General features: G+C 33.5%; 11 protein-coding genes and 4 pseudogenes across 19 annotated transcripts; 3 read left to right on the forward strand and 12 right to left on the reverse strand.

Moving 5' to 3' along the window:
* Nucleotides 1-7,046: 7,046 nt before the first annotated feature.
* Nucleotides 7,047-7,550, forward strand: LOC118052387 (E3 ubiquitin-protein ligase ATL59). The gene is made up of 2 exons (XM_035063358.1): nt 7,047-7,218; nt 7,303-7,550. Exons 1-2 carry the CDS (start codon nt 7,047-7,049, stop codon nt 7,548-7,550), a joined length of 420 nt encoding a protein of 139 aa, XP_034919249.1.
* A 4,108-nt stretch (nt 7,551-11,658) lies between these two features.
* On the forward strand, nt 11,659-13,446 carry LOC118052166 (uncharacterized). Its single transcript, XM_035063010.2, has 2 exons — nt 11,659-12,022; nt 12,179-13,446. Exons 1-2 carry the CDS (start codon nt 11,896-11,898, stop codon nt 13,054-13,056), a joined length of 1,005 nt encoding a protein of 334 aa, XP_034918901.1. The 5' UTR covers nt 11,659-11,895; the 3' UTR covers nt 13,057-13,446.
* A 1,547-nt stretch (nt 13,447-14,993) lies between these two features.
* Nucleotides 14,994-21,369, reverse strand: LOC118052165 (geranylgeranyl transferase type-1 subunit beta). Of its 4 annotated transcripts, none has more exons than XM_035063006.2 (12): nt 20,987-21,369; nt 20,698-20,773; nt 20,515-20,573; nt 20,217-20,356; nt 19,830-19,885; nt 19,674-19,750; nt 19,502-19,547; nt 19,032-19,156; nt 18,711-18,778; nt 18,538-18,625; nt 17,976-18,102; nt 14,994-15,475 (listed from the first exon to the last, which is right to left on the reverse strand). In XM_035063006.2, exons 1-12 carry the CDS (start codon nt 21,218-21,220, stop codon nt 15,222-15,224), a joined length of 1,350 nt encoding a protein of 449 aa, XP_034918897.1. In that variant the 5' UTR covers nt 21,221-21,369; the 3' UTR covers nt 14,994-15,221. The 4 variants fall into 4 exon arrangements, with proteins under 4 accessions (XP_034918897.1, XP_034918896.1, XP_034918899.1 ...); XM_035063005.2 differs by having other exon boundaries at nt 20,500-20,573; XM_035063008.2 differs by lacking the exon at nt 14,994-15,475 and having other exon boundaries at nt 17,832-18,102.
* A 2,606-nt stretch (nt 21,370-23,975) lies between these two features.
* On the reverse strand, nt 23,976-26,499 carry LOC140954201 (heat shock cognate 70 kDa protein 2). The gene is made up of 2 exons (XM_035063001.2): nt 26,200-26,499; nt 23,976-25,859 (listed from the first exon to the last, which is right to left on the reverse strand). The coding sequence occupies exons 1-2, from the start codon at nt 26,411-26,413 to the stop codon at nt 24,127-24,129; spliced, it is 1,947 nt and encodes a 648-aa protein (XP_034918892.1). The 5' UTR covers nt 26,414-26,499; the 3' UTR covers nt 23,976-24,126.
* A 3,908-nt stretch (nt 26,500-30,407) lies between these two features.
* On the reverse strand, nt 30,408-33,303 carry LOC118052161 (heat shock cognate 70 kDa protein 2). Its single transcript, XM_035063000.2, has 2 exons — nt 33,001-33,303; nt 30,408-32,346 (listed from the first exon to the last, which is right to left on the reverse strand). The coding sequence occupies exons 1-2, from the start codon at nt 33,212-33,214 to the stop codon at nt 30,614-30,616; spliced, it is 1,947 nt and encodes a 648-aa protein (XP_034918891.1). The 5' UTR covers nt 33,215-33,303; the 3' UTR covers nt 30,408-30,613.
* A 3,894-nt stretch (nt 33,304-37,197) lies between these two features.
* LOC118052386 (heat shock 70 kDa protein 4-like) lies at nt 37,198-38,555 on the reverse strand (annotated as a pseudogene).
* A 684-nt stretch (nt 38,556-39,239) lies between these two features.
* LOC118052160 (heat shock cognate 70 kDa protein 2-like) lies at nt 39,240-41,642 on the reverse strand (annotated as a pseudogene).
* A 2,192-nt stretch (nt 41,643-43,834) lies between these two features.
* Nucleotides 43,835-45,195, reverse strand: LOC118052158 (heat shock cognate 70 kDa protein 2-like; annotated as a pseudogene).
* On the reverse strand, nt 44,729-48,058 carry LOC118052156 (heat shock cognate 70 kDa protein 2). The gene is made up of 3 exons (XM_035062997.2): nt 47,774-48,058; nt 45,802-47,564; nt 44,729-45,445 (listed from the first exon to the last, which is right to left on the reverse strand). The coding sequence occupies exons 1-3, from the start codon at nt 47,982-47,984 to the stop codon at nt 45,305-45,307; spliced, it is 2,115 nt and encodes a 704-aa protein (XP_034918888.2). The 5' UTR covers nt 47,985-48,058; the 3' UTR covers nt 44,729-45,304.
* Nucleotides 48,059-54,508: 6,450 nt separating this feature from the next.
* LOC118052385 (heat shock 70 kDa protein 4) lies at nt 54,509-55,471 on the reverse strand. Its single transcript, XM_035063356.2, has one exon. It carries the CDS (start codon nt 55,421-55,423, stop codon nt 54,524-54,526), a length of 900 nt encoding a protein of 299 aa, XP_034919247.2. The 5' UTR covers nt 55,424-55,471; the 3' UTR covers nt 54,509-54,523.
* An 11,021-nt stretch (nt 55,472-66,492) lies between these two features.
* On the reverse strand, nt 66,493-68,050 carry LOC118052384 (heat shock cognate 70 kDa protein 2-like; annotated as a pseudogene).
* Nucleotides 66,493-71,085, reverse strand: LOC118052155 (heat shock cognate 70 kDa protein 2). Of its 4 annotated transcripts, none has more exons than XM_073410684.1 (4): nt 70,938-71,085; nt 70,585-70,798; nt 68,649-70,375; nt 66,493-68,300 (listed from the first exon to the last, which is right to left on the reverse strand). In XM_073410684.1, the coding sequence occupies exons 2-4, from the start codon at nt 70,793-70,795 to the stop codon at nt 68,160-68,162; spliced, it is 2,079 nt and encodes a 692-aa protein (XP_073266785.1). In that variant the 5' UTR covers nt 70,796-70,798; nt 70,938-71,085; the 3' UTR covers nt 66,493-68,159. The 4 variants fall into 4 exon arrangements, with proteins under 4 accessions (XP_073266785.1, XP_034918886.1, XP_034918885.1 ...); XM_035062995.2 differs by having other exon boundaries at nt 70,585-70,773; nt 70,938-71,084; XM_035062994.2 differs by lacking the exon at nt 70,938-71,085 and having other exon boundaries at nt 70,585-70,876.
* A 2,134-nt stretch (nt 71,086-73,219) lies between these two features.
* On the reverse strand, nt 73,220-74,654 carry LOC118052159 (heat shock cognate 70 kDa protein-like). The gene is made up of 5 exons (XM_073410883.1): nt 74,459-74,654; nt 74,198-74,351; nt 74,040-74,115; nt 73,616-73,884; nt 73,220-73,292 (listed from the first exon to the last, which is right to left on the reverse strand). Exons 1-5 carry the CDS (start codon nt 74,652-74,654, stop codon nt 73,220-73,222), a joined length of 768 nt encoding a protein of 255 aa, XP_073266984.1.
* A 148-nt stretch (nt 74,655-74,802) lies between these two features.
* On the reverse strand, nt 74,803-77,407 carry LOC118052157 (heat shock cognate 70 kDa protein 2). 2 transcript variants are annotated; one of them, XM_073410808.1, is made up of 3 exons: nt 77,228-77,407; nt 76,876-77,064; nt 74,803-76,666 (listed from the first exon to the last, which is right to left on the reverse strand). In XM_073410808.1, the coding sequence occupies exons 2-3, from the start codon at nt 76,970-76,972 to the stop codon at nt 74,922-74,924; spliced, it is 1,842 nt and encodes a 613-aa protein (XP_073266909.1). In that variant the 5' UTR covers nt 76,973-77,064; nt 77,228-77,407; the 3' UTR covers nt 74,803-74,921. The 2 variants fall into 2 exon arrangements, with proteins under 2 accessions (XP_073266909.1, XP_034918889.1); XM_035062998.2 differs by having other exon boundaries at nt 76,876-77,089.
* Nucleotides 77,408-90,989: 13,582 nt separating this feature from the next.
* LOC118052372 (dof zinc finger protein DOF3.6) lies at nt 90,990-92,828 on the forward strand. Of its 2 annotated transcripts, XM_035063338.2 has the most exons (3): nt 90,990-91,256; nt 91,438-92,362; nt 92,459-92,828. In XM_035063338.2, the coding sequence occupies exons 1-3, from the start codon at nt 91,206-91,208 to the stop codon at nt 92,521-92,523; spliced, it is 1,041 nt and encodes a 346-aa protein (XP_034919229.1). In that variant the 5' UTR covers nt 90,990-91,205; the 3' UTR covers nt 92,524-92,828. The 2 variants fall into 2 exon arrangements, with proteins under 2 accessions (XP_034919229.1, XP_034919230.1); XM_035063339.2 differs by having other exon boundaries at nt 90,992-91,256; nt 91,438-92,828.
* Nucleotides 92,829-109,348: the final 16,520 nt, after the last annotated feature.

A 109,348-nucleotide genomic window follows, 5' to 3' on the forward strand; every position in this document is an offset into this window, starting at 1 on the left:
ATAAATCTAAGTAGTTTAAAAATAGAGATTTTGGGTTCAATAATGATAAAGTCTTAAAAATTCAAATAGCCTATGAATATGATTCTTGAGTTAGATAATCGGTTAATCAATTAGTCTTAATAATTTCATCTATTCTCCCTAATCAATGTAGTTGATAGCTTATATTTGACGCTTGGTAGATTAAGGTGGCTTGTAGTTAGTAACTGCAAAAAGTCCCTTTTAATGAAGATGATGACTTTTTGATATTTAAATAAATATTTTTTTAGAAAAAGAAAATACAATAATATTTCACAGATAGATGCTCTCTCTCTTTATATATATGTATGTGTGTGTGTGTACACACACACACACATATATATATATATATATATATATATATAGAGAGAGAGAGAGAGAGAGTTAAGATTGTGAACCTCTATTTCGAAGGTCTCATTGTATATTTATAGCCCACGAGTTTTATCATTATATGGAGACAAAGGCTGAAGTGTAACCTTATCTTTGTAATATTTTGAGTTGCATTGTGAACTACATTCCACTTATTTTATTCAATTAAAAAATTAAGACATAGCATGTCATGATAAATCTAAGCTCACTCAGGGCTACACTTGGCATATTATCAAGCCTCCGCGTGACTGGACTTAACATATTGCTTTGATAAATTATTTCACATTGAGCATCTTCTTATTAAATCTCTTTGAATATGTCCATCTAGACTCGCCCTCTTATTGCGCAACACTAAAAAGCTTCATGGAGTTTTTCTTGGTGGGTATGCTAGTTCTAAAGTGTGTCACTAGCTTGGCATATAGATCATTGAATCCTTCAATAGAGTTTGGTTCCAAGTTGTTATACAAAGTATACACACATCTTTCCAAGGTTCTAGAGAGTACCTTGCACATTGAGTCATGGTCTTGGATGATCAAATCTAAGTTACTGCACATATTTTATACATACTCCCCTAGGTTGGCCAAACCATCATAGTTGTCCAAACTCGATCTCATGGAAATATAGTCTTTATGGGGTCGAGTGCTTAATATCCATTTGGACAAGGGAGAAACTCTCCACTAATAGGGGCTATAGACATTCCCTTGAGTATGTTTGTGCACAAACTATCTCTTAATTCTCTGTTTTTTGGGCTCCTAGGAAGCTAAAAAGCTTAGCGTAGAACAATGGTTATTGTCACCGGTGTCCATCCCATAATAACTAGAGGGAGTACATTTGGAGTATTTGTTATATACATGGGTGTGGATATGATCCATTGAGGGACTTCCATGAACATCATTCTTATTAGTTTTCTTTGGGCAGTGTAATCATTCATGGGCTCCTTGTGCAACCGGAGGTTGTGACGATAAGGCATTATATGTTGTTGAAGGTGTTAAGACTTGTTGGGGTGCCAATGTCTGATTTTTCCCTCGAGTTACCAACACGGCCTGGGTGAGGAGTTGCACCTGACTAGTGAGTTGTTGAAGCTCTTGTTAGGTAGGAGTATTCGTGTAAACGAGCTGATTTGTCTCACGTTTTAGCCCAGGTGGGCATTGATTGCATGTCATAAAATGTCCTGAAAATACTAAAAGCAAGTTTTAGGAAGAAACCGATGGTTTTTTTTTATCAGTTTTCACACAAACAGCACCACTGACAATGTTCTAAAAATCCAAGTAGTTTCGGAATAAGGCTCCCAGGTTGGATAATGATGAAGTCCAAATAATCTAAGTAACTTAGAAACATGGTTCTCGAGTTTGATAATCAATTAATCAATTGGTTTTAACAATCTCATATATTATTCGTAACCAAGTTGAATAATAATATCTATTTGGTGTTTGGTAGACTAAAGTTGTTTTGCGGCTAGTACTTGCAAAGATTCCTTTTGATAGAGGTGAGAACTCTCTAATACTTAAATATATATTTTTTTAGAGAGAGAAAATACAAAAATATTTCAGAAAGAGATGCTCTGAATATACATACCCACACACACAATAAAGAATGAAGATTGTGAACCTCTATTATTAAGATCTCATTGTATATTTTATCTTTGTGATATTTTGAGTTGTATTATGAGGTACATTTCAATAGTCTAGATCTTAGGTCGATCGAGTCTCGTCTAATGTCCAGCAAACACAAAATAACACAAATTATCTAGTATAATTTAAAATATATCAAATATAAAACAAAATAATTATTTATCCAATACAGTTAAGTCCAGTTTAATCTAATCGATATGGTCTAGCTACCAACACTAAAGTAGCCTGCCCTTTATGTGGGACAAAACCACCACATTTCCCAGCTACGCGAATCAAAGGTAAGTTTATCAGTAGTTCACACGCATTTGTGCTTGAATATTCTACAGAAAAGGGGCTAAGCTATGTTTAGCTACATCGACATATCGGATAAGTCATACACGCCATAATTAATTAATCTAACTAATTAAGTTGCAAGTCGAGAACAAGAAACATGTACAAACACGAGCTGTTGAAATTTTGAAGTTTGGTTGGAAGATTAAAAAAAATTTATCTTTTTAAGTTCGAATCTTAATATCGATATTTATCCTTTGAAGTTGCAAAAGCAATAAAAACATATATTTTTTAGATTATTTTTTAAAAATATTCAATTTATATATAATTTGAACTTAGCACACTCCAAGTGGGGAAAAGTGACTGAAAAAAGGTTAATTGGGTGAAAAAAAGGAGCTCATAATTGTTGAAGGTTATATTTAGTATCGTGGTTTAATTGTATTTTTTTTATAATATAATTATTTTTAGTTTTAAATTATTATATTTTATATTTTTAAATTGTTTTGATACGTTAATATCAAAAATAAAATTTTAAAAATAAAAAAATGTTATTATAAGTTATTTCTAAATAAAAATTACTTTAAAAATCAATATTTACCCAACTTTAAAACATACAAAATTAGTCTTTAGAGTTATTGCGTGAGATCACCTCACAGGATGCCATCCTTGAAAATGTCACAGAGTCTGCTTGCATGAATGTAAGATGCTGATACATGTACCAAGGTGTTCCCTGCCCAGTTTCGTTCTCCGAATTATAGCTGTATTTTATTATTAGCTAAGCACAGGTCTTTTCTCCGTGGGGTCCTCTAATTCCACGGAAGTGATAAGCTACTGGTGATCACATACTAATCAAACCAGTGCTGGAAAAATAAATAAATAAATAAAATAAAAGGTGGCATTATTAAAGATTCCTTCTTTCGCTTTATAATAGCGATAAGGCCTGAAAAGCAACAGCAAAAGGCCTACACCCTTAATTTCCACGCGCGTACGAGAAAAAGGACCGGTGAATTTCGCGTTCTATCTTGCCAGGGTTGAAGAAGTCTTGACAAGACAAAAGATATGGAGCTTGGTCTTTAACTAATGTACAGGACACAGCTGGCTTTATCCATTGAATATCAATCGTTGGATTTGATTTATATCAATGGTTATATTCTATTCACATGAAGAGTTGATAATTGTAGATTCATATACAGAAGCCAGTGGATGGTTAATGTACAGTTCTAGCACGATAGTATTCAGAGTTGATTTAAATCTAAATTATTTGAATTTAATAAGCATGAATTACACATGTTTTCACAGCATAGCGGAATCTAATAAATGTGTTTATTTTTGTGTTATAAACTGTTTTTCTAATTATTTTTGTTTTTTTAAAAATATTAAATTAATGCCTTTTCACCTCATGTAAAAAATAAAAAATATTTAAATATATTCTCAATTGAAAAATTCCAAATAAGCCGTGTGTATTATACCAAGCATGCCACATCACAGTGCTGCCGATCCACGGATTCAATTATTACAAGAAACACATCTTCATTTTACACGTACACGTTTTGTTTTTCTAATTGGCGGTGAGTAGACGACTATATTTGATTAGAGAGTAATACATCCAAGTATAGCATGTTAGGGTATAAACCATGTCTGAAATACAAGCCGTGTCTGAGATTATAAGCTCTATCTAGAAGGACCCGTGGCTAGGCCGGCTGGGGGGGGGGGGGGGCGGCGGCGGCTAGTTCTTCAAGAAGGGATGCGTGGCTAGTTCAGGAGGATGCGTGGCCAGTCCGTAAAGAGAATATAAGGTCAATATAGGAAGACGCATGACCACGCCGACAAAAAAGGACGTGTGGTGATGTATTCCCAGGAAAAAAAAATTCCAATAGTTTAGAAATAAAGTTTTTAAGTTGGATAATTGGTTATTGGATGGGATTTAATAATTTTATCTATTTTTTTAATTAATATGCTTGATAACTTATATTTAGTGTTTGTTAGGTTAATGTAACTTATAAGTAGTATCTTTAACAGATTTCTTTGTTGAAAATGAAGACTTTTCAATATTTTAATAAATAAATATTTTTTTTAAAATATAATAATATTATAGAAAGATGTTTTTGAAATATATACGTAGTAGATGATGAATATTATGAATTTTATTCTACTTATTTTATCTGATTAAAAATTTAAGATCGGATCATTTTATCCCGCTAATAATTTTGACCATCTATTTTTTTTAACTGGTTCTAGTGATTCAAAATTTTAAAACTTGGTTTTAATACAAAAATATATTGAATTGACATTTCAAGAGCTAAAAACATTAATAAAATTGGATGGAGAGGGTGCATAATTAATCAAGGATTTAAGATATTGGATTGCCCTGGCCTAACATGTCCAAATTAATCAGTGGGTAAGTGCATGCAATTCAAGCTCTCAACGTGACACTGGCACATGCCTCAAATATATTATCAGTCCGTTACTTAACAGCCGAAATGAGAAAAAAAAAACAAAAAACAATGACAGCAAGACAGATTAGTGGAAGATATACGCAGAGCCGTGGTGGCGAGGATTTTGAGGGCTGTTCTTGTTTTTTAGCATATTTTAAAAAGATAGTGGTGTAATAACATGGTTAAAAAAAGAGAGTAAAATAACATAATTTATATACATTGCAATGGGAAACGTGTGAATATTATTACTTATTGTTATTTATGAAAAATATTTTTTAAAAATTTTATTAAATAAATAAAAAAAATGAAAAAAAAAAAAAAACCTCAAAACAGGTGAAGAGTGACCTATTTGTATTTGATAATAAGTATAACCTATTTAAATTAATACTAAATTTTTTTTAGTGTTGATAGATTTCTATTGTCAAGTTATTAATAACAATAATAATAATATTATAATTGAAGCTTCAACATGTATTCACATGTTTTTCAATCATGGTATATATATAAAATATATTATTTTACTAATTTATTTAACCGTGTTACTCATGAATATTTTTAATTAATTATGCTATTTTTTAAAAAAATTGATTTTGATCTCATTTATGATTTACCTATCCGCAACCGGAATTGTCGTGGCGTGCATGGACTTGAAAGATATTAATACACTCGAGAAAACAAAAAAGGTGCAATTACGCGAGTCTGAGTATTATTTGGTCACACGCTTCGTCCAGAGCCTTAAGGGCAACATCCAAGTTACCCAACATAAATTGATTTTTCTTCTTTAGATTAGAAGGCAATTCAACCATCAAACAACAATATTTTCCACAATCTCAAGTTTATTCGGAGGATTTAGTTTTATAGCTTCTACCTCAACTTCAAATCCTTGTTTATTTTTTTTTAATTCTAATTTCTTTGAAACAAAAAAAAAAAAAAACAGTGGCCATAGGTTGTCTGACAAACATTTTATAACTATTTTTTTAACCTGGCATAAAATCTTGGCAGCGAATTCAAGTTACCATAATTCCAGTGACTTAAAGTCCTGTAAGGATCCCCCAGATGTTTAAAATAAGTAAATCATGCTGTCTGGGGCTAAAAACAAATATAAAGCTCGGTTTCCTTATCAGAACTGTCCTAGATAATACCTGGTTGCTATTGGCACAAGACTTTCCATTCTATTCGAGGCCTTATCACAGCCAATTGCCGCCCATCAAAGTGATAAGCCATAGCAGATTAGGAAATTGATGGGCAATAATGTAAAGTTGCATTATTGAAGACTCCACCATTCGCTTCAAAACCCACCCACCGCATCGAACAGGACGATCTACATTAGCTGCCAGTGAATTATAAAATGATTACTTCCAGGCATGAACTAGCACAGCTAGTATCTGTTGTCGGCTCCCATGCCCTGTCAGAATTGATTTGTGTTTGATTTTTAATATTGTCGAAGGGTGATCCACCGCCATTATACTACTGCTAGATAATGCCTCGTATCTACATCATGTATTAGGCATCCTTTTATGTGTGCATCGATGCCTTGAAAAATCTATAGGTGCATTTACAGCATGTACTTCAAGTAATTAAAAAAAAAAAAAAAACCACTGCCAATAATACGATATATTTAGTTTTATATTAAAGTTATATAATAATGGCATTCTTAGATGTGGAAACGTTTTAAAAAAAACGCCGAGTCAATAAAGAAATTAATAGAGGTGTTTTCTCGAGCACATGTTTGTTTGTTGGGTTCCCTCCATAAATTTCCCCTAGATACTACCTGCGTGACCTTATGATGAGGTTTTAGCTCAGTGGAAGCTCCACAATCACCATTCACCAGCCTAGCTCCAAAGTTCATTCCATTTTTTTACTTAATCTCGCGTTGTGGTACTTTTCCATGTTAATAAAAAATTTAGAATTGATTGTACTTTCGCATTTGCCAATTGCCCAAATGAGCCTCTCCTGATTATAGCAGGCTGTCTAGGTAGATGAACTGTGATTACCCGTGCCAAGGGGGGGAAAACAAAGAAAGAAGAAAAACATTTTCCATGTCAGTTATCAATGTCTTCTAAGACATGTTTTTGCATGTGCAAAACTGAAGAAGAATCTGGTTCATTAATTTTCAGCTGTAATCGTGATCAAATCATACAGTTGCAAGACTTGATCACACAACTGCAAACAGGACAGCCATGATTTTCTTGTATTCTCCGCATAATATTCTTGTAAATATTACAATTAGCCGCGCACATAGACAAGGTGTTTATCTTGAATTCATCGCCTCTCTCTCTAATTTGCCTCCTCTGAACAGTCGCACTTAGCTTGCCATTATTCAACAATGTCAGACGACGATAATGATGCCCTTAGTTCCAAAGTTGCCGTTCTTCTATATGGGGTCGGAGCAGCAGCTATTGCGGCAACAATTTACCACTGCCCCGTCATGACTTGGTGCTGCCGATACCGGGCCAGGCCTAACCCACAAGAGCCACAACTCTATGTGAACGAGAATTGTTTGATTGGGTGATAATGGAACTTGACAGGCCTAACCCATTCTCGAGATACAGGCTTGACGGGTGATAATGGAACTTGTGCAGTTTGCTTGGGTGATTTTGAAGAAGGAGAGCAACTACGTGAATTGCCGGAACGCTTGCACTCTTACCACGTGGCATGCATCGATTTGTGGCTCTACTCACACTCCAGTTGTCCCATGTGTCGCACCGATGCCACGCATTCTCAGCAAGTTTTCTTGAATGCAAGGGATTTAGATTCTGAGAGATCATCAGAGCCAAACCGAAGTCAAGGTGTATTACGAGGCATAGTTGTGCATCCTCGTGCCATGTAAACTGTGTGACTACGCAAGCTAGTCTTCTTTTCTCGAGGAATTGATTGACCCACGAATCAATAAATTAACCTACATTCTTACAAGATCAGACTATTAGAAAGATCATATAGGAAAGCAAAAGATATTCTACCCATGGTTCTTGCTAAGATTGGTTATTCAATAGAGCGTGCTAATCTACGAGTACTAGGCACACACCCTTCCTTGTTTCCCGCCGGAGAGATTTCATCTCAATCTCCAGGAGCTAGTACCGAGGTTTTAAGAAATGGTATATAGTCTAATTCAATTTCTTACTCTATGCTTAAAAAACATAGAACTTGAAACGTCTCGTTTCAAGAATTTGTTTTTCTTAAAAAAAAAAAACCAAAAACAACATAGAAAACAAGGACGCTGGAGGGAGAGCCAGAACCCTCGATCCTGTGATTACGTTCCAACCTACTGAGCTCCTCCAGTTGTTGATTAGAATTGTCCAAAATATTAGTATTTTATTCTATTTTCTCATGTAAAAATTTTTCTAAAAAAAACTCCGACAGAAGGTCAAGGATTTTCCTGACGTAAGTGTGATGTATTAATTACATCATCTAGCAGGGTTCCCCTAATTATTCCTTTGGTCCTAAGCAACAGATAGCTAACGAATGGCAGGCAACCTTAAAACGATGGCAAATTGGTTTAATTTCTCTGTGCATCCAGACAAAATATCTTGACGAAAATACATACATACATATATAATTTCTAGTTAAACTAGCTAACTCTCAGTCTCCCACGTTAATATTGGTTTAAACTTTAGAATATTATGAATATATACTTGAAGATGCTATTTTCAAGTGAATAAATTCAACCAATAACCGTGCTTTCCTCACCTTTCCCAGCACTAGAAAAAAAAAATGTTAGGATTGCGATATGTAGAAGTAAGATACAACATTAATAAGACAATATGATTCACATGGTCTAAATATTTAGACTAAATTCTCGGACAAACATATAATAAAAATTCCACTAAATTAACAATACGGGAATTACAAATACATATAAGATCAATTAACAATCTTTCTCACAATATACCTTATAAGTGTATCATTTAATTTAATTTTATTGAATTACATTTTCTTTTTCTCACATGACGCGTAAAAGAGTTGAGATGTAACTTAGTTATAGGTAGAGCATCCCCACCTCTTCATTTATGTTCCGATGTTGGGCATCAAATTGGTGGCTGACATTTTTAACTTTAAGCATTTCCGTGCTTGCCCATTTTTTATTTCTTATTTTTACCAAAAAAAAGAGGGGCACCAAGTTAATGTTTTTGATGATTTGGATGAAATTATCGATCAAAAATGCAATTAGCAGATGGAAATAACACAAGACAGTATGCATCTGGCCGCAATGCAATATCACTTTTATATATCTTCGGTATATATTTAAACATCGGGTTACTATACACAAGTTTGTCCTATAACTACAAGACAGTATGCATCTGGCCGCGCATACTTGAAAAATTGTCCCACGACTCGCCCTCGGAGACGAACTTCACATAGATGAGAAGCCAAATTGTATGTTTTATTGATCCTAAAATAATTCAGAAACATCTTAATTACCATGGAAGACAATTTCCCTCTCCTTTTCGGTCTCTCTCTATTGACAATTGCCATTATTAGTACTTTAACAGCTTCTGCCGAGCTATTAATCTACCATTTCATCGTGGTCCTATGGTGCCACCGATCGAGGGAATTAGATCAAATATTTACTCGAGACTCCATGACCAGTTTTCAAGACATACCAACCAGCTTCGAAAATTCGATTGCATCCCTTATCCCCACGTGTAAACACACGAATGACACTGGTCGAATGTCATAATCTGAAGATGTAACATTATGTTTAAGTGAGTTCAAGGATGGTGAAGAAGTTTAGGTTTCGCCTGAATGTTTTCACACATTCCATGCTTGTTGTATCGATATGTGGCTATTCTCTCACTCGAGTTGCCCTCTTTTGTCGGGCCGACATGGGTGTCTCCGAGCCAGCCCGCCATCAGTCAGAATCCGACACCTCTCGGCTACAGGGTTCTGGTGAACCACAGAGAAATTAATTTGACATGGTAAGCAAGCTGCTAACGTTATCATTGATGACCAATTTAGGGCAAATCATTTTTTTTCTGGCAAGTCATTAATTTTATGGCCTGGATTAGTTATACGGTCGTATGTACCATTTTTTCTAGAGTTTTCTACTGCTACTCATTTGTTAATTTGAGGTGCATGTATGCTGTGCTTGTCAGCGCAAAATACTTCCAATGGATAGATTAGAATTCAGATTTCAGATTGATTCAAGGCACGAAACATCTTACTGGATCATTTGACACCTGGGCCCAGGCCTGCAGATAAATGAACTTCCAAGCCCACAAGTCCTTTGCGTTGCAGCAAAAAGCATAGGCTAAGACGAGGAAGCCCATTATCAGAGTCATCAAACAATCAATCATGGTAGTCATTTGAAAATAAACCAGACATTAAATGAAAGCATGGGAATCGGTTTCCAGTTATTTCAAAGAAAATAATCATTTTGAGGGATTAAAGTTCCATATAATAGCGTGTGAGACAAGATTCATTGTTAATCCATCCATTATTCATGTCATATCTGTCAACAAACAAAATGATTAAGAATTTGAAACACTTCTCGACTAGTTTGGGCTTTAGTTACAAAAGATCCATCAGGCATCCCACCCTTTCCCAGATAGATTTTTCACAAATCCCATGTGATTAAAGTATTAATCTCTCACAAAACTTTCGAAGGAAATGATGTCCTGACGCCCACAGGAAAGTATAATGGTTCAAGGATACTCCATTTCCATAACGTAATGATGGTGATCATCACAGCTTCAATAGTGATATGAACCATCAATCAAGCTTCATGCGATGGGAGGTCGTTTTAAGAGTTGCTGGGCCAGTAAAATCAGAGGACCTCTCAACTCCCATCATTTTGAAGCAACTCATGCGTAACAAAGGGGACACCACTTTCTTTTCTAGGTAAAGTATTAAAATAGTTTTATGCAATGCCCAAATCACATTTCGATTTTCCCTCTTATGCTCGTGGAAGCTCCAAGAATTGAGTGCCATCCCCATTATTTCCCTATTTTCCTCCTCCAAGACGATGTTTGGTGTGAGAGTATATAAGGGGTATTATCATTGTAATTTTTTACCTATTTTACTCATGGTTTTGGAGTGTTGTTGCAATTATTTTTTAAAAAAATTGTTTTTGATATTAATACATTAAAATATTTGAAAATACATAAAAAATTAATTTAAAATAAATAAATAAATAATTATTATTTTTTAAATAATTTTAAAACATAAAAACAAATCAATTTTAAACCATTTAGTTTTTTTTATATAATCTTATTTATTTGAAATTAAATTTATTTATATTGGGATCTACCATCATCTGTAATTCTTTTCAACTTTTATAAAGCTCCTTTGAGGTTTCTCTCTGGAATATCTTCTCACATGCTTAGCACTCCACACTCTCAGATCTTATTCTTTTAATATTTCACTTTCAAAATCTTCTCCTTGTGTTGGATATTAAGAAAAAATATGAGAGGAGAAGAAGGGTATTTCTGTAAGAGAGAGAACAAAATGCCCGTCAATGACACATCAGTTTCCTTTTATTTGCGATCCCATGTGAGCATCCCTCGAAGAGTGTGTCCTGTCAAGCCATCACTTAGCGAGTAATATAGCCGACTTCCTTTCCGCCTCGTCCATCAATGATATGTTTTTATTAGCTAGAATTTACGGGTAATATTTGTTTTTTAAAGTTTTTTTTTAATTTAAAATATATTAAAATAATATTTTAAAAAATAATTCGAATATATAAAAATAATTAATTTTAAATAAAAAAATAATTTAAAAAATGATGAAACACGGTTGTACTGCAACTCTAAATAATAAGTTTTGTTTTTCATGTTTTTTTATATGCTCCATTTAAACCTCAATCTCCAACATATTTTCAAGCACAGTTTAAAAGTGTATTTTATATTCTGATAAGTATGCTTTTCAAAAGTAATTTTAAAACAATTTCAAACCGCCTCATTTGTTTTCTAATGTACAAGTACTTCAGTGACCTGGAGGCTCTTAGCTAAATATGTAATTATCCACAACTGTGTGGTTTAGTTCATTGGTTTGTCGAATAAAAAAAAAAAACCTTTTATAGTCATGCTTCATGATTTGTGAATGTGATTTTCAGAGAAAGAGAGCCTTTTGGTCTGGTGTTAGCAGGTGGGGTGTTTTTTCTTTTCGGGTTTTTGTTAATGGCAGATAGAGTTGGTATACTGGTTAAAAGCATTTGCTGAAGAGAAGCAGGGAGTTTGATGTGCTGTTGGCCTTGGCTTTTGTTCAGTGCAGATTGGGACTGCTCAGTAGCTCTTGATAAGCTTTTGCTTGTCTTGGGTTTCTTTTGTTGGCTTAGTACCACAAGTGATTCTCGAGTTATTTATGGTAACTTCTCTGTTGGTTCTTGGCTCTTTAGTAGTTATTGATTGGATGTTTTAAGCAGTTTTCATGTGTTTTCGAGACAGAAGATGAAATCTTTGAGTAGCGTAGGACTTGGTTTGAGTATAGTTTTTGGTTGCCTTTTATTGGCCCTTGTTGCAGAGCTTTACTACTTGTTATGGTGGAAGAAAAGGTTTGCTAACAAAGAGATTGGAGATGATTACAGCAGCCCAGCGAGAGAGCTCTTCCTTATGTTCTGTTTAAGAAAGCCATCTTCTTTAAGGAACAATCAAGAACTATGTTCATCAGTGAGAATAGCAGATGCACTTGTCCATCACGAGCAAGAATCCCAGCTCGATATTAATACAGGCAAAGATATATTGCTCCGGTCCTGGAGCGATGATAATGTGGAGACAGAGCTCATGAGGCTGCATAGTCTCTCAGGTCCGCCAAGATTTCTCTTTACAATTGTTGAAGAAACAAAGGAGGACTTAGAGTCTGAAGATGGCAGGTCTAGAGGTGATCCTAAGAGTGCGAAAGGATCAAGAAGTAGAAGCTTAAGTGATTTGCTTCGTACTGTGGAGACTCCATATCTAACCCCTCTTTCTTCTCCACCATTTTTCACACCTCCTCTTACTCCTAACTATGATCAGATTGGATTCAATCATCTCTTTGAATCGTCAAAAGATGCAGAGTTCAATAAGATAAGATTATCACCACCGCCAAAATTCAAGTTCTTACAGGATGCGGATGAGAAACTACATAGAAGGAAATTGATGCAAGAAGCTGGGGAGAAGGTCCAAAGGCATGATGTTTTTGCTCAGGATCATACCAAAATACCTGCTAGTTCAAATTCTCACAAAGACGAGGATGATGGGCCTTTTATCACCATCATTATTGACAGGAACAAAGAAAGAGAGCTCAATGAACAAAATCATCAACTACCAGACTATCAGTCAAGCACTTCACAGGTACTTCCTCTTGCTACTGCACCTTCAACATCAAAATCAGCAGCCAAGAAAAGTTCCTTCTTTCATTAGATCTCCGTGATCGAGTAAAACCAGATAGTTTTTTTTTTTATTATTCCTATGTATTTCTATTAACCAACTTTAGTCTTCTTTTTAGGAGTTCTTTTTCTTTAATCTTTTTATGGGATGGTGTTAGAAGGTTAACCTTGCCAAAACCCTTTTGCAATGTCTGGAAAATCTTCGGGTGGGTGGGGAGATGGACACACTCTCTGCAGTATAATGTTAAAAGTTGGACAAGAGCAGGTTGGGGTCTTGAGGGAGTAATCTGTTGTATTCACTCTTCATTTATCTCTGAGCTGTCTGATATCTGTAATCATTCTGGTGAGTGGTGGTACTTCTGATGTTTTTGTCCAAAAGGCACTGTAAGAATTCTTTCAGACCATGCACTTCTTTATTTATTTATTTCCATGTTTTGTTTCCTTTCTCTCCGTGCTCATGGCAAATACATAAACTGACATTAGTGCCATGTCCTGATCTTGGATTCCTTTGTTGCGAGGTAATTGTATGTATCCCACCGGCCTTTCTTACGAATTAATCTAGACCGTCGGATTAACATCTGAGAATCAAAATAAATGAGAGTTTTGGTTGGTCAGGGAGTCTAATATAGATGCCTAGATAAGGGCGACCAGCCAAAAAAATGACAAAATTAGAGAAAAGAGGTACTTGTGATTGGTGAGACGCTTCCTGGGCTTTTTCGAAAAAAACATAGAGGCCATTTACCCGTGAATATGTCGCCACCTTGGCTTGGAGAATCAATTCAGGCATTGCCTTTATCCATTAAATGCTACAAGAGACACGTGGCTCAATCATGAGGTTTCGGAGGCATCTACTTTCCATACATACAGATTTATTTGGGCCACGCTGCTATTGCAGTCCGAGAGGAACTAGGAGTCGTGACTCCTCGGTAAGGTGAGGAGATGGCTCAAATACAAGCTCGTTGGCAAACGTACTAATAGACTGCACCTAGGCGAATGAATCGAGCATTGTTTAGCATGAACAGTGCGAGCTTAACCCGTGTAATCAGTGAGTAGTGAGGTAGCTACTACCCCAACCTGGCCCCACACCCCACGGGATAAGAGCCCTTTTGGGAAACTAAATAAGATCACCATCACAGCACTGACTAGTTTTCATTCTGATCTAATCCAAACAAATATATGATTATGATCAGAACAACATGTGAAATCTAACCAGAATTCCACATCCTCGAAAGCTAAAAATCAGTTAAACCGCTGCATCAACGACTCGACTGTTATTGGCATCGACAGACAGTGTGCTGCCAGTTGAATCCCACTAATTTCAGTTTTTTTTTTTTTTTTTTATGGAAATTTTCTTTTGAAGTTCGGTGAAACTCTGATATCGTCATTCCATGAAGCTATCCCGGGAGAAACCAACGTCGTCAAAGATTTCGGAAAAGCAGGACCTTGCAGAGACAATGTGCACTCGGAGTGTCAATCATTCAGCATAATTCATCTCAACATGTAATTCTTTATTGATGAATGATTTGTTTCATTCACGAAACTCGACTTCACAAGCATCTGTTTGGCGCCAAGACCAACCAGAGGAAAGTAGTAATAAAAAAACAGTCCTTGCCATTTTAAGTTACGAGCAGTGTCACATGCAACCGGCCTCTAAAAAAAGACAAACATGGTGACGGGACAAATTTCTGACACGCCAAGAGACTGCTCTTAGTATAGTAAGCCACAACAATTCTAGTAATTGATTATTTTCAGTTTCATACAGTTTTGGATAAAAATAAATAATTATACCGGACCGGTTTTAGATAAAAAAGTTTAAGATCATAGTTTTAAAATCCGATCCAATGATCAACCTAATTTAATGATCGGGTCACGGGTCAGATGTGTTAACCCAAATCTACCATATGTTTAGGGCTAATTATTTTTAGTTTGGTCCGGTTTTGAATCAAAATAAACAACCAAACTGATTTTAAAAAAAAAGTTTTTAAACTGAACCAAACCAAAAACCAGTGCAAACCGATTAATTTTAGTTCAGTTCGATTTTTTTCTCTTCCAAACCGATTTAAACCAAAATTATTGACCATATTTTTCAGCACTTTTATTTTTCAAACTGAACTATAGTATCTTCAGCACAAACACAATGCAAGGGATTGAATCCCCATCTAACCCCACAGAAGGGTAGATCCTGATAAATCATAGCCTCTACTCTTTCTTGGTGTAGGTTCGGACAGCAAGAGCCAAGCCCAAGATCAAGAGTGGCACAAGTAGTTGCAAGATCTTAATCAAAAACCCAGGCTTCTCGTCTTTAGGGTTTGTTCCTCCCAAACCCGGTGCTACATAGATGGGTTTTGTTGGGACTGTTGTTACATCTACCTCATCAATTACATTCTTTTCCATCATCTCTCTAGCATCATCGATGTGACCCACATTTTCAAAATCATTTGTAGCATCTTTCCCTGTAAAATAAATGAGAAAGAATCAACAAAATTCAAGAAACCCAGTAGAATCCATTACTCGTCCTTTAGAGAAGAGGGAGAGACCCAAATTGATACAGGACTGAGAATGCATGAAGGAGAAGAAGACAAATTTAACAAATGAGAGATATGTTAAGGTTTCTTAACAAGTGAAGAAGAAATGAAGAAGAAAGGAGGTGAAGAACAGAGAACTGTTCTGAGAGGATTCGAGAGAAAAGAGTTGAAACTGAATTTACTATATTCTTGATATTTTGTCCCTTACTGATAACCTTCCTCATGGTTTTATAGCAACTGAATTTAACTACTAACTGACTACTCTAACTAACTATGACAGCTGTAACAATATGTAACTAACTTTGACTAACATTAACAGAATTAGCCTTCCCCTTGCTAACGTGTTGTAGAAGCTACTAATCCTGCACCCCCTTAGCAGCTTGCCATATACTGCCTTCCTTCTAGGTACGTAACAGTACCCCCTCCATGCAAGATTCTTGTCCTCAAGAATCATGGCAATGGAAGCTGTCATTAGCTCTACTTTTAGGCTCATGACTCGTGTGTCCTCTCTAAGGTGCTCTTTATCAGGATCATGTATAGCATGCCATTCAGTTTTGGCATTTAGGCAGAGGGAACGAACAGCTACTCTTTTCAAGGATCGAGGACTCTGATCTATCCTTCAAATCAAGATGCCTTTGAATATACCTTGCAAGAGCTATTGAGCTTCCTCTTTTAGAGTCCCTTTTTTTGAGCCTCTACCAAGATCATAAGCATGCTGGAGAAACTCCCAGGGATAGTAATCTCTCCCATGGCAATAACGGCATTTGTAAAATGAACTTGAAACTATAACTCTAATTCTTTCCTTCTTCAAATCTTTATAATGCCTTTCTTCATACCTGTAAAACTCGGACTCTCTTATGTTCCTTTCTTGTGATCTAAGAGACATCACTAACCCTCCAAGGCTTGTTGAGAAAGAAGCTGTGATATTGGATTCTTGATCAAAAAATGGAATTGAGTGGTTGTTGTAAATTACAGCCTCTTTACCATTCTGATCTTTCCCATCAGAAATTGTGCTAGCTCTTTCAACTTCTTGGCTTTCTGAGTATGTTTTTAGCAGGGCCATTAAAACCTTCAATTTTGATCCGATTTCATCAAGCTTTTTTTTTTGTTCCTGTCATTGTCTCTTGCTTTCAGCTCTAAACTTTTGAATTTCTTGATTATTAATTTGACCTTCCTGTACGTACCTGGATCCTTGTAATACTCTTTCTTGATTGCTGTAAGTACCATTTTTTTTCTTCCATTGTTGGAGTATTCAAGATTCCTTTAGATTTGGCTCCAACTTCTCTTCCTGCCCTCTGAGTAGTAAGAAACGATTGGAAATGACTTGATAGTGTTTCAATTTGAACACTAATCTGCTCATTCTTCTTACTTTGTTCCTCCCGCTGCTCCTGGAATTCTTGTTGAATGATCTGCATTCGTTCCTCTAGTTTCTTGCAGTATTCTTCCATATTTTTAACCATGGTGTTAGATCTTAAGGCTCTGATACCAATTGGTAAGGTTTCTTAACAAGTGAAGAAGAAATGAAGAAGAAAGGAGGTGAAGAACAGAGAACTGTTCTGAGAGGATTCGAGAGAAAAGAGTTGAAACTGAATTTACTGTATTCTTGATATTTCGTCCCTTACTGATAACCTTCCTCATGGTTTTATAGCAACTGAATTTAACTACTAACTGACTACTCTAACTAACTATGACAGCTGTAACAATATGTAACTAACTTTGACTAACACTAACAGAATTAGCCTTCCCCTTGCTAACGTGTTGTAGAAGCTACTAATCCTGCACCCCCTTAGCAGCTTGCCATATACTGCCTTCCTTCTAGGTACGTAACAAGATAGAGAGCATTGAAGATTAAAATAGAAGAAGACATATTTAAAATATGAGAGACTGAGAGCAGGAAAGATTTAAGAAATGAGAGAAAAGAATATGAAAGATTTGAGAGACAAGGAGGGGGCGGTGCATTTAGGTTTGGAAAAACATACTATTTATACTTTTTTTTTTTTTTTAAGTGTTGGCCTAGTTGAACCAGTTTGGTTTAATCAATTTTAGACTTTAAAAACCAAACCAAAACTTTTTTGTGATTTTCTAATCGATTAATTTGGTTTTTTTTTCGGTTCAGTGTTTTCAATTATTTTTTTTCCAGTTTTCTCGGTTTAATCGGTTATTCGGTTTTTTCGCTCAACCCTTTAAACTTACATATTCAGAAAAAAAAAAAAAAAAAAAAGAAGTAAAAAATACATGAATCCGATGAGATGCCTCGAATGGATAGACAAATGGCAATATGCACTGAACAAAGAAAAAAATACATCTCTTTTTACTTGAATAAATGAGAACATCTATCGTCAATCTGATATGGATGAACAAATTCAGAAAACATTGCGAACAATAAGAAAAACATGATGATGATGTCAAATTCCTAGCGCAGCAAAACCTGTTATTCCAAGCTCAGCAGAAAGTGCATTAAGGCCACGCTCTTCCAAAAGACTGAGTGCAGTGTATCCATAGTAGGAATGGTATAGATCTGGCAGCTGATTTGGGAATTTACTGAAACCACCATACTGGTCCAGGAACAATTTAAGCAAAAGAACATTAGAATCCAAAAATAATATCATCACCTAGTAGATATGTATCAAGGGAGAACTAAGAAATTATTCCCATGGCACTTGACAATTCACATATATGACCATGATTGGTCGCTGGTTTGACATCTTATGCATCACTGTACTTTTTACCTCTGCATTTTCTTTGATTTTTTGACAGAACTACAAATTTAGGTTTCCCCTGGGAGTTTTCAGTAAGTAACAAATAATCCTCCATTCTGGTCAGCTTTCATCACCAGCCAAGCAGTTTCCATTTTTCAGTGTATCAGGGAAGACCCACAATTAAACACATGCGGAGGATACATAATAACAGCCCACAGGAGAAAACTAAATTAACAATATCATACATGAAATACATGCAATTTGAACAATTGGAAGGACAAGCACCAGTACCTCAGATTGACAAGTGAGCAAAAATCTCCGCAAAGCTGTTCCATCAATCAACTTGGATCCACCTAAGATCCTCAGAACTGCCCCAACCCTGTACAAAGCATGTTTCCCATGTCAAAACACGGAAGAAAAGCCTGTTGTGACGTGGAACTTCAGGAAGTTGTTCTTACACTCACCAAAATGCATAACATGTGTCGCTAGGCTTGTTAGCTCTGCCTTGGAATCCACCGTCAGCTGCTTGTCTCTGAAGCAGAGGAAAGAGCGTCAAAAGTACTGGAAGACCTTAAAGTATCGAAAGTTAAAATGAAAATTGAAATATCTGAGGGAGCAAATGGAAGTTATGATTTCACAAACATTTAGTCATTTACAAGTTCTCTAGTCCTTAATAACCACAGTGTCAGTCTATTGTTTACATGTTTAAATTCTAAAAGCTACAAGTTCAAGGTCTAGTTTTGATGCTTTGAAATGATTCCAGAGATCAGATGAAGAAAGTAAACCTGTAAGCACCATTCCAACAACAATGGAATGTCAATGATGGAAGAAGCTGCACTTTTTGACAGGACATCATCTTCAATAAATCCCATCAAAGAAAGAGAAGCAACTGCACAGTAAGTTCCTCCACCTGCCCACTAAGATGAAAATCATTGGTAGATAGCATTGAAAGAAGCAAGCTCACAAGGTCGTATAAACAGAAGCTCGTTTATAAAGATTTCTCAGTAAAAATTTATAGATGATTACAATAACACAATAAGATCACCGCCAAATGCAATAAAATTTAAAAGCAGATGTTGGACCAAAAAATATAGAGGTGAAAAGCAAAGAGAAGAAAAACACTATCAGTTAAAACTAGAATTTGTGTACATGTTGCAGAAACTAACAGTATCAATGAAATGCAAATCAATTATCCATTTAGATTTACATTTTTTTTGAGGATCTACCAACCATGTAAGAATGTTCTGCAACTCACCATGAGATTCTGAACCAGGAATCATCCCAAAGCCACCGTCATATGACTGAAAAGAGCAGCAATACTTGTAAGTAAAAATGAAATACATGTACCACAGGGATTATCAAAAGAGTGCAAAAGGCATTGCAGAGAGATGGATAACGGAAAAGAAGTTCACTAAGAAAAAATATACCTGGCATTTAAAGATGTACTCCTTGGTTTTTTCCCTATCCATGCCACTCCAATCCTCCAACATAAAACAGATGGCCGCTGATACATCAATTAGCAATAGGAATATTATAGCACCTTAAGCAGCCTCATGAGCAGCCCAAAGTTTTTTTTCCCTTACCAGCACAATATATGAATCGAAGATCTGTCTCTGCTCCAATATGGATAGGCAGAAAGCTGCAAAATAACAAAAGGTTGAAAAAAAATAGAAGGGCTATAAGACATCATTTCCAATGCCAAAACACAATACTTTTTTTTTTCCTGGGTGATCTCCAGAAAGTAAAGTTACATATGTAAAGAAGGGGTGGAAAAATAAACAGAAGAGTGGAACTAAGCCAAAAGGTTAATCAAGTTCTTGACTGAGGTGGATCAAAAACATAATTCTCGAACAGAGATTCACATAATATAGGCACTATCCACCAGGATCAGAGAGAACAGACTTAAAAGGCAATAGTATTGCAGAATATAGCAAGTGCTGAATATTCAAGTAAAAAACCCTATCACATACCTCCCATCAGGTTGCTGGAGGTTTCTTATTGACATGGATATTAATTTGGAGTCGATACTTGACAAATTGTGGCCAACAGTCTTCAGTATGGATAGGGCACAATACGTGCTTGCCAAATGGCTGTGATTGTGAATTAAAATCTACAGGCAAATCAAACATCATAAGTAACATCCAGGACAAAAGTATATGGACACTGATGCCATAAGTTTTCTTGCAGAAACATAATAAACAGTTCAGTGCAAGGATTAGTGAAAAAAAAAGGAAGCCTATAGGACAGTTTAACTCTGTATATCCACACCCCATCGTTGTCCGAAGAAAATTGAGAAGATCTAGAGCCACAAAACCCATAGAACTGTCCTGCAACAATCCAACAGCTCATTATAATCGTTAACTAGCCATTTAAAAAAAAAATTAAGCATTATGGTTATTCGTGATCATAGTAATCGAATTCAACAAGATTTATTAGCAATCAAGTTCGTACCACTGTTCAATTCAGCTTTATCTCCGGGATTAGATTGAAAAGATAAAACCCAAGCAGCAACCGCATCTTTGTCAACCTATAACATAAAAAAACACATCCGATTTCTTAAATCACTGTAAAACATCAAACAATCCATTGATTTTATCGAAATTATAAATCAAAATGACACAGAGAGTAAAAAAAATCAAACTTTCAACAAGATCCAACCCTAAAGCAACCCAAATTATCTTCCAAATTGTAAATGTATTATATGTTTTAAGAGCAATTAGGCTAAATAATAAGAGCTTACGCGATCAAGGGAACCGAGGATGTCGAGACCGGAGATAACGAAGTAGGCGAGAGTGATATGGTTGATCTCCTGTGATTGGTAATGGTAAGGTATCATATGGTACATCATCTCCAAGAAGGCCACGTGGCGTTCCTTGTCGAATGTTAGCGAGGAAGATGGCGGCGATTCTTCATCTGAGGACGATGATGGGTCCCAATTTGGTGTTGGTGGTGGTGGTGCTGTGTATGTAGTCATGGAGTTGATGGTCTTTCACGGAGATTGAGGAAGTTTGTGAATCTGGTTCTGGTTTTTCAGTTTCTTAATCCTGAGAAACACCTTCTATTAGCACCAAAGTACCGGCTATCTTTTAGATTCGGAGGGTGTTTGGCTAGTTGTAGTTACTGTTTTTTACTTAAAAAAAAAAAGTTTATTTTTAACATTATATTAAAATAATTTTAAAAAACAAAAAATTAATATAAAATATATATTTCTTTTGTTTTTTTTTTACTTCCAACGATTTGCTTGGGCTTATATGGGCTTTATATTAAGTCCAACGGAGCCGAGACTAAGATACAGGGTGCATTGGAAGTTCTTTTCAGTAGGAAAAGTCTTTTCCGTAGTTTTTAAAGTTTCTTTTTAACCAAAAAAAAAAGAAAACATATCACAATTTCAAATAAACCTTTAATTTATAATAATGAATCTTTTTTATTTGTAGTAATAATTATTTTTCAAAGTATTTTTTATTTGAAAAAACATTGAAATAATATTATTTTTTTAATTCAATTTTAAAAGTTTGCTATTTAATTAATAAAATTATATCTGCAATTAATATTACCTTTTGAGAACTTGCAAATCTATATTCAAAATACTCCTGTAACTGGACCTAGCATGCAATAGGAGAAACGGGTCTGCTCTCTAAGATCTTAAGAGGGCTGCAAGATCTTAGTGTCCCAGTCTGATTGGCGAGCGGGACACTCATAACAAATCAGAGTCTATTTTGTGCACTGTTTTGATTTTGCAGAATATCATGTTGGGTGTGGAAAGAGAAAGATGAAAAACAAAAGGCATATACTGTGATGACCATTTACCTTTTCTCTTGTTACAGGCATTAAAGAAGTCATGCTATCTGGACGAAGGACGAAGACAGATTAATGAATTTTCTCTTTCTTTTTGTGTTTAAAAAATGTATTTAATTTTTTTTACAAATTTAAATTTTTTTCATTTTAAATTAATATTTTTTAATATTTTCAAATCATTTTAACGTTCCTGATATCAAAAATAATTTTTAAAAATTTAAAAATATTATTTTGATATATTTTCTAGTAAAAAATAATTTAAAAAACAATTGTAATTACACTCTCAAACACTCTCGAAGGTCTAATACAGGTTATTGTGTATTAAGTTCCTCTAATATTATTACCACATAATGTTCTGCATTATGCAACCTTTTGTAGTTAAAAATCAGCAGAGCTCAACCTTTCCTGATAGAGAAAAAATCATCACAGCTGGAAAATAAGACCATTGTATGGTGTCACAATGGGGAATTAATCTGCTGTTGCCACTTGTTACATACCGAAGTATTATTAACCTGTCATCTTTCTGAAATGAAAAATAATTATAAAAATAATGTGTAGCATGATATCTTATGCAACCATGATTAGGATTAATGTCTCGTGCATGTGAAAAGCTTACTAAACAAGCAACGTGAATTGTGAGCTTCTTTTCCAGTTCTTGCATGTTAATTTCTTGATGGCCATGGACGCACGCATGAAGTGGACGTGCAAGTTCTTCGAGGGTCCAAAGCAGATCCATGAGGAAACACCCTTGCTACAAGAAAAGATGATTACTTGATTTGAGCATTAAGTGCATATACTGCTACTAAAGAAATATATGTCTCTTAACTTATCAAATAACATTTTAAAGTTGTTTCCCATGTAGCATTCCTTTCTGCAAAGCATACTGATGTAAAATACCCGAGGCGCTCTCCTGAACCAAGAAGATATGCTATCAATTTTTTTTTTTTAAGTAATATTATATATTATATAAATATAAATATATATATCTTTTGATGATTAAAAAATTAAAAATATATAAAATACTATAATATAGTTATATTTTTCACCCTAAAATAAGATAATTTAAAAAATAAGTGATCAAATAAATTAAAAAATAAAATTAAATATCAGTTAAAAAAATTTAAATGGATCTTTAACATGGGCAGCGTGAATAAAGGAAAGCTTTACTGAGGAAAGGCTTAGAAAATTCATTTCTTTGAGCGTATTTAAAAATATACTTGTGATTGTTTTTTTTTTTTTAAAGTGTTTTTTCATTTAAAAATATATTAAAATAATATTTATTTATTTATTAAAAATTATTTATAATATCAACTTATTAAAATAATCTAAAACCTTCAAAAAAAAATATTAATTTAAAATAAAAATAAATTTTATTTTTTTTAAAAAAAAAAAACAGTAATGTTGGTGGCTGCTAACTCGTAGAAAATGCCGTTTTGTTCTTCATAAACGTGCGTACGCTCATAGAATAAAAAATTATGTCAATTTGCATTTAGATCTCTGAACCTGTGTGTAAAACTATAGCCTATTTGATCAGGATGCATTTATGCGCTCTGTCTATCGCAAGGGATTTGATGTGCTGGCAAAAATTCCTAGTCCACCATTGAAGGATAGCATCAGAGAATACCTACCTATGGAGAAAAATTCAGATTCCCATTCAAGGAGGAAGCACACGATGGTGATACCCTTTGCCATCAACTTGTGAAAATGGAAAAGGAGGCTGTGAAGGTGGTGTCGGGCTTCAGTTGTTTAACATGCATAACTTCGATGCTGTCGGAAGCTAGGGACTCATCCTAGAAGCATACGATGTTGAAACTTGAAAGTTACTTGTTGAGATGGTTTTTCAAAACAACTTAACCATCGTATTTCCTGTTTACAGACAAGACATGCCTGGTTTGAAATTCTTGATCCAGCTAAATATATCAAGGGCTAGAGAGTGTTGGAAATGTGTGAGAAAATCCTCCACAGCTTAACTGAAGAAAAATAAAATACCAATATCCATAACGACAACGAAAACAATTATCCTAAACATAGAACTTTAATCGTCGTTCTAAGAAAAGAGAATAAAATTACTTTAGTAACGCGCACTTAATCAACTTCTTCAATCTTGGGACCTGCAGCACTGCCACTAGCTGGAGGAGCATCATCATCCATGCCACCACCCATGTCACCACCAGCACCTTGATACATCTTCGCGATAATGGGATTGCAGATGCTCTCGAGCTCTTTCATCTTGTCCTCAAACTCATCAGCCTCAGCGAGTTGGTTGCTGTCCAGCCATTGAATGGCCTGATCGATGGCATCCTCGATCTTTTTCTTGTCATCTGCAGCCAGCTTAGAGCTAATCTTGTCATCCTTGATTGTGTTCCTCATGTTGTAGGAATAGTTCTCCAAAGCATTCTTTGCCTCAACCTTCTTTTTGTGCTCCTCATCTTCTGACTTGTACTTCTCAGCCTCTTGAACCATCTTCTCGATGTCGTCCTTGGACAGCCTACCCTTGTCATTGGTAATTGTGATCTTGTTCTTCTGACCAGTGGTCTTGTCCTCAGCCGACACGTTCAAGATACCGTTTGCATCAATATCAAAGCAGACAGTGATCTGAGGAACACCCCTGGGTGCAGGAGGAATGCCAGAGAGCTCGAATTTACCGAGCAAGTTGTTGTCCCTCGTTCTTGTCCTCTCACCCTCGTAAACTTGGATGAGCACACCAGGTTGATTGTCAGAGTAAGTAGAGAAAACTTGCTCCTTCTTGGTGGGAATGGTGGTGTTCCTTGGGATCAAGACAGTCATGACACCTCCAGCAGTTTCCAGTCCAAGCGACAAAGGAGTAACATCAAGAAGCAGCAGATCCTGCACCTTCTCATTCCCCTCGCCACTCAAGATAGCAGCCTGAACAGCAGCACCGTAAGCAACAGCCTCGTCAGGGTTGATGCTCTTGCAGAGCTCTTTCCCATTGAAGAAGTCTTGCAAAAGCTGCTGCACCTTTGGAATCCTAGTGGAACCACCAACAAGGACAGCATCATGGACAGTGCTCTTGTCCATCTTGGCATCCCTCAAACACTTCTCAACAGGCTCCATACATTTCCTGAAGAGATCCATGTTCATCTCCTCAAATCTTGCACGAGTGATGGTTGAGTAAAAGTCAATTCCCTCGTAGAGAGAATCAATCTCGATGGTGGTCTGAGCAGTAGATGAGAGAGTCCTCTTTGCCCTCTCACAAGCAGTTCTCAGCCTCCTAAGAGCTCTGGGATTTCCGCTGATATCCTTCTTATTCTTCCTCTTGAACTCTTGGACAAAGTGGTTCACCATTCTGTTATCAAAATCCTCACCTCCAAGATGGGTATCTCCAGCCGTGGATTTAACCTCAAAGATACCCTCCTCTATGGTAAGAAGAGAGACATCAAAAGTACCACCACCCAGATCAAAAATCAACACATTCTTCTCACCCACACTGGTCGCCTTCTTATCAAGACCGTAAGCAATGGCAGCAGCGGTGGGCTCATTGATAATACGCATCACATTCAGACCAGCAATAACACCAGCATCCTTAGTAGCCTGCCTTTGAGAGTCATTGAAGTAAGCAGGGACTGTGACCACAGCATTCTTGATAGTGGTGCCAAGGTAAGCTTCAGCGATCTCACGCATCTTAATGAGAACCATTGAAGAAATCTCCTCGGCAGCAAACTGCTTCTCCTCGCCCTTATAGGTAACCACAATCATTGGCTTTTCAGCAGGACCAGGAATGACCTTGAATGGCCACAGCTTAATATCACTCTGTACCGAAGCGTCGGAATATCTCCTACCAATCAATCTCTTTGCGTCTACAGTACATGAACAAATAACGATTAGCAGCCAGAATCATTCAATTATCACTAATAATTAAAACTACAAATTTGATACCGAAACAAAAAGTTAATCTATGAACAAGTACAATTCAGTAGCTTATAATTAAATTATATATAAAAAAAAACTGCATCTAAAATCATTGTTCCATTCATCTACCAAAACCAGATGTCTATGCAGAATTAAGATTCGAGTTTACTAAGCTGTAATCACAGTGAGTGTCCGCATATATCAGAAAACCATAACTAGATCTTGAAATTACAGCTTTCTTAGTTATGATCGAAACACTGTCAGAAATCTCTTGAAAAGAATACTAACCAAAAACGGTGTTGATTGGGTTCATGGCGACCTGGTTCTTAGCAGCATCGCCGATCAAACGCTCGGTGTCAGTGAAAGCAACATAAGACGGTGTCGTTCTGTTGCCTTGATCGTTGGCTATGATTTCCACTCTATCATGTTGCCACACACCGACGCATGAGTAGGTGGTGCCTAGATCGATACCGATTGCCGGTCCTTCTCCTTTTCCGGCCATTATAAGACGATTTAAGAATAATGCGGCTGGAAATAAAAGAGAGACTTAGTTAGGGTTATGATATCTCGTCACGGGAGAACTTGTGGTTCTAGGGAGAGCGGTGCATGTATATAGGTTTTTGAATTTAGGTTCTAGAATGTTCTTTCAAGAAAGGGTGGATCTGGACCGTTGATTTTGAGTTAGTTGGCGGTATAGATGGGTTGAAACTGGAAAGTTAAATTTCTTGGCGAGGTTTCTTCAAATTATTGGAGACGCTGTGGTTTCCTTAATGGGCTGGGTTTTTTGCCAGGTCGAGCCGACGTGTGAAATGGATTATAGTAAAACGACATGTCACGGCACGAATCTTCTTATTGACTATTGTAATTGTGTTTTAGAATCCTCTAAGCTTTGCTTTGAAGGTATGTATTTTCATGCGACCTCAAAAACTTTAATCGTACTAGATTATATTTTACTTGACTTTATTTGATAAAAAAAAAAGAATTTTGATCATGAACTTGTGTTTTGGAAGACTTTCAAATTTATTTTCAATCTTCTACTCTTTTCTCTATGATTTTGACGACTTCTCTTATAATTTATACCTATGTAAAGTACAGTTCACTTTAAATATATTTCATTCGAAGAGTATTAAAGAAAAACAAAATATTATAAAAAATATTTGAAATACCCTTTGTTAGAAAGCAGAAGTTTTTTGTTTTTAGATAGGTTTTGTTATTATAATTTTTTAAAAATAAATTTAAAAAAGTGTGTTATCTGGATTTAAATATATTTTTTATAAAAATTATAATCAAGGTTTATGTGTAGCAAAAAATATGTATAAAATATTTGGTTGTATTTGCTTTACAAAAGTGCTTTTTATTTATAAATGCATTAAAATAGATTTTTTATTTTTTAAAATTTTTTTTTGATATCAACGAATCAAAATAATATTAAAATACAAAATAAATAAATAAATTGAAGTAAAGAAAAAAATAAAAAAATTTAAAATTTTGAAAAAATACTTTTGAAATGCAAAAATAAAAAGAGTTTTATGAAACTCAATTAAAAAAAAATGTAAATTTTTTTTTTATAAAAAACTGCATTTCAAATCCAATTTTTTTATAGACTTCACGGACATAAAATTATCAAATACTTAACTGTATTTTTTACATCACAAATACAAAAACTAATACTAAAAATATGCACCATAAAACTACAAAGCTAGTTGAGTTCAGACTTCTAATTCATCACGGGCTTAACTCTAATATACTAGACCAAAAAAATATACTATATCTATATCCATAAAAAGGAACGATATCTTATGTATTTTTTTTATTCCATGTTTATCATATAAACAAACATGTTTTCATAATAAAAAAAAATGATACATAAAAAGTAATTAGTGTTGTTTTAATAATCACTATAAAATTACTCTGTTTTTTTTTTATAACAATTGTGGAATCTAAACTAAATAAAACAGACTATAAACTATTAACATGCTTGATCATTTCAAAATATAATTGGAGGAGGAGATAACTGTTCAAATCATCTATTTAAAATAAAAATCATCAGAACTAGTTTAGATATTCAGATTTATTTAAATAACACTCGGTTTTCAATAAGAAAGATATATTTCCTTAAATATCACGCAATCCCTATTCGGATCCTAAAATAAAAACATTCAAATTAGACCCTTCATCCATCAAACACTGCTCAATTAACTCTGACCATAAAAAAAAAAAAAATCACAAAATGATGTCCCTAGCAAAACAAAAAAAATCTTTGTTTAACTATTTAATGGATGGTCTAATAATAAAAGTTTAAAATTAAAGGGTTTGTTTCTCTGTAATTTTAGATTTGAACTTTGTGGTTGCTATTATGATAATTACTAGAGGTTTACAACGGTCGTTAATTTCATAACTTGTAGAATTAATAAAATACACATCAACTAACCGAAAATTCCATACTAATAATAATAATAATAAAATCCTCGTTTTTATAAAGGCAAAACCTCTTCGTGGATTTTAAACGTGCAAACTCTGTATCCAGTACAGGGACCCCAATTGATCATTAATTTTTTGCTGTGCTGTAGATCTGACTGTGAAATGAATAATTGCAAGCGACAATATTAATTTTGATTTTTGGCTCGAGTCACAGAATGCAATGACAAATGGACCCATTACCGATGTTCTTCAGAGGAAGCACATTGCACATGACACGTCGTTAAAGTTTCTTCTTTTCAATGATTTCTATTTATTGCCGTCAACCAAAACAACCGAAAGGGTAATGTTGAGAAACGATTGATAGTTAAAGGATGAAATTGCTTAGTTTGCAAGACTTTAAACTTTTCTTGTTCTAATTAATCGGAATCCCTTTCTAATGCGAACCTAATGTTGGTTCCAATGCTTGAACAAGCTATTCTCAAGAAAAATAAAAATAAAAAATAAAAAAGCCTGCTCAAGATCAAGCTGAAGCTGATGCTTATCCTGGACCCTTGTGAAGTCATGGTTTAAGATACATGTATATTTTTGTATTTTAAAAATATATTTTTTAATATTTTTTATTTATTTCAAATTAATATTTTTTAGTATTTTCAAATTATTTTGATGTACTAATATCAAAAATAATTTTTTTAAAAATAAAAAATATTATTGTAATATATTTTTAAATAAAATATACTTTTAAAAATAACCTCTCCTAAACATTTTAAATATGAAAAAGAAGAGGACCTTCTAGAAAGAAAAAGAAATAATAAACTCCTTGGGCTTTATGGCACAGTGTGGACTGGAATCCACCAACCACATTATGTAAGTGGGGCTTTTTAATACTTTTTTTTTAAAGATCCAATTTAGAAACCCAAATCAGGGTTTTAAGTATTGTCAGTATGATTGCAAATTATTTTGTTATTCGGAGTCAAAGGGTCTTAGTATGGTTGTCTGTTGCCTTGCAAAGAGGCCAGATGATGACCCCAATACTTTTCTGACTGACAGTTGTAGTTAGCATCCTGGGTCGGTCATGCAAACGAAGATAAGTGATTGAAAATGGGCTTGCTTACGGTGACGAGTTTGGGGACCTAGGCCCAACCATTCAAACCTTCCACCTATATAGAAAGCTGGGCCGATTCAAACTTTGATAAGCATAGTCCAGTCCAGATCGACGGAGAAAACTACTGGGCCATGCAAACAGAATTGCTAGCTTTTGAAATCCTCGCAGGTATGTGCTCATGCATTGATATTTTCTCACACTGCATGGTTAGTGTTTTGTCTTGTGATAATTTTTATAATTATAATTTAAAACAATTATTTTAAAAAATAATTGTTCTAGTTAAAATTGATATAATATTTATTTATATTAAGTTAAAGCTAAATTAATTAAAATTAAAATTAAAAAAAATATAATTTAATGTGTTAGGTTAAAAATGTTTTTTAAAATTATAAAATAATTTTAAAAAATATATATTTATATTAATAATTTTTAATTTAAATATAGTAATTTTAACCAGTGTTATTATATTATAAAATAAATAATATTCTATATAAAATATTTTTTATTATTTTATTAAATTATAAAAACTATATTTTTATATTTTTCTTGATTTTTTAAACATATAACATTTAAATAATATCAAAAATAAAAATAAAATTACAAATAAAATTATATAAATATACTAATTTTTTTTAAGTAAAATCCAATTAAAAATAAAAAATAAACTTTTTATTTTACCAAATAAAATCTAGTTTTAAACTGTACAGGCCGGAACAATAAAGTCGCTCTCTACCGGGACTGTCCCCTCCACGAGTTAAAAGCAGCTTTTGACCTGCTTTTAACAATCCTGCATTTTAAACGTTATTAATGGTGGGTCCTTACACAGTAATGAACGGTATGCTAGTTACCCACTTCAAGTTTCCGTTGTGTCCGTGGTTTGTTGCAACAGCAAACGCAACAAACGTACTATGAGCTTCTTCGAATACATAACCCACAATGAAGTAATTTTCTTTAAAAAGCAAGACAAGCTAAATCGCCACAAGGTAAAATCCCCAGAATTTCAATTGCTATTGCAGTTTCAATAGAACAACAAAAAATCAAAAGATGTAAGTTACTACCGGAAATGCCCTTCTCAAGAAGGGGACAGAATCATAAACCTAAAAGATAATAATAGCTATGGAAAGTAAAAAGATAAATATCCCAGAAAACAAACAGGGATCGCATAAGTCATCAGCCAACTTAATCGACCTCCTCAATCTTAGGACCAGCACCGCCGCTGCCAGCTGGAGGAGCATCTTCTTCCATGCCACCACCCATATCAGCTCCAGCACCTTGATACATCTTAGCAATGATAGGATTGCAGATGCTCTCAAGTTCCTTCATCTTGTCCTCAAACTCATCCGCTTCTGCAAGCTGGTTGCTGTCTAGCCACTGGATAGCCTGGTCAATCGCATCCTCAATTTTCTTCTTGTCATCTGCAGCCAGCTTGGAGCTGATCTTCTCATCCTTGACAGTGTTCCTCATGTTGTAGGCATAGTTCTCCAAAGAGTTCTTGGACTCAACCTTCTTCTTGTGCTCCTCATCTTCTGACTTGTACTTCTCGGCCTCCTGGACCATCTTCTCAATGTCCTCCTTGGACAGCCTACCCTTGTCATTGGTAATTGTGATCTTGTTCTTCTGACCAGTGGTCTTGTCCTCAGCCGACACGTTCAAGATACCGTTTGCATCAATATCAAAGCAGACAGTGATCTGAGGAACACCCCTGGGTGCAGGAGGAATGCCAGAGAGCTCGAATTTACCGAGCAAGTTGTTGTCCCTCGTTCTTGTCCTCTCACCCTCGTAAACTTGGATGAGCACACCAGGTTGATTGTCAGAGTAAGTAGAGAAAACTTGCTCCTTCTTGGTGGGAATGGTGGTGTTCCTTGGGATCAAGACAGTCATGACACCTCCAGCAGTTTCCAGTCCAAGCGACAAAGGAGTAACATCAAGAAGCAGCAGATCCTGCACCTTCTCATTCCCCTCGCCACTCAAGATAGCAGCCTGAACAGCAGCACCGTAAGCAACAGCCTCGTCAGGGTTGATGCTCTTGCAGAGCTCTTTCCCATTGAAGAAGTCTTGCAAAAGCTGCTGCACCTTTGGAATCCTAGTGGAACCACCAACAAGGACAGCATCATGGACAGTGCTCTTGTCCATCTTGGCATCCCTCAAACACTTCTCAACAGGCTCCATACATTTCCTGAAGAGATCCATGTTCATCTCCTCAAATCTTGCACGAGTGATGGTTGAGTAAAAGTCAATTCCCTCGTAGAGAGAATCAATCTCGATGGTGGTCTGTGCAGTAGATGAAAGAGTCCTCTTTGCCCTCTCACAAGCAGTTCTCAGCCTCCTAAGAGCTCTGGGATTTCCGCTGATATCCTTCTTATTCTTCCTCTTGAACTCTTGGACAAAGTGGTTCACCATTCTGTTATCAAAATCCTCACCTCCAAGATGGGTATCTCCAGCCGTGGATTTAACCTCAAAGATACCCTCCTCTATGGTAAGAAGAGAGACATCAAAAGTACCACCACCCAGATCAAAAATCAACACATTCTTCTCACCCACACTGGTCGCCTTCTTATCAAGACCGTAAGCAATGGCAGCAGCGGTGGGCTCATTGATAATACGCATCACATTCAGACCAGCAATAACACCAGCATCCTTAGTAGCCTGCCTTTGTGAGTCATTAAAGTAAGCAGGGACAGTGACCACAGCATTCTTGATAGTGGTGCCAAGGTAAGCTTCAGCGATCTCCCGCATCTTAATAAGAACCATGGAAGAAATTTCTTCAGCGGAAAATTGTTTCTCTTCACCTTTATAGTTCACTGAAATCATGGGCTTGTCGCCAGCACCAGGAGTAACCTTGAAGGGCCAGTGCTTAATATCACCCTGGACTGAAGCATCACTAAATCTCCTACCAATCAAACGTTTAGCATCTGCAAAATTTAAAACACCAATTAACAATCACACCTATTTTATAAAACAAAAGAAACAAAATTTTAAAAATAAAAAAAATAAATTTAACAAAAAAAAATGATACCATGAAATCATATAACGTGACAGATCTGCCACAGATTTAAGTCAAGCAGCTACCATCTTTAATCTTTTGATAAGCTATGAAAATTATATAATAAAATAACTTCATGCTTGAGATTCAAAAACAGGACAATAAAATTGTGTTCAGATCTAATCAAACCAGACACTGCTTCTCTTTTATTCCCGGACGAGTAGAAAGCTCATTTAATTAAAAAACTGAAACGAACCTGATTTACACATAAGATAAAATACTTGCATAATTTCTCTGTATAAAGAGTATCTAGATTTGTTCCAATAAAATAAAGACACCTCGTATCTAGAAAAGCATTACCAAGCGGATTTCTAAATCTAAAATCCAAAATTACATCCTAAAACAAAATCATTAATCAGAATTTAAACCCACAAGCAAAAACAAATCTTCGAATCCATATCTCAGGTAGCAAAAAATTAATACACTTTGAATCCAGCTCTTAAGAAAAAAGAAAAAAACAATACGTTGAATCCAGATCTTAAGAAAAATAAAATAAAAAAGTCGGTAGAGAGAGAATACTAACCAAAAACGGTGTTGATTGGGTTCATGGCAACCTGGTTCTTAGCAGCATCGCCGATCAAACGCTCGGTGTCAGTGAAGGCAACATAAGACGGCGTCGTTCTGTTGCCTTGATCGTTGGCTATGATTTCCACTCTATCATGTTGCCACACACCGACGCATGAGTAGGTGGTGCCTAGATCAATACCGATAGCCGGTCCTTCTCCTTTTCCGGCCATTATGATTAGATCTAAATGTTTAGCGACTAAGAAATTAGAAAAAAAATATTAGGGCTTGTGTAACTAGAGGTATTTAAAGTGTTTTGCTACGAGGGTTAATGGGAGTATTTATAGTGGTTTGTTTTTCTTGAGTTTGGTTCTAGAATGTTCGATTGAAGAGGTGTGTATATCTGAGCCGTTGGTTCTACAGTTCATGGACGGTGTGGATATGTTGATATTTCTCGCGTGGGAACGTGTGTGGTCTTTGTTTGACTAGCCGACGATTCTGCTTAATAGCAAACGGCTTGTCGTGTAGGAAATGCTATAAGGAAAACAACCGTCCATCCATTCATTGTTAACCTGGATTTGATTTACACATTAAACAACATGTCATCCATTCTATTGAACCTCAGTAGTAGCAGTGAGAAATCATGAACTTTTTCCTTGACTCAAATTATCCCTTGAGCTAAACATTCCAACCTCAAACACTAACCCACTCGAATTCAATCAATTCTGGCCACTAAATGATCTCATAAAACATTAAAAAAAATTATAAATAAAAATAATTCGAGGTTTGTTTTGAGATGATTTCTGTTTTTAAATTCTTTTTAAGAATATGTTTGTTTTCAAAAAATATATATTAAGTTGAAGTAGTGTTTTAATGTTTCTTTTGATAATTTTAATATATTAATAATATTAAAAAATTAAAATATTTTCATGCAAAAAAAAATTAAAAAAACATATTATATCACAATATCAACACACACAAAAATACATGATACATAGCACATTTAAACAAGATAAAGTTGATAAAACCCTAACATGCCTAAAAGTAAAGCATTGTAAAATTAAATTATTTTAAGGATGAAAATTTGGTATTTTTTAAATTGAAAAGGTAATTTGGTTTATGAATAAATTCGAGTATTATTGGAATATTTTTTTATTAATATAAATATTTTAAATTAATTTATATATATTTGAATTAATTTTATAAATCCTGAAATTATTCTCAGAATGGTTGGAATAGCTTTAATCCAAGGTAGCAATCCAGGCCATTTATTTTTCCGTTTCATTATGGATATCAACGTTATGTGATTTCTTTTGGCAGCATATTTTTCTGCAAAGTTAATAGCTGGCAATAATCAAAGGAAAGCTTGGCATAGAGTCCTGATATTTCCTTGTTTCGTATGGTCTAGAATCCGAGTCAAGGTTAATGCCTACATCATGCTTTTATTTCCTTGAAAAACCTCTGCCATCAACCACACTCAAAGTATCTTGAAGATAACGGATTACGTGATATAGATGTAGATTCCATACTCTTGGAACCACTTATAAAAGCTAAAATAATTGAAGATATTTTTAAAATATATTTTATTTAAAAATATATTAAAATAATATTTTATTTTTTATTTTTTAATATGAAAATGATTTAACAAAAACTTAATTAAAAAATTCATGAAAAGCCGATGCAAACATCCCCAAACATAAACAGATACTAAAACAGAATGACAGCATAATAAAAATAAGAAAACATAATACTAATTGGATTGTCCTTTATCTTCAGCAAAACATGCACTATTGCTGTTCCATCTCTCGCAGGTTTTATTTCTATGTTCTAAAAATATTTTAAAAAAAATTTAATTTTTTTATTAATTTAAAATTAATATGTTTTTAGTATTTTTAAATCATTTTAATATGTTAATATTAAAAAAAAAAAAAAAATATTATTAACATATATTTTAATATAAAATATTATTTAAAAAATAATTATAATCACATTATCAAACAAATAGAATTCGTGATTGATGCCTTTTCTTTTGACGTCCGGACATCCTTATTCCACCCTCTCTCCTCTTATTTATGTGCAACACCGTTAGTTTCTTCAATAAGTTTCCTTCATCCTTACCTTTCAACAAAAAAAGCTGCTTTGAAATTTCATATTAATAATTTTTTAAAATAAATTAAAATAATATATTTTTTTATTTTTAAAAAAATTATTTTTAATACCAACATATTAAAATAATCTCAAAATAAAAAATAATAATTTTTAAATATATTTTTTTTAAAAAAATTATCTAACCCACCTAAAACGCAGTGCCAAATATATGCAAGTAGGCCTGTTCATGGTTCGGTTCGGTTCGGTTTGAACCACAAAAACCAACCGAACTGAGGGATTCAAATTTTTGAAAAATCAAACCAAACCGAACCGAATTCCGGTTCAAACTGAACCAGTTCTGTTCGGTTAACTTTGGTTTTTTGGCTTTAAAATCAGGAAACCTAATCACCTGAATTCCTAAAATCCAAATGCCAAACATGAAAACTATACAATAGATTTCCTTCACAAAAGGATATTTTGCATAAGATGATCCCTAATAGCTCCATTTAATTCTCAATATATAATAATAAACAAAAAACCAAATCTAAGGAAATCCCGACATTCTCAGCAACATGAACATAATTAATAAAAAAGTCAATCCTCTAATGAAACTCTAGTTGCAGAAGAAAGTTCAACGGAATCAATAAATCAAAATCAAGCAAATCTAACAACTCGATCAAAATGGAAAGGAGAAAGACGATGAATGGACTTTGTACTGAGAATTGAGCTCTTCTTTGAGCTCAAGGATTTCACCTTTCTTGGTCGTTGAGAAAAACTTTGAATCGTGACAGCTCATGCCTGCCTACTTGTTTGGCTCTGCAAATTTGCAAATGGTGAAAGACAGATGTGCGAGTGAGAAATAAAACAAAGACCGAAACGTGAAGTGAAGAGAGAAGCCAAGGAAATGAATATGTGGGTTTTTGTTAAAAGAGACAGATATAGAGGGTAGAGACGCAGAATGGATGAAAATTAAAAGGGAAATGAAGAAAGGAAAACTAGTCTCTGGTCTGGGCGGCAGCGAATGTAATATTATTAGGGTTAGGTTAACTGTGGACTAGTATTTATAGGTCTTTTATTTTATGGTTGGTGACTTGGTTTGGTTTGGTTCGGTTCACCGGTTTTTATTGTAAAACCAAAACTGAACCGAACCGGTAAGATTTTATGGTTTTAAAAATCAGTTTAATCGGTTTTTCATCTTGGTTCGGTTTTCTTGGTTAATTTTTCATTGGTTTTTTTGGTTTTCTCGGTTAATCGGTTTTTTTTATTTTCTCGATTAATCGGTTTTTTTGAACACCCCTATATGCAAGATCAACGAGCATAACTTTTAGAAGAAAAGAAAAGGGAAACACCGAATATTCAGTAGTCAATACATTGAGAACTCAATCAACCTTGGCACACAGAAACGCTTAGTAAGCGTGTTTGGTAGTGTGATGACGGTTATTTTTTAAATAACTTTTCATGCCGAAATATATGTTAATGATTTTTTTTTAATTTTTTAAAAATTATTTTTAACATCAGCACATCAAAACGATCTAAAAAGTACAAACCGTATTAAATTTTAGCAAAAAAACAAAAAAAAACTTTTGAATATTTTAAAAACGCCGTTTCAACCGCGTTTCTAAACACTACCTAATTTGACAAGTCTAAGCTCTAAGCATCAAGAAGAAAGAAATTTTGATTCACTGTTAGAGCCCTCGCAACAAGCCTCAATTCTTTTTTAAGCAGTGCATGAACACAAGAAAAACCTTGATTAATAGCAAACCATGCATGCAGGCGGATTCCACGATTATTTATTTATCAAGTGTGCAACCTCTCTCCATATATTCCGTACACAATGAAACTATTTCATATTCGAATTCAATCCAGGCAGGATGCCAAAACTTAAATTGTTAAGATTGATGTGGTAAATTCATCTTGCAGTTGAAGGTGCCTGCTCGAGTATTTCCAGAATTTTTGTGCTGATTGGTTCACTATCTAGTCGCGAATGGTGATTAGCTAGTTGCACGTTCTGTTGAGTCCACCTTTTAATAATAGTCTACTTAAACAATTTGAGCGCCAACCAGAGAGAAAAAGTGAAGACATCGTGGCAAGACCAAGGAAACATGTATGTTTCGTAGGAAAGGGGAGATGTCAAATAATCCCTGAAAAATATAGTACCATACTTGGTCATAATATTCAAAAAGATCGACAAACCTAGTTAATTTCTCCAATGGCTGGAGCTGTCTCGCTGCCAACAAACAGAGGAACTTCATCGTGGCAATGATAGTATTGCTGACACTCGAAGCTCCTTCAACTGATCCAACTCATCTGTCTTGACACAATTCAGCCCATCGCTCGCCTGATCAATAGCATCTTCAATGTTCTTGTCATCTTCAACCAGTTTCAAACTTATATTATTATATCCAACGCGGTTTCTGATGTTGTGGGCATTATCCAACACATTTTTCGCCCCTACCATGTTCTTGTGCTTTTCATCTTCAGCCTTGTATGTCTCAACCTTCTGAGCCATCTTTTCAATCTCTTTTTTGGACAACTGGTCACATCCTCACCTGACACAATCAAGATGCCATTTGCATCAATATCAAAAGTTACCTTGATCTAAGGAACACCCCTGGGTACTGGAGGAAATCCCGAGAGCTAAAACTGCCAGGCAAGTTGATGCCCCAAGTTCTTGTTCTCTCTCATTTATAAACCTTGATCAAGAAACAAGGATGACCATCCGAGTAGGTGCAGAAAACTTCTTCCTTCTTTGTGGGAAAGGTGGTGTTTCTGGGGATCAAAACAATCACAATACCACCAGCAGTTTCCAACCCAGGGACAAGAATTACATCCAGAAGCAACAGATCTTGCATTTTCTCATTATCTTCACCACTCAAGACAGCAGCACCGTAGGCAACTGCCTCATCTGGATTGATGTTCTTGTAGAGCTCCTTCCCAATGAAAAAATATTGCAATAAATGTTGCACCATGGGAATTCGAAACCATGTTGCTAATATGAAACAATATCATTGATGCTGCTTTTGTCCATCTTACAAAACACTTCTCCACCAGCTTCAAATGCATCTCAATGTGAAAAAGAAAATATTGAGCGAGTAGAGGATGAGAAAGCTCCTCTTCATCCTCTCACAAGCAGTACTCAACCTCTTGAGGGCCATGGCATTTCTGCTATCCTTCTCCTTATTTTTTTCAAAATTCCGGAACAAAAGTTGGTGCTTCATCATATCAAAGTGATCCTCACCTCCATACGGGAGTCTCCAGCAGTGGCCTTGACCTAAGAGATATTCCCTTTAATAGTAAACATCAACAGTACCACCAACCAAGTCAAGCTTTCCTCTCAACAACAATAATTGCCCTCTTTTCATAACAAGCCATTGCAGTTTTTAGCAGTGGGCTCGATATGCATATTACAGAGTGCCTGTGTGGCCTGTCGTTGAGGACATTGAAGGGAGGCAGGGGCGATGAGTATTGCAACTCCGTGACATTCATCGTCATTTACCAAACGCACCTTAAGGAAGCCTAGCAATTTGATGCATCGCTTTAAAGAGAAAGACCATTGAAGATATTTCTTTCAGCTAACTATTTTCTTCATCGTTGAACACAATTTAATTTCAGTGAGCTGGAACTTAAAAATCAAGGTTTTTATGGCCTCTCCCAAGTAAATCAAAGAGTAAACAAAATTCACAGTTTTAGAGGCAAGGAAACCATCTCCTGGAGGTGACAGCAATCCATAACACATTGTTGTTGTCGCATCCTTTAACATATAGATGTCTAAAACCCCATCAAAAAATTGAAACAAACTCGAAAGCAAGAACAATTATAATTTGACTAATTAAAGTTATTTTTATTTTAATTAATAATAATTAAATATAAAATAATATAATATTTACAAAGTTCAAACTCAAGAAATTTCACTAAGAAAAATTTGTTAAAAAATAATCATTTGGTACGTTCTCCACTATTGCCAAACACCAACGCATGAGTACATTGTCCACATATCAATTCCGATCGCCGTCCATCTAATCCCATTCTTTTGATTTGATTAGTATAAATTTTGATATTGTGAACATAGTTTTTTGTACTTAAAATATATTAATATAATATTTTTATATTTTTAACATAGCATATGTAAAAAAAAAAAAACATAAAAACAAATCAAAAATAATAAAAAAAAACATTAAAAAAGATATTAATTTGAAGAATTTTCAAATTCAAAATAAAAGCAAGATAGAGAGACACATGTAGCAAAAGCAGAAACGTGCATCATCAACATATTCAAAGATCAAAACAGACCTCCGATGGTTCTTCATCTCCGTATGTGCCCCTCCCATCAGATGGAGAAACTTCATCTTCCATTAACGTACCCATACAAGCACCATCGCTCCTATAAATCTTCGCAATGATTGGATTGCAGATGCTCTCAAGCTCCCCCAACTTGCCATCGAAATCATCTTTCCTTGCAAGTTGGTTGCCATCCAGCCACTTCATGGCCTGGTCAATGGCACCTTCAATCTTGTTCTTGTCACCTGTGGCCAGCTTTGAACTTCTCTTCTCATCCCCAATTGTTATTCTCATGTTGCGGACAAAAATCTCCAATTCATTCTTTGCCTCGGCCCACTTCTTGTGCTTTTCATCTTCAGACTTGTACCTTTCGGCCTCGTGGACCATCTTCTGAATTTCTTTTTCGGACCACCTGCCCTGTCATTGGTGATTGTGATCTTTTCTTCTGACCACTGGTCTTCATCCTCAGCTGTTACAATCAAGATACAATCTGCATCAAGGAGAAAGCCTATTTTGATCTGAGGAACACCTTTGGGTGCTGGAGCAATACCAGAGAGCTCAAATGTGCCCAGTAAGTTGTTGTCCCTAGTCCTTGTTCTCTCTCCCTCATAAATCTTGATCAAGACAGCAGTTTGATTGTCTGCGTAGGTGGAGAAAATACGCTCCTTTATTGTGGGAATCGAAGTGTTCCTTTCTAACAAAACATCCATAACACCGCCAGCAATTTCCAACCCAAGGGACAGGGGTAAAACATCCAGAAGCAGCATGCTTTGCACCTCCTCATTGCCTTCGCCACTCAAGATAGTAGCCTGAACAGCAGCACCATAGGCAACTGCCTCATCAGGATTGATGCTCTTGCACAGCTCTTTGCCATTGAAAAAGTATTGCAGTAGTAGCTGCACCTTGGGAATCCGGCTAGAACCACCAACAAGAACAACATCATCGATGTTGTTTTTATCCATATCACAATCCCTCAAACACTTTTTCACCAGCTGCAAACACCTTCTAAAGAGATCCGTGTTCAGCTCCTCGAATCTTGCACGAGTAATGGTGGAATAAAAGTCAATACCTTCATACAATGAATCGATCTCAATGTTAGTTTGAACATCACGTGAGAGACTCCTCTTGGCCCTCTCACAAGCAGTTCGCAACCGCCTAAGAGCTGAAGGATCTCTACTAATGTCCTTCTTTTTCCTCCTTTTGAATTCCTGAACAAAGTAATTCACCAATCTGCTGTCAAAGTCCTCGCCTCCAAGGTGAGAGTCTCCAGCTGTGGCCAGCACTTCAACTATACGGTCTTCAATGACAAGCAACGAGACATCACAAGTACCGCCCCCTAAATCAAAGACCAGCACATTCTTCGCACCATAGTTTATATCCATGTGAAGACCATAAGCCATGGCAGCGGCGGTGGGCTCGTTAACAATTCGCATGACATTAAAACCAGCAATCAAACCAGCATCTTTTGTGGCCTGCCGTTGAGAGTCAATGAAGTAGGCAGGAACAGTAATCACTGCATTCTTCACACTTTTGCCGATGAAAGCTTCAGCAATCTCACCCATCTTTCGGAGTACCATCGCCGAAATCTCTTCAGCAGCAAACTGCCTCTCTTCACTCTTGTAATTAACCACAATCATGGGCTTGTCAAGAGGACCCGCAACAACCTTGAACGGCCAGTGCTGGATATCACTCTGAACAGCAACATCGCTAAATCTCATACCAATTAACCTTTTTGCACCTGTATTACATTTAACAACACTATCTTTCAGTATAAAATTTAATTTCCTCTAGCATAAACATAAACTGACTGTGAAGAAACAGAGCTTTCTATGAAATCCTTCATCCTTGTACAACACTAGCACGCAGAAACATAAGCCATACAAAACATAAAATGAACTAAATCAAAAAACGAATACTGCAAAGTAAATTTTTCTTTTTTTTTTTATCAAAATTTTTTTCTTAATAATACTAACCGAAGATGGTGTTGACAGGGTTGGAAACAACCTGGTTCTTTGCAGCTTCACCAATCAAACGCTCCGTGTCAGTGAAGGCAACGCAAGAAGGCGTCATTCCGTTGCCTTGATCATTTGGTATAATCTCAACTCTTCCATTTTGCCAAACCCCAACGCAAGAATACGTTGTCCCCAAATCAATCCCAATCGCTGTAGAATCGTCTGTTTCCATTAGCTAGAAAAGCAATAGATCATCAAAACGAGGAAAAAAAAAAGATCCAGGAAGTTTTGTGCCAAAAAAAAGAGTCAACGCGCAGTTGAATGAATTTAAAATGCAGATAAAATTCACTGCTGCATTGTATTTATTATATACCTGCTGTGCCTGGATTATATTAGAAAAATGGCAGCCGAAGCAACTTAGCAGTGCAGGTTGCTTCTCCGAAATCACCGGCTTTTAATTAATTTATTTATTCACTCTCAATTCCAGGCAAGGCACCATTTCCTCGCAGACATTGAATTGACCCTACAGTTATTGCAATCGCAGTGGGTAATCAAGGGGTGTTTGAGAGCATATTTTAAAATAGATAATTACTTAAGCCATATAATATGTATTTTTTATTTCATTTTTTACGAACTTTTTACTTGAAAATAATCTATAATAAAAATATATTTTTCAGCTAATTTTAAGATTTTCTACTTCTACAATTAAATTTATTGAACAGTATAAAAAGAAATTATTCAATGTTTCAAAATCCTTTGGGTCTTTTTTTTATAATGATTTTTTGGCTGATTTTTTTGTTGTATAATTTTATGTTTATTGACATAAATTTCAATTCTAAATATTAGATTGAATTGAAATCTTACCAAACTTTTTCAGATGTCCTGTTGTATAATATCATGTTAAAATCTCAAATCAATCCAACACCACAAAAGCCTTGCATAAGGTTTAGAAACTACCATGCATGATTTATATTAGTTTTTTTAGTTGATTATATATATATATATATATATATATATATTTTATTTTATTGGTAATTCTTTTATTAATTTTTTCAAAAACATTTAGGATGTTTTCAACTATTGTATAAAGGGTTATTTAGATTGAAAAATGGTATCCAAATTATTTTTTTTTTCAAATTTGATTTTTATTTTTGATATTGACATATTAAAATTGTTAAAAAAACACTAAAAAAATATTATTTTAATAAATTTTCAAACAAAAAACATTTTTGAAATGCAACTAACATCCCTTAAATCTCATTATTCTCCCATTTCCGCTTGCTTTACTTTTTTTTTTTTTTTATGGTCCACCTATATTTAAAAAAAAAAATAGAATATGGTTCTCTTCAAATTATTTTGTGTGTTTTTTTATTGTTTTGTTGTGATAATATAAATAATAAATAAAAAATAAAAAAAAATATTATCTAAAATATTTTTAAATAAAAAACATTTAAAAATACAAATGTAACACAATTCCGAACTAGCTTTGAAATTCCAAAATATTTTCCCCGATCAATCATGGATTTTAAATGTTTTCTCTGTTTTAGGCCCGTACTTTGGATTGGGTCATTCCAGGTCGGTCTTGCTAATGTAAATTTCTATAACTTCTCTTTTGATTTTAGATAATGAGATGGTTTTTGTTTTCTCACGAGATTGCGGGCTGTTTCGTATATTTTTCAAACATTTAAAATTAAAATATAATTTTTTTTTATTTTGACTAGTGTCAATTTATTATATAAAAAATAATGATGAAAACACTAATTAGTTAAAAAAAATACATAAGATATCCAAATGGAATAAATAAGAATAGATACATATACTTAATTTAAAAAAAATAAAGATATTGATAATCAAATAAAAAAAACATAAAACATCTAATTAGAAAACCTTTATAAATACACGAAATGAATCTTTTTATTACTTTGTCAAATCAAATTATTTTTCATTTTCTTAGGAAATTGAAATAGAAATGAAAATTCAAAACTCAAAACAAAAAACAAAAAATTAAATATATAACCTCCTCAACTAGTTGCTTCTTTTTTTCAACAATTTCAACAAATGAGAACTTCTCAAGGGCAAGATTTATAGCTATTAAAATTAAATATAATAAATAATATATAACCTCCTCAACTACTTGCTTCTTTCTTTCAACAATTTAACCCAAGAAGTTGGGAGGCTGAAATTACATATCAACGGCATCGCATATACTCTCTCTTACACGCGCAAAAAGTTACAGAAATTTTCAAATCCAGCCTAAATAATAAAAGAAGAGAAGGGAACCCAATTCAAGTGCAGTGATCATAAAAATTACAGAAATCGAAGAAAATGTCAAAATAGTACGGTAATACAGTTGAGTGTAAGCTTTTCGACAGAAATGACTTCTCCACTACTTTGTCAAGTTAATTGCTAGATCAATTCAACTAGGGACGGCAGGCATGCTTGCCCGTTACGAAGAACTTGGCATGAAAGCAGAGATGCACTGCTATGCGAGAGCATTACTCCAATAATTTAATTCAGGTCTAAGTCAAGGAGAAGTGTAAACAGCGGTTTGAAAAAGAAACAGTAACAAATCTTGCTACAAAAAATAATCAGGTTAGGTCTTCCAGACCGCCGAACTCGATCCCACCCGCTAGCTCGGTGTAAGAGAAATCTGCTATAAAGAATGTTCTTCATTCAAGCCACAGTTCATCTTCATAGACCTTTGATTATCAAAAAGCAGAACATCACAGCCTGCTAGAAAACTGAAACGAATTTAACTGTAAACACCGTGAAGTCCACGTCCTGAAGTTTCCTCCAAATGTTATTACAATTTATGACTGCTAATGCATGGATCCCAAGTTCTTGTTCTCTCTCCTTCATAAACCTTGATTAAGACACCAGGCTGACCATCGGAGTAGGTGGAGAAAACTTCTTCCTTCTTTGCGGGAAAGGTGGTGTTTCTGGGGATCAAAACAGTCACAATACCACCAGCAGTTTCCAACCCCAGGGATAGGAATTACATCCAGAAGCAGCAGATCTTGCATTTTCTCATTATCTTCACCACTCAAGACAGCAACACCGTAGGCAACAACGTCCTCTGGATTGATGTTCTTGTACAGCTCCTTCCCAATGAAAAAATATTGCAATAAATGTTGCACCATGGGAATCCTATTGGAACCACCAATAAGAACAATATCATTGATGCTGCTTTTGTCCATCTTGGCATCCCTCAAACACTTCTCCACCAGCTTCAAATCCATCTCAATGTTAGCTTGAGTAGAGGATGAGAGGCTCCTCTTCATCCTCTCAGTACTCAACCTCTTGAGGGCCATGGCATTTCCCCTGCTATCCTTCTCCTTATTCCTCTTCCAAAATTCCTGAACAAAGTGCTTCATCATTCTGTTATCAAAGTCCTCACCTCCACGGCGGGAGTCTCCAGCAGTGGCCTTCACCTAAGAGTCATTCCCTTTAATAGTAAGCAGGGTGACATCAAAAGTACCACCACCCAAGTCAAACATTCCTCTCAACAACAATAATTGCCCTCTTTTCAAGATCATAAGCCATTGCAGAAGCAGTGGGCTCATTAATGATATGCATGACATGAGACCAGCAATCTTGCCTGCATCAACTGTGGCCTGTCGTTGAGGGACATTGAAGTAGGCAGGGGCAATGAGTATTGCAAGCTTCATCGCAGTGCCAAGGTAAGCCTATGCAATTTGATGCATCTTTAAGAGGACCATTGAAGATATTTCTTCAGCTGCAAACTATTTCTCTTCACCGTTGTAGTTGACCACAATCAAGGGCTTGTCACGAGGAACTTCAAGGACTTTTAATGGCCACTGTTGGATATTGCTTTGCACAAAAGTATCACTAAATCTCCTGCCAATCCACATTGTCGCATCCTTTAACATATACATATAGATGTCTAAAACCCCATCAAAAAATGAAAAAAACTCGAAAGCAAGAACAGTTAAATTTGACTAAAAAGTTATTTAGTTAGAATCAACAGGGTCCAAAATTTGAACACTAATTGAAAATGGTGTCGATGGGATTCATAACAGTCTGGTTCGTAGCAGCATCACCAATCAGACGCTCTATACCAGTGAAGGCAACACAAGAAGGCGTCATTCTGTTATCTTGATCATTTGGTACGTTCTCTACTATGTCCTGTTGCCAAACACCAACGCATGAGTACATTGTCCACATATCAATTCCGATCGCCGGTCCATCTAGACCATATCCCATTCTTCTTGATTTGATTAGTATTTTGATCGCGTTTGATATTGTGATACATAGTTTTTTTCACTTAAAATATATTAATATAATATTTTTTTTATATTTTTAACATAGCAAATCTGTAAAAAAAAAAAAAAAAAAACATAACAAATCAAAATAACAAAAAAACATTAAAAAAGATATTAATTTGAAGATTTTTCAAATTCAAAATAAAAGCAAGAAAGAGAGACACATTGTAGCAAAAGCAGAAACGTGCATCATCAACATATTCAAAGATCAAAACAGACCTCCGATGGTTCTTCATCTCCGTATGTGCCATAACCATCAGATGGTTCTTCATCTCCGTATGTGCCCCTCCCATCAGATGGAGAAACTTCATCTTCCATTAACGTACCCATACAAGCACCATCGCTTCTATAAATCTTCGCAATGATTGGATTGCAGATGCTCTCAAGCTCCCCCAACTTGCCATCGAAATCATCTTTCCTTGCAAGCTGGTTGCCATCCAGCCACTTCATGGCCTGGTCAATGGCACCTTCAATCTTGTTCTTGTCACCTGTGGCCAGCTTTGAACTTCTCTTCTCATCCCCAATTGTTATTCTCATGTTGCGGACGAAAATCTCCAATTCATTCTTTGCCTCGGCCCACTTCTTGTGCTTTTCATCTTCAGACTTGTACCTTTCGGCCTCGTGGACCATCTTCTGAATTTCTTTTTCGGACCACCTGCCCCTGTCATTGGTGATTGTGATCTTTTTCTTCTGACCACTGGTCTTATCCTCAGCTTTTACAATCAAGATACAATCTGCATCAAGGTGAAAGCCTATTTTGATCTGAGGAACACCTTTGGGTGCTGGAGCAATACCAGAGAGCTCAAATGTGCCCAGTAAGTTGTTGTCCCTAGTCCTTGTTCTCTCCCCCTCGTAAATCTTGATCAAGACAGCAGTTTGATTGTCTGCGTAGGTGGAGAAAATACGCTCCTTTAATGTGGGAATCGAAGTGTTCCTTTCTATCAAAACATCCATAACACCGCCAGCAATTTCCAACCCAAGGGACAGGGGTAAAACATCCATAAGCAGCATGCTTTGCACCTCCTCATTGCCTTCGCCAGTCATGATAGTAGCCTGAACAGCAGCACCATAGGCAACTGCCTCATCAGGATTGATGCTCTTGCACAGCTCTTTGCCATTGAAAAAGTATTGCAGTAGCAGCTGCACCTTGGGAATCCGGCTAGAACCACCAACAAGAACAACATCATCGATGTTGTTTTTATCCATATCACAATCCCTCAAACACTTTTTCATCAGCTGCAAACACCTTCTAAAGAGATCCGTGTTCAGCTCCTCGAATCTTGCACGAGTAATGGTGGAATAAAAGTCAATACCTTCATACAATGAATCGATCTCAATGTTAGTTTGAACATCACGTGAGAGACTCCTCTTGGCCCTCTCACAAGCAGTTCGCAACCGCCGAAGAGCTGAAGGATCTCCACTAATGTCCTTCCTTTTCCTCCTTTTGAATTCCTGAACAAAGTAATTCACCAATCTGTTGTCAAAGTCCTCGCCTCCAAGGTGAGAGTCTCCAGCTGTGGCCCGCACTTCAACAAAACGATCAAGAATGGCAAGCAACGAGATATCACAAGTACCGCCCCCTAAATCAAAGACCAGCACATTCTTCACACCATCGTTTATATCCCTGTGAAGACCATAAGCCAAGGCAGCGGCGGTGGGCTCGTTAATAATACGCATGACATTAAAACCAGCAATCAAACCAGCATCTTTTGTGGCCTGCCGTTGAGAGTCAATAAAGTAGGCAGGAACAGTAATCACTGCATTCTTCACACTTTTGCCGATGAAAGCTTCAGCAATCTCACCCATCTTTCGGAGTACCATTGCCGAAATCTCTTCAGCAGCAAACTGCCTCTCTTCACGCTTGTAATTAACCACAATCATGGGCTTGTCACGAGGACCCGCAACAACCTTGAACGGCCAGTGCTGGATGTCACTCTGAACAGCAACATCGCTAAATCTCAGACCAATTAACCTTTTTGCACCTGTATTACATTTACCAACACTATCTTTCAGTATAAAATTTAATTTCCTCTAGCATAAACATAAACTGACAGTGAAGAAACAGAGCTTTCTATGAAATCCTTCATTCTTGTACAACACTAGCACGCAGAAACATGAGCCATACGAAACATAAAATGAACTAAATCAAAAAAAGAAGACTGCGAAGTAAATTTTTCTTAAGAATACTAACCGAAGATGGTGTTGACAGGGTTGGAAACAACCTGGTTCTTTGCAGCTTCACCAATCAAACGCTGTGTGTCAGTGAAGGCAACACAAGAAGGCGTCATTCTGTTGCCTTGATCATTTGGTATAATCTCAACTCTTCCATTTTGCCAAACCCCAACGCAAGAATACGTTGTCCCCAAATCAATCCCAATCGCTGTAGAATCGTCTGTTTCCATTAGCGAGAGAAAACCATTAGATCATCAAAAACAAGAAAAAAAAAAAAAAGATCAAGGAAGTTTAGGGCAAAAAAAAAAAGAGTCAACGCGCAGTTGAATGAATTTAAAATGCATATAAAATTTACTACTGCATTGTATCTATATTCCTGCGGTGCCTGAATTAGGGGTGAGGAAAAAACAAAATATATAAAAAAACCTCATAAAATTTATTAGAATTTATAAAAAAATAACTGGCTTGGTTTTAGGAGTTTAAAAAATAATAATAAATTAAATTCACACTAAAAACCGAGCAAATCATAAAAATCCAAGCTAAAATAAAAAAAATCGAGAGTCAAAATCAAGAAAACTGAATGAAATTGATTGAAACTAGTTTTTATTCTAAAAACTGAACCGATCTAATTGATTTTTAATTTAGTTTAATTTTTTAAAATAAAAATTTAATTTAGTTATTTTTTATTATTAAAAACTGAATTCAATAAAAAATAATCATCCTTGGCCTGAATTATATTAGAAAAATGGCAGCCGAAGCAACTCGAGAGTACAGGTTGCTTCTCCAAAATCACCAGCTTTTAATTTATTTATTTTTTCACTCTCAATTCCAGGCAACGCACCATTACCAAACAGACATTGAACTGAACTATAGTTATTGCAATCGCAGTGAGTAATCAAGAGGTGTTTGAGGGCATTTTTTTAAAATAGTTATTACAGACAGACAGAATTCATTTTATGTTCTAAATTTTTTTTCACGGGCTGATTTTTTTTTATTGTAAGTTTTATATTAATAAATATAATTTTTTATGCAAGATGAGCTGAAGTGTTACCGAATGTTTTTAAAGGTACTGTTTTATATGGTGTTAAAATCTTAGATTAATTTAATATTAAAAAAACCTTGTGGTCATGTCCGGAAGCTAATATACATGATTATATTAATTTGATAATTGATTTAAATTTTTTTATTTTATTTTATTTATAATTTTTTTATTTGTTTTTCATAGTTTTTAAAAAGTTTTTCACATACTATAAAAGGGGTTATTTAGATTGGAAAATATATTTAAATAATTTTTTCTTTTTATATTTATTTTTTATTTTTAACATTGACACATCAAAATTATTAGAAAAACATTAGAAAAATATTAATTTAATATATTTCAAATAAAAAAATAAAAAAAGACTCTTGAAAAAAACCTACCATTCCCTAAACCTCATTATTCTCCCATTTTTATTTGTTTCGCTTTTTTTTTTATAGTTCAATTATGTTTTCGAAAAACTTTGAATATCTTTCTCTTCAATTTTTTTTTTTGTTTTTCAATCTATTCAACTTGTGTTGATGTAAAATATTAATTTTTAAAAATAAAAAACATATTATTTTAATAAATTTATATAAAAAATAATTTAAAAAGGAAATTTCACTGCAATATAAACACTCTTTGAAATTCCAAAATATTTTCTTTGATAAATCATGGATTTTAGATGTTTTCTCTGTTTTAAGCTCGTACTTTAGATTGGACCATTCTGGATCGATCTTAATAATGTAAATTCAAGCCTGTTTGTTATTGAGTCCGAAGCTTCATTTTTTATTTCAATAATGAAATGGTTTTTGATTTGATTTTCTTGAGACTGCGGGCTGTTTCGTATATTTTCAAACATTTAAAAAAAAAATATTTTTTTTTTAATTTGAAGAGTGTCAATTTATTATATAAAAAATAATGATGAAAACACTTTGTTAAAACACAAATATAGAGATATCTAAATAGAATAAATAAGAATAGATACAGATAATTAATTGGAAAAAAAAATAAAAATACTGATAATAAAAAATCTAATTCAAAAATCTTTACAAGTACAACAAACGAGTTTTTTATTGCCTTGTCAAATCAAATTATTTGTCATTTTTTTCATGAAATGGAAATAGAATTCAAAACTCAAAACAATAAATAAATAAATATCAAATGTCCTTTAAAAAATTGAATTGTAGCAAAACTAATCCTAACTAATTAAGATAAGTTTCCATTTACTTTCACCTAATCAGTTATGATTGTACTGTGTGGTTTAAGGGTGACAATTTCAACAAATGAGAACTTCTCAAGGGCAAGATTTATAGCCATTAAAATTAAATATAATAAATAATACATAACCTCCTCAGCTATTTGCTTCTTTCTTTTAACAATTTAACCCCACATCAAATCCAGCCTAAATAATAAAAGACGAGAAGGGAACCCAATTCAAGTGCAGTGATCATAAAAATTACAGAAATCGAAGAAAAATGTCAAAACAGTAGCGGTAATACAGCTGAGTGTAAAACTTTTCGACAGAGATGACTTCTCCACTACTTTGTCAAGTTAATTGCTAGATCAATTCAACTACGGACGACAGGCATGCATGCCCGTTACAAAGAACCTGGCATTAAAGCAGAGATGCACTGCTATGCGAGAATATTACTCCAATAATTTAATTCAGGTCCAAGTCAAGGAGAAGTGAAAACAGCGGTTTGAAAAAGAAACAGTAACGAATCTTGCTACAAAAAATAATCAGGTTAGGTCTTCCAGACCGCCGAACTCGATCCCACCCACTAGCTCGGTGTAAGAGAAATCTGCTATAAAGAATGTTCTTCATTCAAGCCACAGTTCGTCTTTATAAGAAAAAGCTATTCAAGCGGAATGCTTTGTTGTATTAATTATATTCAATAATGACAACTAATTGGATGCAAATACTACTAGAAAATCAACAAATACAAATACAAATATTAAAAAAATTACAGTAAAAAAAAATTAAAACAAAGTAAAAAAATAAATTATGATGTGTCATTTTTACCAACGGTAAAAAGTGAACATTGTTCATCATATTAATTATAAAAAGAATCACCGATGAGATTTATTTCATCGGTAAAAGGTGAACATTGTTCATCATATCAATTACAAAGAGAATCACCGACGGGATTTTCCGTCAATATTTTTCAAAGAACTCCAGAACTGTTCACTTTCCAATTGCACTGTTAATTGTTGTTGTTTACAGACAAAATCATTGACGGATTGAAAAGCCGTCAATGTTATTTGGCGGTTTTCTGAAGAAATTCAAGTAATTTAAAATTTTCATTTAAATATTACAGATGGATTGAAAAATCATCTGTATTTGTTGGCGGTTTCTGAAAACTTTTTACGAAATTGAAAATTTAAATTAAATATTACTGATGGAATAATTAAAAAATATTAATATTCAATTAACCATCGGTAAATCCATCTCTAACGTGCCCCAATAAAAAGCCTGAATCCCCTTATTTCACAAAAGATAGGCTCATTTCTTATCATTCTTCTTCTACTTCTTCTTCTTCATTATATGTAAAAAACATCAATATCTATTTCTTTCTTTTCTTTTCTCTTCTCATCTCCTTCTCTTTTTCTCCATGCTCGGGTATGTCTTCTTCTTTTTTTTTTTTTATCCTCTTAGTTTTTTTTTAATTAATATGTTTTATGAAATTTTTTCTCTCTCCTTAGCTTCACTTGCAACTACATTAAGGTAAGATTTTTCTTTTTTCTTCTTTTTTCATGATTTGTTTTCACTATAATTGTTTTTTATTTTATTTTTAATTTTTTTTGTTCTTAATAATTGTATAAATGTTGTTGTGAGATTTTTTTTTTCATATGAGATCAATTTTTAGTTGATATATTTATAGGATTTTTAAATTTTTAGCAAATTGCAACTTCATTTTTTTTCATATGAATTTTTTTAGTTGAATTTTTTTTTATTTGTTGCAAATTTATTTGAGTTGATTTTCTTATTTTTTTTTCTAAACATTTTGAGTATATATTATAGAGTGTTGATTTATGTTAATTTAATTATTTTATGATTTCATAAAATGATTTTTTAAAAAATATTTTTAAAATAATTACCGACGGAAAATTCGTCGGTAAATCCGTTGGTAATGAAAAAATATTATTACCGACGCGTTTGTTCTGTCAGTAAATCCGTCGGTAATAATATTTTTTTTATTACCAACGAATTTACAGACGAATAAAAAATTACTGATGAAAGATTCACCGATGGAGCATTTCCGTCGGTGATTTCATCGGTAAATTAATTATCGACGAAATATGTGTCTTACACTGACGGAAAAATTCCGTCGGTAAAATTGTTAAATCTTGTAGTGAGATTGATACAAAATATTCTAACGTATCTTATCTAATTATATCAAGATATAGCTTTTCGTTTTATATCAAAACACTGTCAATATAATTTCCAACACTCCCCCTTAAGTTGGAGAGTGAACATCAATAACTCCCAACTTGAACATGAACCGCCTGAACTTCTCTTTTCCCAAAGCTTTTGTAAACACATATGCTAATTGTTGTGAAGAAATCACATATCAGGTAACAACTTCACCTCGTAAAAATTTTTCCCGAATAAAGTGGCAATCCATTTAATGTCGAGTTCTCTCATGAAACACATGATTTTTTGCAATGTGTGAGGCAGCTTGATCACAATGAAGAGTAACATGATCTGAAACCGACATATGCAAATATGTTAATAAATTCTTAACCAAGTAAGCTCACAACATGTACTTGTCATTACTCTATATTCAGCTTCCACACTTGATAAAGAAACTGTCTTTTGCCTTTTGGTTCTCCATGAAATTAAGGAATTTTTAAGGAATGCACAATACCCAGTGGTGGAACAGTGAGTGATAGAACAGTCCGTCCAATCAGAGTCATAAAATTCCCTTAAGTGTAATGGGTTATTGGAATGAAAAAACAAACCTTGACCAGGAGCTGATTTTAAATAGCGAACAACTCGAAGAGCAACAACCATGTGAGGTGGACGTGGTTCATGCATGAATCAATTGAGAATGTGAACTGAATATGTGATATCAGGTCTAGTGATGGTTAAGTAAATCAATCAACCAACTAGACACTGATATGCACAAGGATCTTTGAGCAATTCTCCTTTATTTGAAAGTCTGCATTTTTTCATAGAAAATTCAACCAGCTTAACACCTAGATATCCACTGTCTTTGATAATTTCCAAAGCATATTTGTGCTAGAAAATGTAAATGCCTTTCTTGGAACAGGCTATTTCAATGTCTAAAAAGAATTTTAGATCACTAAGGTTTTTGATGCGGAAACGAGGATGAAGAAACTGCTTTAAAGCTTTGATGGATTCAATGTTGTTTCTGGTTATCAAAATGTCATCCATATAGATCAATAGGATAATGAGAAATGTACCGTTTTTTTTATGAACAAGGAATAGTTGGCTTTTAAATGTAAAAACCCAGCAGCAAGAACAACTTCTATGAACTTAGAAAACCATTGTCAAGAGGCTTGTTTAAAGCCATACAATGACTTATGAAAGCGATAGACAATGTTTTCCCCTTGTCGCCGAAGAAGATCAAGAGGAAGAGACATATGGATTTCTTCCAACAAATCACCATTTAAGAAAGTAATATTGACGTTTAATTGATGCAAAGGCCAATTCAGATTGGCAGCAACAGCAGGGAGGCAGCGGACAGTGACCATTTCCAACAGTCTTCATAGACGTTTGATTATCATAGAGCAGAACATCACAGCCTGCTGAAAATTGAAACGAATTTAACTGTAAACACCGTCAAGTCCACGTCCTGAAGTTTCATCCAAATGTTATTACAATTTATGGCTGCTAATGGATCCAAAGATATATGAGTATATACGTGACTGCAAAGAGATTAAATATTGGTTCCTCGTAAAAAAATTTATATCGGTTGTCAAATTTATTGCTCTCAAGAAGAACAATACTGGCTTCTTAGCCTTCTTATGCATGTTCCCTTCACTTGGATGTGTGATATTTTGTTGAAGCTCCTGCGGGCTGCTTGAGAATCCTGCTAGAGGACATTAGTACGGCGCAGAGTTGCAACTCCAAGGCTGTGGAGGATGTAATTGTTTCTTCCCAGAGCTTTCGCTCTTGCATGAATGAATTATTTGAAAAAAGAATTACCCTTGGCAGAAATCGAAATGCCGTTCAATTATTCAAGTGTGTGTTGCTCTTTCAGGATTCAAAATGTTGCAAATGTACCGATGCATCTATACAAGTAGACAAGCTCCTCGAGATGCATCTTCGAGTGAAAAAGAAAATATGGAGCCAATGTTGGATATTGCTCTGCACAAAAGTATCGCTAAATCTCCTGCCGCTCCTCTTTCCGCATCTTTTAACATGTAGATGTCTAAAACCACATCAAAAAAAAAAAAAAAAAACTCGAAAGCAAAAACAATTAAATTTGACTAAAAAGTTATTTCGTTAGAATCAACAAGGTCCAAAATTTGAACACTAACTGAAAACGGTGTTGATGGGATTCATAACAACCTGATTTATAGTAGCATCACCAATCAGACGCTCTATACTAGTGAAGGCATCAGAAGATGGCGTCATTCTGTTAACTTGATCATTCTCCACTATGTCCTGTTGCCAAACACCAACGCATGAGTACGGTGTCCAATATCAATTTTCAAAGAACAATTCAGACCTCCAATGGTTCTTCATCTCTGTATGTGCCCCTCCCATCAGATGGAGAAACTTCATCTTTCAATTAACGTACCCATAAAAACAACATCGCTCCTATAAATCTTCGCAATGATTGGATTGCAGATGCTCTCAAGCTCCCTCAACATTCCATCGAAATCATCTTTCCTTGCAAGCTGGTTGCCATCCAGCCACTTCATGGCCTGGTCAATGGCACCTTCAATCTTGTTCTTGTCACCTGTGGCCAGCTTTGAACTTCTCTTCTCATCCCCAATTGTTATTCTCATGTTGCGGACGAAAATCTCCAATTCATTCTTTGCCTCGGCCCACTTCTTGTGCTTTTCATCTTCAGACTTGTACCTTTCGGCCTCGTGGACCATCTTCTGAATTTCTTTTTCGGACCACCTGCCCCTGTCATCGGTGATTGTGATCTTTTTCTTCTGACCACCGGTCTCATCCTCAGCTGATACAATCAAGATACCATTTGCATCAATGTCAAAGATTATTTTGATCCGAGGAACACCTTTGGGTGCTGGAGCAATACCAGAGAGCTCAAATGTGCCCAGTAAGTTGTTGTCCCTAGTCCTTGTTCTCTCCCCCTCGTAAATCTTGATCAAGACAGCCGTTTGATTGTCTGCGTAGGTAGAGAAAAGACCCTCCTTTTGTAAGGGAACCATAGTGTTCCTTTCTATCAAAACATCCATAACACCGCCAGCAATTTCCAACCCGAGGGACAGGGGGGAAACATCCAGAAGCAGCATGTCTTGCACCTCCTCATTGCCTCCGCCAGTCAAGATAGTAGCCTGAACAGCAGCACCATAGGCAACTGCCTCATCAGGGTTGATGCTCTTGCACAGCTCTTTGCCATTGAAAAAGTATTGCAATAGCAGCTGCACCTTGGGAATCCGGCTAGAACCACCAACAAGAACAACATCATCGATGCTGTTTTTATCCATCTTACCATCCCTCAAACACTTGTGCAACACTAGCACGCAGAAACATAAGCCATACAAAACATAAAATGAACTAAATCAAAAAACGAATAATGCAAAGTAAATTTTTCTTAATAATACTAACCGAAGATGGTGTTGACAGGGTTGGAAACAACCTGGTTCTTTGCAGCTTCACCAATCAAACGCTCCGTGTCAGTGAAGGCAACGCAAGAAGGCGTCATTCTGTTGCCTTGATCATTTGGTATAATCTCAACTCTTCCATTTTGCCAAACCCCAACGCAAGAATACGTTGTCCCCAAATCAATCCCAATCGCTGTAGAATCGTCTGTTTCCATTAGCTAGAAAACCAATAGATCATCAAAACGAGGAAAAAAAAAAGATCCAGGAAGTTTTGTGCCAAAAATAAAAGTCAACTCGCAGTTGAATGAATTTAAAATGCAGATAAAATTTACTGCTGCATTGTATTTATTATATACCTGCTGTGCCTGGATTATATTTAAAAAAATGGCAGCCGAAGCAACTCAGCAGTGCAGGTTGCTTCTCCGAAATCACCGGCTTTTAATTTATTTATTTATTCACTCTCAATTCCAGGCAAGGCACCATTTCCTCGCAGACATTGAATTGACCCTACAGTTATTGCAATCGCAGTGGGTAATCAAGGGGTGTTTGAGAGCATTTTTTTTAAATAGATAATTACTTAAGCAATATAATATGTATTTTTTATTTAATTTTTTTTACTTACGAACTTTTTACTTGAAAATAATCTAATAATAAAAATATATTTTGCAGCTAATTTTAAGATTTTCTACTTCTACAATGAAATTTATTGAACAGTATAAAAGGAATTTATTCAATGTTTCAAAATACTTTGGGTCTTTTTTTTTATAAGGATTTTTAGGCTGATTTTTTTATTGTATAATTTTATGTTAATTAACATAAATTTTAATTCTAATTATTAGATTAAGCTGAAATCTTACCAAATTTTTTTAGAGGTCCTATTTTATATCATGTTAAAATCTCAAATCAATCCAACACCACGAAGGCTTTATATTAAGGTTTAGAAACTATCGTGCATGATTTATATTAGTTTTTTAATTGATATATATATATATATATATCACTTTATTTATAATTCTTTTATTAATTTTTTGAAAAAAAAAGGATGTTTTCAACCTATTGTAAAAGGGGTTATTTAGATTGAAAAATGGTATCCAAATGATTTTTTTTTTTCAAATTTGATTTTTATTTTTGACATTGACATATCAAAATTGTTAAAAAAACACTAAAAAACATATTATTTTAATAAATTTTTAAACAAAAAACACTTTTGAAAAGTATCTAACAACCCTTAAATCTCATTATTCTCCCATTTCCGCTTGCTTTACTTCTTTTTTTTATGGTCCAGCCATATTTTTGAAAAAATTTTGAATATGTTTCTCTTCAAATTATTTTTTGTGTTTTTAGATCGTTTTGATGTGCTAATATAAATAATAAATTTTAGAAAATAAAAAATATTATTTTAAAATATTTTTAAGTAAAAAAACATTTAAAAATAAAATTTCTAACACAATCTCAAACTAGCTTTGAAATTCCAAAATATTTTCCTCGATGAATTATGGATTTCCTGTTTTGTTTCTGTGTTTTAAAAGCGTTTTTTAAAAAAATTTATTTATTTATTTATTTTTTTTATCATCTTCAAATTAATATGTTTTTAGTGTTTTCAAATCATTTTGATATGTTGATGTCAAAAATAAATATATTTTTTAAAAAAACATCATTGACATGCTTTTTAACACGAAAAGTTATTTGAAAAGTAACTACAACTACACTGTTAAACAAGCTCACAGGTCGGTCTTGCTAATGTAAATTTAAGCCTGTTTTTTTTATTTCAGATAATAAGATGGTTTTTTGTTTTCTCACGAGACTACGGGTTTGTTTCGTATCATTTTCAAACATTTAAAACTAAATATAAAATTTATTTATTTTGACTAATGTCAATTTATTATATAAAAAATAATGATGAAAACACTTAGTTAAAAAAAATATATAGAGATATCTAAATAGTATAAATAAGAATAGATACAGATACTTAATTGAAAAAAATAAAGATGCTAATAATCAAATAAAAAAACATAGAAACATTTAATTAGAAAACCTTTATAAGTACACGAAATGAATTTTTATTACTTTGTCAAATCAAATTATTTTTCATTTTCTTAGGAAATTGAAATAGAAATGAAAATTCAAAACTCAAAAACAAAAACAAAAAAAATAAATCAAAATGTCCTTTAAAAAATTGATTTGTAGCAAACTAATCCTAACTAATTAAGATAAGTTTTCCATTTACTTTCACCTAATCAGTTATGATTGTACTGTGTGGTTTAAGGGTGCCAATTTCAACAAATGAGAAATTCACAAGGGCAAGATTTATAGCCTTTAAAATTAAATATAATAAATAACACATAACCTCCTCAGCTATTTGCTTCTTTCTTTTAACAATTTAACCCAACATAAAATCCAGCCTAAATAATGAAAGAAGAGAAGGGAACCCAATTCAAGTGCAGTGATCATAAAAATTACAGAAATCGAAGAAAATGTCAAAACAGTACGGTAATACAGCTGAGCGTAAACTTTTCGACAGAGATGACCTCTCCACTACTTTGTCAAGTTAATTGCTAGATCAATTCAACTACAGACGGCAGGCATGCATGCCCGTTACAGTGTGTGTTGCTTTTTCAGGATTCAAAATGTTGCAAATGTACCGATGCATCTATACAAGTGGACAAGCTCCTCGAGATGCATCTTTGAAAAAGAAAAATATTGAGCGAAGAGATGAGAAAGCTACCTCTTCTTCACTTTCTCCATCCTTCTTGTTTTGTATATGCCTCAGGGAAACATCTAAAGAAGTTGGCGAGGCTGAAATTATATATTAACGGCATCGAATGTACTCTCTCTTACACGTACAAAATAAAGTTTTAGTCTTTGCTGATATATGCAATCTCCGTGGCCTTCACAAACTTTTTGTTCAAGAGCTTGTCTGTTAAAATTTCTTTTGGGCGACTAATTAAGCTTCAGGTCTCTGTACAATTTCTGTCTTTGATGTATGTTTTTAATCTTTATCATGTTTCTTAATTTTTAAAAGTTTTAGTCTTTGTTCTTGAACAGAAACAAATCAGCTTTACAACTTGTTTTGTTGATTTCCAAATATGCTTAATAATAGATGTTCACTCAAATTAATTTTGTCTGTTAGATGAAAATTAGTTTTTTATTACAAAACTAAATTCTTAGAATGTGAATTATTTAATGTTTTTTAGTTTAATGAAATATAAATTTGAGAACATTTTCCAGTATTTAGCTATACATATAAAATGAACTGAAAAAATATATTTTGTTTTCTTAAAAAAATAATCAAAAAAAAATTAAAGACCAAATCTATAGTTAGAAAAATGAAAAGGTAAAAAATTGAAAAAACAAGTAAAATTTTTTAAAAATATTTTTATAAATTATTTTTTAAAGAAAATAACAATTAAAATAATAATATCTAAATTTTTATAACTGGTTTCCGGATCTCGTTTGGTTTTTTTTTAGACAAACCCGTTTGCTGAAGTAGGGTAAAAAGACCACCTTGTTTTGTAATTGGGTCTGCTTTAAGATTTTTGATTGAAGCGGTAATTACTAGTTGATGGGCCGCGTCCTCGAGCCCATCTTCATCTAAGTACAGGAGTCTTTGCGTGACATCTTGCTGGTTCAGTGCACTTTTCATGTTTATTGAGAACATGATAGGAAAAACCTTTCAAGTTTCCCTTTAATAATTGTTTTTTATGTAATTATAACGTAGTGTCTAAGAGTTAATAAATAGTATAAAAATAATATTAAACTATAAATCCGTCTTTATTTGTAAAATATAAATAATAAAAAAAGATAAATTCAAAAAACAAATTTAGTTTAAAAAATAAAATATTCAAGAATTATATTTGAACAAGATTTACACATAAATATGAACTTGTTTTCATCTATATTCCCGTGTAAGGATAAAAATATCTTGCAAACCCACTTCAAATAAGTTGATTTCATAGAGGTTCCATGTCATATTTCTCTCAAACTAAGTCTTCTAGAATCATATGAGCAACGAGGATCTAATTAAGTGATGTTTCAAATAAAAGCTAGTTCTTTATTCCTTCTGCCATGTTCCAGGTATTTTTTTGATTTAATTTTTAAATAAAAAACAAAAACAAATAACTGAGAGAAAAATAATCTATGTAACATCCAGTCCAGTCCACGGATCTTTTTTCACTTGGCTAATGTTTGATTCGAGGTTAAAATCAGAGTTTAAATATTAAATAGTTAAGTGTTGGGTGTATAAAAAATTGGTTTGCGGGGTGAAAAGTCAAGGATATACGATGTACATCTAAAAATTATGTGTGATGACGAGGTCTAGTACAATTTAAAAGAGAATTTAAATTAAATACAATTAAGAGATACTAAATAATGTGGTGGATTAAAAAACACAAGGGAATTTAATGCGAAATCTGAAAAACAAAAAAAATTCACAAATCTCAAAACTTGTACTTCCTTGACAATTTCTTACCCCAAACAAAAAAAACCATTAGGGGTGTTTGTTTTCATTGTGATTTAAAAAAAAAATTGTTTAATATTTTTAAATCATTTAGTTACCATAATATTAAACATTATTTTAACCTCATGAGTTAATTGCGATCATTCTTTAACCCGTCTCTGAAAAGATCACCAAATAAAATTAGAGGAAATTAATATGAAATTACCACTTAATCTTTTGATTAACAATTAAATATAACTTTCGGTATTTATTTTTGGTTTGCGCATAGATAATTATGACATGGTTTCATAAGCACCATTTTGACATGGATAACAGGATCCAGGGACCTTATTAGTAGACATGTCAAGTTGTTTTTTTTTTCCTGAGCCCGTCAACGCATGAAACGGACCAGTAGGTGGGCCTTGTAACGGCCCAATAGGTCTGAATAAAATGAACGAGGAGCCAGTTGATTCTCTTGCTGGAAAAAAACTTCTCCTGAATTATCTTGCTGCCTTTCTGGGATCAAATCCGCAGCAAAATCCAATGAAATTAAACTTTATGTTGGCGGGATCCATCCACCATCACAATTTATCTGTATAACACGCATCACATGCAATCTAGCCATCAAGAAGTAATTAATTGAATTAACCTACAAAAGTTCTCAAAGTAATGGTTTTAATTGCGATTAGTTACGATGTTATATCATTGCATACATGTAGATATTTAAATATATATTTTATAGGAAATTAACTTGATCAGAAGAATTCAACCTCTAATTACCTGACGTGAGGGACCATGATATTGAGGATCGTGGGTCTCATATGGATCTTGCATCGTTGCTTTGGTGTGAAAGCAGAACGAAATTCCGGTTCGGAAGACATCAGGATAATGCAGCAGGGGCCACTGCGCGCTATTATTTTTTTCAAAAAAATGCTTAAGACTTCACTTAATAAAACTAATTAGCAACCGTTTAATTTAACCAGCACGTTGAACGATCTTAAGAAAACAATTTGGAATATATTCTTCACGAGATAAGCACGTGAAACCCATCCCGATAGAGATTTGTCTGCTTCTTAATATTGATTTCACAGCTTAATTACATGCCCTCCATGTTAACAGAACGTAGCCGTGTTAATTAGTGGTTAATTATACGATCTTTAATTAGAGATTTTATATAATTATGTATGATTTAGAAGGAAGTAGGGGTGGGGGAAGAGAGGTGACAGGAACGGAGCAAAATAATGGGTGCCAAAAGCTGCAAAACAAGCTTCCTTTCCAACTATATATGTATCTATACAAGAAGAGTTGCTTTCTGCATGAAAACGAGTTAAAGATGATATTCTACCGAACGTTGATTAGATAGGGGAATTAGATTCCTACGCCACCAAGCCATAAACAATTATAGTTTTCATAAATTAATCTCCCGTTGCAGATGAGAGATGATCATCATCGAGATCCCTCTCGAAACATTATTTTTCCTTTTTTTCCTTTTATTTTTCAGGCGCCAGGCAGTGTTTTGAAAATCCATCTGGGTCTCCACCAGTTTAAGATATCATAAAAAAACTCTCAATATTTTTTGCATCCTGGTTTACCAGCTAGCTAGAAGCACTAAAAGATGAACTCTACTCACGCTAGAACCCTAATTAACTCTGTTAGCATTGCATTATTAATTTCCTCGTATAGAGTTTTTATTATACTTTGGTAATTTCATATACTGACTTCTATATTAGTAGCTTGTCGATTGATATTTATATATAATTAGTTGTTTAGTAATTTGAATATACTGTTATAATTTTATCTGTCTATTATCATAATCGGTATAATTATAATTATTTTAATACAAATTAATATTTATCTCATACCCTTAAAAATATTTAACTTAAATTTTATATAATTTTCACAGCATTTTTATTTTTTCAACTTGGTATCGAATTTAATTTCTTTTATTGATCAAAATTGAATATATAAAATTTCCATCATCAAACTAAAATCAAATGGTAATAATTTTCTTTGAAAAACTATATAATATGAAATTTATATTTAATTTTTTTCTTGATTCTTTTTAAGAATATTAATATGGTATCATTTTATTTCAAAATTTTATTGAAAAAAGTTTTGAAACAATTTGAAGGTTCTTGATATGAGTTGATCTAGCATATAAGATGAGTTTTTTATTTTTTGCTTTTACATTTTATCAAAAAATATTCAACATGCATATTTAATTAAATTAAAGCTTATGATATATATGAGTTTTCTATTAGTTTAAGAAATGTTTTTTTTTCATAATAAACCCATGTCAAGAAATTGGGATTTAAGGCATTTAATTGAAAGGCTTTTCTTATATTTTTCTCTTTTCAACTTGGTATCAATATTTTGATTCTTTTAAAATGTATTCATTTTGAATATTTTATTTGTGGCAATGAAGAAAGAAGGGTATATATAAAATTCTATACTTGATATTAAATAAAAATGGATAAGATGTTAACTTTTGATGCATTCAAAGCGAATGCTATCAGTTTATTATTTAAAATATATTAACTAAAATCCCAACAGTATTTTACAACAATAAAACTTCATACAATTAATTAATATTGATTTTTTTTCCCGGATCCATGCTGATTTAATTAGAAAATGGGCAAAAGTCGAAACGCGGAATGTTTAATCAATTTGCAACGAGAGAATGAAAGGGCATGCAGGGCAAAAGTGGGCAAAGTTAGAATGTTCGATTGAAGAGGTGTGTATATCTGGGCCGTTGGTTCTACAGTTCATGGACGGTGTGGATATGTTGATATTTCTCGCGTGGGAACGTGTGTGGTCTTTGTTTGACTGGCCGACGATTCTGCTTAATAGCAAACGGCTTGTCGTGTAGGAAATGCTATAAGGAAAACAACCGTCCATCCATTCATTGTTAACCTGGATTTGATTTACACATTAAACAACATGTCATCCATTCTATTGAACCTCAGTAGTAGCAGTGAGAAATCATGAACTTTTTCCTTGACTCAAATTATCCCTTGAGCTAAACATTCCAACCTCAAACACTAACCCACTCGAATTCAATCAATTCTGACCACTAAATGATCTCATAAAACATTAAAAAAAATTATAATAAAAATAATTCGAGGTTTGTTTTGAGATGATTTCTGTTTTTAAATTCTTTTTAAGAATATGTTTGTTTTAAAAAAATATATATTAAGTTGAAGTAGTGTTTTAATGTTTCTTTTGATAATTTTAATATGTTAATAATATTAAAAAAATTAAAATATTTTCATGCAATTTTTTTTTTTAAAAAAACATATTATATCACAATATCAACACACACAAAAAATACATGATACACAGCACAGTTAAACAAGATAAAGTTGATAAAACCCTAACATGCCTAAAAGTAAAGCATTGTAAAATTAAATTATTTTAAGGATGAAAATTTGGTATTTTTTTAAATTGAAAAGGTAATTTGGTTTATGAATAAATTTGAGTATTGTTGGAATATTTTTTATTAATATAAATATTTGAATTAATTTATATATATTTGAATTAATTTTATAAATCTTGAAATTATTCTCGGAATGGTTGGAATAGCTTTAATCCAAGGTAGCAATCCAGGCCATTTATTTTTCCGTTTCATTATGGATATGAACGTTATGTGATTTCTTTTGGCAGCATATTTTTCTGCAAAGTTAATAGCTGGCAATAATCAAAGGAAAGCTTGGCATAGAGTCCTGATATTTCCTTGTTTCGTATGGTCTAGAATCCGAGTCAAGGTTAATGCCTACATCATGCTTTTATTTCCTTGAAAACCTCTGCCATCAACCACACTCAAAGTATCTTGAAGATAACGGATTACGTGTGCAAATTTTGTAGATATAGATGTAGATTCCATAGTCTTGGAACCACTTATAAAAGCTAAAATAATTGAAGATATTTTTAAAATATATTTTATTTAAAAATATATTAAAATAATTTTTTATTTTTTATTTTTTTAATATCAAAATGATTTAACAAAAACTTAATTAAAAAATTCATGAAAAGCCGATGCAAACATCCCCAAACATAAACAGATACTAAAACAGAATGACAGCATAATAAAAAAATAAAAAAACATAATACTAATTGGATTGTCCTTTATCTTCAGCAAAACATGCACTATTGTTGTTCCATCTCTAAAGCGCAGGTTTTATTTCTATGTTTTAAAAATATTTTAAAAAAAATTTAATTTTTTTATTAATTTAAAATTAATATGTTTTTAGTGTTTTTAAATCATTTTAATATGTTAATATTAAAAATAATTTAAAAAATAAAAAAATATTATTAACATATATTTTAATATAAAATATTATTTAAAAAATAATTATAATCACATTATCAAACAAATAGAATTCGTGATTGATGCCTTTTCTTTTGACGTCCGGACATCCTTATTCCACCCTCTCTCGTCTTATTTATGTGCAACACCGTTAGTTTCTTCAATAAGCTTCCTTCTTCCTTACCTTTCAACAAAAACAGCTGCTTTGAAATTTCATAATAATAATTTTTTAAAATAAATTAAAATAACATATTTTTTTATTTTTAAAAAATTATTTTTAATGCCAACATATTAACATAATCTCAAAATAAAAAATAATAATTTTAAATATATATTTTTAAAAAAAATTATCTAACCCACCTAAAACACAATGCCAAATATATGCAAATAGGCCTGTTCATAGTTCAGTTCGGTTCGGTTTGAACCACAAAAACCAACCGAACTGAGGGATTCAAATTTTTGAAAAATCAAACCGAACCGAACCGAATTCCGGTTCAAACCGAACCAGTTCGGTTCGGTTAACTTTGGTTTTTTGGCTTTAAAATCGGGAAACCTAATCACCTGAATTCCTAAAATCCAAATGCCAAACATGAAAACTATACAATAGATTTCTTTCACAAAAGGATATTTTGCATAAGATAATCCCTAATAGCTCCATTTAATTCTCAATGTATAATAATAAACAAAAAACCAAATCTAAAGAAATCCCAACATTCTCAGCAACATGAACATAATTAATAAAAAAGTCAATCCTCTAAAAAAACTCTAGTTGCAGAAGAAAGTTCAATGGAATAAATAAATCAAAATCAAGCAGATCTAACAACTCGATCAAAATAGAAAGGAGAAAGACGATGAATGGACTTTGTACTGAGAATTGAGCTCTTCTTTGAGCTCAAGGATTTCACCTTTCTTAGTCGTTGAGAAAAACTTTGAATCGTGACAGCTCATGTCTGCCTACTTGTTTGGCTCTGCAAATTTGCAAATGGTGAAAGACAGATATGCGAGCGAGAAATAGAACAAAGACCGAAATGTGAAGTGAAGAGAGAAGCCAAGGAAATGGATATGTGGGTTTTTGTTAGAAGAGACAGATATAGGGGTAGAGACGCAGAATGGATAAAAATTAAAAGGGAAATGAAGTAGGGAAAACTAGTCTCTGGTCTGGGCGGCAACGAATGTAATATTATTAGGGTTAGGTTAACTGAAGACTAGTATTTATAGGTCTTTTATTTTATGGTTGGTGACTTGGTTCGGTTCGGTTCACCGGTTTCTATTGTAAAACCGAAACTGAACCGAACCGGTAAGATTTTATGGTTTTAAAAATCGGTTTAATCGGTTTTCCATCTCGGTTCGGTTTTCTCGGTTAATCGGTTTTTTTGAACACCCCTATATGCAAGATCAACGAGCATAACTTTTAGAAGAAAAGAAAAGGGAAACACCGAATATTCAGTAGTCAATACATTGAGAACTCAATCAACCTTAGCACACAGAAACGCTTAGTAAGCGTGTTTGATAGTGTGATAGCGGTTATTTTTTAAATAACTTTTCATGCCGAAATATATGTTAATGATTTTTTTTTATTTTTTAAAAATTATTTTTAACATCAACATATCAAAACGATCTAAAAAGTACAAACCGTATTAAATTTTAGCAAAAAAACTTTTGAATATTTTGAAAACGTAGTTTCAACCGCGTTCCTAAACACTACCTAATTTGACAAGTCTAAGCTCTAAGCATCAAGAAGAAAGAAATTTTGATTCACTGTTGGAGCCCTCGCAACCAGCCTCAATTCTTTTTTAAACAGTGCATGAACACAAGGAAAACCTTGATTAATAGCAAACCATGCATGTAGGCGGATTCCACGATTATATATTTATCAAGTGTGCAACCTCTCTCCATATATTCCGTACACAATGAAACTATTTAATATTCGAATTCAATCCAGGCAGGATGCCAAAACTTAAATTGTTAAGATTGATGTGGTAAATTCATCTTGCAGTTGAAGGTGCCTGCTCGAGTATTTCCAGAATTTTTGTGCTGATTGGTTCACTATCTAGTCGCGAATGGTGATTAGCTAGTTGCACGTTCTGTTGAGTCCACCTTTTAATAATAGTCTACTTAAACAAGCTGAGCGCCAACCAGAGAGAAAAAGTGAAGACATCGTGGCAAGACCAAGGAAACATGTATGTTTCGTAGGAAAGGGGAGATGTCAAATAATCCCTGAAAAATATATTACCATACTTGGTCATAATATTCAAAAAGATCGACAGACCTAGTTAATTTCTCCAATGGCTGGAGTTGTCTCGCTGCCAACAAACAGAGGAACTTCATCGTGCAACCTGCCAGCACCCTGATCAATCTTGGCAATGATTGTATTGCTCGCCTAATCAATAGCATCTTCAATGTTCTTGTCATCTTCAACCAGTTTCAAACTGATATTATTATATCCAACGCAGTTTCTGATGTTGTGGGCATTATCCAACACATTTTTCGCCTCTACCATGTTCTTGTGCTTTTCATCTTCAGCCTTGTACGTCTCAGCCTTCTGAGCCATCTTCTCAATCTTTTTTTTGGACCACTGGTCACATCCTCACCTGACACAATCAAGATGCCATTTGCATCAATATCAAAAGTTACCTTGATCTAAGGAACACCCCTGGGTGCTGGAGGAAATCCCGAGAGCTAAAACTGCCAGGCAAGTTGATGCCCCAAGTTCTTGTTCTCTCTCCTTTATAAACCTTGATCAAGAAACCAGGATGACCATCCGAGTAGGTGCATAAAACTTCTTCCTTCTTTGTGGGAAATGTGGTGTTTCTGGGATCAAAACAATCACAATACCACCAGCAGTTTCCAACCCAGGGACAGGAATTACATCCAGAAGCAACAGATCTTGCATTTTCTCATTATCTTCACCACTCAAGACAGCAGCACCGTAGGCAACTGCCTCATCTGGATTGATGTTCTTGTAGAGATCCTTCCCAATGAAAAAATATTGCAATAAATGTTGCACCATGGGAATCCTATCGGAACCACCAATAAGAACAATATCATTGATGCTGCTTTTGTCCATCTTGGCATCCCTCAAACACTTCTCCACTAGCTTCAAATCCATCTCAATGTTAGCTTGAGTAGAGGATGAGAGGCTCCTCTTCATCCTCTCAGTACTCAACCTCTTGAGGGCCATGGCATTTCCCCTGCTATCCTTCTCTTTATTCCTCTTTCAAAATTCCTGAACAAAGTGCTTCATCATTCTGTTATCAAAGTGATCCTCACCTTCATGGCGGGAGTCTCCAGCAGTGGCCTTGACCTAAGAGATATTCCCTTTAATAGTAAGCAAGGTGACATCAACAGTACCACCAACCAAGTCAAGCTTTCCTCTCAACAACAATAATTGCCCTCTTTTCAAGATCACAAGCCATTGCAGTAGCAGTGGGCTCATTAATGATATGCATGATATGAGACCAGCAATCTTGCCTGCATCAGTTGTGGCCTGTCGTTGAGGGACATTGAAGGAGGCAGGGGCGATGAGTATTGCAAGCTTCATCGCAGTGCCAAGGGAAGCCCATGCAATTTGATGCATCTTTAAGAGGACCATTGAAGATATTTCTTCAGCTGCGAACTATTTCTCTTCACCGTTGTAGTTGAACACAATCAAGGGCTTGTCAGGAGGAACTTCAAGGACTTTTAATGGCCACTGTTGGATATTGCTCTGCACAAAAGTATCACTAAATCTCCTGCCAATCCACATTGTCGCATCCTTTAACATATACATATAGATGTCTAAAACCCCATCAAAAAATGAAAAAAACTCGAAAGCAAGAACAGTTAAATTTGACTAAAAAGTTATTTAGTTAGAATCAACAGGGTCCAAAATTTGAACACTAATTGAAAATGGTGTCGATGGGATTCATAACAGTCTGGTTCGTAGCAGCATCACCAATCAGACGCTCTATACCAGTGAAGGCAACACAAGAAGACGTCATTCTGTTATCTTGATCATTTGGTACGTTCTCCACTATGTCCTGTTGACAAACACCAACGCATGAGTACATTGTCCACATATCAATTCCGATCGCCGGTCCATCTAGACCATATCCCATTCTTCTTGATTTGATTAGTATTTTGATCGGGTTTGATATTGTGATACTTAGTTTTTTTTACTTAAAATATATTAATATAATATTTTTTATATTTTAAACATAGCAAATCTGTAAAAAAAATATATATATATAACAAATCAAAATAACAAAAAAACATTAAAAAAGATATTAATTTGAAGATTTTTCAAATTCAAAATAAAAGCAAGAGAGAGAGACACGTAGCAAAAGCAGAAACGTGCATCATCAACATATTCAAAGATCAAAACAGACCTCCGATGGTTCTTCATCTCCGTATGTGCCCCTCCCATCAGATGGAGAAACTTCATCTTCCATTAACGTACCCATACAAGCACCATCGCTCCTATAAATCTTCGCAATGATTGGATTGCAGATGCTCTCAAGCTCCCCCAACTTGCCATCGAAATCATCTTTCCTTGCAAGCTGGTTGCCATCCAGCCACTTCATGGCCTGGTCAATGGCACCTTCAATCTTGTTCTTGTCACCTGTGGCCAGCTTTGAACTTCTCTTCTCATCCCCAATTGTTATTCTCATGTTGCGGACATAAATCTCCAATTCATTCTTTGCCTCGGCCCACTTCTTGTGCTTTTCATCTTCAGACTTGTACCTTTCGGCCTCGTGGACCATCTTCTGAATTTCTTTTTCGGACCACCTGCCCCTGTCATTGGTGATTTTGATCCTTTTCTTCTGACCACTGGTCTCATCCTCAGCTGATACATTCAAGATACCATTTGTATCAATGTCAAAGGTTATTCTGATCTGAGGAACACCTTTGGGTGCTGGAGCAATACCAGAGAGCTCAAATGTGCCCAGTAAGTTGTTGTCCCTAGTCCTTGTTCTCTCTCCCTCATAGATCTTGATCAAGACAGCAGTTTGATTGTCTGCGTAGGTGGAGAAAAAACCCTCCTTTTTTGTGGGAAGCGTAGTGTTCCTTCCTATCAAAACATCCATAACACCGCCAGCAATTTCCAACCCGAGGGACAGGGGTACAACATCCAGAAGCAGCATGTCTTGCACCACCTCATTGCCTCCGCCAGTCAAGATAGTAGCCTGAACAGCAGCACCATAGGCAACTGCCTCATCAGGATTGATGCTCTTGCACAGCTCTTTGCCATTGAAAAAGTATTGCAGTAGTAGCTGCACCTTGGGAATCCGGCTAGAACCACCAACAAGAACAACATCATCGATGTTGTTTTTATCCATATCACAATCCCTCAAACACTTTTTCACCAGCTGCAAACACCTTCTAAAGAGATCCGTGTTCAGCTCCTCGAATCTTGCACGAGTAATGGTGGAATAAAAGTCAATACCTTCACACAATGAATCGATCTCAATGTTAGTTTGAACATCACGTGAGAGACTCCTCTTGGCCCTCTCACAAGCAGTTCGCAACCGCCTAAGAGCTGAAGGATCTCCACTAATGTCCTTCTTTTTCCTCCTTTTGAATTCCTGAACAAAGTAATTCACCAATCTGTTGTCAAAGTCCTCGCCTCCAAGGTGAGAGTCTCCAGCTGTGGCCAGCACTTCAACTATACGGTCTTCAATGACAAGCAACGAGACATCACAAGTACCGCCCCCTAAATCAAAGACCAGCACATTCTTCGCACCATAGTTTATATCCATGTGAAGACCATAAGCCATGGCAGCGGCGGTGGGCTCGTTAACAATACGCATGACATTAAAACCAGCAATCAAACCAGCATCTTTTGTGGCCTGCCGTTGAGAGTCAATGAAGTAGGCAGGAACAGTAATCACTGCATTCTTCACACTTTTGCCGATGAAAGCTTCAGCAATCTCACCCATCTTTCGGAGTACCATCGCCGAAATCTCTTCAGCAGCAAACTGCCTCTCTTCACTCTTGTAATTAACCACAATCATGGGCTTGTCACGAGGACCCGCAACAACCTTGAACGGCCAGTGCTGGATATCACTCTGAACAGCAACGTCACTAAATCTCATACCAATTAACCTTTTTGCATCTGTATTACATTTAACAACACTATTTTTCAGTATAAAATTTAATTTCCTCTAGCATAAACATAAACTAACAGTGAGGAAACAGAGCTTTCTATGAAATCCTTCGTTCTTGTACAACACTAGCACGCAGAAACATGAGCCATACGAAGCATAAAATGAACTAAATCTAAAAAAGAATACTGCAAAGTAACTTTTTCTTAAGAATACCAACCGAATATGGTGTTGACAGGGTTGGAAACAACCTGGTTCTTTGCAGCTTCACCAATCAAACGCTCCGTGTCAGTGAAGGCAACACAAGAAGGCGTCATTCTGTTGCCTTGATCATTTGGTATAATCTCAACTCTTCCATTTTGCCAAACCCCAACGCAAGAATACGTTGTCCCCAAATCAATCCCAATCGCTGTAGAATCGTCAGTTTCCATTAGCTAGAAAACCAATTGATCATCAAAACTTGAAAAAAAAAAAAGATCAAGGAAGTTTAGGGCAAAAAAAATGAGTCAACGCGCAGTTGAATGAATTTAAAATGCATATAAAATTTACTGCTGCATTGTATTTATTATATACCTGCTGTGCCTGGATTATATTAGAAAAATGGCAGCCGAAGCAACTCGGCAGTGCAGGTTGCTTCTCCGAAATCACCGGCTTTTAATTAATTTATTTATTCACTCTCAATTCCAGGCAAGACACCATTTCCTCGCAGACATTGAATTGACCCTACAGTTATTGCAATCGCAGTGGGTAATCAAGGGGTGTTTGAGAGCATTTTTTAAAATAGATAATTACTTAAGCAATATAATATGTATTTTTTATTTCATTTTTTTTACTTACGAACTTTTTACTTGAAAATAATCTAATAATAAAAATATATTTTTCAGCTAATTTTAAGATTTTCTACTTCTAAAGTTAAATTTATTGAACAGTATAAAAAGAATTCATTCAATGTTTCAAAATACTTTGGGTCTTTTTTTATAAGGTTTTTTAGGTTGTTTTTTTTATTGTAAAATTTTATGTTTACTAAAATAATTTTTAATTCTAACTATTAGATTGACTGAAATCTTACAATATCATGTAAAATCTCAAATCAATTCAACACCAAAAAGGCCTTACAATAAGGTTTAAAAACGACCGCGCATGATTTATATTAGTTTTGTAGTTGGTTTATAATTTTTTTATTTTATATGTAACTTTTTTATTAATTTTTTTAAAAAAATTTAGGATGTTTTCACCTATTGTAAAAGGGGTTATTTAGATTGAAAAAATGGTATCTAGATGATTTTTTTTTCAAATTTGATTTTTATTTTTAACATTGACAAATTAAAAATTATTAAAAAACACTAAAACAAATATTATTTTAATAAATTTTCAAACAACAAACACTTTCGAAAAGCACCTAACATCCCTTGAATCTCATTATTCTCCAATTTCGGCTTGCTTTACTCTTTTTTTTTTTTATTTATGGTTCAACTATATTTTTGATAAACTTTGAATATGTTTCTTTTCAAAATATTTTTTATGTTTTTAGATCGTTTTGATATGCTAATATAAATAATAAATTTTAACAAATAAAAAAATATTATTTAAAAATACAAATTCTAACACAATCCCAAACTAGCTTTGAAATTTCAAAATATTTTCGCCGATCAATCATGGATTTTAAAATGTTTTCTGTGCTTTAGGCCTGTACTTTGAATTGAGCATTCCAGATCGGTCTTGCTAATGTAAATTCAAGCCTGTTTGTTGTTGAGCCCATAACTTCACTTTTGATTTCAGACAATGAAATGGTTTTTGTTTTTTTACATAACCATTAAATAAAATAAACAATACATAACCTCCTCAGCTATTTGCTTCTTTCTTTCAGCAATTTAACCCAACATCAAATCCAGCCTAAATAATAAAGAAATCGAAGAAAATGTCAAAACAGTACGGTAATACAGCTGAGTGTAAACTTTTCGACAAAGATGACTTCTGCACTACTTTGTCAAGTTAATTGCTAGATCAATTCAACTACGGAGGCAGGCATGCATGCCCGTTACAAAGAACTTGGAATGAAAGCAGAGATGCACTGCTATGCGAGAACATTACTCCAATAATTTAATTCAGGTCTAAGTCAAGGAGAAGTGAAAACAACGGTTTGAAAAAGAAACAGTAACAAATCTTGCTACAAAAAATAATCAGGTTAGGTCTTCCAGACCGCCGAACTCGATCCCACCCGCTAGCTCGGTGTAAGAGAAATCTGCTATAAAGAATGTTCATCTTCATAGAAGTTTGATTATCAAAGAGCAGAACATCGATATCACAGCCTGCTGAAAATTGAAACGAATTTGACTGTAAACACCGTCAAGTCCACGTCCTGAAGTTTCATCCAAATGTTATTACAATTTATGGCTGCTAATGGATCCAAATATATATGAGTATATACGTGACTGCAAAGAGATTAAATATTGGTCTCTCGTAAGAAAATTTATATCGGTTGTCAAATTTATTACTCTCATGAAAAACAATACTGGCTTCTTAGCCTTCTTATGCGTGTTCCCTTCACTTGGATGTGTGATATTTTGTTGAAGCTCCGGTGGGCTGCCTGAGAATCCTGCTAGAGGACATTAGTGCGGCGCAGAGTTGCAACTCCAAGGCTGTGGAGGAGGTAACTGTTTCTTCCCAGAGCTTTCGCTCTTGCATGAATGATTTATTTGAAAAAATAATTACCCTTGGCAGAAATCGAAATGTCGTTCAATTATTCAAGGGCATTGAACCATTTCATTGAAAAGTTATTTCGGTAGAATCAATAGAGTCCAAAATTTGACTAAAAAGTTATTTCGTTAGAATCAATAGGGTCCAAAATTTGAACACTAATTGAAAACGGTGTAGATGGGATTCATAACAACCTGATTCATAGTAGCATCACCAATCAGACTCTCTATACTAGTGAAGGCATCACAAGATAGCATCATTCTGTTATCTTGATCGTTCTCCACTATGTCATGTTGCCAAACACCAACGCATGAGTATGGTGTCCCAATATCAATTTTCAAAGAACAATACAGACCTCCGATGGTTTTTAATCTCTGTATGTGCCCCTCCCACATTACCTTGTGTTTAATTTTATAAATAAATAAAGATGATGAGATTTGAACTCGTGACCACTAGGTCATTAAAGCTCTGATACCATGTCAAAGAACCATCTCAACCCAATAGCTTAAGCTGTTAGGTGAGGTCCCAAGATATGATTTATATTATTCTCTAACACAATATCATTAATGCTGCTTTTGTCTATCTTGGCATCCCTCGAACACTTCTCCACCAGCTTCAAATCCATCTCAATGTTAGCTTGAGTAGAGGAAGAGAGGCTCCTCTTCATCCTCTCACAAGCAGTACTCAACCTCTTGAGGGCCATGGCATTTCCCCTGCTATCCTTCTCCTTATTCCTCTTCCAAAATTCCTGAACAAAGTGCTTCATCATTCTGTTATCAAAGTCCTCACCTCCAAGGCGGGAGTCTCCAGCAGTGGCCTTCACCTAAGAGACATTCTCTTTAATAGTAAGCAGGGTGACATCAAAAGTACCACCACCCAAGTCAAACATTCCTCTCAACAACAATAATTGCCCTCATTTCAAGATCATAAGCCATTGCAGCAGCAGTGGGCTCATTAATGATATGCATGACATGAGACCAGCAATCTTGCCTGCATCAGCTGTGGCCTGTCATTGAGGGACATTGAAGTAGGCAGGGGCAATGAGTATTGCAAGCTTCATCGCAGTGCCAGGGGAAGCCTATGCAATTTGATGCATCTTTAAGAGGATCCTTGAAGATATTTCTTCAGCTGCAAACTATTTCTCTTCACCGTTGTAGTTGACCACAATCAAGGGCTTGTCACGAGGAACTTCAAGGACTTTTAATGGCCACTGTTGGATATTGCTCTGCACAAAAGTATCCCTAAATCTTCTGCCAATCCACCTTTTCGCATCTTTTAACATATAGATGTCTAAAACCCTCATCAAAAAAAGATTAAAACTCGAAAGCAAGAACAGTTAAATTTGACTATAAAGTTATTTAGTTAGAATTAACAGGATCTAAAATTTGAACAGTAACCGAAAATGATGTTGATGGGATTCATAACAGCCTGGTTGATAGCAACATCACCAATCAGACGTTCTATACCAGTGAAGGTAGCACAAGATGTCATTCTGTTACCTTGATCATTTGATACGTTCTCCACTATGTTCTGCTGCCAAACACCAACGCATGAGTACGATGTCCACATATCAATTTTTGATTGCCGGTCCATCCAGATCATATCCCATTCTTCTTGATTTGATCAGTATTTTGATCGCGTTTGATATTGTGATACATGGTTTTTTTCACTTAAAATATATTAATATAATATATTTTATATTTTTAACATAGCAAATCTGTAAAAAAAAAAACATAGCAAATCAAAATAACAAAAAAACATTAAAAAAATATATTAATTTCAAGATTTTTCAAATACAAAATAAAAGCAAGATAGAGAGAACCATTATAGCAAAAGCAGAAACGTGCATCATCAACATATTCAAAGATCAGAACAGACCCCCGATGGTTTTTCATCTCCGTATGTGCCATAACCATCAGATGGAGAAACTTCATCTTCCATTAACGTACCCATACAAGCACCATCGCTCCTATAACTCTTCGCAATGATTGGATTGCAGATGCTCTCAAGCTCCCCCAACTTGCCATCGAAATCATCTTTCCTTGCAAGCTGGTTGCCATCCAGCCACTTCATGGCCTGGTCAATGGCGCCTTCAATCTTGTTCTTGTCACCTGTGGCCAGCTTTGAACTTCTCTTCTCATCCCCAATTGTTATTCTCATGTTGCGGACAAAAATCTCCAATTTATTCTTTGCCTCGGCCCACTTCTTGTGCTTTTCATCTTCAGACTTGTACCTTTCGGCCTCGTGGACCATCTTCTGAATTTCTTTTTCGGACCACCTGCCCCTGTCATTGGTGATTGTGATCCTTTTCTTCTGACCACTGGTCTCATCCTCAGCTGATACATTCAAGATACCATCTGCATCAATGTCAAAGATTATTCTGATCTGAGGAACACCTTTGGGTGCTGGAGCAATACCAGAGAGCTCAAATGTGCCCAGTAAGTTGTTGTCCCTAGTCCTTGTTCTCTCTCCCTCATAAATCTTGACCAAGACAGCAGTTTGATTGTCTGCGTAGGTGGAGAAACGACCCTCCTTTATTGTGGGAATCGTAGTGTTCCTTCCTATCAAAACATTCATAACACCGCCAGCAATTTCCAACCCAAGGGACAGGGGGGAAACATCCAGAAGCAGCATGCTTTGCAACTCCTCATTGACTCCGCCACTCAAGATAGTAGCCTGAACAGCAGCACCATACGCAACTGCCTCATCAGGATTGATGCTCTTGCACAGTTCTTTGCCATTGAAAAAGTATTGCAATAGCAGCTGCACCTTGGGAATCCGGCTAGAACCACCAACAAGAACAACATCATCGATGCTGTTTTTATCCATCTTACCATCCCTCAAACACTTGTTTACCAGCTGCAAACACTTTCTAAAGAGATCCGTGTTCAGCTCCTCGAATCTTGCACGAGTAATGGTGGAATAAAAGTCAATACCTTCACACAATGAATCGAGCTCAATGTTAGTTTGAACATCATGCGAGAGACTCCTCTTGGCCCTCTCACAAGCAGTTCGCAACCGCCTAAGAGCTGAAGGATCTCCACTAATGTCCTTCTTTTTCCTCCTTTTGAATTCCTGAACAAAGTAATTCACCAATCTGTTGTCAAAGTCCTCGCCTCCAAGGTGAGAGTCTCCAGCTGTGGCCAGCACTTCAACTATACGCTCTTCAATGACAAGCAACGAGACATCACAAGTACCGCCCCCTAAATCAAAGACCAGCACATTCTTCTCACCATAGTTTATGTCCATGTGAAGACCATAAGCCATGGCAGCAGCAGTGGGCTCGTTAATAATACGCATGACATTAAAACCAGCAATCAAACCAGCATCTTTTGTGGCCTGCCGCTGAGAGTCAATGAAGTAGGCAGGAACAGTAATCACTGCATTCTTCACACTTTTGCCGATGAAAGCTTCAGCAATCTCACGCATCTTTCGGAGTACCATCGCCGAAATCTCTTCAGCAGCAAACTGCCTCTCTTCACGCTTGTAATTAACCACAATCATGGGCTTGTCACGAGGACCCGCAACAACCTTGAATGGCCAGTGCTGGATATCACTCTGAACAGCAACGTCACTAAATCTCATACCAATTAACCTTTTTGCACCTGTATTACATTTAACAACACTATCTTTCAGTATAAAATTTAATTTCCTCTAGCATAAACATAAACTGACTGTGAAGAAACAGAGCTTTCTATGAAATCCTTCATCCTTGTACAACACTAGCACGCAGAAACATAAGCCATACAAAACATAAAATGAACTAAATCAAAAAACGAATACTGCAAAGTAAATTTTTCTTAAGAATACCAACCGAAGATGGTGTTGACAGGGTTGGAAACAACCTGGTTCTTTGCAGCTTCACCAATCAAACGCTCCGTGTCAGTGAAGGCAACGCAAGAAGGCGTCATTCCGTTGCCTTGATCATTTGGTATAATCTCAACTCTTCCATTTTGCCAAACCCCAACGCAAGAATACGTTGTCCCCAAATCAATCCCAATCGCTGTAGAATCGTCTGTTTCCATTAGCTAGAAAACCAATAGATCATCAAAACGAGGGAAAAAAAAAGATCCAGGAAGTTTTGTGCCAAAAATAAAAGTCAACGCGCAGTTGAATGAATTTAAAATGCAGATAAAATTTACTGCTGCATTGTATTTATTATATACCTGCTGTGCCTGGATTATATTAGAAAAATGGCAGCCGAAGCAACTCGGCAGTGCAGGTTGCTTCTCCGAAATCACCGGCTTTTACTTAATTTATTTATTCACTCTCAATTCCAGGCAAGGCACCATTTCCTCGCAGACATTGAATTGACCCTACAGTTATTGCAATCGCAGTGGGTAATCAAGGGGTGTTTGAGAGCATTTTTTAAAATAGATAATTACTTAAGCCATATAATATGTATTTTTTATTTCATTTTTTTACTTACGAACTTTTTACTTGAAAATAATCTAATAATAAAAATATATTTTTCAGCTAATTTTAAGATTTTCTACTTCTACAATTAAATTTATTGAACAGTATAAAAAGAATTTATTCAATGTTTCAAAATCCTTTGGGTCTTTTTTTTGTAATGATTTTTTAGCTGATTTTTTTATTGTATAATTTTATGTTAATTGACATAAATTTCAATTCTAACTATTAGATTGAATTGAAATCTTACCAAATTTTTTCAAATATCCTATTTTATATCATGTTAAAATCTCAAATCAATCCAACACCACAAAAGCCTTGCATAAGGTTTAGAAATTACCATGCATGATTTATATTAGTTTTTTAGTTGATTTATATATATTTTTTTATTTTATTGGCAATCCTTTTAATAATTTTTTCAAAAACATTTAGAATGTTTTTACCTATTGTAAAAGGGGTTATTTAGATTGAAAAATGGTATCCAAATGATTTTTTTTTCAAATTTGATTTTTATTTTTTATATTGAAATATCAAAATTGTTAAAAAATCACTAAAAAAAATATTATTTTAATAAATTTTCAAACAAAAAACATTTTTGAAAAGCACCTAACATCCCTTAAATCTCATTATTCTCCCATTTCCGCTTGCTTTACTTCTTTTTTTTATGGTCCAACTATATTTAAAAAACAAATTGAATATGGTTCTCTTTAAATTATTATTTTTTTTTTTTATCATTTTGATGTGCTAATATAAATAATAAATTTTTAAAAAATAAAAAAATATATTATCTAAAATATTTTTAAATAAAAAAAATTAAAAAATACAAATTCTAACACAATTCCGAATTAGCTTTAAATTCCAAAATATTTTTCTCAATCAATCATGAATTTTAAATTTTTTTCTCTGCTTTAGGCCTGTACTTTGGATTGGACCATTCCAGGTTGGTCTTGCTAATGTAAATTAAAGCTTGTTTGTTGTTGAGCCTATAACTTCTCTTTTGATTTTAGATAATGAGATAGTTTTTGTTTTCTCACGAGACTGCGGGGTGTTTCGTATATTTTCAAAACATTTAAAACTAAATATAAAATTTGTTTATTTTGACTGGTGTCAATTTATTATATAAAAAATAATGATGAAAACACTAATTAGTTAAAATATATATATATATATAGAGATATCCAAATGGAATAAATAAGAATAGATACAGATACTTAATTGAAAAAAATAAAGATACTGATAATCAAATAAAAAAACATAGAAACATCTAATTAGAAAACCTTTATAAATACAAGAAATGAATCTTTTTATTACTTTGTTAAATCAAATTATTTTTCATTTTTCTTAGGAAATTGAAATAGAAATGAAATTCAAAACTCAAAACAAAAACAAAAAATTAAATATATAACCTCCTCAACTACTTGCTTCTTTCTTTCAACAATTTCAACAAATGAGAACTTCTCAAGGGCAAGATTTATAGCTATTAAAATTAAATATAATAAATAATATATATTATTTATATTAATTCTGGTATATGCAATCTCCGTGGCCTTCACAATCTTTTTGTTCAAGGGATTGTCTGTTAAAAACTAGCAGATTGCTTTTGGGCGACTAATTAAGCTTTAGGTCTCTATACAATTTTTGTCTTAGATTTATGTTTTAATCTTTACCATGTTTCTTAATTCTCAAAATTAAATGAATGCACAGTCTTGAACAGAACAAAATCAGCTTTACAGCTTGTTTTTGTTGATTTCGTAATATGCTAAATAACAGATATTCACTCAGGTTCTATTTGTTTGCTCAAAATTAGTTTTCTATTAAAAAAAAAATAGATTTACAGAAAGTGGATTGTTTGATGTTTTTTAGTATCATAAAAAATAAATATGAGAAAGCTTTTTAGTATTTCACTATTTATCTGAAAAATAACTTATTAATATTTTGATTATTTTTTAAAAAATTTATTAAAAAAATAAAGATCAAATCTAATAATTAAAAAAATTAAAAGAGTATGAAATTGAAAAAAAATTCAATTTTATAAATCATCTCAAGTAAAGTAAATAATAATAAAAATTAAATTTTTTAGATAAAAAATTTAAAAGGAAATGAAATTCAAGAAAAAACCTATTTTTATAAATTATTTTAAAAAAACATAACAACCAAAATAATAATAACTAAATTTTTATAACTGGTTTCTGGATCTCGTTTAGTTTTTGAGACCAACCCGTTTGCTGAAGTAGGGTAGAAAGACCACCTAGTTGATGGGCCGAGTCCTCGAGCCCATCTTCATTTAAGTATAGGAGTCTTTGGGTGACATCTTGCTGGTTCAGTGCACTTTTCATGTTTATCACTTTATTGAGAACATGATAGGAAAAACCTTTTTCCCCGCCGGGTTCAAGTTTCCCTTTAATAGTTGTTTTTATGTAATTATAATGTAGTATCTAAGAGTTAATAAATAGTATAAAAATAATATTAAACTATAAATCCGTCTTATTTGTAAAATATAAATAATAAAAAGATAAATTCAAAAACAAATTTAGTTTAAAAAATAAAATATTCAAGAATTATATTTGACAAGATTTACACATAAATATAAACTTGTTTTCATCTATATTTCCATGTAAGGATAGAAATATCTTGCAAACCCACTCCAAATAAGTTGATTTCATAGAGGTTCCATATCATATTTCTCTCAAACTAAGTCTTCTAGAATCATATGAGCAACGAGGATCTAATTGGGTGATGTTTCAAATAAAAGCTAGTTCTTTATTCCTTCTGCCATGTCCCAAGTATTTTTTTTATTTAATTTTTAAATAAAAAACAAAAACAAATAACTTTGAGAAAAATAATTTATGTAACATCCAGTCCAGTCCACAAATCTTTTTTCACTTGGCTTATGTTTGATTCGAGGTTAAAATCAGAGTTTAAATATTAAATAGTTAAGTGCTGGGTGTATAAAAAATTGGTTTGCGGGGTGAAAAGTCAAGGATATACGATATACATCTAAAAATTATGTGTGATGACGAGGTCTAGTACAATTTAAAAGAGAATTTAAATTAAATACAATTAAGAGATACTAAATAATGTGGTGGATCAGAGGGGTAATAAAAAACACAAGGGAATTTAATGAGAATCTGAAAAACAAAAAAAAATTCACAAATCTCAAAACTTGTCCTTCATTGACAATTTCTTACCCCAAACACCCCCGCCTCCATGTTAACATCAGGGGTGTTTGTTTTCATTGTGATTTTTTTAAAAAAAATTTGTTTAATATTTTTAAATCATTTAGTTACCATAATATTAAATATTATTTTAACCTCATGAGAGTTAATTACGATAATTCTTTAACCCGCCTTCTTAAAAGATCACCACATAAAATTAGAGGAAATTTAATGTTATGAAATTACTAAATTTTTTGATTAACAATCAGATATAACTTTCGGTATTTATTTTTGGTTTGCGTATAGATAATTATGATATAGTTTCATAAGCACCATCTTGACAAACTATTTAACATCATGAAAAATTAAAAGAAATATTCATTAATGATAGAATTACAAAAAAAAAATCAAGAATATATTTATATATACTCCCTGTTCATTCTAGAATGATATTCTACCAAAACAAAGAGGATGGATAACAGGATCCAGGGACCTTTTAGTAGACATGTCAAGTTGTTGTTGTTGTTGGTTTTTTTTTTTTTTCCGAGCCCGTCAACTCATGAAACGGACCAGTAGATGGGCCTTGGAACGGCCCAATAGATCTGAATAAAATGAACGAGGAGCCAGTTGATTTATCTTGCTACCTTTCTGGGAACAAATCTGCAGCAAAATCCAATCAAATTAAACTTTATGTTGGCGGGATCCATCCACCATCACAATTTATCTAGATAATAAGCATCACACGCAATCTAGCCATCAAGAATTAATTATATATTCATCTGAATTACGGTTAATCAATATAAACTGTATGATTAAAATGTAATGCATCGTTCATCCACACAAAAATCAGTTCAAGTTGACCTACAAAAGTCCTCAAAGTAATGGTTTTAATTGCGATTAGTTACGATGTTATATCATTGCATATATGTTGATATTTAAATATATATTTAATAGGAAATTAACTTGATCAGAAGGATTCAACCTCTAATTACCTGACGTGAGGGAGCATGATTGAGGGGTCGTGAGTCTCATATGGATCTTGCATCGTTGATTTGGTGTGAAAGCAGAACGAAATTCCGGTTCGGAAGACATCAGGATAATGCAGCAGGGGCCACTGCGCCCTATTATTTTTTCAAAAAAAATGCTTAAGACTTCACTTAATAAAATTAATCAGCAACCGTTTAATTTAACCAGCACGCACGTTGAACAATCTTAAGAATACAATTTGGAATATATTCTTCACGAGAGAAGCACGTGAAACCCATCCCGATAGAGATTTGTCTGCTTCTTCATATTGATTTCACAGCTTAATTACATGCCCTCCATGTTAACAGAACGTAGCCATGTTAATTAGTGGTTAATCATACGATCTTTAATTAGAGATTTTATATAATTATGTATGATTTAGAAGGAAGTAGGGGTGGGGGAAGAGAGGTGACAGGAACGGAGCAAAATAATGGGTGGCAAAAGCTGCAAAACAAGCTTCCTTTCCAACTAAATATGTATCTATACAAGAAGAGTTGCTTTCTGCATGAAAACGAGTTAAAGATGATATTCTACCGAACGTTGATTAGATAGGGGAATTAGATTCCTACGCCACCAAGCCATAAACAATTATAGTTTTCATAAATTAATCTCCCGTTGCAGATGAGAGATGATCATCATCGAGATTCGAGATCCCTCTCGAAACATTATTTTTCCTTTTTTTCCTTTTATTTTTCAGGCGCCAGGCAGTGTTTTGAAAATCCATCTGGGTCTCCACCAGTTTAAGATATCATAAAAAAACTCTCAATATTTTTTGCATCCTGGTTTACCAGCTAGCTAGAAGCACTAAAAGATGAACTCTACTCACGCTAGAACCCTAATTAACTCTGTTAGCATTGCATTATTAATTTCCCTTTGGTAATTCATATACGTATGACTTTTAGGTATTTTTTCTATATTGGGATCTTAGACTCTAATGTAGCTGAGCTGAGAGCTTAGTCAAAGTCTAAACATTTATTATCGAATCTGATTCTGCCAATGTCATTATGGATGAATAATTCTTATAATATAGGCTAGCTTCATGTTTTGATTCAATACCTACTCTCATTCTTTCACATGGCAGATCATCTCGCTAAACAAGGAGTGCACAGAATATCTGATTTTGTGGCTTGGCTATGACCCTCATAGATAATTTATCGGTACTTTGTTTAATCCAATGCAGATTATGTTGATTGCATTCTTTTGGCTCCTATGCAGGAACCAGATGTGGAAGGTTTTTATGAGTTCTGTTAAATAGCTAGCTATTTCAGCAAACTTTTTCTCTGTGTAATGATTGCATTGCACAATTTTGCATACTTAATAATAACAGCTTCTTTCAAAAAAAAAAAATATAATTAGTTGTTTAGTAATTTGAATATACTGTTATAATTTTATCTGTCTATTATCATAATCGGTATAATTATAATTATATGAATACAAATTAATATTTATCCCATACCCTTAAAAATATTTAACTTAAATTTTATATAATTTTCACAGCATTTTATTTTTTTCAACTTGGTATCGAATTTAATTTCTTTTATTGATCAAAATTGAATATATAAAATTTCCATCATCAAACTAAAATCAAATGGTAATAATTTTCTTTAAAAAACTATATAAAATAAAATTTATATTTAATTTTTTTCTTGATTCTTTTTAAGAATATTAATATGGTATCATTTTATTTCAAAATTTTATTGAAAAAAGTTTTGAAAAATTTGAAGGTTCTTGATATGAGTTGATCTAGCATATAAGATGAGTTTTTTATTTTTTATTTTTTGCTTTTACATTTTATCAAAAAATATTCAACATGCATATTTAATTAAATTAAAGCTTATGATATAAATGAGTTTAATTTCTATTAGTTTAATAAAAAAAAAATTTCATAATAAACCCATGTCAAGAAATTGGGATTTAAGGCATTTAATTGAAAGGCTTTTCTTATATTTTTCTCTTTTCAACTTGGTATCAATATTTCGATTTTTTTAAAATGTATTCATTTTGAATATTTTATTTGTGGCAATGAAGAAAGAAGGGTATATATAAAATTCTATACTTGATATTAAATAAAAATGGATAAGATGTTAACTTTTGATGCATTCAAAGCGAATGCTATCAGTTTATTATTTAAAATATATTAACTAAAATCCCAACAGTATTTTACAACAATATTAAAACTTCATACAATTAATTAATATTGATTTTTTTTTTCCGGATCCATGCTGATTTAATTAGAAAATGGGCAAAAGTCGAAACGCGGAATGTTTAATCAATTTGCAACGAGAGAATGAAAGGGCATGCAGGGCAAAAGTGGGCAAAGTTAGAAAGACGACAGAAGACGCACACCAGGGACAGAATCTTTCTAATATAGGTGGAGAAACATGTCTCCGGCCAGATCTTCGTAATTGAAGAAAATAAAGAAATAAGAATTTTCTTTCCTTTTCTGTTTTGCTTAAAGGTCTCTTAATTGAACACAAATATAGTTTTTTGCTTTATATAAGATTATTATTATTAATTTATGATAAAAGTGGCGTGAAAAACATGGTATTGTAATATTCAAGCCCTCACCCCCCTTACTTTATAGGACTATATCAGCATAATGGTGATGGAGAAAAAAGGTTCAACAATCCCATGCGAGGACGAAGTATTGATTAACAACTTTTTTGGGTTATGAAAATTAATTAACCATCTATTCTCAATTCGACTCTTTATATTGCTAATGCAATTTAAAAAGCCCATTTTTAACGGTGTTTTGAGGATATACTTTAGTACTTAGACCCCCATGTATTTAGTAATATTCAATTCAAGCCCCTATTTGTTTAATTTTTTTTATTTTTTTTTGTTAAAGTTAGCTTCATCGTTTCAAAAAGTATTGTATGCAGTCCCTTGCCAGGATGAGCCCACTTTTTTTTTTAATTTCATCTTGTTTCTTCTTCTAGTTTCAAAGATTTTTAAGGATTCTTAATGTTTGGGGCCATGCGAGTGAAGACTTTTTGGAAACTAGAGATTGATAGAGTCGCCTCGAAGTGCAAATTTATGAATCTAATGGGCCAAAATGCAGTTTCTCCGATGATTTATAATTGGCATTTCTGCTTTGATAGATACAACAAAATTCTTAGAAAGTAACCAATAAATGTTACGAGCAAAAATAGATATCTTGCTACATTGAACATATATAATCCTTAAGCTTGGAGCTTGTCATAAGAAGGCGGAACCCAAAAACGACCAGCAATCTCTGGCTATCATAGTCATCTTTTTAAAGGAACAGGAAGTTATCTGAACTTTCGCCAACCTGACTGCGCAAGCCCTAGAGTGTCGTTGCTTTATATGAGATGAAACTAACGTGACCTGACCAACCCTCTGAGGTTTTGTCTCCAGAATCTGTGTAAATTAATTTCAAAGAAATTTACCTTTCATGAGGACTTAATTGTGCATCGAATTGACCTTACTTGTTAATTACCTGAGAAACTTGAGACTTTCGCGTGATATTATCTTTGCAAGCAAAATGTTAGATGCGGAAAGATGCATTAGCCCCTCCTCTGTCAGAATATATAGCGTTTCGATACAGTTGAGAACACAGTTATGAATTATCGTCTAAGAAATTAAAGATCATAGAAGAAAGCAAGACTCTACCTTTTGAACAGAATAAAGCTAGCAAGCTTGTACCACAAAGCCATAACTTTTCAGAGCACATGGCTAGTGGTCAGTTTGGCTGCATGTAACGTCTGCTCCCTTTCCCAATATTGGCGACCCAATATTGTTGACGGTAGGAGGCCAAAAATCAATCAACATATATGATGGAATAAGGTGGGGTGTTATATTCATATGTAGATTTGGTGATGATGATTTAACATTTTGCCAAAAAGAAAAGAAAAAAAAAAAGAAAAAGTTGCAACGTGCATTTTTACAATTGAAATACGGGAACACGCATGTAATTGCTGCAGAAAGGATGGCCACCATTATTTGAACTACCTGATAGAAAGTGCAGTTGTTTTTGTGAGTATGTAAACGAATAAATCTGCCCAGCAGATTCTTAATTAATCTCTTCCAACAAGTATATATGCAGTCATCGATGGCTATAAACATTGAATTCCATCTCAATCGATTAGAATCTTTCATCACACACACACACAGACATACATGCATCGTGTGCGTGTCTTTTCTTTTCGGAAGAAGACGGATCCCAAAAGCTACTGTGTTGGTTGCAGATGGAGTGCTGTATATGTGGACCACTGCTCTTGCAGATGGGAAATAGTTTCTTCTTTTCCAGTCTTACTTGTGACAATGTTGAACAGGCCCTGTGCCATTACTTTAGAAGCTTTAACTATCTCTCCTGTCTCAATTATTTTCGCCAGCCAGAAGTGAATACGAGATACTGTTGCTTGTCTGACATGGAGTCCATAGAATTCCATCTCAGGATAGAGAGATTCATTTAATTCTTAATCTTTCATAGTTATTTGTTTTTCCTCGTTGATGAGCTATGATTACACACTTAATCTTTCATATTCTCCCTTCCGTGCACTCCATTAATGCCAGGTGCTTTTTTAATCAGTTTACGCTACCAGCTAGATATATAGCTTATTCTCAGAAAATAGAAACACTTAGCATACATGAGCTGATTTAATTATTTTTTTATAGACACGAGCTGACTTAAAGTCTTAATATACACAGGGATGTGAGAATTCGAATCTCAACATTTTTATTTTTTAATCTCAACATTTTTTTATATATAAATTTTAAATTTAAAAAACTTTTATTTAAGAGTATTTGTTGAATAGACATAAAGTCACTTATTGAATTTGAAGTAAATATTTCAGTTTACGGATTGAAATGATTTTGTTTACACTCCACGCTCTAATGGTGATCACTATGAAGTTATTAGAATCTCTTTTTTAGATCAAAATCCACTCTAAATATCCACTTTTAAGTCTTTTTGCATATTCAATCCACATATCAAGTTTTAGGTTCTTCCTCTTTCAAAATTATAGTTTTCTTACATATTTCTAGATTTCTTATTATTTTTTCCTTTCTAACCAGAGGTCAACTAATGTAGATTATAATTTATACGGTTTCGCTTGTAAATATTTGACCTTTAATTATCAATTATTTAGAATCTCATACTCTTACTAGCTAGTTTTTCTACGACAATTTTGTGTTTATTTTAGATTTGGGAGTTTTTGAGTAAACAAAACTCTTATATTTTTACTATGCACTACTTTATATATCCAACCTAGGAAAAATGAAAAAAAAAAAAAAAACGCACCAGGCAATTCCTGTTATATATGCTCTATGGTCTACGCGCATGCGTCAAACTAAGCTCTTCCATATACTTTCCTGACTTGACAAGGAAAACATCTTTAGTTTCTCGAATATATATATATATATATATATATATATATATATATATATATATATATATATATATATGAAAGTGATGTGCGCATGTTAATATGTATGGATAAAGAAGATGATATGTGTAGCAATTAGCAGGGAACACAGTGTGTGTTTCGATATGGTGCCACCTCTCAAGGGGGCATGGCTAGCCCTTAATTTGCACGCTTCAGAAATGCAGGGTGTGCGTACGATTCAAGGGGGAAAGCGATTATAAGGACACTGTCCATGAATAATAATGCAATCAAATAACCAAGCCTTTTCTGGCTTCTCCTAACTTGGACCACAGTAGAAATCAAAATGCTAGCTCATGATATGAGTCTTGACAAATTTAACATCACACACCCAATCACTCGAAAAATCCAAACATTCATGCATGCATTGCCAGATTCATCAAAGTTGCCATGTATAAAGGTGCAACGTGTTTCGTTAATAAATTAACCATGTTCGCTCTTTTCTTCTTTTAATTTGTCTCCTTTTATATTGTTTTAGAGAAAATATATAAGCTACCATTAATTCGTTAATAAATTAATCCAAAAATATCTTTAATCGTGAAGAAAAGCTATCCATTAAATAAAATATATAATGTCTGTTATTACCTAGTTTACAGCCTCACATAAAAAAAAGATATAAAAAAAATTGTAAAACAAATATTGAAAGAAAATAAAAAAAAAATATATCAATGGTAAGAATATACCAGAATGCCCAGTAAATTATCAAATACTAGTTGAGAAAGATCAAAATATACAAAATTCAAAAATTTTACAGTGTATTCTCGACTGATAATGTCTTATTGGCAAATAAAAATTCAATTCAAGGAGGACATTAAAAAAACTTAAGAATTTATTGAATTTATTGAGGGTTTAATTGTAAGAAAAAATAATTTTTGAAGTCATTGTACGTTTTGATTGAAAAAAATTGAAGTTTAGGGGTTGAATTGTAATTTTAAAGAGTTAATTTGATCAAATAAAGAGTTTAATTGCATAGATATTGAAGTTTAAGGGCAATTAAGAACTTGATTAAAAAAAATTCAAAACTAAGGACAAAATCAGAGGCTAAATTCAAGAATTTTTATATGTTTTTATGGGAGTTTAATATGTTTTTTTGCTTTAGTTTTGTTTTTGGCTTGTTTTCAAGTCAAACTAAAATATTTTTTTGGATCATTGTCAGACAAAAAATTTCGGGTCAGCTCGGTCGGGTCGAGTAAAAAATAGGTTTAAGAGTTTAATACCTTGTTTGGTTTTTTTGTTACTAAAGGTTTTTTTTTTTTTTTCCTGTTAGGGTGTGTTTGATAAAAACCTTTTAAGTCTATTTTTAGTAATTTTATTTAAAATGAGTTTTAATCAAACAAAGCCCTTACAACATAAAAAAAATATTTTTTTTTAGCATATGACTAAAAATCCTAAAGTTATTTAAGGTTTTTTTATATAAAAAAAATCAAAAATACTTTGACATGTTTTTTTTTTTTTAAATTGCATGTATTTAAGGATTTTGTCCTACATTTTAAAAATATATAAAAAAATTATTTTTTTTCTTTTAATATATAAAATTATGAACTTGTACATACAACAAATTTCTGATATTAAATAAAAAAATAATTTATTTTATTTTTGACATTGGCATTAAAATGGTTAAGTTTTAACTTGAAAAATAAAAATTTCTTTACCAAAAATGACTTTTCTTAAACTTTAGATGGACTAACTGTTAGAAAACATAATATTAACTTAGTTTTCATCATACAAATAAACAATATAATTTATTTTAGGTAAAGTATATTAAAGATACTATTAAAAATTTTAATGATCAAAATATTAGTCGATAACTCTTCTATTTTCCTAATACTAAAATACAAGAATTTCTTTATTTTTTTATCTGTATAATTTCACTAACCAGAACATATCTTCTCATTAAAAAGGGAAATATTCCAATCCATACTCAGCTGTTTATAATTAAAAGGCCGTGATTAGCGCCCAAGTGAGTGATCTGTTTGATTGGCAGAAATTATGATTAACGTGGTCTTTGTCTACATTGAGATGCATACACTCCTAGCTACTCAGTTTCCAATTTATTTATGCTATGTTTACAATTTAATTCGGTGAAGCCTGCTCAATGTGAGCATCACTAGCTCCTCAATAAATTGTTTTCGAATTAATTAATGATCTCTATGCCAAATTTTGTTATTATCGCAATCTTTAAACACCAAACAGGACATTGTATATATTTAAATGTTTGCTAGATGTTTTTCTTCAGTCTTGAAAAAAAAATAAGACAGAACTTCAAAAAAATTTAAATCCCAAATCTTGTTCCTGTAACATTTTTATTTTTTTTAAAAAAAAAAAAAAACAAATACTACCCCTCCATAGTACGTGATTTTATCCAGCAACAAACTAACCTTTACGCGATGGCTGCGTAGTCTTTTTTTGTTTTCAATAGGGAACATATGCCACGAATTTGTAGTTGTACATGGGAGATTATGTTTGTTAATGAGTATTAGAAACCTAATTAACGAAGTGATGACATTAAGAATTATCGTGCATAAATAAAAAAAAATCAAGAATTTTAAGTATTAAAAAGAGCGTTTGTCTGGCTAAAAGTTCAGAGAATGTTATAGATCAATTCATCCAATTGATAAATAAGTGATGTCTAAATGTGGACATCTTAAAACGAATTTATGTGATGAAATTATATTGCTCCATGTCGCGAATCCTCAGGAACAATAAATACCCATAAAGTTTTATATATTTCAGTAATGCCCCTTCTAGAGATCGTGAGATATCATTCTTGACTAATTCGATCTCGTCATGCAAGGCACAATTTGACTTTTATTCTTTGATTCAGCCAAAAAACAAAGAAAACAGGTTAGTAGTGTGATATTGCGATGCTATGCATGAACTTTTCAATTACAGTCAGAATTCCATTTTATAGAATGTGACAAGAATCTGGTAATTAAGATTTTGTTGTCGAACGAATTGATTGGAATATTAAAAAAAATGATTTACCAATTTAAAATAAATATCACAAGAATCGATTGAGTGAATTATATGGAACAGAAATAGGTTAATTTTCTAATATTCTTAAAAACATGACAGAACATTTTTTTTTTTTTTAGTGAATGATGTATTTGGAATTTTATTGAACTCTGACTAATCCCATCAAGTGGGATAGCTCACTAAAAAGTAAAACTTTGCTAGTAATGATGTGATTCATAAAAAAACTTGAACTCAAAATTTTATTTAAAAAATTAAATACCAAACTACTTTTAAGCTACGTCTGTGTTTGAAATACCTGTGACTGTGATGGTCATATTCTTTAGTATATGATCAATTGATTAATGTTTTTAATATTCCGCTTTATAACAGCGATGGTGGAAATGTAGGAGACGAGCTAGAGTAGAAATTATATGATTTACGTGATTCCTCAAACAACCTCCTCGGTGCACGCATGTGGCAAGACACTGTGGGGGAGCTGTGTGGGCTTGAGGACCAACCATTTCCTCCCTCGTGGTTGTTGGATGTGAATGGCAATACAAGAAACGTGTAAAGGGCACGGTGACAAGAATCTACGTTAATAGGCGACCCAAGGAAAAAAAGAAACCACTAAAAGTTTCCATGCAAAAATAACAGTAAAAAAGAAAAACCGCTGCAGACAAACCCAAGAAAATAAAGGCAAATTCGACAGTGACACTTCCAGCAAGGATGCCCTTACCAAGACCTGCTTTTCCTAGCTTTTTAGTTCTCTGATATTTTTATTATTATATTTAAGTAAAAAGGATATAATGCAATATGAAACTTCGCTTAGGGTTCCTCTCTCTGCATGGCCACTAATCACTTTACATATGTGGGCTGATCAGCAGAGGGACACTGTAAATTAAAAGCGCATAGTGTCAAAAGAAGCTTACACGTTAAGATAAGAAAATTAATCTCATTGCATTGCATTGAAACCCTAACCTTGATTTATTTAAGAAATTTAATAAAAGAAAAGGAGAGAATTTCGTGGAGGGAGATGGTTAAAATAAATAAACACACAGAACCCTCCTTTATCTTTCCATCTCCTTCTCTTTTTCTCTGCAACTCCCTTCTCTTGATGTGATTCTCCACCATATCTCCCAAAAAAGAACCCTATCGACCTTTACAAAAGAGAGAATTAAAGCTCAAGCACCATGGCCTTCTCATCCATTCCAGCCTATCTAGGTTCACGCAATTGGCAACAGGTAGGAGGTTTTTTCCCTCTTAATTCTCTCTCTACTTGCAACTGACTATACAGCTTCCTCTCCAAAAAAGCAATTACAAAGATAAATAATATTCCTGTCCTACACCTTTTATTTTATCTCCTCCTGAATATACTAAATATTTGATTTCTTTCTTCCTCTATTTATTTTTGATCTTTTGCAGCAACCTAATAATCAGCCTCCAGGAGCCGGAAATGAAAACCCTCAACTTCCACCTCAGCCGGCACCACCTCCAGGTGGTGGCTATGGTGATGGAAGCACAGGTTCATTCAGGCCTGGCTCGATGACTGATCGAGCCAGGCTAGCCAAGATTCAACTACCTGAAACAGCCCTTAAATGTCCAAGATGTGAATCAACAAATACCAAATTCTGTTACTTCAATAATTACAGCCTCTCCCAGCCTCGCCACTTTTGCAAGGCTTGCAGGCGATATTGGACTAGTGGAGGTGCACTAAGGAACGTGCCTGTTGGCGGTGGCTGTAGAAGGAATAAAAGGAGCAAAGGAAGCGGTAGATCAAAATTTCCAATTAAAGCAGTCTCTAGCTCAAGTGGCGGACTTGCTTCTAATTGTTGCACTGCTGATATTCTAGGGCACATGCCCCCTCCACCACCACAGCTGCAGATTTTGCCACCGTTGCATCATCTTGGCGACTACAATTCCGCAGATATTGGGTTAGATTTTGGTGGAATTCAGCATTCAATAGGGGTAACAGCTGGCGGAGGTGATGGTGTAGAATTTCAGATTGGCAGTAGTACTAGTTCAAATGGTGTTGCCGGGTCTATTTTATCTAGTGGGCTAGTTGAGCAGTGGAGATTGCAACAAGTTCAACAACAATTGCAGCAATTTCCTTTCTTGTCTAATATGGAACCACCGAGTGGTTTGTTTTCATTTGAGGGTGGAGGGATTGAATCATCAAATTATGCCGGTCAGATTCGGTCCAAGCCGTTGGACAGTACTACTGGGGCTACTCACCTAGCTACAGTAAAAAAGGAAGAGAATCGAAGGCTGAATTTATCGAAAAACGTTTTGGGTATCTCAGGAATTGATCAGCTCTGGGGTGGAAACAATGCATGGACTGATCTTCCTGGTTTCACTTCTTCTACAAGCCATCTATTATGATTTTGATGTGTTTTTCTGTCCAAAACTCCACCCAATCTTGGTGTTTTCTATTGTATTACCACAGGTTCAGTGAAGAGTAATCAGCTTGAAGATAAAAGAGAACTTTCAAGTTTCAATCAATTATCCTAACTTCGCAAGTTCAATCACTAAAATCTTTAAGTTGAGCCACGAGAAGGATGGATCAAAGAACTTGTCTACTCACGATCTACTGAATTCAAGAACTTAGAAATGGTAGGCCTCTAGTCTTGAAGTTTATTTTTCTGCTGGCATTTTTTTCCTTGTATTCTATGGGATTGTGTTACAAATTTAGGGTATATGTTTCCATGGAGTTGGATATCTGACATGAATGGCTTAAACTATTATAATTGGCCTATCTATATATGCAGTGTACTAAGGTATTTTCCTTGAGATGATATGTGAATTTATTTTCTATATTTTGCGCTATTCCTTCTTCTTTCAATATCTGAAAATTGTTCTTTCTTCTCTCTAGATCTTCAGTATTATCGCCGAATTTTGTAAGCTGATGTGTTCATGGTATTCTTTTTTTAATGCTAACCAGTATCATTTGCGTCCTGTCCATGCACCCAGCTTGTCCTCGTGATAAAGTTTCTATAATCGAATCCATCTTTAATGCTAAAAGGAAATCATCATGATGATATCCCAAATTAAACTCAGATAGTTTGTGGGTAATAGCAATTACCCGGATTTTGAGAAAAGTGAGTAAGTGGGTGTTAAGAGGGAGGGAGGTATGATATCCTTTTGGAAGGTTGTGGACGTACTTGACTGAAAATGATTATATAATTATGGGTGATTCGCCATATGAGAAGTACTTACTTGTTGTATCCGTGCCTGTTAGAAACTCTGAGTGGTAGAGCTGGATATATATACATGGACAAGAAGAAACTAAAGAAACGCCAAAATTCCACTCAAATCCATGCATAGACACCCTATCTAGAATAGGATTCCCGGATCTTGTTTGCAAAAAACTAACGTAAGACTGCTGCAGTTTCTAGGCTCTAGACACAGTCAAAAGTTGTGCAAGAACGCACAAAAACTGCTAGACCTTCTTCAAGTTTTGTTTGATTTTTGTTCCCTACTTTTATTAACCCTGTGGTAAGCATAACCTTAGTGACTGCATTGTTTAATCAAATATATATATATATATATATATATATATATATATATATATATAATCTCATGCTGATAATCTCAGCCGTGTTTTATGGGGATTATGATTGCCATTATTAAAAATCTTTGTTGGGTTTTCATCTTAGTGTAAGAGATATATATATAGAATATTGGAATCTGGGATTTGGATCTGCTTTTGCAATAACCAATGATATTTACCAACAAGGAATAAAGGCATCCCTAATATGTTAAAAAAAGCAAATGATCACTCTCTATCTCTTTCTCTCTCATGAGAGTGAAACAGTGATCGAGGATGTGGGGTATTTTTGGTCGGTTGAATGTGAGGTATATTGATGAGATTGTGATGATCCCAACATTCTCGATAGTAATGTCGCTAAGTGAGGATGTATAGCTTAACGAGAAGGAAAAAAAAAAAACAAAAACATATATAAGAAGAAGAAGAAGATCTGAGGAAGGAGGTAGGAAATCCAAGCGATGACATATAGGATTAACTTTTTTTGTTGATGCCACGTGTAATGTTAAAATTTATCTCATGTTCGAGCTCTAGGTTACTCATATGATGGCCACTGGAGACTTACATGGTCGTTAACTTAAGGATCTGTGGAATTAGTTGAGGTGCGCGCAAGCTGGCCCGGACACCACGTTAAACTAAAAAAAAAAAATTTACCAATTCATCAATATTTTTATTTGTATTTATTAATTTTTTTGGTAATGATAGTTGTGAATATGAAGTTTTTTTTTTTTTTTTTTAAATAACACTAATAAAAGAAGCGATAAACAAACTAGAAAAGCGGAGACAATTGAATGTCCAAACTTTTGTCTGTTGAAAACAGCGCAACCTTCATAAATTTTGAATGTTCGAATTTTGGACCTTCATTTAGACAATTTAGTTCCCAAATTTTGAACATTCAAATTTGTGAAGGTTGCGCTCTTCTCCAAGAGCGCAACATTCATGATTTTTTTTATGTTTTAAAAATTAAATAATATTGAAAATGGACTCAGTGATTAGAGACCCGATTTGAAATTAAGTTATCCAAATATAGGTTTAGAAAAATTAAAGGTAAGGAAAAAAATCGTACATACCTCACAATGCATGTTCGTAAAAATAATAAACACTAAAAGACAAAGGTAAGTTACATCAACAGTTTGTTGTCTACATCTCAAAACTTAACTTCATGGTATTGTTTATACAGTAAGTAGAACAAAAGAGTTGTGAGGAAAATAAATTAGACCGGTGTGCTCACTTAGAGATTTTGATATAGAGGGGAAGATAAAGATGGCAAGTTGAACCCACACACGATTGAAAGATTGGGACATGACATTTCGGTAATAAAAAAAAAAAAGTTGATTACACAATTCTAGAGTAAAGTGATATATCAAAAGATAGTGGACTAAAACATCATTATTTTTATTTTTATTTTTATTTTTATTTTTATTTTTATTTTTATTAAAAATTTGTATATCTCAAGATTGACTTGTCAATTTTGGATTAATTAAAGCTAGGACATCCAGGTTAACCAAGCTTATATTAAGTTTAATCGGGTGAGCTTCTTGGTTGGTTTAATTTTGCAACCTTCATTATTATTATTTTAGTTTTTAAGGTTGCAATATTGAAAATAACACAACCTCAAAATATTATATAGTTTGCAATATTTCTAAACAACACAGCTAGCTAGCATATGGGAAAAAAAAAATAAAGATTGTGTTACAATCTATGAATATGTGATATTTCCCTGAAAATTTTCTAGATTACATTGTTTTATATATAAAAAAAAATCATGTATTGAGATGTCATTGTTGCTATTACTTTCACTATCTTTCTCTCTCACCCTGATGAGTCTATGAGATTTTGATCTATGCTAGCTCTTTTATTGCAAGCCCTTTCATTCCTTATATTCTTCCATGAGTGTTGAATCATGTAATGTGTTAGATTCTTAATTGCTTGGTCATTTCTAGATGTCCATTTCATAAATCATTAAAAAAAAGATGGCAAAAAGAAGTGAGGAAGATAAATTTTCTTTTACTTGTAGTCTTTTGTTTTTCTTTCTTTCTTTCTTTGTTTCAAAATACAAATAAAGAAAGAATAACTTTTGAGGATTTGTGTAGAAAAACTTCATAAAGAAAAGATCTCTCTCTCTCTCTCGGTCAAATATTCGAATAAATTCGATCGATGACATTCACCTTTAATAAAAAAAAGGAAACAGAGATATTTTCTATTAAAATTCTATTCGTGCAACTAGAAAAATAACGATAATGATAAACAAGGCATTCTAATTTATGAACTTGTTTAATTTATTTTCTTCTAAATTGTTGTTGTCTATCATTTACACTCTATTTATAGCTATATTTCAAAATTTCTCCTTTCTAGACAATACACCTCTCTCTCTCATGCGAATACACACGCACGCACGTACATATATGGTTAATGATTGCATAAGGCATGTGTAGGCTCAATTGTATCTTATTGATCTTATTTTTAATCTTGGTCTAATTAATTGATATATTTTTTATCGCTCGTGTGCAGCCCGGATTGGGATTTTTAGTGGTGATGTGTGTGGAAATGATAGGAAATTCTTGTCCTTTATCAGTAAAAAATGAAAATGGAAGTCGTCACCTAGTATTTTGATCATTAGAAACTTTAACTGGTCTCAGAGTTAGGGTAAGAGAATTGATTGCGTAAAAAAATATATTAGCACTTTTAGTACGCCCTACATGAGTAATCTGAATTGTTTATTTGTCTGATATAAACTAATGTTTTGTTTTGTTTTGTTTTCTAATCCTTGATTTATTTAGGGTTTAAGAAAAGTTCCTTTATGGTAAGAAGTCTTTATCTTATCAGGTTAAAACCTAATTATTCTAATGTAAAAAAAAAAATAAATTAAAATGAGTTGTTTTTTTATTTAATATTGAGATACGTCTCATGTATAAGTTTATAATCTCGTATGTTAAAAAAAATAATAATAATTTTTTTATATTTTAAAAATATAGGCTAAGTTCTAATGAATAATCGTAAACTAGTTATGATATCCTTTGACAAATTCTTGTATTTTTTTTTAAGTATGATAAAAAAAAAACATTTTTTTATATAAAAAATAAAATATGCATAGAATTTTTAGAATTTTTCCACATGTAAGAAAAAAGAAAATACTTTTGTTATAAAAAAGATTACAAGCCAAATAAAGTCTTAATCTTTTGACCCAATTTTAACTTAACTAGGTTAACTTGAAATTTTTTATTCGACTATAAATCATACCAAAAATTTTGGTATGACTCGAAAACCATCCTAAAACAAAATCAAAGTAAAAAAAACAGAATAAAAAAATATAAAAACTCAAAAATTCTTGAACAAAATGGATTAAACACACAAAAAAAAAATACATAGAACACCAAACTAAAACTAAAAAATATAGGTTCCAAATCAGACCTGATATAGACAAATCAGAGGCATAAATATATTGAAAATCATGCAAGGGATCAATAATGTAACATCTATTTATTTTTATTATCACTTAAATATCACAATTTTATTAAAATAAATTTTAGTTCAAATTTAAAATTTTATGATTAAATCCCATAAAAAAAACATGTTATTGATACAAATAAACTTTAAATTATTTATTAATCAAGCACAATGAAGAGTTATGTGCAGGGTAATGGACCAAAATTGGTCAAAACCTAGTGTTAGGGCAATATTCTTCCTAATAATAAAAATATTACCCATAAACCCAACTATAAACCTCGCATAGGAAGGCATTATCAAGCTTAGAAAATAGCACTTTTGGATTCTAAAGCATGCTTTCTTTAACACAATAAGTTATACTACCATAAACAAACATGTTTGAATTACAAAAACTAACAAATAATATTAAAATATCATAATCAAGCATGAGATACTAAATAAAAAAACCATTAACTTAAAACACTCTAAATGTTCATGCAATATGGATCAAAAATTAATTTTTTAAATTCATTTTGTATATGAACAAACCTAGCAAACTCATAATAAATGATTTTACTTTAACATGCATTGCTTAAGTTAAACTAAAACAACATTATATAAAAACAACAAAATACTTTAAAAAGAACACAATAAATAAAGATCACAACAACAAAGAGGTAAATAAAACATCACTTGTTTCAAATCTCTTTTCTATATTTATAAACATAAATATAAAATAAAAATAAATAAAAAAACATCTCAAGCAGGCCTTACTCTCATTTTGTTTTCATTTGAAAAGTTTTGTGTGTCACAAATTTATTATCCTTTTAAAACTTAGAAAATCTTTGTATTAGACCCTTGAACTTTTACACTTAGGTTTGTTATTGATATTTTCTAACTTTTTTCCTCCCCTTTTAGCCTTTATATTCATGCGTCTTTTTAAGTTTGGTCATTGGTTTTGGATTTTTTTCAATCAAGTCTTTAATTGCCCATCAAACTTCAATATTTATGCAATTAAATATTTGATTTGCCCAAATTAATTCTTAAAAATTATAATTCAACCATCAGATTTTAATTTCTTCCAATTAAAACATAGATTGATTTTGAAAATTAATTTTTCTAACAATTAAAGCCCTCAATAAATTTAATTAAACCTTGAAATTTTTTAATTGAGTCTTTAAATATCCAATTTATCCAATTTAAAATTTTTTCTCTTTAAATTGATTTTTCTTCAGCACCAATAGGATCTTCCTTCACCAGTAAAAAATACACTACTATTTTTTTTAATTTTATATATTTTGATCTTCTTCAATCAGTTTTTGGTGATTTTTTTGGTGTTCTTGTATTTTTTTTCACTGGTATATTTTTTATTTTCTTCCAATAGTTTTTTAATTTTCTTTTTTTTGTCTGATTTTTCTTTGCACGTGAGACCAAAAAAAGGAGAACAACAGTACTTTTGTTCGTGTCCGGGGCTAAAGATTTATTAGGTGATTGATTGATTATACTTTTTGATCGTCTGTTGCATGATCATCAACCACATAAAAAGTTATTGGAATTTTGCGTAGAGAAGCACTAATTTTCATTCAAGCACAGTTTTGTAATGATTCTATATGGAGTCCTGCAATAATTAAGTAAAGAATCATGTCTTGACACGAAGAGAAAAGGCAGAGAGATATGGAACGACATGGTTGACCAATCTCTTGAACGAGGACTCGTCTTTTCTGAATATGAGAAACATTTTCGTTTCTTCTTACACTTGTTGTTGATTAAACCCTCCTGATTTATAATTATCTTCAGTGCTGATACAAAAGAAGATTCCTCACAAGTGAAGATCCTGAACGTCATATTAGACGGTCATGTCACACACGTATATCTTTTTATTATTTAATTATTCTTAAAACATGATACCACCTCAAATATCGAAGAGAGAATTGCATCTCTTATTTTTTTAAAAATATTTTTTATGTTAAAATATATTTAAATAATATTTTATTTTTAGTTTTTAAAAATTATTTTTAAAATCATCACATTAAAAAAATTTAAAATATATAAAAAAAATTATTTTTTTAATTTATTAAAAGCACAAGTTGGCCGTATTTTCTAACCCAGCATAATTATCCCACCTTGTAAACACAGATTCTTTGAAAAGATCACCATAAATACTTAATATTCATAGTTAAGGTTGCATTGATTCCCGGGGTTAGAGATTTTATAGGCCCTTGAATGCAATTTGGAATTGGTGCCATGGTTCTTTTTCCCGTGTGGAACTTAATTTACTTTCAGGATTACTTCCTGTAATATTTTATCAATTAAGTAAGGTTGGTGTCGTTCTCATTATATAATTTGCTGATTTCGTTACATAACCCACGTTTATTACTTAAATATATAAAAATATAGTTATTAATTTATTGGTAATTAATCCAGTTTTTTTTTTTAATAAAATCTCGACTATTATAATATATATATATATATATATATATATATATATATATATATATGACTACTTAAATTTTCATAAGAGATCATATTTAGTGGTATCGTATTTATATCTAAAAATATAGTTAGAAGTACAAAATTGTCCTTTTTTATCATCGCATATCATTAAATATAGTTTCTTCAAAAAAAAAAAAAAAAGCTCATGCCAAATATTGTTCTCTAATAAAATATTTATTTAAAAAGATATAATAAAATAGTTAAAATTTTGAAAATTTTAAATTCATACATTTCTTGTTTTTTATTTGAATATCCATCTTAATGCTTAAGCAATATATATCTTGCCTTTACTGAAAGCTATTGCGTAGAATTCCTAGTCGTGCTACAGTAGCTAGTTGAAGTGATTGTGGGCCTTACTGCTAGATTAGATGAAAATTTGATGCTGCTAAAAGTAAACATTAAACACAATTTGATAACGCGGTTTACAACCGTGTTTTATGAAAATTAAAAAATATTTTTTAAAATTTAATTTTTTAAATATTTTTAAATTATTTTGATCTACTGATATTAAAAATAATTTTAATATATTTTTAAATAAAAAATAATTTAAAACATAACTACTATCACGGTTATAAAGTACCCCTCTTGGACTGTAATTATTCGCGGTAAGGATAGGTTGCCCACACGCTTTGATGGAGAATTACAGCAATGAAAAGCCAATTATATGGTTGTAGTTGTTGTCAATATCTCTGTCGAAAGATCATATATATATCAAAAGTTGTCGTCTCTGATAATTTATGAACTGACAAAATATTGTGGATGTATCATGTACAATTGTCTGTTCCTAAAAAGCATCGGTTCAAAAATCAAAAGAATTTGCTATGAAGGTGGATTGCCATACAAGAGGCCCGTTTAGACTCCCTAACTCTGATGTAACTTCAACCACTAATTCTTACGTGGCTACTAAATTAGGGTCCAACTTCATTATTTGCCTCTTTTTAAAATTATCTCATGTTCTGCTCACTTTAGTCGTTAAAGTATGACCACCATTTATTGTTTTTCTTAAGATTTGCCTTTGAAAAGAAAAGGAAAAGGAAAAGGAAAAGGAAAAAGAATAAAAATCATTGCCTCATTAGTCAAGCCCAACTCCGAGCTACCTACTGCCAGAATGGTTCGAGGAAAACGCAAAAAAATCAAAATGGGACAATGCCATTTTCTCTCTGCTGGCTAGTTAGTCGAGATCCGAGAGTTATTACGACTTCTGAGAGAACATGCACACATACACACATTTATGAGCTTTATGTTTTTCTTTCTTCTGAGAGAACATGCGCGCGCGCACATTTATGAGCTTTATTTGCTATATTGCTCATCAGCTTTGTACGTACACTTGACTGAAGAGAATTACATGATTAGCTGGGAATTAAGTTGGTAAAGACATACGACAATGGACAAACATAACTATTCTCCACAGTGTATCCCCTGTTTTAAACAAACAGACAAGTCCTGTCAATTGTCCAAAGTTGCATTTCAACTACACCCTTGGAGTTAAAAGTCTTCGCAAGATTAATGTAAAGGACAATTCCAACGAAAGTTACGCGAAGTTTAAATTACAATTGTTTTTTAAGATATATTTTTATATTAACATTTTAAAATGATTTAAAAACAAAAAAACAATAAATTTTATACAATGGCAATACCAAAAAGGCTTAATTTTACTTACTAACTGCAGTTACAGTAACAGCAAAGGATATTTTTTGGTTTATGTGATGAAAATACTTATTTAGTTCAGAGTTTAAAATTTGAATGTTACGATAAAATGCATTTACTTTTAGTTAGCTCTATTCTTAAAAATACTTTAAACTTTGATATAATTATTTCGATATATTTGAACATAGAAGACAAAATATTTCATTCTTCATTCTTCCAATATCATCACACATTTAGCAGTGCAAGGATTAGCACACCGTCCTTTTTTCCCTTTTTATCCATGACAGGCATTCTTAATGTTTCAATAAAAAAAAAAAAAATTAAGAACGAAACTGGGCCTCTTACAAGTAATCAAATTTAACGGCAAACTAAATTGGGCTTGTTATTAGTGATCAAATTTGACGGTATCCCTCATTCTATTTCTATTTCTCCCCTAGTTCTTCTCTCCAACTTTGTTTTAGATTCGCCTAGTTTTAGTTTCCTAAAATAATTTTGGAGGGTGTCTTCTACCTATATAGCTGTAGATCTACACGCTCTTTCTAGAGAGCGGCTTGTTGTTTGGTCGAGCGCTACAAATTTAGAGTTTTGACCCCATCTACTCGGTGAACAAGTCAGTCTCCTCGTGACCATCACAATTTAGAGCTGTTCATTTACCTGAACCCATTTTGTTTCGAGTCTTGATGCTTTGTTTTTACCAAATTTTTATTCTTCATAGTACTTTGTACTCGATATCTCTGTATTATTGGCCTTAGTTTAATGGAAATTTCATCGTTACGAAAAAAAAAACATGGGGTGAATAATCGATACATCTGTACAAACACGGAAAAGAGTAAGCAATATTGCAATTTAAAAGGGAAAAAAAACGAGTCGAGGGATATTGGATCGCACGCGGTTAGGTTCCGACACAGACAAGTGACGCAGCATCATGGATGGATGGGTCCCCGTCTAACAAAATATATATACGGCAAGATCAAACGGAAGTCCTGGCTAGCTGTAAGGTTAAATTGACCGAAGTGAAGTTAGGGGGTTACGGAAAAGTGGTCCTAAAATCACCTTTGACAGGCAAAAGACACTGGTTCCATGCCAAAGAGAGCCTGTTTAAGCAATTTGAGGCCTGCGCTGTCGATTTTACTGAACCCCATCTCATTATTTAAGATAAAAAGTTGCAAATGGCAGCACCTTGGAAACTTGGAGAAGCTAACTTCCTCCCATGTTTCCAGTTCTATCATCTGCTTTAGACCAGTCCTATTAATTGGATCGCTGGCTGTGAAGAATCTTAAGCTTCCCTGGAACTGAACGGAGGGTGATGGAACGCGGTGGTGAAGCTAAAGCAATTGCTTGTATGATTGCATAGGAGGGGCACAGGAGGTCACTGATTGAAGAAAAATAACCATGTGACTGGGGGCTGAAAACAAGAGGTCACTGATTGTAGAAAAATAACCATGTGACTGGGGCCCATTTCAGCCCCCCAAACAGTTTTTATTTTATTTTTGAACATACAAAATAAAGGGTCTGGATTTGATTGATGCATATGAAACACCATTAATCTGGCCCACTTTCTCTCTCTGTTTTTTTTGTTTTTTTTTTTTTTTGAAAAATGGTGATGGAAAATGTTGCGCCTGGTTGAAGTTTGTGGGAATCAGCAATCCATGATCTATGACAGGTGGAATCACAGATTATTTTCATGTGATGTGGATGTGATCCATAAGATTTTTGTATGAGATATGCATCAATATGCGTAGTCAAAAAATATATTGCTATATAAATGAAGAACGAATGCGCATGAGATTGTTTCAATGCAATATATATATATTTGCAAGCAGAGAGGTTTTTTATATGTTTCTAAAATAATAAATTTGTGATCGATATCTAGTTAATATATAACTATTATGTATCAAATAAATATATCATAAGAGGTTAACACTACTGATTTAGATAATATTTGAAAACAATTGTGTTTTGTCTGTGCAAACTTCGAGAAAATGGTTTGGAGATTTATTTTTTTATTTAAAAATAGTTAAAATATTTATTTCAATCCAAGAAATTTATAACTTTCAAGGATAAATCCTAAAATTTAAATCGGGACCATGTAACCACTCAAGTAGAGATTGGAAAAGGCAAGCGGTTGCTTAAGAAGTAATACCAAATGGCCCCTCTGCTACCAGAAAGGTCCGGACCGAGCTCTGGTGAAGTTATGACTTGGATGGAGTATCTACCGGATTTTATATGGTTAATGGTCTTCATTGAACAAAGATTGTTTAGTATAGGTGTGAACAAGATTTCGTGTTAAAGACTTCGAGTCAAAGGTTAGCTACGACCGAGGAGATGGGACTAGTCCTTCTAATTTAAGTGATATATTTTTAAATTTAGTTTGAACCCAAAAATCGTTCATGATTTCTTATTAATATAGAATCTCTGGCTGTAAAAAACAAATCAAAATAATAATTATTAAGATAATAATTAAATTTTAGATTTGCTTCTTAATAATTATGAATTTAATTTTTTTTAGAGTCACTAAAAATTTATATAATTATTAATTTTAGAGTTCGTAAAAATAATTGAGATGTGTGAAAGTAAATCCGGATACCAACACAAATTAAAAAATAAAACAAAATAAAAAATAAAACAAAATGAGAAACAAAGTTGCGGTTGAAGGAAAATATAACACTTACTTTTTGATTAACATGTATGTTAATGATTTTTTTTTAATTTTTAAAAATTATTTTTAACATAATTAGTATATCAAAATAATTTAAAAATACTAAAAATATATTAATTTGAAATTAATAAAAAAATAAAAAAATTTATTTTTTTTAAAATACTTTTAACCGTGCCACAGCAGGGATGGTAACGGAGGGTAGATGCTATTACGGCAGCAACCTGCGCCTCGAGGTTGTAACTTGTAAGCTTCATCTTTTATATCATTGTATGGTGAGAATTCCGTTCTGCAAGGTGATCAAGTCAGAGAGATTTAGATCAGTGATTGGTGAATCGATTTATAATTAACCCTTGGGCTAGTATCTGGGCTTTCTGTCCATAGAATTATCTAGCTTCTGTTAGGCGGGCCAGGTTAATTAGGCTGTGTAGTCTGGTGTTCTAACGACGCTAAGTCTACAATGAGCTGTGTCGCTGTTGGGTTTTTTTATCCAATTAGACTGGGTTATTTATGTGTTTGTAATCATCTTGTCGATGATAATTTTTCTAGGGTTTTTTTTTTTTTTAAAAAAAAAACCGACCACTTATTTAGTAACAATTGAACGGAAATGACCATTTCTTTTCCTTTTTTTTCTTTTTGTTTTTTACAAGTAAACGAGTAGGAAATATAGAAAGAAAAGGCACTTTCTCTGCACTTTACACTTGTATGAAAGGATTCATATTTCTATTGTTTTTTTTCCAAGGAAAACAAACCTTGCCTGCACTGTTCCTGCTGGATGTGGGATCTAACTGAATTTCAAATCAGACGTCCTAAAAATTCCTAGTTTAGGAATAGGAATTCTAAATTGGATAATTCATTGATTCCAATAATCTCATCAATTATTTTTACTAAATTAATTAGATAATTTATACTGATAAGTTAAAATGGTTTATAATTAGTATTTATAAAAAATTCTATTTAGTATAGGCAATAAATTTTTTGATACTTAAATAAATATATTTTTAAATAGAAAAAATACAATAATAATTTAGAAAAAAAACTCTAAAAATATATATACATAAAAAATAAAGATTATGAAGTTTTGTTTTGCTTGGTTTTCTTTTTATTTAGTTCTGGTTTTAGTTAAATTATTTCTTTGGTTTTCTTTCCATCTCGACATGATTTCAAATTTTGCCTTTGGTAGGGAGCCACGAGCTGGAGCGTTGGGAAGACAGACTTACATATGTCATTCATTTCATCCTCCTCTGGCCTTCCTTTCCGTGAACTTGCGATGGTCAAAAATAATGTGAAACGGATCAGATGATAAAAGTAAGATAAGAAATGGCCGGCGCATTGACGGCCGTCACGACTCCAAGCATTTCGCTTAAATTGTACGCCGAGGGGGAGGAATTTAGATGGAATTTTCGGTGTTTTTGATAGTCGTCACCCGCGTCTGGAAAGCATAATTTCCAAGAAAAATCAGTATAACGTCTCTTCTCTCTCTCTCTCTCTCTCTCTCTCTATATATATATATATATATATATATATATATATATATATATTTGTGTGTGTGGACGTTGGAATTTATAATAATTTTCAGTATTGTCGATTTTTACTTGAACGGCAAGCAATCAAGATTAATTTGATTAAAAATCTTCGAAGGGTTAAGAGTAATGTAGTTCCTTATTATGGACAGGTACGGCGTGAAAAATGTTTCTTCGGCCATCCAAATAATCATGTCTAAAAAATTTTATAATGCTTAAATCTAATTATCAATATTTAGAGAAAAATAGATATAAGAAATAATCATGTCTAGAAAATTGTTATAATGCTTAAATGTAATTATCAATATTTAGATAAAAATAGATGTAAGAAAAGAGAAAATCATATTTCATCATGCAAACAATTTTAGGTAATTAACTCGTGATTGGTATTTAAAATTCAAGTCCTTCACCAAAATATTTCGTAATTTTCTTTATGGCACACTTCTTCTACATACAAACAAGCACACATATATATTTAGTCTCATACCCACTGAAAACATTATCATAACATGATTTGCTTTCGTTGAGATCTTGCATATATAATAATACAATATTTTTACATATAGTTTTATCAGTATACAGAGAATGGCCGAATCAAAACATGCTTGACCCAAGCACAAACTCGCAATATTTTTACAATTGAAATTTAACACGATTTTTTCTTTTTACAATATCTTTACATCTCTTTGACAATATTCACAAATCTACACGAATATTTTGGGCACAATATGAACAAAGCGAAAAGTCATATAGTAGCTCTCAAACAAACATTAATTGGAAGATTCCATACACAAAAACAAAATCATCGATGTGGTCTCTGCGTTCCCCTTTAACTGGAGAGTAATTGTTGAACAAGCACTGAAATCAGAGTCGTCGGATCTCCGAACAAAGCAGAAATAATAAGCATAATAACTGTTTTTGCCGTGCTCCATAATTTTTTGGCCTTGCTTGAGCTTTTCCCACTTGGTTGTACTATTTCTCTACCTGGGTTGAAAGTTTGAAGCGCTAGGTGACTCGCCTTCACGTTGCCATCTTCATTGAAATAACCCTTTCTCCAATTCTCCATAACCATGTCTTTCACACAAGCTATATGGTAACAGTATTGATCAGAGGAAGAAACATAGCACCAGCCTTGGATTCTGTTCGAGGTTTCCTTGCTTCCACAGTGTAAGCATTTCGATGGCAATTTTTTCCTCAACTCCAGCATCAACCCATCTTCAGTTGTCAAGGTACGTGGGAGCTTTAAACAGCGAGGATGGAAATCGTGTGGATTTTTGTGTTTGCACTGGTACACGAACCCTGACACATCTTCTCCGCAAGCATCACAGTATCTTTCACCCTCTTGAGGAGCCTTGTCGTGAAATTTCAAGCTGCACTTAGAAAATGGATGGGAGGTGGACGGGGCAGCATTTGCACATTCCTCGTGGAGATAGAAACAGCAGTCTTCGTGCTCGCATTCGTAGCATGGGCCAAATCCTAGCCCCATGCACCCGTTACACTGATAAGGCTCTTGTGGATACTTCAGCAAAAGATAGTGCTGGCTGTGACTAGGATGTTTGATCTTGGTTAGTCCCATATCTGCAATTATAAACATGCTCAATCACTTTCCCGCAAGTGCGTAATTATAAAACATGTAATTGCACCATTTAATTCAGAGATTGAAATCTTCCGAGCCCTGGTTGTCCAGGAAAATCAATTATAAATATATACAGTGTTGTGTGTGCTGCAATATAATCTAGCTTCTACCCAAACCAGGAAAAGAGAAGTCATACACTACTATAATATTCCGCAAGCTATATATATAAAAAGTTGTTTCCGGATTCGAAATGAAAAGAGGAGACAGAAAGTGGATATATAGTTTACCCAATATTCCACGACAAAGATCGATATTGTTTATGAATGAAGAGTATTTTTTTAAATAAAAAAAGGTTATTTATGTTTTTTTACTCTACAAAGTGTAATCCTTGAACCAGTTTATAGGCGGTCTAGAATAGCTCTCTTTTCTAGACAATTTTAAAAGCATAACCTAACATCAACCTCTTCTTGTAAATAGAAAAATTTATTAAATTTATTTGACATATGCTTACATATTATCATATATCTTATGTACATAAGACACCCGTTGAATAAACTAACCAAAAACGATGCATGAATTGATTCTAAGCAGATAAAAAATATATTAAAACAAACATACAAGAATTATTAACCCTAGCAGATATACCAAGCAGATAAAATATGATCTTACCGAAAATTCTCGCTAGGATCTCTGGATTAGTTCTGGCTAAAGCGCTCGGCAGGCTTTAATTAATAGAACCCTCTTTGATGCCCAAAATGATTTCTATCTATACAAAAGTAGTCTGGATCTGGTACGAATTGAGGAATCCCCAAAGACGCACGATTTATATAGGAAGGCCTAAACCGACTTACTTAGGAGGGAAATAATATCAACGAAGTTTAGGTCTTTTTTTTATATTTTTTTCTGGGGTTGGGGGGGTAGTAGTTACTGAGAAAAACCGTTTTCTTCGTTCCTAAGAGATTATATTAAGTGTGAGTGTATGCATCCTGTTAAGAAAACTTATATTTATGGCTCTTTTTTTTTTTAATATATCAGATGTTAAATTAAAGTGCCGAAGGGTTGATATATTCAACAACATTCAGTTTTTGGTGAATTATAATATATCCGCTCGGACCGCTCCTTCCTTGTGTTGTACCCGGTGAGATAACTTTCACAACTCTACCTTTGATCTAGTCCATTGCAACGCCGGCCGATTGTTTATTCAAACAAGCATTAATGTACGAGTTATAAGAAAATGACCTGCATGGCTGCATTTAAGTTAATATATATACATTTTTTTTTTATCTTCTATGCATAAGATATATATTACCAGTGCTCAACCCATTATTAGGTTGTGTTATATATATAGTACTTGTGTGTGGAAATATTATCATGAGCGTGAAAAACTACAAATTCAAAAAAAAAAAAAAAAACATAGGAGTATATATTTTGGGTATTTGGTTTAGTCGGTTCGTTGTGTTGTCATTGAAAAGCTTAAATCTAGAAAATAAAATAAAATAAAACTTTCTGAGTGCAACGGTTTAAAGGGTGATTATTGTTTGCTTGAAACCCTACTATAATCAAATTTACTTCTATAGTTAAAAACCTACAAATACGTACATATATGGATTTGCCTTAATTACTGTCCTCGAATGTTGGTTTAATGGTTCTCAAAGTTTTGTACTGCATAAAAAATGCAGCAGGGAATATCTTAAATATAGTTTTATTGAAATTATTGCATGGATATATATATGTCTTCAATCTATCGCATTTGCGTGCTTCTGTCGGTACATTTTTACTTGGCCGTGCATTCGGAGTATTAAATTATTAATAGATAAAACAGACCGATAATATATTAATAGTTTATCGGTTATCACGGTGTCTTCGCTGCGCGCTCGCGAGCACACATCACACGGAAAGGAAACGCATGATACCGCGTTGCATTTCATTTTCATTACAATTTTTTTTTTATAAATAAACTTCTTATTTTTTTTTAAGAATAACCACGAATTTGTCTGGTACTTTCCTGTGTGCTTCGTCTCTCGAATGTACTATACGATGCCGTGTCTTGAGTTAGTTTTGTATTGTTGTTTTGATTGTTTTTAAAAAATATTTTTATATTAAAATAATAATTTTTTATTTTTTAAAATTTATTTTTAATATCATGAAAATTATCTGAAAATATAAAAAAATATTTTGAAGCAGAAATAAAAAAAAAAAAATCTCTTATTTTTTTAAAAAAATATTTTTAAACTGAAAAAATAAATGAGTTATAAAAAAAACCTGAATTTATTAACGTCTACACACGCATAACTCCAGCCCAATGAAGGCTATTGGGCCTTTAGCCTGTCGAAAATGAGGCGGAGCTGCCATTGAAACTCTTGCGGAGCAAGATAAAAAACAGAGTTGGACCTGGTATAAAGACTGAGTCAGAGTTAGATAAAATAATTGGATCCGGTGTGGTACTTGTTTACCGAGGCAGTCCAAGTTTC

Source organism: Populus alba, chromosome 8, assembly GCF_005239225.2.
Source record: "Populus alba chromosome 8, ASM523922v2, whole genome shotgun sequence".
Classification (NCBI taxonomy): Eukaryota; Viridiplantae; Streptophyta; class Magnoliopsida; order Malpighiales; family Salicaceae; genus Populus; species Populus alba.

Excerpts from the sequence above, each read along its gene's own strand:
- LOC118052387 (XM_035063358.1), top strand. The coding sequence starts at position 7,047 with ATGTCAGACGACGATAATGATGCCCTTAGTTCCAAAGTTGCCGTTCTT. Across the intron at positions 7,219-7,302 it reads ACTCTATGTGAACGAGAATT|TTTGCTTGGGTGATTTTGAA; the intron begins GTTTGATTGGGT and ends GAACTTGTGCAG.
- LOC118052166 (XM_035063010.2), top strand. The coding sequence starts at position 11,896 with ATGTGCTGTTGGCCTTGGCTTTTGTTCAGTGCAGATTGGGACTGCTCA. Across the intron at positions 12,023-12,178 it reads TGATTCTCGAGTTATTTATG|AGCTTTACTACTTGTTATGG; the intron begins GTAACTTCTCTG and ends CCCTTGTTGCAG.
- LOC118052165 (XM_035063005.2), bottom strand. The coding sequence starts at position 21,220 with ATGACTACATACACAGCACCACCACCACCAACACCAAATTGGGACCCA. Across the intron at positions 20,774-20,986 it reads TCCTCGGTTCCCTTGATCGC|GTTGACAAAGATGCGGTTGC; the intron begins GTAAGCTCTTAT and ends TTTATGTTATAG. Across the intron at positions 19,548-19,673 it reads AGTACATCTTTAAATGCCAG|TCATATGACGGTGGCTTTGG; the intron begins GTATATTTTTTC and ends TGCTCTTTTCAG.
- LOC140954201 (XM_035063001.2), bottom strand. The coding sequence starts at position 26,413 with ATGGCCGGAAAAGGAGAAGGACCGGCAATCGGTATCGATCTAGGCACC. Across the intron at positions 25,860-26,199 it reads CCCAATCAACACCGTTTTTG|ACGCAAAGAGATTGATTGGT; the intron begins GTTAGTATTCTT and ends CATGTACTGTAG.
- LOC118052161 (XM_035063000.2), bottom strand. The coding sequence starts at position 33,214 with ATGGCCGGAAAAGGAGAAGGACCGGCTATCGGTATTGATCTAGGCACC. Across the intron at positions 32,347-33,000 it reads CCCAATCAACACCGTTTTTG|ATGCTAAACGTTTGATTGGT; the intron begins GTTAGTATTCTC and ends TAAATTTTGCAG.
- LOC118052156 (XM_035062997.2), bottom strand. The coding sequence starts at position 47,984 with ATGGAAACAGACGATTCTACAGCGATTGGGATTGATTTGGGGACAACG. Across the intron at positions 47,565-47,773 it reads CCCTGTCAACACCATCTTCG|GTGCAAAAAGGTTAATTGGT; the intron begins GTTAGTATTCTT and ends AATGTAATACAG. Across the intron at positions 45,446-45,801 it reads GAGATGAAGAACCATCGGAG|GACATAGTAGAGAACGTACC; the intron begins GTCTGTTTTGAT and ends GTTTGGCAACAG.
- LOC118052385 (XM_035063356.2), bottom strand. The coding sequence starts at position 55,423 with ATGGATAAAAACAGCATCGATGATGTTGTTCTTGTTGGTGGTTCTAGC.
- LOC118052155 (XM_073410684.1), bottom strand. The coding sequence starts at position 70,795 with ATGGAAACTGACGATTCTACAGCGATTGGGATTGATTTGGGGACAACG. Across the intron at positions 70,376-70,584 it reads CCCTGTCAACACCATATTCG|ATGCAAAAAGGTTAATTGGT; the intron begins GTTGGTATTCTT and ends AATGTAATACAG. Across the intron at positions 68,301-68,648 it reads GAGATGAAGAACCATCGGAG|GACATAGTGGAGAACGTACC; the intron begins GTCTGTTTTGAT and ends GTTTGTCAACAG.
- LOC118052159 (XM_073410883.1), bottom strand. The coding sequence starts at position 74,654 with ATGGACCGGCAATCAAAAATTGATATGTGGACATCGTACTCATGCGTT. Across the intron at positions 74,116-74,197 it reads TACAACGGTGAAGAGAAATA|CTTGCAATACTCATTGCCCC; the intron begins GTTTGCAGCTGA and ends ACTGCGATGAAG. Across the intron at positions 73,293-73,615 it reads AGCAGCATTAATGATATTGT|TATAGAGAGTCTGATTGGTG; the intron begins GTTAGAGAATAA and ends TGCCTTCACTAG.
- LOC118052157 (XM_035062998.2), bottom strand. The coding sequence starts at position 77,086 with ATGGAAACAGACGATTCTACAGCGATTGGGATTGATTTGGGGACAACG. Across the intron at positions 76,667-76,875 it reads CCCTGTCAACACCATCTTCG|GTGCAAAAAGGTTAATTGGT; the intron begins GTTGGTATTCTT and ends AATGTAATACAG.
- LOC118052372 (XM_035063338.2), top strand. The coding sequence starts at position 91,206 with ATGGCCTTCTCATCCATTCCAGCCTATCTAGGTTCACGCAATTGGCAA. Across the intron at positions 91,257-91,437 it reads GTTCACGCAATTGGCAACAG|CAACCTAATAATCAGCCTCC; the intron begins GTAGGAGGTTTT and ends GATCTTTTGCAG. Across the intron at positions 92,363-92,458 it reads TGCATGGACTGATCTTCCTG|GTTCAGTGAAGAGTAATCAG; the intron begins GTTTCACTTCTT and ends GTATTACCACAG.